This window comes from Zonotrichia leucophrys, chromosome Z (genome assembly GCF_028769735.1).
Source record: "Zonotrichia leucophrys gambelii isolate GWCS_2022_RI chromosome Z, RI_Zleu_2.0, whole genome shotgun sequence".
Classification (NCBI taxonomy): Eukaryota; Metazoa; Chordata; class Aves; order Passeriformes; family Passerellidae; genus Zonotrichia; species Zonotrichia leucophrys.
In genome coordinates this window covers 62,162,590-62,306,768 of record NC_088200.1, presented here as the reverse complement: position 1 = coordinate 62,306,768, position 144,179 = coordinate 62,162,590, and the positions used below count along the sequence as shown (strand labels likewise).

Below are 144,179 nucleotides of genomic sequence, written 5' to 3'. Positions count from 1 at the left end.
GCCCCCCCCCAGCTGACAGCTGAGAAAAACACTGTGCTGGCAATACTGACATGTCTTCTTGGTTCCTATAAACCTGTCCAGGGAAGGAGCAGAGAACATGCTACTTCACCTTTTCTGAAGCAGAGTAATTCCTGAAATAGAAGCCAACTATTCCCACCTTAGTTTTACAAGTTTTATTTGCAAAAGACCACAAGAGAAACAGCAGAAAGCCACTGCATATATTTAAAACCCACAGAAAACAAGCATAGTTACAAGCTTCTAAATGGGTCATAGATTGTGCCTCAGGGGTTCCTGCACTTAAGGTGGACAATATAATACCTAAACCAGCCAGACTCAGGGGGTTTTGGTGTTGTTTTCTTTTTCTCTCAATATCTGTTAAGGTCACAGTTTTTCAGAGATACTCCTACATGATCACAAACTTTCAGCAGAAAAAGACAGTAAGAGTACAATCTTGGCTAAGATATTTTCTTCCCTTTGCCACTCATTTCCTGTAGGTGAGCCTTTAACAAATGCTAGAAAAATTTCTTATTTAGCTGCACAAGGGAACACAAAGCCCCTGGCAACAGAACTGGAAACGCTCTAAATGCTATGGTAAGAAAACTGGGATACAGCAGATATCTCACAACTTTATAAGAGCTTTGTATCTGGAGGACATTGGTCTTCAAAACAGAGTTCATTTAAATAGATTCATGTATTTCTTACATAAAAACCTTAATATATATTCAATTTCAAGCCACTTGATGGCTGGAACAAAACCACAATTTCAACCAAGATGGTATGTATGACAGTATGGTATTCACCTGCAATGTTTCTGTCTGAGCTGGAGTCCATTTCCCCCACAGCAGCCCTCACCTTGCTGCACTTTGCACTGATAACTGGAAAGGTGCTGATAACACACTGCTGTTTTGGCTATTGCTGAGCAGCACTGGCACAGCACCAGCGCTGTCTCTCCAACATTCCTCCTCCTCCAGAAGGATGGGGTGGGCAAAACCTTTGGAAGCTAAATATTCACGACATCTGACCCAAACCGAACAAATGGATATTCCATGTCATATGACGTCAACTCAGATGTAAAAGCTGAGGATATGGAAGGCATTTGCTGTTTACAAGGTATTTCTTCCAGAGCAACCACTACTCATGCTGAAGCTTTGTTTCCAAGGGGAAAGTGCCAAGTGGAAGTGGCCAGATGTTGCTTGCTGATGGTAAGTAGGGAATAAAATATTTGGGAGTTTTGTTGTTTTGGGTTTTTTTTTCCTTTTCTTTTGCTTGCATGCAAGCAACTGCCCCCATTTCTTCAATAAACCACCTTTACTTCACCCACAAGGGTCTCACCACCCTGTTTCCTGCTGAGGAGGACAGTGATAGAGAGGCTTTTGTGGGCAGCTGGTGTCCAACCAAGGTCAACCACAACAATTCCTTTGGCTGCTCAACTTTGGGAATGAGGAACCTGAGATAATGATAATAATTGGGAGGTATAACTGGCAAAACAAGAACTGAAAAATGTTAGAGAGTGGTATGATCGTGGGGAATTTCTGTTGTTTCAAGAGGTGTGAAGGAATAAGTGTTGTGTTGATATGTTGATTTTGATGTGAGGATTTTTTGTTGGTGAGAGTGAAGATTGTGTAACAAATGTGAATTTTTAATGATAATACTTACATATGTGATTCACAAAGGCAAGGGATTGAATATATTTGCTTCCCCATCCTCCTGTGCTATAGGGGGCAGAAGGTAAAGAGTAGGGAATAAAGCTAAGCCTGGAAAGAAGAAGGGAAGAGGTGGGGACAAGGTGTTTTTAAGATCTATTTGTTATTATCTCACTCTGGAGTGACTCTAATAAATTCAGAGTGACTCTAATAATTTCCTCAAGCTGAGTCTGTTTTTCTTTAAACAGTAAGTGAAAACTGATTTGCTTCTAGACAAATGTTGTATTTTTAAGCTGAATTGCTTTAAATGTATCTAAATTGCTCTGTTACAGAATAATTATTTAAGACAAAGGTGCTGTTTTTATGAAATGCCTAAAATAATTCCTTAAATCAAAATAAGCTTTTGCTTCTGCATTATTTTAAGAATATAGGCCTCAAATATTGGAATAAAGGAACATTTAAGGTTTGAAAACATATTTCAGTAAATCTAACGTTTTGGACATTGGCCTAGATAATCTTATGTGCATAGAGAACAATGGAAAATGCAAGAAGTTTGTACACACATTCCAAGTTAATCCTAGAGATAGTAATAAAATATCTGGAGAATCTACAACTGAATACATAGGTACATAGGATCCCCTTCAGCCTCATTTTCGTATGGAAAAACCTCTCAGAGAATTTATGGACTTCAGTTCAACGGAGTGCTTCAGACATTATTTATTAGTCTTGCTTACATGTAACGTTTTTAAGCTGTAAATATTTCTCTTCTCAGTTCTCTATCCTCAATCATATAGGTTAACTAATTATGTAAGAAGCAGGTGCTCTAAACATAAGTAGCTTCTTAGATATCAGAATGTAAAGGAAGCTCTGCCATTTCAAGACAGCAGAAGAAAGCTATATTGGTAGATAATACCCTATTCCTGCATTGCAGTGGTCAGGTATGATCCCATAGCAAGAACATTTCTCACTATTTACTGCTAAAGTTTTGCACAATAAATTATTCAGCTGTTTCAAATTGTCAAGAAAATCCTTTGGTGTTACAGACTTAAAGATGTATTCAGTACAATTACAAAAATTATCTTGAAATGATCATGCCAAGATAAACTTTCAGAGGATTCACCAGCAGCCTAGTCACATTGAAAGAGAGGAGGCACAGTTTGCCCTTAAGAGTAGTTTGAGCTTGTAATCTGAGAAATCCAAGAACTGCTCCAAATTTTCAGGTAACAGTTGGTTAGTCATCTTTAATACAGCAAGGCCCAAACATTCCATGGTATTAAACTTCACATGCACACCTATGCAGACACTGGCATAAAGATCTTGGTTGGCATAATTTCTCCAACATCATGTATGTGACATTCTGGCTGTATTATAAAACAAGGGGTTTTTAATCCCTGCTCTAGGAGTGAGTTTGAATAATTTACACACTTTGCACAGCTGGACTAGTGTGTGGAGAACAGTAATGTATACAATTAAATGCATGCCAGTCAGCCCACAAGCTGCTAGAGAAGTAAGTAGCTACAGCCCCTAGGGTACTTGTTAAGAGAGATCATTACTTTATCAGATTATGTCCTTCCACCAGGGCTGCTCCTACTATACAGTACCAGCTGGAAAAAATTGTAACAATTCTTACAGGAGTAACTCTGAATTATGTAAAAGACTGGAGTTTCCTTTTAAGAAACAAACCAGAAACCTCCTTCATCAAACTAAGCCACTGATGAAGTGAGGCTGCTCTGCTCCAACTCACAGCCTGACCAGTGACACCCGTATCAGTGGTATCATGTTGGAGCTGCTTTCCCCCAGCTTCCCTGCCCAATCAATCACCTCTGTGGCAGCCATAAAAAACAGAGGAATTACCCCAGTTTATATCCAGCTGGCAAGTCTGTGACAATATTCATACAGACATGGATTTTTTAGGTATCTAAGTGCCAAAATACCCATGTTGTTAGGCATCCTAACAATGCCTGTCACTAAAGGCTGCCCTCGATAGCCCACTCTGCATCTGCCCCATCACAGCCAAATAAAGCCAACCCTGGCCACAGATCTGCTCCTCTGCATGGCCAAGCTTGTTTTCCTTGTTCAAATCATCATTGCCTTCATGAGAGTAAAAGTTGTGGTGATGAATAATGCTGCTCTTGCCTAAATCTCTCCATTAAACAGAGGCCCTCATAGAGGCAGAGGCTGTAATGTCAGTCTAACAAAGGCTGGCTGATGTATTAATGAGAAAGACTTACTAGCAAAATTAGATCTGCTGTTCAGCAAGGGTTGTTGGCATCTCCTTATTTGTATTAGACATGCACTGGATAGCAACCAGGATGTCTGGCAGAAAACTGTCAAAGTGAAATGTAACCCTTCCCTCCACAACACAGCAGCTCTGATTTAAAAGCACTAAAAGACACGAATCCTCTGGCTGACAATCAGCAAATATTTTCAGCTGGTTGAGGGCCCCCCAGCAATGCATGCGTTTAAGAAGAAACCTTTATGCACGAATGACAGACTCTGTGTCTGACTCCAAGTGCCACTGTTACATCTGTTAACAGTGCATTTGGCTGGTGTCCTCTTGTCATTTTTCTAAAACATCCATAAAGAAAATACAGCTTCTCTGGGCAAATGAAGTAGAGGTGCAAATTGCAGTCACACCTTTCTGTCTCGCTGCAGTATCACTTCTTGCCTCCAAAACCAACACAGATTCACTTACCCAATCATAGCAGGTAGTCACAGTTCACACTTGAAGTAGGGATCAGTCACAACACATGAAGTTACAGGCTTCTATATAGCAGAAAACAATTAAGGACTTCAACTTTCTCATGGGTCTGAATAGGTGTAATTCTTTTGAAAATGTTCCCTGCCCCTCACCTCAGGGCCAGTGTATGGGTAGGGAGAAGAGACTGCAATACTGCATATGGTGGTTGTGCATCTTGACATCTGATTGTAGGTTTTACTCTAATCTGAGGACAAAGATTACATGAGATGCAAGTTCTGACAAATTAACCCTCCCGTAGGTTAATTTAAAAGAGGAGAAAATTTTAAGCAATCACAGAAAACCCCCTAGCTAACTAATAACTTGGACCTAAGTTATTTTGCTTGAGCACAATAAGGGAACAGGCATTCTAGAAGTTCAGGGATAGTTCCCAGAAAACCCTGACGGAATACGAGATCAATGTCTTTAAGTGATAGTTCACTTGCCAACAGAAAAATGACTGTGAAAAAAATCTTTTTTAGTTTGGACCAGTGTCTTGTCCAAGTTTGTTCATTGAATAAAAAGCTGAAGATGAAAACATTTCTTGGATTTTGGTGCTCAAAAGTAGATTTTTATGAAATCTTAAAAAAGTCAGTTGTTAACTTGTTATTTACTAGTGAGTTACCACAGTTACCTGCTAGTAACTGTGCATGAGATAGGAAATGGGAGCCATACCCATGACTCATCAAAAAACAATTTTTGGGCATTTAGTCTCCTGTGCTCACTAATTCCTATACATATTTTGGTTAAGTGATCTGGAATGTAAACTGCTGTGAGCAGAAGAAAAATACAAGCTCTAGAACCAGGATCCTTTTCAGTGTTACTGATCATCAGTTTGTTGGATCAGTATGTATCTGGAAGGAAAAAGCAGAAAAAATTGAAAGGCAATTAATTTTGAAATACTTAGCTGTAGTACCATTTTCTTGTGCATTGTGAAATTCTTGTACAGACTTCAAACAGGTGACATTGCTTTCCTCATCTTGGTGAGAAAAAGTAACTCCTTCCAAAAATTGGAACCTATATAAAATGCTCTGTTTTACAGCACAATAAAGTTTGTGTCTTACAGCTAAAACAATGTACTCACAAATTGTAAAGTTTCAAGGATAATCCATACTTTTGTTTACATTGTACTCTCTGTAGATGCACTTGTTAGGCATGGCAAGCAGATACTCATAAGCAATTATAGATTGAGTGAGCAGATAGCTTCTGCTTTTTATGCATCTTATTCCAAATGTTTCTTTAATGAAGACAAACCACTTCTTGCTGAGACTGCAGCCCTTTTTAAAGTATAAATAAATATTTTCAGAGCTTATTAAAACTACACCTTCTAAATTTTTAAACATTTAGCTATTACAACCATCACAATTTCAAGGCAAAAAGGAGAGATGCATTAAAATGCATTACTGTGCATGTAACAATTGAGCAAAGACATGGTTTTGTAAGCAAGACACCTTTAAAAAGCCAAAAGAAAATCACACACTAAACTCCTCTTTTCACATAAATCCTTATAAATTTGAATCTAGGTTATCAGAAATTATTAATTTTGTGAATTCCTCTGTATTTTTCTGTTTCAAACAAGAGATATTTTCAATAGGATTATTCCACATACATTGTCTGTCTTTTATTTTGAAATAATTTTTAGTATTTTGTCAACAGAAATGCAAAATGAGAGGTTAATTGGGAAAAAAACATCTCTGATAATATTTGAAATATTCTGCTTTAAAGAACTTCCATACTGAATTTAACACAAATTCTCCATCAAGACAAGTACTTTAGATTTTCAAGCACTTTGAAGAAGTGCTTATAGAAGTATTTACAGAAGAAGAAAACCTGCAACACAGAGATCAGTATCTGCCCCTCCACTTTCCCTCAGGAGGAAATAGTAGACTGCAGTGAGCTCTCCCCTCAGTCTCCTCCAGGCTGAACAGACCAAGTGGCCTCAGCTGCTCCCCACATGGCCTCGCCTCCAGAATCTTCACCATCTTTGGTGTCCCCCTTCAGATGTTCTCTAACAGCTCAACGTCTTTCTTATTTTGCAGCACGCAGAACTGCCCCCAGCACTGGAGGTGAGGCTGCCCCAGAGCAGAGCAGAGTAGGACAATCCCCTCCCTTGCCTGGCTGTGATGCTGTGCCTGATGCACCCCAGGACATGGGGGCCCTCCTGGCTGCCAGGGCACTGCTGGCTCATGTTCAACTTGCCACTGACCAGGACACCCAGGGCCCTTTCTGCTCTCCAGCCCCTCATTCCCTGTCCTGTCTGTACATCCAGGGTTGCCCCATCACAGAAGCTGACACTTGCCCTTTTTAAACTTCACAGGCTTGGCGATTGCCCAGACCTCGGGGCCTCCCTGCATTCAAGGGAGTCGGCAGCTCCTCCCAATTTAGTGTAAGTGGTAGATCTATTTAGTATCACTTCAAGTCCTGTGTTCAAGTCATTTATGAAGAAGTTGAAGAGGGCTGGGCTTAAAAGGGAGCCCTGCAGAACCCCATTAGTGCCAGTGTGAAGGCCTGAGATTTCTTTCCCAGACAGGTGTAAAAACAATAGGAATAAAAGAATCACAGATGCAATGCCACCAGTTCTTTTCAAACACCTGAAGAGCATGAAGACTTACTGACTTTGGTGTTCTGTCACTTTTGAAAGAAGCTGCAGCTAAACTAAACCTAAATAGATAAAGAAGTCATCATACATGCTCACATATGATATTTCCTCAGAGATAACTCAATTCCTTCAATATGAAGCAAAATATTGAACTTCAAGCTAGAAATTTTGTGTATTTTGAATGAACAACCTGCAAGGGAAACTCAGTTTCCTACATGATATCTTATTTCAGTTAGCTGCTGCAAAGCATTAGTTCCATGAACAGCAAGAAAGTTAGGCTGTTTTCTGAAACAGGCTAAAACCAGAGATCAGACACTAGAACTCAGCTATGGCTTTCTATTAGCTCTCTTTTCCAGCTCTGCACAAGGGAAAAACCTACCAACTGATGCTCATGTTTGTCTCATTTCAGGTGAGAAATAAGCAACATCTATCACTCCAGAAAACAGTTTCATACGCAAATACCTTTCTGTGCACAAATGGGAAAAAAAGGAGATGTTAAAAAGCTGTTTATCTGGCAGGGTGGGCATTTAGTTGTTTTTCGGTTTTGTTTGTTTGGTTGGTTTGGTTTGGTTTCTTGCTTTGTTGGTTTTTTTTTTGGTGTTTTTCCAAAACCATACATTCTCCAAATGTTCAGATGATAAAACCTAGGAAATTCCTACATGTCAATCTGGTTGTTGTTTTTTTTTTCGCAAACAAAAATTGGATTGTGCAGTAAGACCCCATCTACTCAACTAAAAATTAAAAGCATAAGTTTATCTCATTTCTTTTAGTAGAATCACCAATTGCCAAAAGTACTTTCTGAAGTAAACTACTCAGGAGACTCAGTGGTTTCCTAACAGAACCTTAATGCACACAAAGCCTTGATGATCTCTGCTGAAACTCAGTGTGCCAAACAGCTGCAAGTCACTGTGCGGTAGCCAATTGCTACAAAAAAAACCCACAAAAACCAAACAAAAACCAACCAACCAACCAAACAAACAAAACAAAAACAAAAAACCACAAAAACAAAAAAACCCCATCCCACCAAACAAACAAACAAAAAAAAACCCAAAACAAACAAAAAACAATCACTACAGGAAGGAGACTCTCTGCCAGAAAAATAACACATTTTTAGGCAGCTGTTCTCTGCTCTGAATCTTCATTCAAGTTTTCCCAAAGAAAAAATTTCTTCTCTAAGTTGTTGTTCCTCTGCCTATTTTTACAGATCAGTAAAAAGGGTTGCATGGCCTAGGAATTATTTCAGAAAATATTTTCTGCACTTACTTTTTCAGTCAAAGTTCATTATAGAGAAGAGCTTTATATTTTTCCTGTTTCAGAGACTTTGGCTTATCTAAGAGTATATACTCTTGTATACTCTTCATGGAAACATTTTATGGCATACCATAAGTATGGTTAAAGTTTATAAAGTGTAATCATAAATATTACTTCTCAGGAATTGCTCTTCAGCGTGCTTTTGAGCACGTTTTCTATAATATCATGTGAGCACATTTTCTATAACATCATCTATAATATCTATCCCAGATGAATGCAGCTGCTTTAGTGACTCTTCAGCACTCATCTGCTCTTTAGCAGCCATTGATTAGTCATTTGAAATCAGCAGCACCTCACAGAGCACAAACTGATACAGCAATCTGAAGGCACTACCAAAGATGCTCCCTGTTTCAGCAGCACAAGACATGAAGAAGAGCAATTATCAATAATTATGATATGCATCAGAACTCCAAGCCATTGACAACTATACTCTGGATGCAACCACCCAACTACTTTTTTATCCATCCAGCAGCCCATTCATCAAATCCATCTCTCTCCAGTTTAGAGGGAAGGCTCTTGTGCACTTAATCATAGAATCATTGAATGGTTTGGGTTGGAAGGTCATCCAGTTCCACTCCTCCTGCCATGGGCAGGGAGCCTTCCACTAGAGCAGGTTACTTAGAGCCCCTGACCTGGCCCTGAACACCTCCAGTGATGGGAGCCCACAACCCCTCTGGGCACTCTTCCAGTGCCTCACAGCCGTGCTTTGAGGTGAATCAATGATAACTTGATAGACCCAGGCTCTGTCACGGTATGGGAAGCATACTATAAAGAATGGTTATAATAATATCCCCACATGATTAATACACAAGGACAGGGTAAATCAGCTCTCCTGCTGGAGAGGAGTGATTACAAGTGTCAGCATTTCAGGAGAACACTCCTGTTCTGCACTTATATGAGGGCTTCATGAACTAGAGCCTTTCTTTGTGTTTGTGACACGTCCATGGGATGCCACTGGGTTCAGAGATTTGCTGACCTATGATTACTGATGAGTGCCACACTTTGAAGCCAGGAGGTTTCCTTGGTCAGGAAAAGGAGAACATGTGGCTTTCTGAGAACAAAGAGTGCCAAAAAGAATTTCTGTTCATTAATCACTTCTAGCAATGTTTACTCCTCTAGCTGCTTTTACGAATTTGCCTGTTTTGCACAATAGGCCCATTTTTTAGAGAGGTTTGAACAAATCTTTTTGGAATTGCATATACCTGGATAAAGATTTCATTTTCTTAATCTCTTTGTCTCTTTTCTTCTCCTTCCTGTTGGTTATTCTGGTATTCTGTACACAGAATGTTGGCTTCAGTGTTCTCAGACAACAAAATTAAGCATCAAACTCTAACTGATGGTGCAGGTGATTACCCAGCTCATCATATAACACCTCTTGGTATGCAGAAAAATTCTGTTTCCACATCATAGAAGAGGAAGACTCATTTTGCCTGTGATCTTGTAATTCCAAGAAAATTGCACATAGATTCATCTTATAATACTACATTGTGGGAAGTCTGGTTTTCATCTCTGCAGTGACAATAAGTGATAAAGAAATTATTTGCAGAGGAATTTACGTAACAGAAATTTTAAAAAAAGGTTCTTTGTTTTTGAGCAGTTTATTTTCCTGCAGTAGACAGGGTCAAAATATTTTTTCTTTTAACTATGACAGGAAATAGGAAATCTTCTTACCAGACAGAACAATTGATAACCATTCTTACTGAAGGGAAAAGAATTATTCATATTACCAAATACCTAATGCTAAACTAATACATCTCTCCTTGATTCAGAGTTTTGGGGGAGAAAGCATTTTCATAGATACAAGCCTTTAGAGATTAGTTCAACAATAATGATCTTTCTATACACATTTTTTTCACAAAAAATCTTGGTTTCACAATGTTGTCTGTGTTTCATTAACCTTTGAGAAGAATGTTAAACATGAAGAGATGAGATAACCACAGAGGTCTTCATTAATCATAAATTTAACCTTAACATTTCAGATACAATTTCTATCACTTTTTAAAAATTTAAGTTTCCTACTTTCAGGAAAAGTAATAACCCAGCAACTTTCAAAAATTTCAGTATTTACAAACTGAGTTTGAAGCAAAGAATATATAAATTGTTACAGAAAGAAATGCTAAGAAAGAGTAAAAACTGACCATTATTAGAATATTTTCCAGTTCCAGAAAAACAATGCAATTCTACCTCAGTGGCATTTTTCTCTTTTGTAATCAACAATACCACAAAATTTTCTATTTTTTACAGAGAATTTCTGAAATTTCACAGGGCAAAGCCTCCTAAAATCCAACCAAACAAATAAAAGAGTATCCCAGTAACTCATATCAACATTTACCATCTATTTAAACGCCAGTTTCCCAAAAAACCTTTAACAGATTTCTGGCAGAGTAGTTGTCCATAAACATTTGAGGCTTGGCCGGCCTCATTGCCAAGGCCTGTCGCAGACAGTGAGCTATCACAAGTGCAGCAGCCCTGTGGCTAGACAGAAGCTATTCCACGGCCTCCAATATCCTCCAGCAGTAGTCTGGACCACTCTGGACTTGCATTTTGCCTTGCTTTCACTTTGTCTTTGATGAAAAGAGAGGATGAAAGGGGTGAATGGTTCCTTTTCAGTCCCAGCAAATTAGATACAGAACACAAATCCAGACTCTCACCTACAAAGACCAAGAGACCGGTTTCCTTTCCCATGTAGCTACTCATGTATCTTTAGCACTATACAACAGTTTATGACTCCCTGATGTGTGCTTTTAGGGTTCTGCTACAGCTGTGAAGAATTTGAAAGTTTGGCGCCTATTCCTGTTAAAAATTCACTCTGCTATTTAGAAGAGCGCACATGCCAGAAATAGAGTGGCATAAAAAATGGCATGCTTACATAGTATAAAAGCTGTTCACACATAACATGATGGATTTTCCTACCTCATCTCTGCCTCTCTAAGAGTAACATGCTGAAGCATAAATAACAGAGATTAAAGATGAAGTGGAGAGGCTGAGGACTATCAGGGATTGTGTGAAATAGACTGGTGGAGTCACACCACCAGTGTGACTGAGGCTGTGACTCCCATCCCTGAGGGAACTGTAGCACATGGAGACTAGGCAAGAGTCAAAGCAGCCCCAGCCCTCTTGACATCAGGCAAAAGGAGGTGACCTTAAAGATGGGGGAAATTTAAACATATCCCTACTTGCGATGGCAGAAGAGCCCCCTCTCTGGCTCCCTGGCCTTCCCAGGTGCCCTTATGGAATAGATATGAGGCTCTGCCACTTCAGGGTCAGGCAAATGATAGGAGAGATGAAGGTCTGCCTGGGGGCTGCCCAGAGCCAGTCACTGGGCACATCCCAACTACAGGTATTAAGAAAGAAAGTGTAAGTGCCTCTCTTCCAAAGGGAGCTGAGGGCACTGCATGCTGGCTGGATCCATCCCACAGGGCAGGCTGTGGCTCTCCCAGGGCCTGGGTAAGAGATATTACGAAAAGGAGGGGTGGTGGGGTGGCTCTGAAACCACTAATGAGGGAGGGTTTTGACTGTACAGAGCAGTGATGTTGAGGTTGGGTGCCTGTGGGTAGGGATCAGAGGGAAAGAACAACAAACCAGACATCCCAGGGGGGTAACAGACCACCCAGACAGGACAAAGGCACAGATGAAGTATGCTCTACAAAGGTGGCTGGTGTTTCATGATCACCAGCCCTTGCTCTTGTGGGAGATTTTAACTTGTGGGATGTCTGCTGGGAACTCAACACAGTGGAGAGGAGGCAGTCTAGGAGGTTCCTGGAGTGTGTGGAAGATAACCTCCTGACACAGCTGGAGGTGAGCCTACAAGGGACAGGGACCCGCCAGGCCTGCTGTTTACAAACAGAGAAGGGCTGGAGGCAGATGTGGCAGCCAGGGGACATCTTGGGCACACTGACCATGAAATGATACAGTTTTCTTTGTGCAGTAGGGAAGGGGGGTCAACAAAACCTCTGCCTTGGACTTCCAGAGGTGGACTTTAACCTGTTCAGGACACGGGTTCAGACAGTTCCTTGGGAACTTAAAAACAAAATCCCTAAAAACAAAGGGGTACAGGAAGGATGAACATACTCTAAGGAGGATATTTTGAAGGTGTAGATGTGGGCCATCCCTATAGGCCAAAAGAAAAGCCAGAGCTGAACAAGAACCGTCTGGCCTGAACAAGGAGCCTCCACTGGAATTCAGGGGAAAAAGAGAGTTTATGAACTTTGGAAGAAGGGACAGGCAGCTCAGGAAGACAACAAAGATATTATTAGGTCATGTACAGAGAAAATTAGAAAGGCAAAAGCTCAACTAGAACTCAATCTGTCCACTGCTGTGAAAGATAATAAAATGTGTTTTTATAAATACATTAACAACTAAAGAGGGACCAAAATCTCCATCCTTTTTTGGACACATGGCCGAATACTGTCATCAAGGATGAGGATAATGAGGTACTTAATGCCTTCTTTGTCGTTAACCCTACAAACACTTATCCTCAGGACAACCAGACCTAGAATTGGCAGACGGGGATGGGTAGCAGAGTAGATCCTCTGAAATCCAGGAGGAAGTAGTTATGCACCTGACATAGACACACAAGTCTGGGGGACTGGATGGCATTTCCCTGAGGATACTGAGGGAGTTAGTGGAAGAGCTCCCAAAGCCACTCCCCTTCATTTATCCTCAATTTTGGTAAACTGTTACCAGGACTGGAGGTTGGCCAGTGCAATGCCCATCCACAGGAAGGGCTGAAAGCTGGATACAGGTCTGTCAGCCTAACCTCTGTGAGTGGAAAGATTGTGGAAAAAATCATCTAGAGAGTCGTCATTTGTCACATGCAGAAGAACCAAGGGAGCAGGCCCAGACAGCATGGGTTCAGGAAAGGCAGATCCAGCTTGATTAAGCTGACCCTCTTTGGTGAGGCCAGGTGAGGGTGGTGGATGAGGGAGAGGCTGTTGGTGGTGTCTACCTGGACTTCAGTAAAACCTTTGATAGGGATTCTCCTTGGCTTGGACAGGTGCACTCTTCACAGGGTGAAGAGTGCCAGTTAGGAATTGGCACCGGATGGCCAGGCCCAGAGAGTGGTGGTAAATGAATGGTGCTGCATCTAGGAGGTGGCTGGTCACTAGAGATGTTTTCCCAGCATCAGTGCTGGGGCCAGCTCTGTTTAACACCTTTTTAAATTATTTGGACATAGGAATTGAGTGTTTCTGCAATCAGTTTGAAGTTACTTGGGCAGGAATTTTGATCTGCTAGATGGTAGGAAGGCACTGCAGAGGGATCTGGGCCAACAGTAACAGCCAAGAGTTTGGGGTTCAATAAGGTGAAGTGTCAGGTCCTGCACTTCATCCACGGCCACCCCATGCAGTGCTACAGGCTGGGGAAGAGTGTGCAGGAAATCCTCCCAGGGGAAAAGGACCTGGAGGTGCTGCTCAACAGTAGCTGAACATGAGGCATCTGTGTGCCCAGGTGGCTGAGAAGGCCAACAGCATCCTGGCCTGCATCAGCAACAGTGTGGCCAGCAGGACCAGGGCAGTGACTGTGCCCCTGGACGGGGCATTGGTGAGGCCACAGGTCAAGTGCTACACAGGTCAAGGGCTACATCCAGTTCTGGACCCCCCACTTGAAGAAGGACACTGTGGTGCTGGAGCATGTCCAGAGTAGGGCCAAGCAGCTGGGGAAGGGTTTGGAGCCAAGTTCTATGTGAAGTGGCTGAGGGAACTGTATTTTTTTAGCCTGAAGAGAAGGAGGCTCAGGGGCTGTAGCCAGATGGGGGTCCGTCTCTTCTTCAGCAGTCAGTGACAGGGGAAGGAGAAACAGCCTCAAGATGCACCAGGTGAGATTCAGGTTGGATATTAGCAAGAACCTCCACACTGAAAGGGTTGTCAAGCACTAAAATGGTATGCCCAGTGAGGCAGTGGAGTCACCATCTCTGGACTTGTTCAAGAAACAGCTGGATATGGCACTCAGTTTAAGTTTAGTCTAAGTTTAACATGGTGTTCAGTCAAAGCTTAGACTTGATGGTCTTAGTTGTCTTTTCCAGTCTTAATGATCCTATGACTTTACGTTTCATATTTCAAAACACTTGTGTTTTTGGTGCTACATTCCTTCCAAATCCTCCTTTCAACTCTGTGTCTTAGGTTGCAAAAGCAAGATGTGGCTGCAAAAGCAAACTGCTATCTGTCAGAGGCAGGGCAGTTATCTTTTGTTAATGGGACCAATTTTGTTAATTAGAGCAATTTTCTTTATCTCTTCCACAACTAATCTTCCCTCTGGGAAGATATCTTCTGTTAATGGGCCATTGAGTCTCATTGCATGACTGATAAAATGACATCACCCCATTGTGAGATGCTCTGCCCAGGGAAGGAGCCAAGCATTCCTAGCTGGATATAATCTGAGATTTGGAACACCAGAAGCAGTCTTTTCCCACTGGATTCCCAGAGGAGCAGCCTTCCTCTCCAATGGATTTCCAGAGGAAGACCATGCCCATCTACACCACAACTGGGTCTTCAGAGGAAAACTACACCCTTCTCTACAGGATCACTGCTAAAACAGAACCACATCTATCACTCCAGGAGGACTGCAGCCACCATTTAATCAGACCAACACCCTGACCCACAGTGTGTCAGGTTGTATTCTGGCTCTGCAAGTGTTGTTTTGTATTACTGCATTTTTTTTTTCAAATAAAGGACTGTTATTCCTACTCCCATATCTTTGCCTAAGAGATAAATTCATTCAATTCAAAATTAATTAAAATAGATTAATTTCAAAATGATAATAATTCAGAGGGAGGAGGTTTACATTTTCCATTTCAGGAGGGCCCCTACATTCTTTAGCAGATCAGACACCTTCCTTAGCCTTGAAAAGACACCTGTCTTTTCAAACCAAGGCACTCTGCAGTAATGAAAAGATTGTGCTTAAATGCACAGAATGAAAGAGATTACTTCAAAGTTGTGAACAATGCAATATCTTAATGGTAAACGCCTCTCTGGCAGGGAATCCAGATAAGCCTTCAGTTGTTTAAGAGTCTTTCCGCCCTCCTCAGTCAATGAGGTGGTTGGATCGTCTTTGGGTGTTGTCCCTACTGGCACCTGGGACAGATGCATTAGGTCAACTGCATCCACACATCTTGCAGCCATAGCGAAAGCACCTGTAGTCAAAATTAAAGGCAAAAAAAACCCCAGTATTTCCACATCAAGGTAAATCTCATAGCAGCCTAAATCTTACCCCCATTAATTCTCCCCTGTTGTTTGGGAAATTCTGGTTTTATTCTGCTTATCTAGAGAAGCTGCAGTAGTACCAGAGCACATGATTTCTTCCATAACTGGAACTTATGGTTTTCTGTTTGCATCAGTAATAGATGCAAGAGGGCACTACTGCAATTTCAGGCAGAAAGAAATTAACATAGACATGTTTGAGTTGAATGCTGCGTTTCAAGCCATGCAGTAAAAAAGAGCACAGCCCTGGGAAAACACGCTTAGCTTACAAGTTCATGCCAGTAGCCAGAAGGAGAGAAAAACATACCAGTGTTCAAAGTGAAATGACACTCTCATATCCTTCTGCTCCCCTCTTCTTCAGAGTTTAAAAACATTACACTGGCTGAACTGATATACAAATATTAAAATACTTCAACATGAGGCATGCTCTTTTCATAAAGCACTATGCACAAAATATCAAGCCAGAGCTGAAAGTGACAATACATAGGCAGCTGAGAGATGAAACAAAAAAATCCTCCCCCAAATTCACTTTGCTTGATTTCTTAGGAAATACTGATTCTTAAGAGGGCTGATAGAGCCCTCAGCCAGCTGGTGATCAACAGTCTAGATTTGCAAAGAACAGCTCAGAATCTGTAAGTTTTGAAAACACCCAATTACCAGTACCAACATGAATAAAAACGTAGCTACATTCCCAAAGCTCTTATGTGCAAAAAATGTGGAAAAAGTAGGTCCCTTTAGGTAAAGAGGAGCATATCCACATGTCTGATGGAAGACTGACATTAAATACCTCCAACAGTTTCTATCTCCCCTCCTCCACAGCCAGGCTGAGCTGTTTAGGAAGCTGAAGTGCATCTCTTCTGGATAAACAGGCTCCCATATTCAAGTACACAGCTGCTCACTTAATCCCATTTTTTACCATCAGTTTGCTAACGTCTGGCATTATTGCATGGTGTACGAATTCTTGGAGAAACAATAAAGAAGGTCAAAGCCACTTTCTGAACCCAAAGTATCTCCTCTTTGCCACGTGCCTTAGTGACCAAGTGAAGCCAGAAAACATTAGGAACATGTCTCTCCCAGAGCCTGACACTTCTTTCTCCCAGTGTGTTAATACTTGGAGAAGACTGCTTTGCCCAAACCCACACAAAGAAACTTCCAATCCAAAATCTTGCTGGTACTTTTAACTGTGACTACTTCTGGATTCTGACAAATAAATTTGATTTTGTAAGTTTACCCTTTAATTCGTCAAAGTCCCTTTTGCTGAAGGAATACTTAACAGATAGTAGATTCATCAGATAAGAAGGTGTTTTCTAAACAGGGTATTTGAAAAAAGGTAAAAATCAAAATTTTAGAAGGAATATTTGTGACATCTGTCACAATGTTGCCATATTACTGAAAGAACTTTCATGTTTAGAGCCATCTACAGAGAAAATGATGTCAAGTAGCAGCAAATATGGTCTCATAATGTCTTGACAAGACTCCCTGAAATCTGCCCTGAGTTAGACACTGTAAGACTTTTTATAGTTCAAAGTTCATAAAAGCAAAAGATTAAGAACGAGACCATGCTGTAAGATGGTCACAGCTTTAGCATGCTGACGTTGAAGCACAAACATTCCCAGCAGAATATTTAATGAAATTGATCTCCATCAATGGAAGAAAGTATCTGCTAGTTTTGAGAGAAGAGATGAAAGACTGTGGCAGCATCTTCAGGAATTTTCAAAGCGGTTTTTTTTTCACTTTTTATGCAAATGGAGTTTCCCTTTCAGAGCCTGGCATAGACAACTTCCTTCATGATACTCTAGAAGTCCTCATCTAGAGCCACTGCTAAGGCAAAATATCTGTGTGAAACTGAATATAAAGTAAGGTATTTTGCTACATTCAATAATTCAAATTCCACCATGAGGGAAGACATTTGATTATGAATTTCTTGTAAGGTTTCATTTCCTTTTCTAGATGATAGCTACAGAATTTTATTTTGAATAGATACTTAGAGCAGAGGCTTTCAAAGTATTTTCAAAAATTAATCAAGAAGTTCTCAAAAAATTTACAAACTTCACTGTATTCACTGTGGCAATTCAGCCAATCAGACTTCACTTTTAATTTACTTAATTAAAATTTTATTTGAAGTTGACTTCTAATTTTCTACCTTTATTTTTTTTTTTTTTTTGCTTTCCATGTTTGTGCAAGTTTCAAAGAAGGACATTATCAGCTAACAGATCTGCTGAAATGTGGTATCATAATTTGAAAGATCTTTCTCAGGCTTCTGATGCCTTTGTTTACAGTGGTTTCATATCTTTTTTAGCTTTGTTTCTGCTTTTCTGGATAAGCTATCTTGGTAGCAGGAAATGAAATATCTGTTTTCCTTGAGTAAGTCATAACAAGCCCAAGGACCAAAGAGGGTAGACTTTGAAACAAGAATTCTTCATAAACTTTAGACAAAACCTGAATTTTCAACAACTTTGACAGCTCTTTTGGTCCAGACTTGACACTTCTGGGATTTCCTCCTCTCTTTCCCCTGGCTGCCCTGCGGGATGGCCACATAAGATCCTAAGGTATGAACTTCATGTTTATGGCAAGTCTTATTAAGCTATTTTGAATGTAGAAGAATGTTTTCAACATGGAAAGCAAGCAGTGTCATTCTGGAATGACACTGAAACTAAGTTGCTCATCAGCTGTGGATCCGTTTTGTTAACTCATGGACAGGTAGTCTAGTGGAACTAATTGAAGACGAATTTTACCTTTCTGGTCTCCCCTGAAGTCTGTAAAACACAGAGAAGCCTACATTGCATGCAAAAATCTATTTCCATGGCTTAGATGTGTGATGCACCAGGGCTGGTTAATAACAGACCAAAGCAGTGGGACGGGGGACAGTCAACTGTGACTGTAGAAAGAACAATAAGCAGGAATCTGAGAAAGACTAAATTCCTATTAAAAAAAAAAAAGGGCAAAAAATAGCACCTATCATCACCTATCATCAACAGCTATCATTTACCACAAGCATTGCACTTACACTGAAAATTCAGATTAATAATGTATCTGAGTTATTGTTAATACAACTGGATAATGTATCTATGCACAATGAATATGCAACACAACACTTCAAGAAAAGAGTAATTCAACCAGAATGTCTCAAGTCTTTACTCCTCAGAAAAAATGAACTGTTGAGCAGGGAAGGCAAACAGCTTGAAGTGAAGGTTACAAATGATCCATTTAGGATCCATCAGATAGAGTGCCAATACTAATGAAGGACAGAAAAAACAAATTTGCCACTCTTTTTCTTGTATTTTGAATGATGGCACAAAGCACTGACCAGCAGTAGGAAAGAAGTACTTCACTTTGACCTATCTTCACCTTCCCCTTGCTATTACAGGTTGTTACAGAGCACCTTGTATTTCTAAAAGCTAATATCAAACTTTTGAGACAGGAAGATATCAAGAAGTGGTGGATCATCTTTCAGGGATATTTAATTTTCATTAGAGAATATCGTCTTTCCTAAGTGCTGGAAAATAGCACTCTTTTATCAGGGCTTTTAATAGAAGTTTTCAACAACTGTAGAATCCGTTAACATTCATGTAAAAACTTGAAACTAAGAACATCCTCGCACTCAAAGGAACAGAAACACCAGTGCCATACTAATGAAGTGCCCAACTGCATATAAAAAAATAATTTAGTAAGAATTGCTTCAAAAGAAAGTTCAGCTCTTAAGTTTTTGTAAAGTATGCAGTGTTTTATAATCAATACTCTTCCAGCACTTGTAATAACTTCACTTACAGTATTACAAGGTCACTAAAAATGTCATATTGATCTAAACTCTTATGTACACTTATGTACATGACACAATACATAAAATAAGAAATCAAGCTTTACTAACTCTGTTTTGTTTTTAAAGTGACCTTATAAATATTACAAAAGATATTGTTTTCCTTGTCTAAATTATATCTGACAGAAAATTAGTTGAAAAAATAGAGTAATTACAGGATGAGACAGTAATCCATCTAACTTCATTATATGAAGTTAGGAAACTTCTTAATCCACTGAAGTTGCCCTTATTGTTTTGAAAAAACCTGGAAGTTTGCATTGCTTCCTTAATTTTTGCCACAATTACTGAAACCGTGGGCAGCAATTCCAGCTTTTCAGGTCGGAACTGCTCTTCACCCCAAGAGCAGCCTTTCCAAGACTATGCCAGCATGCTACCTCATTCCACCAAAAGACCTGATCTCTCCCCCAGCTTTTAAGCTGCTTGGCCCAGATGAGCACTGATGTGCTAGCACACCTGCTGCCCAAACCACCAGCCATCACAGCAACAGTTCAGCAGAAGGTGCCTCTAGAGTGAAGTTTAATTAGGAAAGTGTGTGAAAAGAGCTGCACTTCATCATGAAATGTACACGCTGAAATGCTGAGGTCCAAATGCCACAAATGGGCAAACAAAGCTGAATGCTAAAACATGTGTGCAGGCACAGCTGGATCAATAGTGCTGATGTGGTTGTAGTTGTGCAGTCCCTGGCTATTATTTTATCAAAGATGAACCATCTCTCAAATTGTATTCATTTCTCAAACTGTTATAGATAAAAACCCAGAGATACTATCTCTAGTCATAAAATACATCGATAATTCTTTTGATAGAAAGTCGTAATTAGTTGCTGCTTTTTAATGAATAACTAAGTCACCACTTCTATACATTTAGTCACCTTCATGAGGTAACAACACAAAAGATTTTTAATATGATTCAGGCCTTCTCAACAGTACTGGTAAGAATACCCCAGACTTCTTAGCACTTGATGACCTCTAGGTGTTGGAGAAAACAAAGAATGCACACTACATACAACCCCAGTGGACAGCCAGCCACTTTAAAAATGCCTATTTTTCTTTCATGCTGGGAAAACTCTCTCTTGCCAAAGGAAGGCTTTCCTAGATGTAGATGGGAAGGTCACCTGTCATGACTGATCTTGTTGCATGTATCTTTGCAGAAGAGGTCACACAAACCTTGAGCATGTTTTGCAGTAACAAAGACCTTCTGCAAGTGCCCCAGCTAACACTCCAGTTCCCTCACAGGTCTTCAGAGATGTTCCTGAAACTCCTACTATTTACACACAACAGGAACTAGTCCTCCACGAATGGCATGAGGCAGATTCACAATATTTCCTTTAGCTTTACGAAACTTTACTATAGTCAGAAAAGTACTATCCATGTTTAAGATGGTCGGCTACATATGATCAAATTTGTATTTTTCAGCACTGACAGCTCCTCTGTGCAACTGTGCTTATAACTGCTAATTTTTAGTGCTCCTCGACTGCTGCCTTCTCTGCAGCTAAAGAAGTTTTGATTTTAAATTGAATGCATTTACATAAACATATTTTGTCCTCATTTTCATATAGCAAAACACTTCAACAATGGTTAGTTACACTGTACTCAAACTGGTCTAAGTTGAGAACTAAAAGCTACCCTTCTCTGAAAGCTGAATGTATGTCCCTGCTGAAGTACAAATATAGCTCCTCATTTGCATCCTCTGATTACTCCAGCTATCCAAGCACATAACTATACAAAAAGCTACCAGCACCCAAATATTTCCTCAATTAATTAGTTTATCAACCATGACTGACATTGTGAGATGCTACTGGCTATACCACCCACGTAATCTCACTTGTACAACCCTGTACTGTGATGCTCACCAACAAATGCTACACAGTTTTGTATCAAAATTCTCATAGTAGAGATGACAAAGGTGAAAGAAAACACTTATAAAATAAAAGCTATACTGCACAAGCCACTTTTGGAATTGTGTTCTCACTGACAGCAGTTCACTCTCATTCAACTGAGTGAAGCAAATAAATTAAGATGTGTATGTACCTCACAAGGGCAGAAGAAAGCTGACTAGCTTTTAAAGATTTACTTCAAGTACCGGGAAGGGAAAAAACCCCAGAAAACTACATGCAATTAATGGAGCCCAGAAATTAACGCAATAATTAAACAACAAATGGACATAATGATAAAGAATAAATCCTCCTCTCTTCCTGTCCTTCGTAAAATCATAAAAAGACTAGGGTTGTAACCTGAGGATGGTGAACTGTCACTTGCCAGGAAAAACAGCCCTGGTGCAGAGATGTCCTGAGGCGGAGCAGGGGATCAAAGTGAGCAAGGCCAGTTTCTAGAGCTGAGTTAACTGCATTTGACTGAGGCAACAGAGATGGAGTAGCAGTAGCAACTGATTTAAACACAACTCTCTATTCCTCCCAGGTCACATTTCCTTGCTTTCACTCTCTGTAAGCTGTGTTTTGAGTTTGGCCAGGAGTGTCTTGCTCATATGTGCAGGCTGCCTGCATCCCTGTCTGATTTCCCTTGCAAAGAGACAAGCCTGGAACGTCATCCAGCTCTCCTGGGGCCCCCTTCCCTCCAGGGCTCTATCCCCAGTACTCTACCAAGAAGAGGCTGAAGTCTGCTCTCCTGAACTCCAGGGTAGTGAGCTTGCTGTACAACCTCCTTGCTGCCCTAAGTAAGGATCTCAAACTCCATTTCACAGGCACTGTAGCCCAGAATGTCCCTGAGCTTCACATTCCCCACCAGCCCCTCCCTGTCAGAACAAAATCTACCATAGTACCTCTCCTCCTTGGCTCATCTATCCAACCTGCAGAGGAAGTTATCACCAAAGAATTCCAGGAAGCTCCTAACGCAAGAGGTTTATGTCTCTCTGCAATGCCCTTTCAACAGACACTTGTGTGTTTGAAGTCCCCCACGAGAATCAGGGTTTATGACAGCAAGGCCACTCCTGCCCTTCCGTAAAGGGCCACAGCTGCTTGGTCTTCCTGGTCAGACCATCTGTAGCACACCCTCACTATAAAGACACCTGTCCCTTTTGTGCCTTGAATCCTGATCTGTTACCTCTCAGTCTCATCCATGCCCAGGTGAGGCTCCGTGATCTCCAGCTGGTCACTGACACCAGGGCAACGCCTCCTCCTCATCTCCCCTGCCTGACCTTCCTAAGGAGCCCATAGCTTACCATTTGAGTCACAGGAGTCAACCTACATTTCCATGATGCCAGTGACTGTAGTTCTGCAGGCCTGCACATATCTCTAATTCCTCCTCTTTATTTCCCTGGCTGTGTGTGCATTAGCATAGAGGCATTTGAGCTAGGCCCCAGATCCCTATGAAGCTTTCTGGCTGGAGTATCTGGAAGCAATCTGATGTTGTAATTCAAGTGCTCTCCTGCTGACCCTCTCAGGCTCTAGGCACCTCTTGCTGACTGGAAGAGCATGTCAGCCCACACATTCTCACCATTAAATCTGATTATATCCCCTTCCCTCAAGTGGATATCAAGTTTAATGCCCTATCAATAAGCTCCACAAGCCTTGAAAAAGGACCTCCTTGCCCTTTTACAAAGGTGAATCCCATCGGAATTCATCACATCCAGGACCATGGAGGCCAACTCATTACACAAAAAGATTGAAAATTGTGGCAGTGCGCCACCAGCCCCAGAGTCAGGTATTAAGACTGGGTCCATCTGTTTTTTTCAATGTCACTACCTGCACCTAACAAAAGTTGAGGAAAAACAACCTCTGCCCCTGATTACCTCTCCAATCACCCCAGGACCTTGAAGTCTCTTTTGACAGCCTCTGGCTGACACATTGTGGCTTTATCACCATGAACATGGAGGACCAACATGAGTTATGAGTCCGATGGCTGAACCAGGCTAGGAAGTTTCCTGGTGATGGCCATAACTCACATCCCAAGGAGGCAGACTTTCCTGTTGGAAAAGGACCTTTGTCCTAATTATCCACTGATTTTCCTATCACATCCAGAACCTCACACCTACTGCACAAGGCAGCCGGGAGGGTGAAGTGGACAAGAAGGGCTTTTGTCTGTTGTGCCAAGCAAGGACTTGCCTCCTTTCACTCCTTCCTTCTGATCTACTGCCTTCAGCCTGGCAGGGGGAGGTTATGCAACACTCTTGATATGTTTCTTTCTGGTTTCTGCTCCTGTCTCAGCAAGGCCAGAGCACAGTTCAACTAGTGCATCTCCACCTTGGAGTCCCTGATACTACTTAATCTTTCTAACTCATCTCTTGGAAAATGCACTAGGGCATTCACTTAGCTACACTGCACAGCACCTGCTAAACAGACAGCAAATTAATTTTTACTGAACGCATTTAATGACACTCATTTATTATTTCAGCCTAAGTACTGAGTGGTTAATGCAAAACTAAAGTGAAAAGATTCTACACTTAATTCTAAGGTAACAGAACTGGTACAGAACTCCACTGTTTTACCTCCTTGTTGGTAACCAGGATCCTAACCTAAATTACAAGCAGCTCAAGAGCTTTGCAGAAACCTTTCACTGATATTGCTTACTCATTAAAGCAGTGGAAAATATGGTAAAAGACCAGCTTATGAGACTGTTTTCCCTTCAACTTTGTTTATTGATGTACTGAACATGAAAAAGTACAAAGAATCCAAACACAAAAGAAAACATGTACAACCTCTTAAATACCCAACAGAATATATTCTCTATTCCAACAAATGTGAATTAAGTCATACTATACAACTTCAAATAAATACCAGCCTTATATTTTACTAAGTGCTCTGATAAACACTGTAAAGTGAAGCCCAATTTACATGCCTTCTCATCAATGCCGTTAGTTGCTACAGTAGTATAGGAAAGAAGCATGTAGCTACTATTTCTCCCACATCAGAAAGTTTGTGATTTCTATACTATATACAACTTTTAATGCAGAGGATTAGCTTTAACAATCTAAATGCACCTAAGAATGAAGAAGTACTCAGGAAGCCAATTGATTTTTGAATAGCATTGAGTGGGTCAGCATGAAAACTTGCTTAATCACTTTAGCACGCGCTTCACAGTATATGTACTGTACTATACTGAAAATTTTATAACTACAATTTAAAAGAATAAGAACCAAAAACAACTGCAAAGATAGTGTACAACTATGTTATGCATAGAACATTGCTTTTTCTAAGGGGAAGCATATGAGCATCTCAGTTTATACAAAAAGCAGGACGTAACTACATAGTTGTCAGTGCATCCTGGTGAAGGCATCAAACCCTCAGCTTTTTTTTTAAAAATTTAATTATAAGCTAGATGCTAATCAGAAAATATTCTGTACTTGTTTTCCTTAAATTTCTTCAATACATGGTAAAGGCTTTTTCTATTTCCCCAAATAGTGATTTAAGCATCATACAAAGTTAAACTTCAATAGCATACAGGTATTTATGGTTTTCATATGAAAAATGTACGGAAATTTGCTCAAAACATATGTTTATACTTGTTTTTGTTACCACAAACATATTTATAAACAAAAATGTTGCATCACCATAAACAGCTGAAGCTAGACTATCTACAGACAAAAATAGCAACAGATCTGATGCACTGTAAATTCCAGTCCTCAGGACAAAAAAAAAAAAAAAAAAAAAAAAGAATAAAAGAAGCAGACCTCAAGTAACATGTTAATGCCATTTACAAAGAAAAAACTTATACAAAAACATTCAAAATTGAACATCACTTGGCATGTAACTTTTAAAAAAAACTATAATCAAAATTAGCTGAAAGGTTCATAACTTAAGTTCTTATTTACATTACACAAAGCTCAGGTGTTAGCCTTGAACATAACTTTCAAAATACCTCCTAATGCACCCAACTCAGGCCACTTTGGCTGATTTGCTACTGCACAAATCATGCTTGATGTCTTTTCTTAAGACAAAACAATTCTTCAAACAATAGCAAGTACATCACTAAACACCTTGAGCTCTATCTGAAGGGAATTCTTTAGGAAGAACAGATTTTTTTTCCCCCATATCTCAGTGTTTTAAGTTTTCTGCTTGCTCTTATATTCTTTTTTAAAATTTTCATTTGCTTCAAAATCACAAATTAAAGTGAGCCACCTATCACTTAATAACCAGGATGATCAATGACTCCACTGATGATTACAAAAAATGAAACCAACAGTGCATCCCATTGACTTTACTTCTTAATACAAAGGTCTCAAAAGTAGTTCTACATCATAAATCTTTCTAAATTTTTTCCCAACAATTGCAAATTTCCTGGTAAGTTTAAAAGCTCACTAGTTGTCATACGAAGAGATTTCTCAAAGTATTCAAGTCAAAATATTTGTTCCAGGCCCAGTAAAAAGTTTCTCCAAATTTTTTATTTTTTTTATAAAAATAGATGCTTTTTTAAACCCACATCAAAGAGGCTCTTATCTCTTTGGCAAGGTACTGCTTTACGAAAAGTTCTCCAGTATTCTTACAATAAGCTTTTATAATGTGTTCCCACTCCCCAACCCAAATGAAGATGATGAAATAAATACTGCTTATAACATTATAAATAAAATGTAAACTTCAGATACTTTTCCTGAACAATAAAGCAATATTGCATTACAATGTAAATAAAAAACAAAGTAAATCAAGAAATGACAAAAAAAAAAAAAGTATTACACAAAGCCTCGATATTTACTCATAGATTAAAGGCAGTCATGTATAAAGAAAAAAAACTTCTTCCATTAGCTGAAACATTTTAAAAGGTCCACCTTCTTCAAAGAAGGCAATAGAATACGCATTGTGACAGGTAAAAACCCTGTACCTCTTGTCAATACTCAAACACAAAAGATAGTTAAGAAGTTCTAATTCAGATAGTAGCAATAAAAAAATCTCACATATTCTTAGGATGCTAAGTAGTCATTTTATCCCCATTTCCACACTGGCATACAACAAAGGCATTTACTAATGCATAAAGCTTCCTGTAAATCGCCTTTGTTGTATAGTTTTCATGTATTAATGCACTGAGAATAACTGGTTAGGCTTTGTGCGTTTTGTTTGTTTTGAAGGAGACCTGCAGTACTCTGTCACCAAGGCGGTATCCGTTCAGGCTGGCTATTGCCATAGCTGCCTCATCGTAGTTTGTCATAGTCACAAATCCAAAACCTTTGCACTTGTTGGTGTTAAAGTCACGGATGACCTTCACATTGGTCACTGCTCCAAAAGGTCCAAACATTTGCCAGAGGATACTCTCATCAGCATCAGGGGCCAAGTTGTACACAAAAATGCACCACCCAGTTCCTGCATGTCCAGGGATATTAATTCCGGCCAAACTGGTCATTCCATCAATGGTCATTGGAGGAAACCTACTAAAGAATGGGGGAAAGCAAAACAGAATCATCATACAGCTGTTCACACAAAAACCCAGCAAAGAAATGTCAAAATAAAAGACGAGAATGATACAGAGCTTTTCACAGAATGAACATGTTGCTCAGACTAGAAAGATAAGATCAAAAATATTTTTTGCCCCCTAACTGCGCAAATACTATGTAAAAAAATTATACACAAGTAGGGAGAACAGTGCTAGGTATGTCTGAAATGATGTAACAGAAAATCAAAAGGAAAGCATGCTATAAAACCAGTGAGGATTAGCAAGTCATTTGAAACAGGAATTCCATGGAACTGCTAGAAAAGGCTTGTCTATTTCATGCAAAATGCATCAAAATGAACAATCTCAGCTGAAGTCTCAACATGCAAAAATCCAACATAAGTCTTACTGAAAAGTAAGAGTTTGCAAAATACTTCAAAATAATTTGGTTGTTATGAACCAACTCATCCTTTATTACCTCTTTACTCCATAAGCTATGTTGAGCAGATTGTCCAACCTGCAAAACATTTAGCAACATGTTCAGTCTTCAGACTTTTCACCCTTTAAGATTAAGGAAACTTAGCATATTACTGTCACATCCATTACACTGTACCAAACCTCATGCAATATTAAAGTACCACCACTGAAAGAGCCATGGCACCTTATTACATCTGATAGTGAAGACAAAACAGATATTCTTCGTGGAGATGCTTATTGGGAAATAGGTAGCAGCATCCACCATCTAAACCCGATGCTGCTACAATTCTTGTGTAGTAACGACAATCATAAGAAGTTCACCATGAAGTCCACCATGGCCACAAATTTAGCCTAAACCACATACTGCTACCACAATGCTCCAGTCAGTGACCACATCAGTCAAGTTTTCCACATTACTAACCTGGTTGAGAAGAAAACTTTTACTAAGGTTTCTGACATGTTTGCTGACACGACTATCAAGACAGATGCAGTATTTTGGACCACTAGCAACTATTGTAACGTAAACTCAAAAAAAAAGATTTTTCATGTTCCTACTCCTGGCAATTCCAGAATATTGGGAGGCAGAAGGCTGATTTGGCTGAGCAGGGCTAAGGCAGAAAAAGTAAGTGTAAGGACAGTGGAGGCAAAATCAGGTGGGTATAGAAAGAATACAGAGCTATTGCTTGCCACTGGAGGGAAAAAAATTGTGTGGCCAAAGCTCAACAGGAGTTGAAGCTTGCCAGCAATGTGGGGGACAACAAGTTTTTAAAAATGTCAATCTCAAAGAGCAGTCCAAAAATAACATGAGCCTGTTACAGAATGAAAATGGTCACCCCACAAACAGGGACACAAACAAGGCAGAGAAGTTTAATTCTTTCTTTGCCTTTATCTTTAATGTTGATGATGGGCTAAGAGGGTCCCAGTGTCTTGGGCTGTGAGAATGGTGAACAACCCTGAGCTTGTGTGGGATCTCCTGTTCCAACTGAGTGCCTACCGATTTATGGGACTGGATGAGATTCATCCAAGAACACTCAAAGAACTGGCCAATGTCTTTCAAGGATTTTTTTCATGATCTTGGGAATACGGTGTTGACTGGAAGCTGGCTAACACTACCTCCATTTTCAGTACGGGAAAAAAGGATGACCCTGGAAACTACAGGCCCATCAAGTCTCACTTCAATGCCTGGTAAAATTATGCAGATTATTATGGGAAGTACTGAAAAACACAATCACAGCCAGCGTGGCTTCAAGAGGGCAAAGTCCTGCTTGTCAAACTTAAATTTCCTTTTATGACAGGATAATTCACCCAGCTGACCAAGGGAAGTCAGCTGATGCAATCTTTTTGGATTTCAGTAAAGCCTTTGATACTGCCTCTCCCAGGATCCTTCTGGCCAAAATGTGCAGCACACAGCTGGATAAATGTATCACGGGATGGGTGAGCAACTGGCTCAGGGCTCAGGCACAAAGGTTTACAGTGAATGGGGCGACACCTGACTGGTAACTGACACTACTGGAATTCCACAGGGATTCATTTTAGGCTCAGTGCTCTTTAGCATTTTCATAAATGACTCAGATGCAGGACTTAAAGAACATATACTAAGTAAATTTGCCAATTACACTAAGTTGGGAGGACCTGTTGACTCCCTGTAAGGCAGAGGGACTCTGCAGAGACACCTTGACAGATGAGAGGGTTGGGGAATCACCAACTAACTACATGACATTAAAAAGACCAAGTGTCAGACTCTGCACCTGAGATGGGGCAAGCCAAGATGTACAGAGAGACTGGGGAGTGAGACACTGAAAATCATGGCAAAGGACCTGGGCCTTCAGGTCAACAGAAAGCTGAACATAAGTCAGCAGTGCCCTGGAACCCAAGGAGGGCCCCCATGTCCTGGAAGGCATCAGGCACAGCATCACAGCCAGGCAAGGGAGGGGATTGTCCTGCTCTGCTCCGGGGCAGCCTCACCTCCAGTGCTGAGGGCAGGTCTGGGTGCCACAACATAAGAAAGATATAAAGCCATTAGAGTGTTCAAAGGAGGGTCAAGAAAATGATGAAGGGTCTGAAGGGGAAACTGTACGAGGAACAGCTGAGGTCACCAGGCTTGTTCAGCCTGGGGAGCCTGAAAGGTGGCTGGCCTCCACACACACATTTCCCTGTGAGGGGAAGGGGAGGAGCAGGTGCCGATCTCTTCTCTGTGGTGATAGTGACAAGACCTGAGGGAATGCCCTGAATTTGTGTCAAGGGAGTTTAGGTTGGATATTAGGAAAATGTTCTTCACCCAGTGGGTGGCTGGACACTGAAACAGGATTCCTAGGAAAGTGGTGATGTCACCAAGCCTGATAGGATTCAGGAATTGTATGGACAATGCCCTCAGGCAATGGTGTGACTCTTGGTCCTGTGCAGGGCCAGGAGCTGAACTCAATGACCCTTGTGGGTGCCTTCCAATCCAGGATATCCTATGACACTAGGATTTTACCAGATGAAGTGTTTTTATAATATACACACATACATATATATTATTTTCAAGATTTCTCCATGTGGTTCTTGCCTCACCTGCCCCCAATTACAGAATGCCACCACAACTCTAAACCCCTTCAAATAACCTAGCCAATATCTGAAATACGCACTGCATACCACTCCTATTGCTCTTATTCCTGCTTCTTTCAAGAAATGTTCACCCTGAAGAAGCTCTTATTACTTTCTGAAAAATCCCAAATACATGAAGAAATCTTATGATAGATCAAGACTCAATAAAATACGAGCTTAGGTAAAAAACATACACTTGATTTAGTTTTCCAGAGAGCACTGACTCTGCAGTGAGCTGGGTTTGCAGAATACACTGACAAGAAACTACTGAACTCCTAAAAGAGCAGAAAAAGGAGATTAAAAAATACCTGACTACTAGCAGTAGACAGTGTGGATGACTGAGGTCTACTGTCACTGACATGAGTGGTGGAGAGCAAGGTGAAGAGTTCTAGAAACACCACCACTTATAGCTCCTTCTTACAAGGGCTGTCAGATGAGGACTTCATACAGTAATGGTATCACTTGTATGATTTTTCAGTTACCTCAAAGACTTGAAAATACTCTGGAAATATTCTCAGAGACTGTCACTGGAAAATTTTTAAAGATGCTCTAAGTTATACATCTTACAGAAACTGAGGAACAGTTATATAGATCTTCTTTTGAAAGTCTAGCCCAAGTTTTCACTTAAGAAGAAAAAAAAGGAAGCATTGTATTGATCCTGTAACTTTTATTATTAAAGTTGAAGAAGTTTTCAGGCCTCCGTCAACTATTAACAGAGATGGGGCAACTGCATCAGGTCATTGCCAGAGCATGTTATTGCCAGAATAAGCTTGTGACACAAACCCTGTGATCTTATTTCACACAATGCACTTGACTCCATCCTGCAATTTCTGCCCCCAGACTTTCCTACAGAATAATGGCAAGTCTACTTCTACGCAATATTCAGAACACTGTTGTAAGCTATCCCTTTTATTACCTATAAATAGGAAATAGTAAGAAGAACCACAAAAAAGTAAATAAAATTTGTTATCCCCTCTCCTACAGCAAACACCTACTCCTCACACCTGTGAGATGCAGCAGATAACACCAAAAAGCTGCATAGAAGAAAAAATTTAAAAATTTTAAGAGAAGTGCAGGCCATGAACTCTTGAATATTTAGTATAAGCAAGCCTAGCCAATGCAGTGCATTTGAAATTTGGTATATTCTCTTTGAAGCAAGCTGTCAATTGGGTTTTTTTTCTTGAAAAAAAAGATAAAGATACTCTCTTTGAGTGTATTACTATTTAACACAGCCCAGTCACACTGTTCAGGGGCAGAGAGAGTGAAGAAAAGATCACAAAAAATATCCAAGGTACTCATGGATGTAGATAGTACAGTGTTTATTTCACTTTGTTCTCACCATCAGTTCTTTTCAATACACTAAATAGCACAGGGAACTATATAGCAATAGTTTCAACATGATGGGAATGTAAGCTCCCAAAAAGCACATGAAAAAAATATGTCAACAATCTTCATTATGAGAAGTTGTAACAAGAAAAGACAAAGTATGGCATGGAGAACACAGAAACCTCAGCAGGAAAAAAACTGAAAGCCAGAATGCAGAGGAAAAACGTAGGGTTAGATGAAGAGGAAGGTGGCTGTAGCATGCCATAGGGCTAAGATAAAAACACTGTATCTCCTAGGTCAGTATTAACTGAATCAACTTGCACATTAATCAAGAATAACCTAGGAAATGAAAAGTAATCTTTGAAAAAAAAATTTAAGTGACTGAGTACAAAAGAGATGTCGCCTTGGTTTAACTAAGTATGCCTACTAGACACCAAAATGCTATCAACAGGATGGCATGCATTTTGGTTTTAGCTGTACTGTGGCAGCATAGCTGAAGTTCAACATTCACGTGTTTCCTACCCACACAGAAGTCAGACAAGCAGGAATGCACAAGAGTGGAGCAATCAAACAGGCCTTTGGGAACATGCAAGTTTCAGCACACTTGTGCACATTATTTACTTACCTAAAACGTTGAGCCTGCTGAGCTAGAGGGGCGGGATACCTTCTGTTTGGAGAATGGTACAGCTGGGAAAGAATGGCCTGATTGGTTTTTTGGCTTGGATTGTTAGCAAACTTTACAGTGATGGGCTCTGTGGCACCTGGAGGTTTCTGGCCATTCAAGCCCTTGATAGCTTCTTCTGCTTCAATTCGCTTGTCAAACCGGATAAACCCCACGCCCCGTGACACCCCTGCACAAGGTGAAAAAAGCACACAGTAATGAATTCACAGACTCCAGAATACTGGCTATTAACTTCCATTTGTGTGGCCAATTGCTATGTTGATGGTCGAATGCTGTGAACACATGATAACTTTGAGCTTAACAGAACTGATTTCTAGCATAAAGTAAGAATTTCCTACTGTAATTTTGATTTAAATTTTTAATTTAACTGATGTAAGACATTTGTGTAAAGAGCTTGTGAGTTTCAGGGAAAACAGTGGAAACAAATTTAGTGAGCCAAAGTAGAATTCAGAAACAAAGCAATTTTGTTGGATGGAGATGAACCCAAACCAGCTGCACTGTAACCTCTGGTCAGCTCATGCTATTCTACAGTACCTAAAGTGACAAAAATTCTGCAAATAGCTTAGTTCTCTGCTCTCCACCAGTAAAAAGATAGCTTTTTCTCTCCTGCAGTATCCCCTGAAGCTCTCTTTAGAGCAAATATGCTCAGAGGATGATGATGTGCACATACTATATTGCAATAATAGGAATTATGGCCATCTCTGAGTAAAATACCTGGTTTCAGTCAATCACCATACATCACTAGGTGATACTTTTGAAGGAAACTTTTCTTGATATACAAAAGTCAAAGGGAACATGCAAAGGAATTCAAAAGTGTTTATGGAAGGTCTTAGGAACATCATGCATCAAAAATTCCAAGTGTCTTAGACATAAACATATTGAGCTACATTGGATACTTGAACCAATTAACATTAAAGCTACTAACTGCCAACATCAGTTAGATCAATGTTTTGTTGTAATATTTCAAGTGCCATTTAGAGCCCTTTTACATTTTGGTTCATGAATAACCAGATGAGTTAAACATTTGTCCTCAACTGAGAAAGACGTTAATGACAAGAAATGTATTCTCTTCATAAACAATGATTTAAGCCATCAAAAGTGACAATGAACAGGCATAAGAAAGCTTTTAAGAGGCAAATGTCACAGCTTCAACTCTGCATTTTTTATCTGTCAGTTTGTGTCACAACCTTATTATTCATACCATTCTGAGCCTACTTCTTCCAAATTACTAAAAAGAAGGAGGCAAGAAAGCTTAAGCCTTAACAACAATCTATATGCCAGAAAGGATGCTGCCAATAGCATGATTTATGAATATGAATAGAATTATAACACATATTAGAAGTTCAATTATATTTACTTACTGGTCCATTTGTTAAATGCCACCTATTTCTATGTATGAATATACAGGCACCTATTGTGAACACCTATTTATTGCACACAGACTAGGAATCTGTCCCACAAATCTGCTATATCTACAAGTCAGTATTTGGCCTTTAGCTTTCTTTTCCAGGCCTCTCTACACCCTCAACAACTCAACCTATTAAAATACTCTCTAAGTAGTATGTGTCAACATTGAGATTTCTTTTAACTTAGTGGAAGTCAAAGGAGTACACACAAGTTCCTCTAAAGGTCAGCCAAGACTCAAATAACGGCAAGTGCAAACTTTTCAAAATAAGACAATTAAAAACCTTACAACCTTCTACAGCTGAAAGCTGTTTGCCACCCAAGAGGATACGCAGCTTTGAAAAAGTACAACTATTAAAAAAAAATAAAACCCAGCTTATTCAAGGAATAATTATGTTCATCTGTCGCACCCCTTAATGCTCTGGAAGGGGGAGAGCTTGGAGAGTTCTCCAAACTTGCTTCTTTGTATGTCATTCAATGCTCCTACTATCATGTACTCAGCTTTTCATTCAATTGCTTATTTCTGGCAGAAACCTCACAGCAGGTGATTCAGAAAACTGTAAAGATGCTCAAGATCAGCCATCTGAGACAGCAGAAAACCACAGACATTACTATCCTGAGTCTGAAGAGTAACCACAAAGTGCCACTGACAACCATTACTTGATTGACACACATACTGTAATTATGCCAATAACCTGCTACATCTTCCACTTTATGGCACGGGTAATCACAGAACTTACCTGTTCCTGAAGAAGTCAAAGTTTGTGTGTGTGCCCAAATTTAATGAGTTAGCCTTGAAAATAGCCTTAATAGCAACTGCCAGTCTGGGGCTTCTGTAATCCCAGCCTCAGAGAACCCGCTGTGCATTTCTGCATACAATTTTCTTTTTAGGAAAAAAAAGCTTAATAGCATTTTGTAAGGCACTGGAAAGCTATTTTCATACAGCAGCTTGGAAAGGAAGATTATGGAAGCTGTAAATTTATTACAAGTCATCAAACAAGCTTCAGACCTGCACCTTCAGGGTGGAAATGACTCAAGCTGGCTCAGTACACTCAGTACACATTTTTGTCCATGCACGTTTATGAACAATTACAGGTGAAAAAAGCATTTTCTGGCCTATGTACACCTTTTATACATTATAGAGACAAGACTATTGTACTGAAAGGTGAAATATTTCAAACTCTGAGTCCATGAAAGGCCATGCAAAACTGCCTACTTACCAGTGACTTGGTCAACCAGAATACGAGAAGTAATAATACGTCCATATTGGGAAAAGAGCTGTTCCAGTTCTTTCTGGGTCATTGTTTTTGGAAGTCCACTAACATACAAATTTGCATCTCTGATAGAAGCTGAACTTGGGCGTGCATAAGAAACCTCAGAAAAAAAAAAAAAAAACATAAAAAAATCCTGGAAAACAAACACTTTAAAAACAGCTAAAATAGGACAGTGTTATCTGTTCTGAGACATAAAACCATCTACAACAGCAGACAGAACAGTTACTTTGCAAAGCCAGTTCAGTGGGGTTTTTTTTTTTGGTTTTGGGAGGTTTTTTCTGGGAGCAAGCTTCCAAAACATGGAAGGAATGCAACTTAGACTACATAGGAGCAGCTGACTACATGAATTCATATATAAAAAGTACTTCCAAATAAATGAGAAAAAGCTAGGTACATATTCCAGCAGGTCTTGGTGGAGAAAGCATATGACTAAAGCGACAAATTTAAGACGTTCCATGCCCCATGTTCCATGAAGTTTCATTAAAAAGCAGTAAAACATACCAGGAATTAAGATTTCCATGTGATATGTAGGCCAAAGGCACAGAAAGACAGTCTGAAGCACTTAGAGGTTTGCAAGTATTTTTAAAGTGCTGTGTCTTTTGTACATGTCGAGCTTGCTACCAAATGACTCATAATCATTTATGAGATCAACTCTGCTAGATCACTTTCACAGGCCTGAGAATGAATGGCAGAAGGAGGACTCCAACCTGTATTTTGCCTGCTCAGCACCTTCTCAATTTCTGCAACAGAGGCCTTAAAAACAAATGCCATTTATAGGAAATTCTTGGATCCTTTTGGACAGAAGTTTTTTACCTGCTGCCTTGACATGTCAGTCAAAATATTTTAAGGTGATTAAGTAGATTCTTTGACCTTTAGACACATGCTACAAAACAGCACTTCCACTACTTCCTAATGAAGTTTGTACAAGTGGGGTTACTACAAGAATGATTAGGACAGAACATCTGTGTTTCTCCAACAGGAGAAGTTCTCCAACACTTCATCTAGGCTTTTCACCTATGTCAAACATAAAAGTAAAAAGGATCCTCAAGAAGTAGTCAGATTATTCTCCTTTCCTTCCCTCACCCTTCCTGTACTGTTAGTCAATACTGGGCAACTGGAACTTGATTCTGTCATTCCTTTTGACTAATTCTTTGACATTTATTTTCAAATCCTTCCTGTCTCATTTCTGCACAGACCAGCAGACTCTGACTGCTATGGAAGCAAAACAGAAGACAGCACGCTGGAGATGAAATAAGCAGCACCCTGAGCACTGCTGCGATCCTTCAAGTTCCACCCAGAGGCTTTGTGCAAGGTATCTTTGTGCTGGTTGAGGAGGACTGACCTCAAAAACTTGCAGCTATCCAGCATGGAACCTTGCAAGTCACACTGCCTTGTTCTTTCCACATGAGAGCCACACAAAAGCTAAAGACCTATGATCAAAGTTACAGGAAAACAGAGTAAAGTGTGCCAGCATTCAGCCAATGAAGCAACAAAGACAGTGACAGCTACCCTTTTGGAATGAACAAACTTGTTCTACTTGCCCATTTAGCCCTGAGCTTCTTTAAGAAATAAACTTCCATGCCTCCCTTGGCAGGATTTTAAGGAGACTCAAGGCCAAGGAATGGAGACAGACTGCCTGGGGAACAGGACTAGTCCTAGTAAAATAATGAATTACCAAACCCATACAGACACTGTCTTTCAAGGGGAAACTCACACTGCCGGACACATGCTGCCACATATAAAAATATAAATTTACAAAGAGTCTATCAGAAAAGAAGAAACCTGCACAAAATATTTGCTAATTTACTGCAAGTTAATCTTATGCTACAGAACTGGTACCTGTCAAGATACAAAGCAGCTTTTGCAAAACTCTTTCATTTTCCTCTGGTAAGACAGTATGAGCTCTTGCATTATGACAGCTGGTCCAGTATAACCCATGCCCTCTCTGGTTAAAACAGTTCAAACTGTTTAACATAGCAGTCAAAGCCTACACTGAGTGCAGGTAAATGGAAGCAATACTCTAACCAGTATACCCTACTCCTACATATCCAGCTTCACTGTTATTACCTTCAAGTGACTACTCCAACACACTGAATTTGGGCACACTAGTCACAGCAATAACAAAGATTAAACCAAAATCTGTGGTTCACCACCAATATCTGTACACTATATTTAATCATCTTGCTAAGCCCCAGAAGTACTGGTCAGGCAAAAAATCTGAAAGAAACATGTAACTTCAGAAATACAATGCAATTTAAGTCAGCAGGACTAGTGAAAACCAAGGACGCTACAAAATATTACTGGTATAAAATTCCTATTAAAAGAACCTTGCCTAGAGTATAGCCCACTTCATTTTTGACATCAAAGTCCAATCATTTCACTTGTGATACACACTTAAAGCACAGACTCTCCAGACTAATTTCCCTACCTATATCCTGTCAGTTTGCTCATTCAGTAATTGCTTGCTGATAGCTCTGTATTTAGTCTCTTTAAACAACTTTTATATGGACCGAATTAAAAACTGTGCCAAGATTTTCATTCCACATCTAATTCAATAGGTGAACATTTCAATTACATAATGTCAAAACCACTGAACACAAGGCAAGTTAAGAAACAGCCTGAAAGCCTCCAGTTTTAAATATTGAATGATGACACACACTTTACAATATCGAACAGCACTACTCTGGAGATAGCAATTTAAAAACAGTTTTACAGAAATTTTCCACTGCAGTTAATAGGAAAGACACTTGTTTCTAGAACTGCAAATATTACACCACTAAATCTAAGTATTTTCACTGCTTTAATACTTAATTTCCTAACAACAGGATAAGCTGATTCACAATTTTCAAGTGAAAATTGTGAAAGCAGGTTAAACAAAGTAGTTCTAAAAAAATTATATAGAGGTATAGCCCCTACAAGTGAGTGCTTCAGTTTTCTTATAATCTGCTACTACCTATAGACACCTCAGTACCATGCTTCAAGCTCTTTTATCTTATTATTAGTAGAGTAGTAGTATTATTAGTACAAACTATTTGTATTCTCTCAAAAACTAATGAATTTAATATGATTTTTCCTAAACACCTCTACTTAATGTAGTCTTCTAAATCTTTAAATCTGAAATCTCTAAATGCTAAAATCAGTATTTCAGTAAATATTCACATTCACTAGCTCAAGTGCAATCTTTCTGCTTAAAACACAACTTGTCCTTAAGATAGTGTCCAGTTCTTTTAGAATACATGTTTCCGTGGGGAAAAAACCTCCAACAAAAAACTACCATCCAGTATGTCCATATGAAAATGAGTTAAAAACCTACCTCCAAAGCAGACAGATTTATATTGAGAAAGGGGGTACATTAGGAACAGCTATGCCTCCTCAGCAAGCACAGTAAAAACAAGGACATACTGCTCTTTCTTTCAGCAATGTTCTCAGAGGCCATTGTGCCAGGCAAGTGTTCTCAACTTGCACTTAAATTTGTATGCAATACCACGATTCAAGAACTCTTCTTAATTAGATTTCTAGTAAGAAGATGTGGCAGCATACCACAAAGATGAGGTCTCAGCTCTCACTAGCCAGTGACAGGTTGTTGCCCGAAACAGGAGAGTACATTGCTGTATATTCATCAAGTTCACCTCCTCTCTCCCCTCAAATAAGGATTGTTCCACTCCAAACAAAATTCCAAGGCCACTTTTCCCAATACACAAGACTACGTTACTGAACATGCTGAGTTCATGGTGGAAGCCTGCAGTCACACACTTCTGTGGACAGCACAAACTGGAAACCCAGACTGCCCTTGTAAAGGCAACTTACATCCGCCTCTGTGGAACTAAAAGACCTCAACACAGCTCATTTACAAGCGTAGATTAAGCTGATAAACACAACTATATCTCATAAAGGTCCTGATTTTACAGCCTGCTGTACAATAAGGAATGCATTGAAAAAAAAGACACTGGAGCAACAGTCTTTTAGCATTATCATCCGAGTTTCCCTGTTTTAGTTCACCCCTCAAAGTGTTCCAGCTCTGACAGCTACAACCCATGCCAGAGTCACAGGCCTGAGGTGGGTCATGGGATCCACATCTGTTGCCACTTAGATGAGGCCATGAATGGACCAACCTGACAAATTTAGACTAAAGACCAGTCTTTATATATTTGAGGGAACTAGCATGAGAAGTCTTCCTCAGGATATATAACCAATTAAGGACAGGACACTGCTCAAAGAGGAAGCCCTCATGAAATACTGCTGTATGCAGCACAGAGGAAGACCAGAAAACAGGCTTTCAGAAGATTCGGTCTAAAGTGACTTACACCCAAAAATCCACTTAGTTGGAAGCAAATGTATGTATGTATGTGCTAAGAACAGCAACCAGCTGAAAATCCTGCCACTGATGGAAACAGAAGCAGAAGTTTTCCCAGAAGTCTCAAGATACTGCAGCAGTTTTAAATCAGAGTCATAAGCATCTGATAAAAGAAAAACAAGTATCAAGTTCACTGCTATAAAATATGATATGGGAATTATGCACTACATTCACAGAATAGTGATTCTGTTTTGCCCTTAGAAGGACTAGTACAGAAGAGCACTTTAAAACTTGCAGTCTGCAACTATCACTATCTTGCTAAAAATAGGAAATACTCAACTTAGAATTTAGGTACAAATAAAATATATGAACTGAAAAGAGATCAAGCCTCCAAACATTTCCTACTTATCATATTCTTAAGAGTCTCAAAAGACCTTTCCTGTACTTCACATTTGTAATTCTGATCCCTACTCATGCCCAAACAATAAGAGCACAGGAATTTCAGATGCACTAGGAATAAAAAAAAGCAGTTACCTTTCAAGGAGGACAGGAGTACAGAGTATAATATTAAGCCCTCCACATGAATAATATAAACAGGAATAGAATCTTAAACACAAGACCTCAATTATTCTCCTGAAGGAAATGACTAAACCTCAGGTTATACCTAAGAAGCTTCTACTACTGACAGAGACTCTGACAAACACAACACTTGGGCATCTCTTGCACTATTCCACAGACACATCTAGAAATGCACAAAACACATCCATTCAACTTACAGTTCACTGAAATATCTTACAAACCTTCTGGAAAAACTATTAGTGCATGAATGACAGACAAGAGAGTCAACATTTGATATGACAAAAAAGCTTGAAAGCCGCTAGATTAACAGAGGTCTATTTGTCTCAAGACTACCATAATCTCAAAAGTAAGTATAAACATGTTTTACATTAATAAAAACCCTCTTACAAAGAAGACAGATACTGGATTTAAAACAAAATAAATTAACAATAATTTAGAAATCCCAGCCAAACAAAGGAGAAATGCCCCTCAAAACAACAGACTGTAACAGATCTCCATGCCTGGCATTTACAGCATTTTGAATCCATGCAGAAAACCTCAACCTTCTTAGAGTACTTTGCAAAGCATGGGGAGGGTAGGACACAAAGATGCAGCATCAATCTTAGTAGCAACAAGCAGGTTTTTGTTGGCTTTTTAGTTTTTGGGGTTTTTTTTCTTTGCTTGTTTTTGCTTGCATAAGACTTGGCTTCTGAGCAATGCTTGCAGACTTCCATCAACTTTACACAGTACTGTTGGCCCCTTCTAACATCTCCATTTCTGTGTCAGGAATTGCCTAAGCAACTCAGGAAAGACCTTACTGAACTGCTGAAGTGTTCTGGCTGCAGAGCTGTGCAGCAGCCTTAGGGTGGGCTGCACTGGCCCAAGGATTCTCCCCTCAGAGAAACAGGGACGGACCCTTACAAGATATTCTAATCAGCAGCAACATGAAACCTGGGGCTCAAACAGAAAAACTGTCATTGCTAACCATGAGGACAGCACATCTTATGGTCTGGCCTAGCGCTCTGAGTGAATGGACAATCAACCACCTGCCCATAATGTGGTTTACAGCAAGTGACAGCAACATGCACTAAGAACTGAATTCTCCTCTCAATATTATTCAGCTATGTGAAAAACAAGCAGCCGGCTTAAGGTGGGTAAGTAACACTCAAAATCTGAGGAGATTTGAATTTCAGCAAAGAACAAATTTTACCTGGAAGTGAAAAGATGTGTGTGTGTATAGTATTAAAATCAAAATGCTCTCAAAACTTTAACTTTTAACATAGCTAAAAGATTGCATAATTTTAATTTATGTAACTCTTGCAGAAATTTAAGGGAAAAAAACCCCCACCTTTAGATTTCTTCCAAGACAAATTGTTCTGTTTCAGGTCTGCTAGCAGAGTGCAATTTGACCTTAAGAATACAGTCCTGAGGTATTTAATCACTCTGTCAAGACTGCTAAATGTTCTGGCATCAGAGCCTCTCTCAGCCTTTGCTGACTGAAAACATCAGTGAAACTCACTAGATTTAAACTTCCACACAGGATTCCCTTTTGCTCCTTAGATCGAATCCTTCGAACGTTAGATCAGTGTTCTTTAATACTAGTGGATCTTAATTCTCTCACCTTCACAGCTCACTCTCCTCTGATATTTTAATAGAGATTTTACACAACTCGTGCATACTTCATTGCTACCCAAGGGCATTAGTTAATCAAAGAATTACTACAAAAAAGGGACACTACAAAAATTTTTCTCTGCATGTATCAGTGGTGAAGACAGGAACAATCTCAATAGCTTTTATCTGTTGCACTGAACTCAGAAATCACACTAGCATCTCTTTTTTTCAGTATTTTGCTATTTTCCATTAAGTGTTTGAAGAGTTTTCAAGAGTACTATCCTTGGTAAAATTTCTTAAGGGTACAGCAACTGAACAGTTAAGTTAGAGGATAATTCCTTTACAATGAATCTTCTTGTAAATCTTAGTAGTAGTTCAAGACACCAAGTGAAATCACATTGCATAATGCCAAGAATTAATGACAATGACTCGAAGAACACTAATGAACTCGCAGCACAGCCCTCACTTCAAGTCCTTCTTTGCTATATACAGCACTTTTTTGAGTATTTGTAAAGCTGAACACTTAGTATTCGCCCTTCTACTGAAGTTTTAAGTAGCTCTTCTCATCACACAACTTTCTACAGTAGGGCAGTCAACTGGGTGCTGATGGCAAAATAGGACATCTTGTGTTTATAGCCAAAGAATTTGTCAAATTCATTCCAATAGGAAGTTGGAAGAATGTCACACATTAAGCCTGTTTTTTGTTTTTTTTTTACTACATGCAGAGCTATAAAGGAGTGGGAAGAAAACCTACAGATTTAAATCTTTAGATAAAATATTCCTAAATTCCTATTCCCCTGACAGGTAATAATTACCTATGTAAACATCTCAATAATCCAAACAACTTCAGAGAAGGAAAACCTTATTAAACTTTACTTTTACGCAGCTTTATGCTAAGTAGAATACATCCAACTTATAAATGCTGTCTTATAGAAAAAGACAACTCTAAGGCCTCTAGCCTGGACAAACTACTTTTCCCCCTTTTCCACATACTTGCATACATGTCTACACACGTCTCATCAGCATTCTGTATTAAGAGACAGGCCAGGTTGTGCATGCAGGGGTTCTGCCACTTCAAGCACTCAAAAGGAAGGAATGAGTACAGCATTACTGTCATCTTCAGGGTCCCCCTGGCAGCTACAATCCACAAAGGACTGTGTCCATCATTAAGGCAGCCTAACATCCATGAAGAAAAGTCAAAAATATTGTCCTGTGTCTTCCTGTCTACATAAAAAGCTGCCTCCCACTCATCACCCCACATGTCTCTCAGACAGTCCAGAGGGGCCTTTTGTTTTCCCACTCCTTTTTAGACAGTGAATCTTAAAACACTCTCTTGTTAATGCATAACTCTTTTACTTCACATTGAAAGATATTGCTGTTCAGATAATCTCACAATAAATTTACTTGGATCTTTTTTCTTTTCAGGAGTTTTTTCGTTAAAAAAAAACCCTAACGAAGGGAAGAGGAAGCCATGGAGCACTTCTCATCTCCCAAGCAAAAGCCAAGAAAAAAGAAAGTGCACTCAATTTTCTTAACCCTATGTGTAAATCAGTGACTCTTATAATCACTTTGTTTCTCTGAGTTTTCCGCATTTGGGAAGAACTGATCTTTCCAGAATGAACCTAAAGGAAAAAAAAAGTCACGGAAAAGCAAGAAGGTAAGAAGAAAAATCACCCCAGACATAAAACCCCATGTTTTTACTGTCTCTTAAATAGAACAGAGATAAATTTAACAGCAGCATAATCTTCCAAAACAGAAAATATTTTACCTTTTATAAGATGAGATTGTTTCCACACTAAAGTTGCATAACTTAGTGAAACCCAAACTTCACAGGCTATGTGCAGTACACACAAGCCTGTTTACAGTGCAAATAAACCACAAATTATGCAATAAAGGGCGCTGTATAATAATGGATGCATACCATCTAGTTGGATAGGGTTCATATATCTAACACACCCCTAAGTGGATTCACCAGCAGAGTATACACCCACCTTTAATATTCAGTTAAATCAGAAAGCAATACAACAGCCACCAGGTTAGACAACACTAAGACTGCTAATCCTTGCTTTGGAGTTATACACCTGAAAATTGGTTGAGATATTTTGCAAAAAATTCAGTAAAGTATTCCATGAAGCATTCCACAGGGTCTTCTTTTAAAAGGGGAAGAGGTAATAGGACTTTGTGTTCCTATCAATATTAAAAAACCCAACCCATAATCCAGCATTTTGCAAACCCACATTTTGCAATGCATTTTATTTCAAGAAAGTACTAAGTGGCATGCCCTTAGGGATGAGAAAAAATACATCCAATGACATGCAGGCTAGGAGAGAAGCTGTGGATCAGAGGCATCTGTCACAACCCCAATCCAGTGCACCACACATCAGGGTCAGGACAGTCAGCTTCCTCTCAGTAGGGTTACACTGAGTTCAGTCACAATGTGAGGATACATCACACTGTGACTGAGCCAGTAAAGTTGCTTCCAGTTTTATATACTAATGGGGAACAAACTTGAACCATCAATCTAGTAAAGTACTAAGCATTCCTGTAGAAGTCCCAAAAATGCACAGAGAGCACAAACCCCTAATTTTTTTCTTTTGAAACCTAAATATACACTAGAACTCCTATTCAATGATTTTTCATATGAAGGTATACATAAACATCTGAGTTACATTTTTTGAAGCTGAAAGTTATGGGTTAGATTCTGAGTTTATCATACAGGCTGGGGTTTTGTTTTTGCTTGGTTTGGGGTTTTTTTGGAAGGGGGAGGGTTTTTTTGTTTGTTGGATTTTTGTTTTTGTCATTGACTTACCAACTCTGGACAAACAGGAACACTTGGTCTCTAAAGAGGAAGTAACCTCTGCAAAAGCCCTTTGATTGAGACCTCATAAGAGACTTCCTTCAGCCAAGACCTTCCTCCAGAGGCAGAAAACACCTCGGACATCAACCTGACCCTTTGCTCACCATTGCTCCCTGGCCGATCTGAGGGCGACAAAACGCCTCACCGTAGGCTGGGCACTTCTGTTGCTTCACAGATAAATGCAATGAGGTTGTGACCAGATGAGCTTTAAGGTCCATTCCAACCCCTTAACATCCTATGATTCTGTGATCTTGGAAAATCTATCACAAAAAACTTGGCCTGAAACCTCACGTCCAAGAAGGAAGAGGAGTAAATAAAGGAGTAAAGCAGTTTTTGCACTCAAATCATGCCCACTAACACTGAAAGGTGTTGCTGAAGTTCAACAGACTGGACTAGTAACTAGAGCCAGAATTTACTGAAAACATTAACAATCACCATTTAAAGATATTTTTCTCTAATTAAACAGAGATTTTCTTTATTTTAGCAAAGAGGCTATCATTTTGGCTTATGACAATTCCAGAGTTTCAGCTCTGCTTTAGCTGAAGATATCTAATGTACGAACAACTGAGTTTAGTCCCACTGCTCCATTTTCACCTTTTTTATTAAATGTGAAAATAAATTCTCACTTAGCAAGGCGAAGGAGGATTAAAAATTCAAATATGGCCAGCATAGAGTAAGTTGCCACAACTCCCTTGAAGGGAACATTTTTATTTGGGAGACCTGGCTTGATCTCCTCTAATCACCTCCTTTTTTTTTGCCTACATAGTCAACAGAACTTCCATGAATCATCCTGGACATACAAGTAATGTTGGCCCAATCCAAGGCATTACACACCAAACAATACTACCGGAATACAAACAGATTCCCTTTCTCATAACCACACAAAACACAGCTTCAAAAGCCCCAGAGCACAAAATTAATTTGCTCAATTTTCCCCTAAAGTAGAAAATGAGAGAGGACTGAGGAAAAGACATCTGCCAGAAACACACCGCGAGCTTTCAGCAGATAAGCATCTGTCCACATCTTTCATCTACTGTACTTGTGTGCCATGAGCCCCCATTTTTTACAAAGCAGTATTTAAGTTTCAAATAGTATAATCCACTTTATTAAATCTTATGAATACACTACAGGTAGGACACTTTGGCCAATAATGGTGTTTTATTTTTTTTTTCAACTGTCTTTCAGTGCTCTATACTGCTTTTTAAGCACAAATGTTTTCAGAGGGGAACTTTATTTCATGTCTCAAACATACTTCTAGTTAGAAGGGAGCCACTGCCCAAGTGATTAGATAGCAAATACTGCTGTTTACTGAGGAAGAATGAGCTAGTTGGAACATACACTGCCTTCAGGCACCAACACCTGTGAAACACATTCAAAAGTCTGCATTTCCTGACAATTTTATTTAATCTACTCTCTCAGAATTTCAGAGCTCAATTGCTCAAATGAGTATCTTCGGTCTTCTGTTACTGGATTAAAAAAGGAGATGAGAAAAGTAACTCTTAAGATTTGTTTCTATAAATTTTAGAAACTGAATTTAGTAAACAAGTGTGTAAGGAGTTGTAACATAAATGAAAAAGAATTTGGAATACCAAACATTAGAGATGTAAAGACCAGAGCCCTAGAAATAGAGTAATTAATAGATAACCAACAGTTATTTCAGCATTTCATTGTAAGGATTTGTAAAAGGAACAAGTAGCACCATAAAACTTGAAGTATTATTAAGGAAGTTCGACCATCTTTCAGAAAATGAGGAAGCAGACAGTATTCAAACAACATACAATATTGCATTTCTTCAACTAAGGTATATAACAATTCTGCAGTTAAAGCAATTCAACTGTACATATGAAGTGTTAAGCTGGTTAGGAAAATGTAATTTTCTATACCTAATCTAACTCTAAATATGAACACTACAAAGAACCATTTACTACATGAAATCCTTGTTTATTCTACTGACATTGGCTGAATGCTTGTTGCACCTGTAAAACAAATCAGGAAGTCAAAACAGCTCAGTTTCTTTAAATTATTTTAACCCTACATACCTTTATAGTCTTAGTTTGAAGTCTCAATCCATTCAGGGTATTGATAGCTTTTTCAGCATCCTTGGGGTCAACGTAGTTCACAAAACCATAACCCAAGCTCTGTCCTAATTAAAAACATAAAAGTGTTTTACATCATTAGTACTGCAGTGCCACACAATGAATAGCTAATTACTTATAACCTACAGACACACACTGATCAAATATTGCTTATATTGAAGAACAACTCCCACTCTAAAGCATCACAACCTCTAATTTTTCTATTAACACTGGTAGATTTCAAGTACCTTCCTCTGTTGTTGTGATCAACATAAAAATTACTACATTCAAATTTAATGCAAGACCTAAAAACTGATATGCCTACTGAACCTACTAAGAGTAGGTTCAGAAGTCCATTATGATCTGTTTGACACTAGAGAATGTGCAGAAGCATCAAGTTTAAAGTGACATCAGGAACCCACTACTTACTCTTAAACTTTTTTATAGAACAGAAGTATAGTGGCAAAATTCTGGACTGCCTGAAAATGAAGTACATTTGAAAGTCACTCAATGTCAGAATTTGAGCCAAATAAGAAGCCAAAAAAATTTACAGATGTTATTCATACACCACATAGAGCCTTTCAGTAACAAGGAGTTTAAAGGCTCATTTTGTTCCAACATTCTGATCAAGAAATAAATATCAGCCAAAGGCGCAGTATTATTTTTCGTGCTGGAAAATCAGATGACAGATGGACATAAAGCATTTTTCATTAGTTCTTTTCTCTAAACAACAGCCCCTTTTCTAATCATTAATTTTGCCTAAACACTTACTAAACACTCGAGTTAAGCAGTAGTCCTCTTTTGACAGCTTCAAAACCTACAGTACACTATCCCTAACTAGCATCCTACTTTAGAAGTACTTTCAGTGCATAAGAATGCAAATAGGTGGAAAATTTTAACATAGTGAAAAGATATACTTAGCAAGAATACTATCCTTTATTAGCATAAATGTTTCCAGAAACACTCCCATACACGGAGGTGGTTTTGTTTGTTGGTTTGAAATTTTTGGGTTTAAGACACCAAACAAGATAAAATAAAATTGTCAACAAGCCATATGCAAGCATCCAACATATCTAATTCACAAAATGCTAGTTAGAATGATTAGCTTGGATACACAACATTACGTAAAGCACAAATGGCATATTCATTCATTGTCCAAAAAAGATATAACAGAATTCATGCTTTATCAAATTCTTGTATGGTATCTATACAGTATGCATTTAAAAGTATGTAATGCAAAAAACAGCAGGAAATTTTGCATTTAATTAAATACCATAAGAGGGTTTACTAACTAGTCATTAGTTAGTAATGCCATCACTGACATTTACAATTTTGCACCTATTATGCCTACCATGGCACCAAAGGTCAGAGGACACCACCACCCCACTCCCCAAAGCTACTTGCATTACCTCATATCTCCTCCTCAAAGCACCTCAGGCAAACATAAATTGTCTAGATGGATCTGTGAACAGGTTAATACACACATTAACAGAGAATCCAAACCCCAACAAGACAGAAGACTGAGCACCTGCTCTAGAAAACCCTGTTCTGAGCAGGAGGTTAGACTCCATGATCGTCATGCCTTTAGCCTCAGCAGTTGTCATGTTTCTGTAACAAACCATATGGAAACACCCAAAAGCATTTATCTATTCATTTACAGCTCTGCCTAGATGCTGCTACATTTCTAATCCTAGAAGCCTTTTTACTCATTAGTTTGATTACAGTAGAGCAATTTCTGTACCTGTCACCTCCATCACTCCCACTGTGTCTGCACTGTCTGCAGAAACTCTTCCCAACAGCATCTTAGAAAACAGGAATCTTTCTTTTTGTACATTCATTTTATGTGATGCGTTATCTACTAATACAGAAATGCTGATTTCAGATACTTTGTTCTTAATCTCCTGAGGAGCCCTCTTAAATGACAACTTTAAAAGATGCTAAAATCTCAAAGTGAAAGAAAGGTATTTCATACAGGATGTTCCCAATACAACACTAATTCCATATCTAACAGAAAAAGATGGGAAAAAATTATTTCTCCTGTCCCTCTCTGTTGATGTGTTTTGCTTTTCATATAAAAAACACCCAAACTGCTACAGATAAAGAGCTTACCTAGCTGTTACAAAGGATTCAATTCATGACCATTCTTTTGGAGACACTCTATTAGTTGAATTTGATAAATATTAGGACACTAGCCTTGGAAGGTGCACCAAAGAACACAGTAATTTATTCAGAACAAGTCTGAAATACTTCATGGAGTTTTATTCTACGATTTTACAATTAAAGAAAAGCCTTCACCGTGAGAATGGTAGAACACTGAAACAGACAACCTGAGGGACTGTAAAGTCTCCATTCCTGGAGATACTCAAGAGCCTAAATGGATATGGACCTGAGCAACTTGCTGAAGGAAAATCTGCTTGAGAAACACAAAATGACTCTATTATCTCCAGAAGTTCTTTTCACCCTCAGTGAATCTGTAAATGGGATTCTATTTACTTCAGTTTTGTTTTACTCAGGTTATCACCTAAAATTCCAGTGTTCTCTAAAATCCTCATTTATTTAGAAAGGTTAAGAAAATGCACAACCTAAACATTAAAATTTTGCCTGAAGATTAGTGGTTTAATTAAACATTAGCAATAATTGAGAGCCAAAAATCACCATCTTCAACAGCACACAAGAAAGATAAATGTTGACTTTGAACAAGCAATGCAAATAATTGTACATCAAAGCTGATTTCTGGAATCAGTGTTTGAGCAACCAGATTTACATCTACCTGCTTATATTAACCTCTTGTTAAGTGGTTTGTCAGTTCACAGACAGATGGCTGAGCTCCAGAAAATTCAGACAAGCATTAATAAAATGCAGTGGAAGCAGCTATTCCAAACACCCCATTGGATATCTTATTCCCAGCTATGTCTGACAGGTGGCGGGAAAATACTAAGTGGGTTACAAGGAAGAACTGCATTTCTAAGTGACAAGAGCTTCACTTATTCAAGTATCACTATGGCAGCAACTACTAAAGAGAAGTCTCATCTTATTGTGGATTTCAGACAGAGAGACCACCACATCCACCATGCACAATTTTTACTCAAATAGAATTAGAGGCAACTGGCCATGGTAACTCAAACTAGTTCTCCTTCTGTGCAGTTTTTTCCTCATTCCTCAATGTCCAAACATTTGCTTTCAAGATAAAAGGAGGAGAAGCTAGATTTAAACCAAATCAGCTACCACTTAGGATGTTTTAGAGGAACTTCAGTATTTAATGAATAAGTAGTTGTATTGCCTGAAGATAAGAACTGGACTGAACAATGACAAAACTGGACTCTTTCATCTGTACTTCTTCCACACCAAACTCCATTTGCCATGACAGCAATGTCTGGCAGAACACACATTTGCTTAAAAAAAGATTGTGTCTGAGTCCGTAAAAAGGTGACAGAACAAAGAAGGTAAATCTATAGCTACCCATAAGTTAAACAACCCCCACATTTGAATGTATATCAAAAAGCTGCTTAGTCTCCTACAAGACAGTCAACTCCACTAGGCTCTTGCCTTGGCTTTGTGCTCCCAATTTGTGATTTTCATGATGCTGTCTGAAAAAACTCTAACACCTCTCTAAGTCAGCTGTCCTGGTGCTCTGACACTATGTGTTTAGCTATTTTGAATAACCAGTTTTACTTTTTGAGGATCTTTGAAATTAAGGCCTACTCAGCCTTAACAGACAAGAGACTACCTGTGTCATTAGTTCTTTATCTCATAACTCAGATCTACAAGTATTATTAAATTTAGATTATCCTAAATAAAGGAGTACAAAGAGTTTCTTATGTAACTATCAGTTGACCTTAATCTCCTGGACAGTCTGTGTGGGTACTTCACAAACCTGCTTAAAGATGCTTCTGTAAACTTCCTGCTAGATTTTATGCTTTCAACACTAAGCATATTAGACAACATAGTGCAGAAAAATCCTAAGAGTTAGTTAAATGATTGGTAAAAGTCACCTGGGTTAGGAAAAGTAAAAATGATTAAATGATTGGAAAGGAACGAGGAAATAAATAGGGGAAAGCAGTTTGCCTTGAATTTCCTTCACAAAAATCTGAAAAACCAAAAGCCACACAAAAATCTGAAAAACCAAAAGCCACATAGTAGAAATAGTGCATCTCATATGCCTCTAAGACAACAAAGAAGTTAGAATAAAAGCTATGATTTGAAAGTTCACATTGGAGGCTCACAATTATTACTAATGTTTTATGTAGCAGACACTTGTAACAATGTCAAATTCAAGCACAAGTGGCAAAAAAATTTTCAGTTAGGCATTTCTTTGAACCTAGACATACTATATCCATTAGTGATTGACAAATATTTAGTCTTTGTGGCCTACAAGAAAAAGTGCAGAAAGCGCTATGCTATTCAGTTTAACAGGGGAAACTGTTCAATTTTTATTGCATGTTTTTGAGCTTCATAAATACGACTTGATCAACATGCATGATGTCACAAATTAAACAGTAATTAATTAGATACTGCCAAGTTGCTTTTTGGCACTATAGTCACTAGACGGAATGGATTTTGAGAGAGGAAGGGCAAAAAGTTATTTCAAACAATTTAATTCTAATCAGTCTAATGATAATGAGACTGCTCAAGAGACTGATTGGACATTCAAGTGTACATCAGAAAAGCATAAATGAAGTAATTATTACCATTAAAAAACAAGTAATGAACACACTAATTCAGTATTTAGGAAAGCAGACAGACTTCACAAACGCCTGTCACCGAAAGACCAAAAAAGTTTCAAGTTGAAGTAACTAAATAGGAAATCATAGCTATGGTCACAGTGCTCCTGCATTTACTATTGTGCCTTGAAAGATGACTTTTTTAGCTTCAAAAAATACACAGACTAATTCACAATACTTATCAGAGAAGAAACACAAATGAACTAGTTGTATTTTACCCAAGTTGTTTCATAAATATTTCCTATAAACTATAAATAATGCACGCAGCTGTAAAAGCCCAAAGAAAATCCTCTGCTTCAGAACAAATAGATGTTATCCAGAGAGAAAAGAGGTCATGTAAAGTAGATGTGATAGAGGTGACATTTATCCATTTTTAATGTTTTGCATTTAAAGGTAGCAGCAACATTCCTTAAAGCGGGATAGGACCCTCTCTGAAAGGTAAAGAATTAAATCTGGCCAGGGATGTCAAAACAAACAAGAAAAGCATCTATACAGGAAGCTGGTGAAAGAAAAGGTTAGGAAAATGTGGGTCCTCTGTAGAACAGGAAGATGACCTGGTTATCAGGGCTATAGAAAAGTCTGAGGGGTACTGAACAACTTTGCTTTCCTCAGTCTTCACCAGCAAGTGCTCCAGCCACATTGCCTAAGTCATAGAAGGAAAGAAGGGACTGGGACAATGAACAGTACAAATCCATCAGGCTCAAAACCATCTAAGGAACCTGAAGGTGCACAAGTCTGTAAGACCTGGTCAGATACATCCATGGGTTTCCTAAGGGAACCAGCAAAGGAAATAACTAAACCACTATCCATCATATTTAAGAAGCTGTGGCAGTCTGAGGAAGTTCCCCCTAACTGGAAAAGTGGAAACATAACCTCCATTTTCAAAAAGGGAAATAAATACAGTAGGGGAACTACAAGCTTTTCAGTCTCATCTCTGGGCATGAAATCATGAAGCAAATCCTCCAATTATAGTAAGTCACAAGGAAAACAGAGAGGTGACAACAGCCAGCATAGTTTCACTAAGGGCAAACTCCCAGACAAACTTGGTGACCTCCTACAACAGCGCTGAAGTGTTGGCGGGTGAGGAAAGAGTTACTGATGTCATCTACCCACAGTTACTCAAAGCATTTGATACTGTCCCACACAACATTCTGTAAGCTGGAGAAACAAGAATTCCATGGTGGCAGAGGAACCGGCTGAATGTTCACATACCAACAGCTGCAGTCAATGTCTCAATGCCCAAGCGGACACCAAGGACAAGCAGCAAGTAATATTCTATGGGGCCACTACTGGGACTGTCTCTGTTTCACTCTGTCACCAACATGGACAATGAGATCAAGGGTTGTTGTGGTGTGTTTTTAAGTTTGTTAGTTTGCTCTCTTTATTTTTTGTATTAAATGGTTTTTCTTTTTTTCAGGACTTCTTGTTGCTACTTTGTCAGTTAAGTTGTTATAGAAATGAAACTGCTCTTCTCTTGGTTTCTCTTATAAAGTGAAAGTTGTTTCTTTTTTGAGCTCAGTCAATCACTCTTTTTCTCTTCTCAGGTTTCGAGAATTTTCTTTTCTCTGGGAGTTATGGTTGGCTGTAGCTCCAGAGCTTCTCTTATGATTTATAACAGTTGGTTACTTTAGTATATCAGTTATGTTTCGTACTTCTAAATATGTATTTCTATTGGTTAGCTGGGTTTCTCTGCTTTCTTCTTTCTTTTTCTTTTAAAACTCTCTTTTGCTCTCTGTTCGGGGCTATTTGCTGGGTGTTTCTCTTCTTTGTTGGTTCTTCTGTAATAAACTGACAGTTTATTTTCAGCAAGTAGTTGCTTCTTAATTCGTCTCTTACTGCGCTGCTCTGAGCTATCACTCAGCTCAGCCCGAGGCCAAGACGCCGAGGGGGGCTGCTTTCTGATGCGCAGTGGCCCAGGCCTTCGTTCTTTACTAGATAGCCGGATTCTAGGGCCGTGGACGCTTTCGCGCAGTGTGGCGGACCAACGTGGGGGCCTGAAATAGTGGCTAACCACGAAAACAGACCCCTCTCGGAAGTGGACTTTTCAGTTTCCAGTGGGCGCTGCACTACCTCGGGGGGGGCAGGCTCCGTTGTAGGAGCGGCACTCCCTGTAGGATCGGAATCGGGAACCCTCGCACCCAGAGAGGACGGTTCCGGAGACGAAAATACCCCGCCTGATTCATCGTTTGCTGCTACCACCGGATTGGGTAAAGTCGGGCCCTGCTTTGGGGACCTTTCCGACTTTCCCCCTTGCCCTTTTAAAATTTCCCTGGGGGTGCATGCCCTGCCTTGGGGACCCTCCCTCCCACCTTGAATTTTTTTTCCTTTTACTGAAGCCCCAGAATTAGGGACAGTAAGGGAGAGCAGGGACTAGTAGAAAGTAGCTTTCTGTTGTTTTCAAGCGGGGAGTCGTACCATCAGAAGAATTTTCCCCCCTTTATAGTATTGGCAGTTCCTTTACTATAAAGGCACTATGAGTGCTAGTTTGAGAAAATCCCAAAAAGAAGTTTATTATATTGTTAAAAGTTTACTGCTTAGAGGTGGCCAGAAGGCCCCCAAGCAAGAATTAAAATTCTTAACTAAGTAGATCTTTTCTAAGTTCCCTGAAATTTCCCCAGAATTTGCAAAACAGCCACAGACACCTTCCTTTTGAATTGCATAGACTGTCTAAAATTTTAATTTTATTTGATAAGAAACAGAGAGATGCTGTGGTGTGTTCTTAAGTTTGTTAGTTTGCCCCCCCCCCATTTTCTGTATTAAATGGTTTCTCCCTTTCCCAGGACTTCCTGTTGCTACCCTGTCAGTTAAGTTGCTATAGAAATGAAACTGCTCCTCCCCTGGTTTCTCTTACAAAGTGAAAGTTGTTTCCTCCTTGAGCTCAGTCAATCACTCCTTTTCTCCTCCCAGGTTTCGAGAATTTTCTTTTCTCTGGGAGTTATGGTTGGCTGTAGCCCCGGAGCCCCTCCTATGATTTATAACAGTTGGTTACTTTAGTATATCAGTTATGTTTCGTACCTCCAAATATGTATTTCTATTGGTTAGCCGGGTTTCCCTGCCTTCTTCCCCCCTTTTCCCTTAAAACCCTCTCCTGCCCCCTGTTCGGGGCCATTTGCTGGGTGTTTCCCCTCCTTGTTGGTTCTTCTGTAATAAACCGACAGTTTACCCCCAGCAAGTGGTCGCCTCCTAATTCGTCTCTCACCGCGCTGCTCCGAGCTATCACCCAGCTCAGCCCGAGGCCAAGACGCCGAGGGGGGCTGCTTTCTGATGCGCAGGGGCCCTGGCCTTCGGCCCTCACCAGATAGCCAGATTCCAGGGCTGTGGACGCCCCCGCGCCAAGGGTGCTCTCAGCAATTTTGCTGACACCACTGAGCTGCATGGCACCATCGATACACCTGAGGGAAGGGATGCCATCCAGAGGGATATGGACAGCTTCTAAGGTGCGTGCATCTGTGATAACCTCATGAAGCTCAACAAGGCCAAGTGCAAGGTCCCAAACCTGGGTTTGGGGAAATCCCAAGGACAAACACAGGGTGTGCAGAGAATGGAGTAAGTACAGGCCTGCTGAAGAGGACATGGGGGCTCTGGAGGATGAGAGGCTGGACATGACTCAGCCATGGGCACTCACAGCCCAGAAAGCCACACACATCTTGGGCTGTATCTAAAGCAGTGTGGCCAGCAGGGCAGGGAGAGGATTCTGCAGAACCTCTTCTGTGAGGATGAGCTAAAGAAACAGGGTTTGTTCTCCCTGGAGAAGAGAAGGCTCTGGAGAGATCTTACCTTCCAGTACCTAAAAGGAGCCTAAAAGAGAGCTGGAAAGTGACATTTTACAAGGGCATGTAGTGATAGGACAAGGGGTAATGGCTTTAAACTGGAAGAGGGAAGATTTAGATCAGGTGTAAGAAAGAAATGCTTTACTCTGAGAACAGTGAGACACTGGAACAAGTTGTCCAGAAAAACTGTGATGCTCCATCCTGAGAGAAGTGCAAGAACAGTCTGGATGGGGCTTTGAATAACTTACTCTACGGGAAAGTGTCCATGTCCAAGATCATCCCTGTTTGATGATCTTTCATGTTCTCTTCCAAAACAAACTATGTTATATTTCTAAGAGTTCAGTTATCTCAACTGCTAATTTTGCATGAAAGCGTACAGTAACTATATGATATACAATAAAAGACTTGAAAGGTAGATGAATACAACTTTTAGCCTAACAGTAGCTAAATAAGCCCTTTCAAGAGAGGTGGAGTCCCTCACAAATACACAATGAACTGAAATGCTGCCTTTTCAGTAGTCCTGCAACATTTCATAGCTCCTGAGAAGAATGGATATTGCTTTCTGCCTAACACCAGCTGATTGGTACAGTAGTTTTATTTCATGACTGCTTAAAACATCCTGGTATTCCACTAGGTCTTCTCTGAAGTTTTTTTGGGCACAAATTTCAATAGGTTTGACCCTAGACATTTCTGGACTATATAAAGCCTGGTTCTGATGCTTCCTGCTGTCTAGCTGTCTACTAGACCTGTGTTCTCATCACTACCCTCTCTAAATAGCTGCTGCTGAAAGATAATTGTCCTGCATGCATATCTGAGAAGCTTTGTCTTCCCCGACAGAATCTAGAGCCAGTGCTGTTGAACTTCTTTGCCTGAGCATGCAGCCGGTACCCTTTTTTCCCCCCACCGCTCCACTAGTATACAGTGGTATTATTACCAGATGACTAGCAGGTGCTCAAAGGGGAGCTATTTCAGCACTAGAAGATGCACAAGAAGCTTCCACTGCTGCATTTCTTCCCACAGTCAACCATTTGCATCATTTCAACACACACTTTCTACTTGCGTGAACCAGAACAGCCCTTTGACAATGCAGCACAATTCTTCTGAAAGTCTGGGACACCCACCACATGAGGGAGTCCTTGGTTGCTGTTTTCCATCACAGCTATGGAATGCCCGGTGAAAGGGCTGAGCAAGCTAGCTTTTGGAAGCAATTGTTGATTACATTACCAGAGTACCCAGATAATCCTGCATCTTAAGTGGGATTCTTAAACGTTCCTGTAATGTCTGAAGGTCAAACAAAACAAATAATCAACAGTATCAGGTAATATTTTTTTCCACAAAAACCAGAGTCATGACAAATTCTACTATCAGTCAAGCTCTCAAAACCTCTTCAGAAGGTACTGATCAAATAAGACAAAATGAGTTCTATGAAATTTACTGTTTCATTTTATGGAGCAAGAAGAGCTCTCATTGTCAGGTAAAAGTAATGTAAGAAAAGCAGTCCCTAACTGAATTCACTAATTGATATGTCTGATGGAATTCCATCCTAATAGGAATATCAAACAAAAAAGAAAAAAAACAAAAAATCCCAAAATGTTTACAACCTCATTAATAGTACATTTTAAAATTAATACACAACACCTTTTATACCATTAGGCATAAAATAAATTTCAAGGTCTAATACAAAAATTAATCACAGACTAATCATACTCTGGAATTTAGAAGTCTGAATAGGCAATAACACATTCATACATTTCCACAGGACAACCAAAAATTACTGATAAGCATACATCAAAAAAATTGGATTTTTCTACAATAGTCACCATACCATCATTTCAGACATATAAGGCTATTTCAACTTCTGCAAAAAAGATCTTATTGCAAAAGACTATAAAAGTTATTGCAAAAGTTATAGGAATATAACCAGTAAGAACTTCAATATCACAGAAGAAATCACAGGTAAAAAAACCTGCCTTGAAAGAAACCCCAAATTTGCATCAATATCACAGTGAAGAACAAAACTCTGAGGTTAATAAAGGAACTAAAATTCATTGTCTACAATGAATTTCTACAGAAACAGAACTCATAGGAACTCCAGAAGAGCGAGCATCTTATTTCTTTTTGTAACTTAACTTCAGCTACACACACCACCTTCAGTGTTTAACTCCTCCAAAAACTGTCATCCAGAAGTTGACTGAAAGAAAATAGTCCATTTTTTAGTGAACAGTAGTGTATTTTCTGCTTCCAGCCTGTAAGTCGTCATTTTACAAGCAGCGTTTTCCATAAACTACACTGTATTTGAAGTCGCAAACTTCTGTCTCAGTGTATGAAGTTAACTGGCAAAGATCCATCAAACCAGTGCAAGAAAAAGCCAGTTTCATATTTTTGTAATCAGGACTGAGTCAAGTTCACAGAAACTTGGCAGTAGGTTTTATTCTGCCTTTCATCACTCCGAAGGCTGTATGCACTGGTGGAAGAACGCTGTTAAAAGAAACATCTCTGACAACATATGAAGACCATATATCAATCTGTTATTAGAATTCATCTCACAGACTCAGATAATTTTTGCAAGTCTCCTAAAATTTCAGAGTGAAGATATGTGCCATGACCAATACACAAAAGTGTCACTACAGAAAATCCACAGCATTATGTAAAGATCAACGTAAAAGCTGCAAGTAGCAGCTATGTAGTCCTGAAAGCAAGCAAGCATGGCCACAGAAAAGTTACTACTACTAGACTCCAGCCCAACTTCAGAAGCATGAAAAGCTTAACAGAGTTTTAGAGAGTAAAAACAGAGTACAAAACATTCAACCCTTTTGTCTGTGTGGATTTGCAATTTAAGACATCAGAATGCTCTACAATGTGGCAGAGGGATCCTGCAGAGTGACAACCCCACAGAGGACTTGTGAGCCATAACAAGGCATCATTCTGTTGGTACCAGCTCTTTAACAAAAAAGTTGCCTCATCTTCCTAAGCCACTACTGCCATCTGTGATTAATGCCACGGAGACTACCACAGTATTATCTTGACACTGAATAAGGCCAGGAGCACAGACTCAGATACACAATTCAATTAAGTGCAGCATTGTATCTGAAACTCCCTACATGGCTGTGGTCCAACAAGAAGGGCTAAATGCCTAAGTAGAGGATACCATCAACCTTTCTATTTACTCAATGTAAGTTACTGTTCAAGTTTCAAACTACATTTTACTTTGCATTAAGGCTTGAACTGAATTTTAAAAGAAGCTTAGCAAAATATGGGAACCTGCATAAGTCATTGGGCAATCCCTAATTTAATTTCAGTTTGCTTATAGTTCCAGCAGATGGATTCTATTTACTGAACACACAACTCACACATCACTGAGCAGGTGAAGCTGGGAAGCTTGTAAGAAAACACCTGTAAACTATGATCACTACTAGATTTTAGTATTTGATACTTCAATGTCTTTCTCCCAAACCATTTCTCAGCTATTGATCTAAATCTGGAATAATGACAGTTGAAGAATGAATGAAAAGGATCAAACACTGATCAACGTATTTAACACACAGCAAGCAGATTGCATCTAATCTCAGCCAAGTTCAACTCCTTATTAATTTGGTACCATCCTTCTGCATTTTAACTTATGGTTCTTCACATGTGAGGAACATCATCATCTGGTGCTTCATCAACTTAAGCCTGTTGTTTCTGGATAGAAAAGTGATGGTGCAGCTCTGGTTCTTCCCTGCAGCACAAGGAGAAAGTTCATGCTGGGTGGGTACCATGGATGCTAAGCATTACATGAGCCCAATAAAATGTTCAGCAAGCCAGAAGGGACTTCAGCTGAAAGTTATTAACAGAGATCCACCATGTCCAAATAGAAAATCTCAATGTCGGAAAGCGTGGCTGAAAGCAGAACTGCATGGAAATATGCATGCTGTTGCACAGGCAAAAGAAATCCTTATGGACACTACAGAAGGAGGAACACTGAGAATCATGCCCATTATTGCCTTGGGTTCAAATATAACAAAATATATGACAGCCAAAACCTACTTCAAATAATGCAGACTGAAGACACCCAGACATTCTTACAAACTAGCCTGTCATATTACAAGGAGAAGATCCTTATCACTCCAAGTGAAAGAATACCATGGAATTTGCCAAACCAAATACTTTTCTGAAAGCTAGCTATACCCTTTAATTTATACCACTATTGTCCTGGGTTGACTATATGATGCTTTTATCCCCAGTCGTCTCATTCTGTTTATGTTGAATAATAAGTTTTGTACCTTTAAGAGTGTTCCAGAGAGTGAAAGGGGGAGAGAAGAAGCGCGCAGTTTGTTTTCAGACACTGCACTCACTCCTCCACATTGCTGCTCCTGACTGTGTTGTCTGCAGACAGACAGTGGGGCAGAGAGCTCTTCTTTTGCTTTTTAGTTAGTTTTTAGTTAGCTGAGGCAAACAAGTTCCCTGGACTGTTTATTTTTCCCTTTTCTTTGGACGTCTTGAAACTGCTCTGGACTGAACACTCAGCACAGGACCGGCAGCTGCAGCTGTGGCCCACCGGGCCGGGCCTGGCCTGCGACAATTCCAGCACTGAGGGACTGATGAGAGACTGAGTGAGCTGCTGCTTGAACCCGGGGTTTTCTCAGTTTGTCATCTCTTTTAGAATGGCAAGGGGTCTCATTGTTTGATATTGTTTTGGTCTTATTGTTTAATAAACAGGTTTTTTTTCCACCTTTCTCCAAGGAGGTATTTTTCCCTCCCGGACCAGTTGGGGGGAGGGGCCGATTGGATCTGCTTTTCCCACCGGAGCTCCTTTGGGGGATTCTTCCCCAAAGTTGCTCTAAACCTGGACAACTATTAATAGTAACATGTTCCAGGCAATTCAGTTTTGTCTTTTGCAGTCAATTTACTCCTTGTCAGGAATATAGCCAGCAGTGCTAAATATTCTGTCTTATTGTATCCACCTAGTCATCTTAAATAAGCAAGTGGATGTAAAGCACTTTGTTCTACTCCTGGGGTTTCAAAACCTGTGGTAATGTGCTCACCCAAGAAAAAAATAGGGCATGACACTTTGTTGTGGTTTAAACCCAGCTGGCAGTTAAGAACACAGCCACAACTAACAACACTCCCAACTCACATCCTGGTCAAAAAGGGGAGAAGAATTTTAAAAAAAGCTCACCACAGAAGACCAGTTTAGTAATTTAAACAAAGTAACATGCAATACCACTAATAAAAGGAAATAAGAAAGGAGAGAAACCTTGAGGAAAATAAGTGATAGACAAAAAAACTGCTCATCATCATCCACTGGCTTATACTAAATCCTATCCTTGAACTGTGAGCACCCGTTTCAAGTAATTCCCCAGTTTATAATTTGGGCATGAGGTTCCATGGAGTGGAATATACATCCTTGGCCAGTTCAGGTCCCTAAAATGCCAATGCTTCCACACCTGCTCGCTGGCACAGCACGAAACAGTGAACAGTCTTTAATTCAGGGTAAACACTGCTCAGCAACAGCCAAACCATCAGTGTGTTATCAACATTATTTTCATACTGATTCCAAAGCACAGCTCTCTACCTACTGCTGAGAATAAAGGAATTCTCTCTCAGCCAAAAATCAGGACACACCTGAACTTGCATTCTTTTCCCAAACTTGACAAAAATACATACTACCTTGGAACTCTTGTTTTGGTTTTCTGTCCAGGTTTTTACCTACTACTTAATCTCAGAATTTTGAAAGATATCCTGAAATGTGCCATGATCCTAAGTTTGAAAAATATTCCCCCCATCTAGGGAACTTTTTTCATAGGTTAACTACTGATGTTACTTTAAATCACATGCTTGGGTTTTGGATTTTTTCTGATTTTTAGTGATGAAAGAAAATGTGTAGAAAAATGATAACTTGTCCTCAAAACTATTTTTTTCCCTAGTGGAGGTCTCAACTGTCGACTCAAAAAATATGCGCTTGAAAGTATGTCCAAGGGGAGCATATTTTTTTCAATTTTAACAGCTGTAATTAACAAACAAGAACAACTACTAATCTGCAGTACTAAGTAGCTGGAAAAAGCCATTTCCTTTTGCAGTTGCTAAATAGACATAGGAAAAAAATACACTGAGAAAAGCTGAAGTTTTTGTTATTTGAAACTGAACTATGTCTCCACAGCAATTAATTCCTACATGAACAGAGAGAATTTCTTCCATAAGTAAGTGTGGCTTTTTTAGTTTAGAAGGTGATGGGGAAGAGTGGGGAGCCTAAATAATCAATGCATCTTACTATAGGTACAAGACTTCATAACCATTGTGCAGCTGCAAGTGTATTTCAAAAAGGGCTTTGGTTTAATATGCACAAAGCTACAAAGATTACGAAAAAAACCTCCTCTACAATAGATCCAGAAACTCAAAAGACGGGAAAGAATTCACATTACAAACCCCATTCTGTTTCAGTAAATGCTGCTAAATGCCTGAAATAAGCAAAGGTAAAAAACAAAGTAATTGCAGCAACTGGTAAACAGCAGAGAAATTCTGAAGATAATATGGCTGTGTCCTTGATAACTGTGGGAATTAGTGGATTTACAAAAAAAATTAAAGGAATCCTAAAATGAAATACAGTATCTCAGCCCTCCCAGTTATTTTCTCTTTACTGTGGATTAAAGTATTAGGTCACTAAAACCACAGGCTTTTATAGTTTTCTTCTGTGGCATTCTACAGCTTTCTATTTCCACTCTCACTTGACATACTGCAGGAAGAAAAATTCCACAGAGAATAGTATAATAAGCCCTCTTCTGCAGTTGTACACAGAAAACCACAATGGCAGTCTGGCAAATTTTCACAGCAAGAGCTGCCAGTTGAAGTACCATGATAAAAGAAAATCAAATGCAGATATACATATATTTTATAGAAAATAAACACATGCAGCTAGAAAGTTTCTTGCATGAATTTTGAAGTGTTGCTTCAGTAACACGATATACTAGCTGCTGCAACACATAATGGACCAACCATGAACCTACTGGAACCATTTACAGCTTGAAGTCTTATTAATTACCACTCACAGCTTGTGGAGGCTGAGAGGAAGTACCTACTTTCTGCAGGGATATCCAGGTCCCTATAATCCACGTGACATCCTTGGAGTGAAAGAGCTTCAGGGTGTGCAGGTCACTTACATCACTACCCAAACTGAGGCAGACATCAAGGAAACATACCTTCATTATTATAAATACTCTGCTCTAATATCACAGCACAGTCACCCTAAAAAGCAGTTATGCCATAAGAACTTCAAGTTACGAGAGGTCTCTCTCACACACCAGCTTCCACTAGAATCAACATTTATTCGAACAGCTGGCCCAGGATCACTAAGATGTAACAGCAATATATACTACATACAGGTATGAAAGAGTAAATAGTGCAAGATACACCAAACCGGCAGCCTAGGACTCCCAGTGTGGAAGCAAAGAACCTTACCCTAGCTAAAAGCACACTAGATAGCCCACACCACTACATCACCAATGCCAAAGGTTAATGATTTCACAGGCTTCTTGTAAATTATGGCAACCACTGACGAAAGTGAATGGTAATCTGTTTGCAGTAAGGTGCAAGATAATGTATATTGCAATTATCTCCATCAAAAAGCTCAGTGTTTGCTGAAAACAGAGTGACTTAGTGATCAGAAAGGTCCCTAATTATATTTAGTCATATAAAAATAATTAAAATTTTAAAATATCAAGTTGTTGCTTTTGCTAGATATCGAGATCAACACATTAATTCAAGTTAATATATGATGAATAATCATTTTAAAAACAGCTTGTTTCCACAAAGTTGGTGCTATGAGTGAACCCTGGCAGGTTTAGTCAAACACATCTTTTCTACCTCTTTTACTTGTAAAAACAAAGCCTGTGAACTTCTGAAAGGTCAAAATAGTACTGTGTCTGTGTAACATGAAAGTCACATGAAAGTACAAAGACATTAAGTGCTATCTTGAGTAACACAAGCTGAAACAATTTCCTTCATGCTCACCTGTTTACACGACTCATTTCCAGGAGACATGTGCAGTGCAATAAATTATGCTGTTTACTATGGAAAGGTACAGTAAATGCTGCTAAATACTTTTCGGTAATATTAAATAGCCATCGGAAGTACAAAACACCACAGAATTGCCTGGATTGAAAGAAACCCTGAAGACCATACAGTTACATCCCCTCAGCAGATTTAAGATATTAGCTATGCTCTGGATCCAGACATAAAGCTGGTTTGAATCTTAACTCTTCCAGGATTATCCCTTCAGGATGGTACTTCAAGCACCCAGGCTGGCTAAGTAAGCCAATACTCTGCTGCTGCACTTTTCTCCAACAAACACACAAAGTTCCAACTCATTTTATTAACTTTGTGCTATAACTCACCAAAAGTCCCTAGGCCATATCAGCAACTGCATTTTAACATCAGCAGAGCTCAAAATGTAAACTGGAAAATTTAAAAGATGATTTTATAATCAACGCTCCCTTGCCCCAGAAGATCTATGCTTCAAGGTCTTGAGCAAGATGGTCCAGAGAACACTTGGTCATGACAGATAAATACATATAAATTAATATAAATAGAAATTTGCCTCCAATCCCATTTGGCTTCTATTCTTAATTTCACATTTTAGTCACGTTTTGCACAACACATTCTACTGGCAAGATGCAGTTTTTCCAGGCAGCACCTTTTGTTCACAACCCTGCCTTAATCAGAAATTGTCAGGCTGACAAGAATTCACTCATCTCAGCACACCGCCCAGCAGCAGTTAGCAAGCACCCGTGCATATCACGGACTCAGAACACTACAAAAGAGCAGGCAGCTTCAACTAGTTCTTCCTTTAGCTGCCAAATTACTCTACTCCTCAGCCAAGTGCACAAAACCCTGCAAAAACATCTGATGCATTAGAGTAATATAGGACTGCAAACACCAAACACACTGGGAGTAAAGGCTAACAAGGAAGAAGACCTGATGATTTTAACAAAGATAGCAAGCCTCTCTCAAAACATGATGACATTGGTGTGCTCTGATCATTCATGTGGTCCTCTCTGTCTCAGGCACTCATATCATATGAGCAAGTACCTGAAATTCCAGCTACTCATTGCCCTACCAGGCTCAATGTTTTTTTTTTCTTGCCATGGGAATGCTTAAAACTTTTTACACTGTAAATACTTTGAACACTAAGCCCTTCCACAGATATGCCACACCATATCTTCCTGCTTCCTCAAGGACATAAAAAACCACCTGCTTTGTAGGCAAGACCCACCTACTTTGCTTCCTACTTTCTCTTCAAGGCAGTAGTAAGCCTCAAATTCAGAGCCTCAGATTAAAGCATAATCACATTTTTTTTCCCCATCTTCCTGTAAGGTTAGTTTAGATGCCCTAAAATTAGACTTCCATTAAAGGAAGTGAAAGATTTAGAGCTGGAGAGAAAACTAAGACTGCTCAGAGCAACAGTGACAAAAGACTTGAAAGAAACTGGCAGCCCAGGTTCAACTGAGATCACTTTCAAAGTCAGGAGTTTTAGATATGCAGTAGCACTGACAAGGCATAAGGTTTCCCACAGCTCTGCCCTTGCCAGACACTAACATTTACAATGTTATGATAAAAGGAGTGAACACTACAGAGCTTAACAAGTTTCACATGTTCTAGATTCAAGCAGCCACTCAGTTAAAACACTTTGCATTGCTTCCACTGAGGACAAAAATAGGTTTCCCTTGATCACCAAAAGACTGCTGTACAAGTCACAGCAAGTGTAAGAGCCATCACTAAAGAAATTGATATTTCAGCCATGCTCTGCTGAAACAGGACACTTGCCCCTCAGAAAAGAAAATCCTTTTCCAAGTCATGGCCTCAGCTGTTTTGGCTCTCTATAATTCAGCATTCTGACAAGCTTTTCCTCTGACCCTGCACTAGAGGAGGCTGAGTGCTCCATAACCAAGGATCTGGCAGAGCAGAGCCCTTCCCAATGCTGCACCGACTCTATATATACACATGGCCCACACTCAATTGTGACCAGTGTCACCACTGTGAACCCAAGCTCTGTCTGACAGCATCATGTCCAGCTCTACGTATTTCTTTATTTCCATGACCAACTCAGAATCCTTGCATTTATTACCATGGTACTTCAATGAAGACTGAAAACACACATGAGAATTAAAACTCTCTGTACAAACTTTAACTGCAAAATATCGACACAACTGCTTCAAGAATTTTATGGAAGTGTTCAACTTTCAGGCAGTTTTTCTAGAACTACAGTTCTAGATATCTCAATCGTGCTGCTTTTTACGTCTTCACTTTGTACAGCACGGAAATGAGAGAATACTTCAAAGTATATGAGAAACTACTACCTTCAAGAAGACAAGATGAAATCCACAAAATTAAGGAAGATATCCTGTTAGCTTTAATCTTATGGAAACAGGTGTAAGACAGAAACATGATCCTCCCTCTACATGGACAGATGGATACTCTACATGAGTATCCATCACAGTCCTTAGACTAGACTATAGTACTCTGGATTGTATTCTAGACTGCAAAAGCCTAGACTGCCTATGAAATTTTTAAAGGGGTTACATAGACATGACTTGAAAATTGTACTCCCTGAGCCTGTAATACTGACCATAAAGAAACACCACCACAATGTGACAGATAGTTGCCAGCCACACAACAAACAGGAGCCCAGATTTTTTTGAAAAAGGTATGTAAGAGGAACAGACTTTCAACCAACATGTAAGCTCCACAGTGGCAGCTGGATCATGTGTGGAAAAAATGCCATGTAACAGCCATCAGCAGTATGTCCTAAAGTGGACTTACTCTTTATCTTCAAGCAGAGATGATAGAAGGCAGAAGCAATTGATGAAGTCTTCAAGTGCAGAGCACCTGTCTCCTTGTACTAAAGGTAAAAGTATTAGCAGAGTTTCACAGCTCATACACAAGTCTATGAATGTGAAATACAGTCCCAGGATAGGTCTCTAAGCATATCCAGCCTCACTTTCTAGACAGAACAAGCATTTGCTAAACTGCAAAAGAAATCCATATATAAGCATTACTGGTATTCAAACACAGTTAAAGAGAGAAGAAATCCAGCCCTATTCATAAGCAGGTTCTCTTTTAAAGAAAAAAGCTTGTGAATTTTATGAGCATATGATTATTTTAATAAGAGAATAGTATGGGAGTTTGGAAGCCCAAAAAACAAATACTTTCCCAAATTTATGACATCTGAGTTAGCTGCTTTTTGAAATTAAGGAGTCTGTGTTCCATGAGTTTTACTTTAGCTAATAATGCCACAAGCACAATAAAAACTGGGAGATTATTCCCCGGTGTGAAAATAAGGCATTAATCTTCCACATGTACAATTGAAATTGTACTGAAGACAATGGGAGTCAAAAGAATGCAGTTTTTTTTGTTGTTGTTGTGTTGTTTTCAAGGAGACTACAGTCACGTTTTTACCTATATTCAAGTTTCAGAAAAGTAGGTTCAGAAAATGTTTACCATACTATGATATCTCTTACTCTTTAAGTGCGAGCTATTAATGTTTCTTGTATTTTTTCAAAAGCTGCTAAATCCATCTACCTTGTGCAAGCAGAAAGCTTTAAAGTGCTTGACCAGGGGCAGCTCCAGCAATTAAATTTCAGCCCATTTTATCCTCTTCCCTAACACTTTGAATATTTTAGCTTATTTTTTGTAACCATACATGCTTAACATTTGATTACATAAAAGGTCATCATTATATGGTGAATGTTACCTCTACTGCCTTTAAATATGAAGAAGCACTTAAACCAAACTGATCTGAAATGGCTGACTGGAATCCAGTCGTTACGTTGCTCTGTTGAGACCAGGGTCTCCCACCTATTGTACAAGCACAATTAACTTACACAGTAGGTTTGCAATTTATATTGACACACATCTGCATTAGTCAAACACACATAAGATTAACACAGACTCTAAAATATCTAAGGCACAATGACTCACTCCTGACAGATTCTCTGGTTAGCAAGTGAAGATAAAGTGACGTTCATGACCCACTTATCAGATGCTGTTGTCAGTGGGATTCTCACATGAAGAGAGACGCTTGTTCAGCACCCTTTAGAATCTTCAATACTACCAATGTTTCATTTATTTACTTTCAGTAAAGCAACAGAACAGCAATCAGCTATTTAAATTCTTACTGATAATACTTAAAATGGTTTTCTGCCAATACAGAAAGCAGACTTCACTCCAGCTACTAATGTCACCCCAACAGACAGTTCTACCCATGAAGTGCATGCTTGGAGATGACTACCAGGAACCTTCACACATCAGCTTTCTCCCTTATTCACAAGAAAATCCCTAGCTAAAAATCAATAAAATAATCTGGACTTGGACTTCAAACTGCTCTCATGAAATTAGTAAATGAACTCCAGGATGCCTCCTTCCCTCAAACAGGTTTTCCAGAGGAAAAAAACAAAGAAGGCCTTCAAGTTCAACTCCTCTCAATCCTAAAGTGTGCAGACAGCTTAAAGGAAATTGGGCACTTTCACCTCTAGTGGGAGGTGTGCCTGACCACAGCAGGGAGGCTGGAATGAGGTGCTTATGAAGGTACCACCCAACTGAAAACATTCTGCTATTCTATGATAATGCAAGTGCACTTTAGTGTTGTAGACGTGATCACAGAGTGAGAATTAAACAACAGTACTCACAATAGGGTGGGAGATAACTTGGTTTAAATTCACTGGATGCTAATGAATATTTGGGTCAATGACAGTGGCTGGCCATGATCTCTCTGTATTTTAACACTTGGCACTGGTAACCCAGTGATCCTGGCAGGAGTAACTCTGACTCCCAGGACAGGACTGTGGTTTCTAACTGGGCACAGCTGCAGAGATCACACCTCACACACGGCCTCACTGGATGCCCTTTGGGGCACACAAGCTGATCTCCGTCCCACTGGTCTGAGGGCTACGGTCACTTCCTCGCTATTCCTGGTCTTGCCCACCAGTGACAGTGGCCATGAAATGAAATGCATTCTTTGACACTGAGCTTGCAGGATTGTACCACTCCAAGCCAAGGATAGCACTGGATTGGCTCACATTTCCCTACCAAACTCCACTATGCAAACTAGCAGGCAGAGAATGGTGGAGATACAAGCCATTACAGACCTCAGTGATACCATAACTGTAAAAGTGTACTTCAACTTCTATGCTACCCTAATCTTATTTAAAGATACTCACCAAGTAACTAGCATTCCTGACACTTCATTTAAGAAGGGCAAAACAAATTATTACATTTTAACAGAGGAATTAAAGCAATAAAAATCTGAAATTCATGCCATATGAATTTCACAGAACCTGATAACAATCCCTGTTCTGAATTTAGAAGAAAAATTTGCTTTTCAAAACTCTCTGAAGAAAACTTGAAAATGAGTAAGAACAGGAGTGAAAGTCGATAGCTTTCTCCTAAGCATCAAGCATCTGCAAACACATGGTTATCTTGCTCCAGGCTACTTAAATCAGAAGTATTGCTCCCAATGCAGTTGCAAGGTCAGACACTGTACTTCTCAATCTCACTTATAATCCTAAAATCTTTGGAACAAGACTTGATGCAGCACTTTTGCTGGCAGTTGAAACTGTATCTCAAAGCTGAGGATCCGCTCTCTGATGAAGTAGAAAAACTTATCGCCAATAATTTCAACTCTGGAGTTCTCTGCTACTGAGAATGTAATTTAAATTCAGGATCCTTCTCAGGCATCACTTCATGCTATATAGAAAACATCACACCTTGAAACAAGAGGTCTACAATTATGTCCATTCCCAGGTATGAAGTCTCTTGGAACTACGTAGCAGCAACTGTGTGCTTCTGGCATACAGAACATCAGACCCATCATGAAAGGAAGTGGACAATTTGAACATTGATCACAAGATCTTGAGGGTTATTTCTGTGGGCCAGAAGTAGCAGCCTTTGAGGTTATTCCTAAGCAGCTTCGCTAAAGAGGCTAAACATGCTAAACATGTGGGGTACACAAGACAGACAAACTGTCTGAATAGCCATCCCACTAACTAACTGATCCCACTAACTGACGAACTATCTGTTACATCTTTCCACTCCAGAACAAGAAGTCGGGAAACACCTAAGGAAGGGACCTTTTGTTTCAAAGCACTGAAGTCATTACCTACAAAGAAAACAGGCTTGTTTTCTCCATCAACCAGATTTCACCTGGTAACAGCAAGCTGTGTCATCAGCCCCATCTAGTTTCTTTGGCATCCCAAGAATATTCAGTAATCTTCACACTGAGGAGCAAAGATTGCTTGAAGGTTTGGTCAGGCCAGATTGACTAAAAGCAGTGATTTCAGTATCCCAGACTATCATGCTGAAGGAGGGCGCTTCAAAGATTCACCCACTCCACTACCTGATGTCTTAAGAACAAGTCATCTGCTGTGGGAAGATCTGCTGGTTATTCAGAGCCATGAGGGAAATAAACCACACTCAGCCAACGAAGTCAGCCAGAGACTGCTCAATAAGAAAGCCAAAGAGCATAAATTGACTCAAGTGTGCATCCTAAAGAAACTGTACAAGTGCTGCAATTCAAAAGCAGCTTAACCTGTGAAGTAAGATAATCTGCCTTTTTTCCAAGGTACAAGCTTCATTACCTGCATCCCTGAAAAGAAGCAGCTTTGCATCAACAAGCACTAAAGTCTAACTTCAATGAGGTTGAATTAAAATTCAAGGGAACTTAGTATAAATATCTGCCTTTCCCCATGTGAATCTTCTTTCCTAGCACTCTGAAGCCCAAGTTTAAATATCCTGTAAGCATTTATAGCACTCAAAGTAACCTAAATTAAATGCAAATTGTTATGGTTAATTTTGGGGTATATAATTAAAAAAAAATTAATTTAAGTTCCTTCTGATCAGCATTGGTTCCTTCTGCCTTTATTCCATTACTTAAGAGAATTGCAGAATGCCATCTGAGAGTTTGAGAAGATACAGAAAACTCCAAAACCAACATACCTGTTATTTTGTCTCTGACAAGCTTGCAGGATTCTATCTCCCCAATGCTGCCAAAAAGACTCTTCAGTTCCTCTTGTGTCATGTTTTGTGGAAGGTAGTTGACTATTAAATTGGTCTTGCTGTCTTCTGTGTTCCCAGAATCAACTGGTGATGAGCAATTGTTTATGGTGGCTGAACTATGGGCTGTGTTATTACAAGTTGGTCCATTAGACAGTTGTGTTTCCATGGCAGCAATTACCTGCTGAAAAGAACAAAGAAGAAGAGCCATCAAAATTTAAATTTCAGTATCTAGTAGAAGAGTCCAAACAAGAACCTAAAAGACCTGTCACTATGCAGAAATGGTATTGCCAAGGCCATATACTGCCTCTACATGCAAGAAAAAAACCAAACACCAGTATAGAAGGGCATTAAACTGTTAGTCAAGACAACACTTTAAAACCTCGTAACAAATAAACTATCTTCTACAAGTTCACTAAATGAAATCAGCATTCAAAGCTTAGTTTCCATTCTCTGCCATTCCTCCAATTTAGGGGAATCACAGCCTTTCTGTTATAGAAGTTACCAAACAAAATGGGCCTGTTGCAAGAGTAATCACTACTGTTAACTTACTGCTGGTTACTGAAATAACATGAAAGCCGTTTTTAATGAAGTAGCATTTGAACGACTTCAATAAGAGGTGGGCATTCACTATATCCAAAGATTACTTCTCATATGAAATAGCAGAGATCAAGATTAGTATTTTAAAGAACTATTTAGGATACATGAATGTGCAGGGATGGAAAATATACTCTTCTTTGACAACATCCATGTCAAACTTCTCACCACAGGTTGGAACCAGGCCTCTAGATGCTTTTATTTCAAATTGACAATTTCTTGTTATTATTTCTTTCTTCACCTGAACTCTGAGAACAGTTAAATCTGAATCTTGTTCTTAATGTACTTTTTGACCACTCCAGAACTACTCTGTGCCTGGGAGACCACAGAACTGATCCTCCTAGAACCTGTGCTAAGGCAGATGGAGAACAGGAAGCGATCTCAGACAGCCAACATGGCTTCACCAAGGGCAAGTCCTGTCTGACCAACTAAGTGGCCCTTCTGTGATGAAGGGACTCCATCAGTGGACAAGGGAAGGGTTACAGATGTTATCAATCTAGACTTACTCAAAGCCCTTGACACAATCTCATACAACATCTTTATCTCTAAAATGGACAGAGTATCTATGGATGGATTAACAGATGGATAAGAAAGGGATTGGAGAGCTGCATCCAGAGGTGGTGGTCAATAGCTGAGTCTCGACAGACATCAGTGACAAGCGGTGTCCCTCAGCACTCCACACTGGGACCACCAGTGCTATTCAATGTCTTCACTAATAACACAGACAAACCTCTGCAAGTTTGCTGATGACCCCAAGGTAAGTGGTGTTGCTGACACTCCTGAAGTTCAGGGTATCATCCAGGGGGACCTGGACAGGCTTGAAAAGTGGGACTATGGAAATCTTATGAGGTTTAGAGAGACCATGTTCAAGGTACTGCATCTGGGTCAGGACACTCACAGTATCAGCCCAGGCTGGGGGATGAATGGATGGAGAGCAGCCCTGTGAGCAGGACTGGGGGGTGCTGGTGGGTGAGAGGCTGGGCATGACCCAGCCAGGGGCACTCCCAGCCCAGAGAGCCAAACGTGCCCTGGGCTGCATCCAGAGCAGCGTGGGCAGCAGGACAGGGAGGGGATTCTGCCCCTCTGCTCTGCTCTGGGGAGAGCCCACCTGGAACCTGCATCCAGCTCTGGGCTCCCAGCTCAGGAAGGACATGGATCTGCTGGAGTGAACTCAGGAGGGCCCGGATTAGAGGGAGAGAGCACATCTCCTTTGACAAAATTCTGGGAGAATCAGGCTTGCTCAGCGTAGAAAGAGATTACTTTGGGGTAGCCTAACTGTGGCCTTTTAGTACCTGCAGCAATTTTACAAGAAAGAGGGAAAGAGAAATTTTTGAGCAGCATGTAGTGACAGGACAAAAGGGAATGTCTTCAAATTGAAAGCTAGTAGGTTGCAATTACATATTAGGAAGAACTTCTTTACTGTGAGGGTGGTAAGGCACTTGCCCAGACAGGCTGCAGATGCCCCATCCCTCAAAACGTTCAAGGTACTTTCAACTACAAGGTACTTTCAAAACTCCAAGGTACTTTCAACTCAAACCAGTCTGATTCTACTGTGTCTCACCCCAAAGTCACTGACTGTATGACTGCAAGATGCAACAGACGTAATTAGGAGGAGTCTGCTTGTACACAAGCTGCCACATCTACAAAAGGCACTCTGCCCCCTCAGTCAGGGACTGAATGGCAACAGCTGGTAAATACAACGGATCTTTAATAGCATCTTAATATCTAAGATTTGGGCAGCCTACTCTCTTTGAGACAAACAGTTTAGGACTACATGCAAGAGAAAATTATGTACGTGAATTCTCTAGTAATACATATTTCAACACAACAAGTTCACTAAAGAAATCCATCAATCACTGAAATTTAGCCTCATAATTAAACTGCTAAGAGGAGCTCTCACAAAAAAAGCCTCTTGTAAAATCACAGAACAGCATCAGGACCTCTGATGGGTCTGTCCTAACAATCCTGTTTAAAGCACCATACACAATCAGTGCATATCCAAACAGCTGATAAGGTTAGCTGAGTTCAGGGACTGCTGAATAACTGAATTTCCTAACAATATGAGACGGGATAAGTTGAGTTTCTTACTAGAAGTCCAACTTTGACATTCCTGGGAACACAGTTCTATGTTCTGTGCTTTGCATACAGAAGCATTTTCCAAGAGGTTACCTCAGCACAACGCAAAAAAAGGTATACATCTATTAAGAACACTAATTAGAAAAGCATGATCTTGTTTTCCTGAAGAGCTACAACTAAACAACATTTTCTTCCCTTGAGACAAACTCCAAGGAGTAACCTGCTTCTGCTACTGATGAGACAAGTCCACTGAAGAGATGATAAAGTAGATTATCCCAATCAGCATAAATTACTTTTCAAAACACTAGCATACCTGTTAAAGGTAGTAGTCACAAATGCTGTGCTTTGAGGCTCTGTAGGATTGCCTTTTTCCTTTTTTTGTGTTTTATTCTCAAATCTGAAGTGTTCACTGATCAAAATTAGCAGGATTTAGCAAGGACAACAAACAATTCTCTCTTAATTGCACATTTATTTGCACGTTCAGGTGGCCAAGTATGGGTTCCTAAGCCAACATTCAAGTGAACAGCTGCAGTAGCCTGTGTGTGCTGAAAATTACAGCATCTCTCAGCTACAAAACCATCTGCTCTGAATGAAGTGGTACTAGTATTTTTTACAAATAATGCATACCCCACTAATAGGCTACAGAGAACTGTTCATAAAAGACAAAACACTAAATATTTTTCACTCAGAAAAATAGTTTGAGATAAATTTACAGTTTAAAAGAATCTTAGAATAGACTGGCAAATATAATTTTAAAATAGTAATAAAAAGACAACTATACAGTTTTTCAAAGTTACTGCAAATTAGTAGTCAGACCATACCAAAACCATTTTAGTACAATACTCTTCTTATCCACCATGTATTTTCAATTAGTACTGAAATCTAATTGACAATAGAAGAAAGGCAAGCCACTGCAGTGTAATTTCTACAGGAGATCAGCGTTTTACAGTAAAAGTTGTCTTGTTACGCCAATGTGCTCTAGGCTCCCATAGAAGAGGAACACACCCTACAGCCTATAATGAAACATATATGTGAGTTAGCATTCCAAATGGAAGGTTAAAAGACTTTGGTATGGCCTCAGCACTATTAACATGTAAAAAAGTAGCCTACAGAATTTAAGAAAAGTCCCACAGACCCCAGTCCAAGGCTCTGCTGCCCACGAACCACTTCTAAGCAGAGAAGCCACATCACACAGTCTGACTGCCATGTTAGTTTGGAGTTGCCGTCTGCAATATGGACACAAAAAGTACTGTATGTTAGATTAGCAAGATAATGCAACAAATCAGTTTGTACAAATTTACAGTATTTGCATTTATATTCCCAGCACGTCCATGCAGTGTGGCTTAATTGGATTTGAGGCAATTCCAATCTAATCTTAACAAATTCAGTTGTAAAATTATTTTTCTTACATGAAATAAGATGCTTATTTTTAAGAAGACTTAAAAGATAATGCAGTCTAGTAACCCCTGCATCTAGCATGGCAACTTCCTTCTGTACCGCACCATGCCTAAAAGAAACTATATAACAAAACATTTTTTTAAATCTTCAAGACTGAAGAGGAAAGTAAAGAAATACAGTGAGTTTATTTTCCATCAGCACGTAAGATGATCATGCACTACAGCTCCCTTTACACATCTTTCCCAGCCCACAGGAAAAAAAAAATACACAAAGATGACAAAAGTACTATGTCAGAATTAATTCCATTTTCAAAATCCTGGGTTTTAAAAATTAGGTAAATGAAAATCTTGTACAGATGGCATTCACTAAGCTTCCTTGCAACAGCTGTTTAAAAGTACCACTGCACAGACAAGTGGCAGTAGAGTCAAGGATTTATCAAGTGCAATAACTGGAAAAAACATGCAAGTGTTTTTCATGAGAGTATTTTGTAACCAAAATATTGTTCTTTGTTTTAACTAAAACATCACTGAAAATCCAGTTAGAATTACACTGAACAATGCTAGAAGGATACCACAAAAGCTAATAGGCCATTTGCAGATTATTACAGGTAGTCCAGATGTGAAATACAACCACAACAGAACAAACAGAAAGGCTCCTGACCACTGCCAGAGCTTGAGACTGCTGTTCGTAAAGAGATCCTACCCACAGATAGATGAGCTAAGTCTAAACTTGATAAAAAATAGCTTAGGTTCCAAAAGGTGTTGTGGCGTCCACAACTAGCCTCTGTGAGCAACCTGCACTCCCAGAGCCCGGAGCCCGCTTGCTTGAACTGCTGACAAACGAGGCGAGAAAAACTTTTCCGTTTTAAAACGGTGCACGTCACTCTTCAAGACAGTTTGCGACCAAAATCCGTATGCTTACAAGCATGTCTGGCCTTTATTTCCAACTTAGGTTAATTATGACCTTCAATCACCTCTTTATGCAAAATGCTGAGGCTTTGGTACCAAGTGTAAATTTGCACGCCATTCTTTGTGATCTGAACCCAAAACTAACACTAAAAACTTCTGAAGCTCTCAACTGTTCATAGGCAAATATGTTTGATGAACTGCTTTCTACATTAATAAAATCTGGAGGCCTCAACTGACTTCTTTTAAGTCCAGAGAAGCCTTATTAAGAAGACTGCTTTAAAATAGTCTCCAACATTCTTGTCCTACAGAGACTATAGCACAAGATGATGTATTTGGACCTCTATGGCTCTCAGCAAAGCAGTGTCACCCCACAGATTGTTTCCTGTGAACCACAGGCTACAGCCTATGGTTAGAAAACTTCAATAGAACAGCTTACTTTCTTGCAAGGACTTCAGTGTGCTAACTGGATACTTAACTGTCCTCTTAAAGACTGCAGCATTTCTCAAAAAAAAGACAAGAGCACCTGTCAGTTGAAGTACTTCCAGCTTGCATAACACATTTATCCTAATTGAAGCATTCTATACAGTACTTGCAATCAGTGTGCAAGTCAGTTCTCTGACTAAAATAACCATTATGTCTCAAAAATGCTTTTGCTCTACCAGTTCTTCTACCATTTTATTGCTTCCAAGGCTGCAGAGACTGCTCTCTTACACCTAGTTTGGAAAACTGGCATTTTTACCATTGTATTTACACTTCTATCTGACCTAAAAGTAGTATTAAATATGGCTAATTACATTCTAGAAAAAAAGAGAAACTTTTCTGAAATGCGTTTTCAGTTGTAACACCATACCAAACCAGCAGCTTAACACAGAATTTGAGCTGTGAGCTTTCTTCCACCCTCCCCCCCCAAAATTTTTAAAATATTGAACTACTGAAGAATCCCCAAAAGCTAATTCAGTTTTTGACTATTAGCCTCAGAGACAGTATTACACTTCAGGTTATTAAAATAGCTTAAAGTTACTGCATTCAAAACCGATAAAACCATTTCGTTCAGGAAACAGGGTTCTATACCTACTATGGAAAAGTTTGTCTTACAATACATTCAGATTAAGAGGAGAACAATAACAGTAAACCTTTGACTGAGTAAATCTGCTCTCTTTATAATGTTGAAAGGAAGCAGAACTAAAGACACAGTTGTTCAGTTCAACAAACTGAGTGGTTCTCTCTCACAGGCAGCGCATGGCACCTATCTTTCTATAAACTTACTTTTTCCTCATCAAGCACAGATAAGATTTTAAACCCAACACTCTCAAACACTGTTACTGTCACTGCATTAACTGAATGCCAGTTTCTAATTAGCTGGTGTTCAAGCAAGTCATGAGTAAAGTTTGCCTAACAGAGAGAGGCAAGTAGGCTTTTTTTGTTTTCAAGAGAAAAGACATCACAAGTTCAAAAGCCATATGGTTTATGCAATTAGTTCTGGTTGCCATAGAACAGTTCCAATTATAACAGCAGATTTTTATATGAGAGCTTTAGAAAATATAGTGGTACTAGCAAGATGAAGACTTGCTAAGCAATAGCCATAGTGGCCTACTAACTTCCCTTTCAACGCAGGTGTTTTGGGGTGCAATATTCTCAACTATTCATGCTCAGCTGAAAATGCAGGCTGAGTCTGGATCCTGGCAGTGCTGTGACAGAACCAAGCAGGTGACACAACAGGTAAGCTTTCAACCACTATTACCACCTCACAAGCATCATACAGATGCTAGAGAGAAATGTTTAGTGCATTAGACTCCTGACTAAAGTCCTTCTATCACCTGTTTCAATTCATACTTACACATCCTGGACATTGCTGGGTGGGAAATCATTTCATATAGGTTTTATATACATAATTTAATTATATTTATAGACAACGCATTTAAAAAATCACTGCACAGATGCCTGCTGCAATTACATTATATACTTCTAAACAGTATTATCATATAAAGGTGATTACATCTGAATTTAAGACAGGAGAAACTAAACACATCTGCTAACTTCAATTGTTATCACTGTTCAGAGGCAACCTAAACTGGACCATGAGATGTCTCCAGCCTCAAAGGTCACAGGTGACACAATGCCCTTGGTAAAGTCCTAAGAGATGTAAACATGCTCCTGAAGATTCTCCTAGAGGCTTACATACCACAAAACCTGCAGTGCATGCCTTAGTATTTATTTTGTGTTTGCCCTTCTATCCTGTTTTCCAGTGCAAGGAAAGCAATAAATACAATACATCACCATTTGGAGAAGCAAATGCTAGAAATTTTGTTTTCCTAACATCAAACTGCAGAACAAGAACCACCTCTGGCTGCATACATCGTTCTTTATCTCTTCCAGACACAAAGGTCTAAACCAGAACTTTGTTCTCTGCTTGTAACAAAGCTGTTCTCTTTCCAGAGGATTTATGCAATCCACTTTGACTCACAACAGTAATTAAGGCATTTTAACAAGGGTAAACTGTTTCTTGTCTGTGGGGACTGTTGCCAAACACGTTAAATTAAAATAAAAAAAAAATTTGAGTGCTCACTGAAAGGTAAGACCTGGCACAATACAGATGCTGAATTTTGCTTTAAAAACTCAGCAAAACAAAATTTCAATGCCTAAAGAAAATTTAAGTGCAGAGTTACTGATAATTGGAATAGATGCAATTCTTCATGCTTCTTCTTTAGTGATTTTTATCTTTATTGGAGTGTTAATTTGAAGGACTCCTTTTTTTTCAAATGGTCAAGTACCTTAGAAGCATATACAAAAGCACAGTGCTAATTTCTGCACACTCAAAACATCTGTAAATAAGAGATAACAGAGACTGTTCAATTTAGCATATGCAAAAACTATTACATAGCCTGCCTGAACGTCCCAAAGTCCTTTATGGGTAAATGCACACAAAGGCCAGAGGCACGTCTTTAGTTAAGAACTTGCCTGTCAGAACAAAACACTACTCACTCTTAGCTTCCCTATAAGAAAGATAGCTGTCAAGGAGAGCTTAATGATTGCTCTGAGATCCACATATTAACAGGACATCTTGTGCTTGGTGAGTCTGCACAAACAGGCTAAACAACTCTTATTTCTTTGTCTCTGTTTTCACTTTTTGTTTAAGAGTATAAACCACTTGTCCATTAGCAGCCCTCCCCACCTGCACGTACATTCATTTGCTCCTCCCTCCATTACACTATTTAAGAATCTGCAGCACAAACTAGATCAGGTTACTGCTTGATGAGAATGCAGGAGAAGAAACCAGAAGAGCACCTCTTGATTAATGCTAAGTTGTATGGAAGAACTTTGATAAAACAGATAAAAGACAGAAATTTTCACAGCAAACTTAGAATTTTTCTGATAATGAGGTGGTCTCAAATCTACAAGTAACTTAAAAAGTTACTAATGTAAACACAGGCAATTAAGACAAGAAAGCATGAGCCCTTTGCAACAATAAAAAGCAATTACTAGCCTCTCAAAAGTGGCAGTTTAGAAGGGGAACCTTTCCACAGCCTCTTCAATGAATCACAAAAACACCACTTAACATTCTACATCTTGGCCTCAGTGTCATGATGAGTTGAAACAAGTGAAGAAAATTAAGAAAGTTATAAAAAAATTCATTTGAATTTTAGGGAAAAGGATTGTAATTCATCCCTGTGATTGCTGCTGCAGAAATTAATCTGCAGAAACTTGCAGATTAACCCTTCTTTCAGCAGGAAAGAAGAGGCACTCAAAGCCAACTTGCCTACTCCAAGTAAGCAGTGAGAAGACAACTGAAAACCTGCAGACAGTTGAACAAGAAACAGCTAGTTGTAGAGGCATGAAAGAGCTTAACAGTGTTGGTGACCACTAAAAAGGCCAGATGCAAGAAAGTGCAAATTATCTATGGAATGTAAATATTCGTAGGAACACTAAAAATGTATACACAGATTAAAAGAAAACATCTTCACTCAGTAGGAAATGCTTTTGGAAACTCTTAACATTTCGGCAAAATACTTAATGAGTATTAGGATACTCTAAACAATCCCCTACTAAAGCTACTATGCATTAGGAATGAAGTCAACAAACACTTGGCAAGGGGTTGAAAAAAAAATATGTACAACAAGGCAATCTACAGAAAATAAACGATCTCTTCTGACTGAAATTACAGATTATCCTATCAGCTGGGGTAAAGGGAGGGAAACATGCAAGGTAACTTAAGTTATCCTAGAACACATTTAGAAAGATCAACTCTAACAGTCTTTAAAGAAAACAAGCATCGCTATTCCATTAAGGAATCAGTTCAACTGAGACCCCTATAAACTATAAACATTTTTATGTTCCTAATTATTGTGTCAATTTAGACACACTACCACTTCTACCACCGTAACTAATTCCCTGAGCAAGACAGCATCAACATGCATTACTAATTAGCTCATATACAAGGAAAAACCCGTAAAACTTAGCACAAAATTTTAATTTTTCCTTGTATTGACCTCTTTCATATAAAGAACGTTCAAAGCCAGCTAAGGGAAAATTATTACTTTGGTTATATTTGAAATTTTAACTAAATATCAAGTTGGGACTGTTTGAACACAGCCAATATTGATGTTCAGAAAGAGTTTCACCAAAACAATGAACGCAAATTATGAACACAAAATCACGAACAGCTATTCAGATTTCAAATAAATAAGCTGTGAACAATTCCAATACTTAAATAATACTTTAAATAAGACTGATTTTCAACAGGAATGATTTTTTAACTGCAGTCTACCAGCCACAAAATCTTGCCAACTATGTTTATTGCTGTTATTTGCTGTCCCAGTCTTCTGTGTTAGCTTTCCCAGTCTTCTAGCAAAATGCTCTCCAAGGCAATACGGCTCTGTCAAAACACATATGTATTCTTCAAGAGGTAACTGCATCTTATTGTAGACATTTCCCATCAGCCTTAGACATATGCAGTCCTTTCAAGTCTACTAACACAAGAAAACAGAAGATTCAGTGGGGTGAAAGGAGACAACTTGATGACTCTTCAAATAGAGTAACTTGATAGGTTGAAGGGTTTCAAAGTCAACATCCACTTGAACTGGCTAGGATGCCTACTTCAATTTTTCAGCATTCACTTCAGTATTCCAGCTGGGCTGTGTAAAACTTTCCCCCCTTTCATACTGCAGTTATATTCTTCTTCCCCACTATGAATTTCAGAAGCTGATGTTTGCCAACAGAGAGGAACAGGAAGCAGGCCAAGTTAGTCTCACTGAAGAGGTATACAAATCAAAAAAATACAAGTAAGAAAAAGATGCTTTTCTAATCAAGAAAGCATAAGTCACCTTCAAGGCCACACCCTCCTCCATTTACTCTTTGGTGCATCTTCCTGAAGGACAACATTGTTTGCTTGCTCATGCACTCAAGCTTTCTTCACCGCAGCAGAGAGCCCAACGATGGATGACAGGATTCATCTTCCAGGATAAGGGTAACAAGGTTAGAGAAAGTTATTTTGTGCTGGCTTTTCATGGCAGTACCACTTGCTCAAAGCTCAGTGGTAAACTGGAGAGATAGTTAGGGCCAAAATGCACCCCCATCACAGACATGCCATCAGAGGCTACACCCCAGCAGATCCACAGGGCATGAACCTGTTATCTCCATCACAGCCCTACCCTTCAAACTGCAGGATCTCCCTTCAGGAGACCTTTTGTCCCTCACAGGGAACTTTTAGTCCAAATGCAGATTTAGACAAGAGAAAAGTTGCATGACTAAATATCCCTACCCCTTAAACCCTCATGTATACTGCTAGTTAGCTCAAAAAATGACATCCTCAACACCATACAAAGAAGGGGAAAATGCAAGCAGCTCAAAGTCAGAAACCAGTAATTGCCATGTCCCTCCCTTCCCCTATACCCAAGTTTACAAGTACTATCAAAGTGGTATCAGGCTGGACAACAACACAATGCCTGCACCCTCAGACGTCTCCATTAAGCCCAGATCATCAGTGGTCTGACAGACTGACATGTCACAGCAGCCCTCTTTCAGCTCCAAAAGTCATGACAAGCAAAGCTTACGTGCTAAAGTATGCAAACTAAACTGAAACATGCACCATTATGTACACATAGAATCAAGTCATTTTTACACAGGAACTATTTATTAATTCTTCCATTGAGGAAACCTTCTGGGGAAGAGATCTTCATAAGGACAACAGCTCAACTAGCAACACAGGGTAAGATGTACTGGGATTTACCATTATCTGCCTTCCAGGAGACAAGACAGCAAACAAGCTACCTGAACAGCCGTGGACATGATGCCCAAAATTGCTTAAATGGCCTAGGATCACATCTTAGAGGTTAAGTATTATTCAAATAATTAATACTTTCTTTCATTCCTTGGTGAAGGGCCTCAAAGTAGCATGGAGGGCAAAGAACAGGAGCTTGTGACAACAACTGACTTGACCTGCAATTTTTATTTTTTTTTTTTCCCCCTTTCACAGCTGGGCCTGAGGGGTTGGAAAAACAGAAGGAAAGAAGGAACACTGTTCAAACTGAAACACTTCCAATCAGCATACTCTGCCCTCTTCAGTCAATATAAGAAGAGATCACAGAATCACAGGGTTGGAAGAGACCTGCAAGATCATCAAGTCCAACCTGCTCCCTAACACCTCAATTAAACCATGCTACTGAGTGCCACATCCAGTCTTTTTTAAAACACATCCAGGGCTGGTGACTCTACCACCTCCCTGGGCATGCCATTCCAGTCGTTTATCACCCTTTGCATGAAAAACCTTTTCCTAATATCCAACCTATATTTTCCTTGGCAGAGCTTGAGACTTCGTCCTCTAGTTCTGTCAGTGCTGCCTGGTGAAAGAGACCAACCCCCACCTGGCTACAGCCACCTTTCAGAAGTTGTAGAGAGTGATAAGGTCACCCCTGAGTCTCCTTTTCTCCAGGCTAAACAACCCCAGCTCCCTCAGCCATTCCTCACAGGGCTTGTGTTCCAAGCCTCTCACCAGCCTTGTTGCTCTCCTCTGGACACGCTCAAGTGACTCAACGTCCTTCCCAAACTGAGGGCCCAGATCTGGACACAGCACTCAGGGTGTGGCCTCACCAATGCTGAGTACAGGGGAAGGATGACCTCCCTGTTCCTGATGGCCACACTGTTCCTGATACAGGCCAGGAGCCCTTGGCCTTCTTGGCCCCCAGGGCACAGCTGGCTCATGTCCAGCCGGCTGTCGAGCAGAACCCCCAGGTCCCTTTCTTCCTGGGCACTGTCCAGCAACACCGTCCTCAGTCTGTAGTGCTACAGGGGGTTATTGTGGCCAAAATGCAGGACTGGGCCCTTGGACTTTAATTAAACTTCATCTTGTTAGACTCTGCCTATCCACCCAACCATTCCAGGTCCCTGCAGAGCCCTCCTACCTTCTAACAGATTGACACACACTCCCAGCTTGGTGTCATCTGCAAATTTACTACTGAAAAACTCAATCCCCTCATCCATGAGTTTTGTAACCTACAGTTAACAAGGCTTCTATTTTATCACTTCTTTAAAAAAAGATTACAAATCAGCAAAAGACATCAACAAGCCATTCTTGTTAACAATCCATAGTGAACTAATATGAAGCCACATGGCCAATGCCAGTTTACTCTCAAAATCCACTATGGATAAAGACTGACTATTCAGTCTCCAAGAAGTGTTTTTAGTGGTCTCAAGTCAATAATCACCTAATTTAGTCACAAAACCATGCGTAACTGGAGCTATTATTTGTCCCATCCTGCCATACCTACAATAGGTTCCATGAAAGTAGTACAAAGACTTCCTATACCAGATCAACAGAACTTTTATTTCTTAATCCTGATATACCATGAATAATGTAATACAGATATAACATGACAGACCCATATGCTATGTTGTCTTGTGTGCAGAAATCTTTATTTCTATAATCGAACTAAAAATGCAGAGCAATGAATACTTAAAAGATTTGCTAGTTTAAAATACTCTTGCTTTCAGTCAGCACAGAAACCGTGCCCAGGTCTTAGGGTTTTTGACCTCTGAGGATGGGAATTCTTGCACAAACATGAATTCAAGAACAGAGAAGCCAAAATGTTAGAACCTCTTGCTAAAACTGTCAATATTTTAATACATCATCATTAATACTGGTCATCAGATTTTCCTATTATTCTGTCCATAAATATGGAGTTTCTGGGACCACGTGGCTTCCACATGCTCTAGTTCTTCCAACCTTTTTGTCATGGCTAGTTGTATCTAGGTTGTCTCCCACTCCAAGTTTTCTCCAGTAGTCCAAGTACCATTAAACTATGTATCACTAAATTGCCTTAATATACCTTTTCTCCTTACATGGGCTAACACACATATTTTGACTTTCATGCTTTATTCTTTCATATATTATTCTATGCTGTGTCTTAGACCCCAACTATTAAAACTACAACTTGATACATTTATATAGTTGACATTTCTAACATTTGTGTCTTAACATTATATATACCTATTACTGAATCTAATTTTTTTAACAACATAATCTGCATTAGGCAATTTTCTTTCAAATTAGTTTTAAAAAGATGATTTCATTTAGATATTTATCACTGCATAAAAAAAAAAGCCTGAGGTAATACTCCCCTTCAACATTAAACTAATTATATGACTAATTCAATAGCAAGAGAAACATAGCCACAGAAGGATGCCACTATAACAGAGCTCCCAAATACTTGAAATCACATCTTTGGCAATTTATTTTATTTCCCTGTGCACATCTTCAAGTTTCAATATCAAAGGAAAATCAAGAAAATTGATTGTTAAAGAGATGGTAAGAAGTCTTACAAGATAGCATGACAGCATAAATGAAGTCAAACCAACAGCACACAGCTCTGAATAACTTGAACTTTTCTGCCCTCTATCAATGCATATCACGTTCTACAAAGTCACCTATGCCCCAAAAATCTTGCTGTAGTACACACTGGAATACAAAGAAAGAGCTTGGAAAGAGACACATACACAACAGTAAACCAAAAATCTACTTTGAGAACATCAACAGCTGAAAAATATTAGACTGATGCCATCTGACTTAGAATATGCTTGCTATCTATATGGGCTAACCTGCATATTTTTACTATCATTTCACTACAGAAAAGCACTAAATCTGAGGCACTGCAGAAGGCCTTCTGCCTTCACCCAGAATACAAGTTTGAGATAAGAAAGTTAAGTCTTAGTTTATCTCTAGCATCCTTTATAAGATGTCAAATCACATTATTTGTCATGGCACCCAAAGGCTGACTTCTCAAGTCTTGAGGAATATCTCAAAATAAACTAGATGTATTTTATACTGCAACATATGTTCTAATATGGAGAGAAGTGTCCGATTTTCGGCTGTTTGGATGGCCTGGAAAGGCCCGGGGTGGCCTTGGGGCAGCCCGCGTTTCAAAGGATGAGAAGAGGCTTCAGTTCTTTTCTCGGTCTCGGTGTTTATTAATTGTTTATCTAAAAGATTTTCTCTCGGCCCGACAGAGGTCTGCTCAGCAGCCAGCCATGAGCACACTCCCCTGCCCTCCGGGGCGGTCACCTATCTTTATACCCAAAGTTACGTGTACAATATTTATCATTTTTCCCCAATACCTTTCACCCTTATTGCCCAGTGCACTTTTAGTAATGACCAATCCCAAAGTGCCACCATCACCACAGAAGATGGAGGACAAGAAGAAGAAGAAGAAGGACAGGACACGCCCCAATTCCTCCATCTTACTTCTCTAAACCCCCCTGTACAGAAATCCTAAACCCTGTGTTTCACTCTCTAATTAACTTATCCCTTCACCATTCACTCCGGTGAAATCCTCCTATCCTCATACAAGTGTCATCTCCTGTGCAGGATCAAAGTCCAGCCACCAGACACTTCTGGCAACATTCCAGGACTCCCGAGCCCCCCAAGGGTGGTCTCGGTGACTCGGCACCTCAGTCCTGAGGTGCTGAGATCCCACAGAGAAGAACCCAAGTTTGGACAGTTTAGTCTTTGTTTCATAATGAAACTGACTTCCAAAACAGGGACGTTTCACTTCCATGGGCTGAACATTATGCACAACTTATGCACAGGAATCAGTAAGTTAATGAAGACTGTTTCAGAAACAGTATGCATCTTCCCTCACACTTTATCTTGCAAAAAATAACAGTGGTTTATACTACATCACATAAACTACAGAGTACTTACATCTATACTTCACCAGGAAAATCAAGAATGTGTTTTACTACAGCAGGGAAAAAACCCACAAACATCAAAAGTAAGCCCTGATGACAAGAACTCAACAGGCATCAGCACTTTGGAGGAATCTGAACAAAGTGCTAGAGTCGCTATTAAAAACCTTGCTGCTGTCAGGCATGGGGAATCACTGTGCTACCTCATATTCCCATTAAATATACAGAAGAGCCCAAAAAAGTTAAAAATATAAAAGTTACACATTTTACATAGTTTGGTTTTAGGAACTGAACTCCCTTAGATGCCACTGTCAAAAGAAGCACCATCCAGATTACCCTGGAACAGATTCTTCACATTATAAAAGCAGCAGATGAGTTTGAAGAAATCTGTGCCATTGGATGTCAGCACATTCTAGCTCTAAAACAATGCGTAACAGGAAGAAAGTATTTTATTCCCACTATTCAGTAGGACAGACCTAATTTAAGCATCCCTGCCCACAATTCAGGTGTAGGTATTTAAAAGAACAGCGTAACTAAGAACAAAAAACCACAGGCATACCAATCACCCACTTCTAGAAATGAAGTTGTAGTCAGGATAAAAATTTGAAAGGAGTTAGCTCATCTGAAGTACTACATTGTCTCACAGCCATAAAGCCAGGAGTTCTCCTTCACACTGCAAGTAATGCTTTCCACCAATTTCTTCAACAAAGACCAGCACCTCTAAGGCCAGCAACCCTGGTATTAACAACTCACACATCTCTGACTCAAAGATCAAAATTGTGTTTCATTATACAAATACAATATTAGAGAAGACATGACTGGTAGGCTATTTTTAAACCAACAAGTCAAAGAGGATTTTTATCTACTTAATTCTCTCTACAGAGATTTTATACTATTCTGTATTAAATGTAGCTTTCAGTCAATGCTCAACTTCTGGCCTTCAAAAGTTTATTCTTTGTTTTGATTTTTGGTAAAATACTAGAAAAGTTCCTAAAAGCATCAATAAAAAAAAAAAAGAATTTAAGCTCTCCTTACTGCATAAATACTGTACAAAATGCACAGTCACATGTAACTTGCACGTGAGTTCTGCAAAACCATTTCTCAGATAAAAGATTTCCAAGTGCCCAGGGTTAGCTGAATTACACCTCTTTTACTCTATGAAGACAGAGCACATCAGGACTAGCTGCCTAAGGAGTAAGTTATTTCAATTTCTCCTGAAGAAGCCACAGCCCATAACTTGAACAGGTGCATGCCTCACTGGGTTAAGAACTGTCTGGATGGCCCGGCCCAGAGAGGGCAAAGGAGCTGGTGCAGGGTCAGGACAGTAAGTTTTATGAGGGGCGGATGAAGGAGTTCTGGTTTATCCAGGAGAAAAGCAGGCTCAGGGGAGACCTTACCACTCTTAACTACCTGTAAAGTGACTGTAGCCAGGCGGGGGTCAGTCTCTTCCTCGCAACCAGAAAAAGGACAAGACAAAATGGCCTGAAGTTGGGCCAGAAGAAAGTTCAGGTTGGACATCAGAAGGAAATGCTTCACTGAAAGGATTGTTATCCATTGGAATAGGCTGCTCAGGGAGGTGGTGGAGTTCACAATTGCTGCAAGAGCTCAAAAAATGACTAGATATAGCACTCAGTGCTACAGTTTAGTTGACATGGTCATGTCTGGTCAAAGGCTGGACTCAACCTTGGAGGCCTTTTCCAACCTTAACAAGTCTAAGAACTTGTAGAAAAGAAATATTTAAAGAACACTGGTTCTTGTGACTGCTAAAGTTCATTTAACCATACCAAAGTTCCGGAGTCTCATGTTGAAAAGACTTCTTAGAAGAAGTCAGTGCATGGAAAGGTTGAAAAAGTTAAAGTCACAGATTTTAAAGTCACTTGATCTAAAATCTATGACACTGGAAGAGTCAAGGGCAAAGGGAGGCTAAGACTGGGATACCACACAAGTAAAAAAGAGCAGCATTCTGACACTGAGGACCTGCCATCAAGCATGACCTGACTGACTATGAAAAGGGCTTTTCATATAGTAATTCTTCCCCACTTGCAAGAAGTGGACTATTGGTAAATTACCTCCCAAACTTACTGCAAATTCAAAGAAGAAAAATACCATAGACTAAATATACTTATTATAACCTCTGCAACACAAGCGTGTGCGAGTTTAGACTTTGCTTTCTTTACTAACACATCTTGAAAGGACATGAAACTGCTCTGTAAGAATTATTTTATTTGTATACAACAGCTTACTGAAAAATGGACTCAACATAAGCACTTATCAAATATATCAATTTCTCTTATTTGTCTCAGCTATGACTAAACTCCCTGCAGAACAAAAAGAAGAACTGCTGAAGTAAGGTTTGGCACGCGTGTCTCCGAATATCCTCCACCAAGCCTACAAAACCTCAGTAGGTTGCTAGAAGGGTAAACAGCTGTAACAAGAAGGCTTGAAACAAATATAGCCAAGTGTTAGTCTTAATTTGCTGCTTTTTACACTAGTGTAACATCAATTTATTTATTCAGTTTGTTTTTGACAGAGATGGAAAATGCACTCCATAGAGAGAAGAACACAGAATACTGCTGTAACCATCTCTATTAAATTCAGAGAAAATAACTCCCTTTTCTTCAACATCTTTGGACAATGACAGCAGCTCTCATTTAAAGCCATATGACAACTTCACTTAGATAACAGCTAAAAATGTTTAGGCACAGAAAGTGCTTAAACACAGAAAGGTTCTCAACTAGCAGAGGCTGTCCTCACAATAAAGACATCCCATATGGCAACTATTTTTAGACTGTTAAGTATCAGAGGTTAGACAAATCACATGGTTGTCTCCAAACTACCAGTTCCTCAGCTGATTTTTATCTCTCACATAAAGAAAAAGCAATTTGGGACAATTTTTAAAACTAAACATGTTAAATTTGAAAACTGTGACACCTTCTGAGTTTGTTTAGCTTCCATAATTACCTATTTTTTCCAGTAAAGGCCTGAAAAGAAAGCAAGCCTGTAACTTTTGACAAAAATACCTAGAACATTCAAAGCAGATCTGCTGAGTTCACTTAACCTGGCTCTAATTCACTGCAGCTGCATCTAATGAACCACGAAGAAAAGTTTATTACTGCAGTAAGTGACAGAGCTCAGTGGCTGAACACTCTCCAAGCTTCCAGCATCGTTCAGCTGGCTGTTCTCAGCACTGGCTACTGAACGACCTGTGAAGTGCAGCTAAGCATACAAAACCAACAGACAATACCACCTCCCCTGCCTTTGTAATTTTCAGGATGCTTTATCAAGAGGGTATCAGGTAGGGTATGCTACCAGATCCTTTCAAACAGTCAGCTTCTGGCAGAGAATGTCTGCATTCATTGATCCTTGAAGTACTCACCTGCTTTAAACACCGAATAAGAGTTACAGAGTTCTTGTAATGATAACTCATACACAGACTTTGGCATAGGAGTATGCAACCTGCCACATGGGAGACAGGAGAACACCCTCAGCTGCCTGAACGACCTTCAATCTCGTCTTTACAACTAGTGACTGCAGGTGATCTAAAAATCTGAGGTCTTAATGCAACTTGGCTAAATATCAGTTAAAAACAGACCCACGCATTACCTCTACATACTCGCACAAAAATAATTCAGAGATTCCCCCAAAGAATTCTATCAAAGTTTTATTTAAAATGAGCAAATGAGTACAGTACACAGGAAGTCTCAGTGACATTACTAAACTCAAGCTTAGTTCTCTAAATTCCCTTCTCTAAAAGGGAATGTCGCCTTTGATATACTAGTATGTTTAGGCTCATATTTTAAGGCCATGGTTTCATGAGGAACTTCATCCATATCCTTCTGCAAAATTTCATGTGTACTTTTCCATGAGTAAGTTTTCTAGTCTCAAAAAGAACATTATCCAAAATAAATAAATCAAAATGCATAATGAGTAAACTGAAACATTAACTATTAAGTTAAATGCATTTGGTTCACATTCTTCCTCTTATGTCAGAAAGGAGAGAGGAAAGTGAGGAATGTGGTGCAGAAGCCTCAAAAGCCACAATGTTTTCAGCTTTGACTAAGACAGATTCATACCAGGTGCATCAAAAAGCACTGTCTAAGAAAAAAAAAAATCAGTAAGATTAAAGGTCTCCCTACCAATTCTGGTAACAGAAAAGTGACACACTGAAAACAAGAAACTTCACTAATTTACTCAACAGCTACACTCCCATTTCAGAAGTATGTAGAACACATGTAAAGACTCCCAAGCACACGGGAGAAACAATGACAGAGAAAAATAATTTTGTTCCAGGAAGTTAATGACTTTTTTTTTTGTTTGTGCAACAGCACAGAGTGTTGAGCTTTCTACCTCATTTATCAAAGAAAATGTACAATTAAGTAACATTATTAAGTAAACCCTTCAGAAGGAAGGCAGGTAAACCTCAAAGAAAAGAGGTATATTAACCACACATCAAGTTCTAACACAAAGCAGGCACTGCCTTTAAATAGCCTTCCAGAGGAAGAAATACTAACAGGGATTTTGGAAATACCTCAGTATGCCCAAGCACTACAGGCTAAAATTCGAAAGAACGTTTCCGGCAGAATTTCTCTTGTATTTCTCTTCCCCTTTAATTCTTTCACACACTACCAAAACCACTTAATTCATAGAGAATTTCAGAAGAGACAAATGCTTAGTGATGTCTTTCCCCACAGCTGATTTACAATACAGGTACCAACTATTTCTCCCCCTACCACTCCCACAGGGTCCCAAAACCAACAAAAGCATCAAGTCAGAAACAGTCTCTAAACAGTAACTCAAAAAACTAATATAAAATGGCAGAGGAGGAAAAAAATCCACAAAAACAATTCTTATTCCCAGTATTTTAAAAAACATTAAGTGGGGCAGTCTCCCCAGTGTCACACCAGCCTGTTAGATTCTATTTTGCTTATGCAAAATACAGATTGTTATATTTCCCTACAGAATCCACTACAGTAATTGGATTAGCTATACAGACCAACACTATTAGCAAGGCTCTTCTCTGAGGCACCAAGAAGTGGCGTAACTCTTAAGGTAAATTTCTGCATTTATTAAGACAAGGCACAGAAAAGAAGCAGCAAGAATTTTTCAAGAGAACTAAGAAAGCAGTGAGTGGTCAAGGTAATTCAGCAGGCAGAGAGGGTGCACTTGAAAAGCAAGTGGAGAAAAGTGGCATCAATTGTTTTGCAAGCCTATCACAATTGGATCACCTGATCCAGAATAAATTGTGCCAGTGTAAACTGACCTAGCAGATTCTGTTCACCTCAGGGAGCAACCTGCTTCTGGGACTGCTTGTTCCTTCTGGTTTTTAGCCAAGTGTTTGTGATTCAGTGATTGAACAGCACGTAACCATGGGATCTCGGGAGTTCATCAGGGAGGTAAACACTCTTACTACCACCTCCATGAAACAAACTCCTTCACCCCATGAAGCTGCGTCTCCCAAACAGTCATGCTGCACAAGACTACAAACCAGAAAGAATATGAGTCAAGTTTTTCTAGCAAAACACAGGTGCTCCTGAAACCTTAAAAATAAAGGAACTGAAGCCTCAACAACTTAGCATTTTATTGTAAATGGATGCATCAAGGAGCAGAAAAGGAGGATATCTCAAATAAAAATTGACATAAAATGTTAAAGCACATAAATACAACCCAAATAATAAGAAGAAATCAACAAAAGCTTCATCAGCTTGCTGGGAGCCCTCTACTACACAAAACCTTGACTTCCAAACCTTTCATATTTGAAAGCTTCATTTACATTTTTCAATAAAGCTACGAGCTATCAACCCTTACAACCTGCTCTAACTGGGTGCATCTGAACAGCTTCCAGAGGAAACGGCTTCTATACATACAGTACACATCCTGACATCGTCAGTGCTACTGAGTGGCTAATCAAATCACCTAGATTTGACTATTTATCCTGTTTGGAAACCCCAACTACATGCCATACTTTTCTTCCTTCCTTTTGGAGACCTTTCTAAACTTATCACATCAATTTTGTATTCTTACTAGATGAGAAAAAGACTAATGTCCTAGTAAGGAACAACTCTAATGCTTAACCCCTGCAAAAAAGTGGAATTCAGCAAGCTTGTGGGGTGTTTGTTGGGGGGTTGGGTTCTTTTTGTTGCTGGTTTTTTGTTTCTTGTTGCTGCTATTGTTGACAGCTGAATTTGAGCTATTAGAGAAGAATAAAGAATCTACACACAGAACACAGTCAAGAGACTTTTCACTTGCAAGCCTGATTTTGCTGACCCTGCCATGCTTCAAATTCCGTAGCTGCTCCAGCAATTGCATGTGCTGTTTCCCACAAGTTTTCCAAAGCTGACATTCAGCTCAGTAAGGCATCACTACACTATCCTCAGAACACCTGATCACCTAAACCACAGACTCACACAATGATCACTCAGGGTTGGAGACCACTGGGTCCAAGTGCCCCTCTCAAACAGGGCTAACTACAGCCAGCTGCCCAGGAGCACGTCCAGAGAGCTTCAGAGCATCTCTGACATAGGATACTCCACCACCTCTGCTTCATTCCGAAAATGTCAGTACAGAAATCTACCTCAACAGCTTGAAAGAAAGCAAGATCTGGAAGTATGTCAATGGATGTAAAATCCTATCCATTATCAGGTGGGAGGTGATCCTTCCCATGTATTCAGCCCTAGTTGAAGCTGGGGCTTCATGTGGAAGGCTGGGTCAAGTACTGGCTTTCTCAGTAGAAGGCAGACAAGGAGCTATCAGAAAGGGTCCATCAGAGGCCACAAGGGTGATCTGAGGTCTGAAGCATCTCCTCATGAGGAGAGACGGCAGGCGCTGGGCCTGTCCAGTCTGGAGCAGAGAAGACAGAGAGGATCTCATTAATGCATAAAAATATCTCAAAAGGGGGGTGCCAAGAGGATGGTGCCAGACTCTTTTCAGCATGCCCGAACATATAATGACGAGCAATGGCTATAACCTAAACTACAAGAAGTTCCAACCCAACATGAGGAAGAACTTCTTTACATTGAGGGTGGCAGAGCATGGGAACAGGCTGCTCAGGGAAGCATGAAGACATTCCAAACTCACCTGGACACACTCCTGTGTCACCTGCTCTACGTAACCCTGCCTTGGCAAGGGGTTGGGACTGGACTGAATCCAGAGGTCTCTTCCAACACTAACTGTTCCGAGATTCCGTAAGATACTATTAGCTGCTACCTTAGCACCTTACTAAAGTTTACATAATTTTAAGAATGCAATGCAACATACTCAACCCTCCACTATCACTCCCCAACTACTTCACCATTAGAGTATTTTGTTCAATTTTTGAAGAGCTAGTAACTCAAGGAGACTGTTGCTAGGTTTAAGTGAGAAGTAATTTTATAACTTTTTGTTATGGGTGAAAATAATTTCAAACACTTCCCTGTCATGAAAACTAGACCATTACCCACTTTTAAGGTTTAGCAAAGTCCAGAATAACAGAACAGCAATCACCATGACCTACTTGCAAGGGACCTCTATCCGAAAGATGGGCAGAATATAGACGTATCTGATTTCAGGTGTCAGCAATGCAAAATCCAAGATACCCAAGATGTTATGTTCAACTTTACTGACACATTTGTCCAACAATCTCATTTCTCCTCAGACTGAGTACTGTACTCCTCAGACTGAGTACTTCCACTGCTGTCACACAGATCTCCATTGTGCCTAGGGCACTGTGCTAAGCGTCACAGCTTGATAATGACCCCTCCTTGTTGTTAGGAGGCACTCTCAGGTGAAATATTCAGGTTGCAGTTCTCTTTTGCCTTTTCATACCAATAATCCCTGACATCTCACCTGCAACTGTAAACAAAACAAAAAGGCAACTCATTCTACCTAAGATTTCACAAGTCCAACTCTGTATCATGTTTGCTCAAATATGAAAAACTTCAAATTTGACAGAGTTAACCAGCAGCTATCTACAGGCATCAAAAGTTACTCATAACTACCAGCATCATCAGTTTTATGTCTCAAATCTATGGCAAACCATTTGCTTCCTGACGCCGCTCCAATAAGCCTCTGGCACAAAATATTCTGCAACAGACAAGCTATTTCTTCAAGTAGGTTTCCTTTAATCTTTCATACACAAGTACCAACAATCTCCTCAAATTCTAAGCAGATAAACTGTCACATAAGAGACTTGTAAAAGCTCCTCTTTACTCTCTGTGAAAAAAAAAAAAAATCTCACTTTAAGAGCAGTTGTTTTCATACAGAAACAACTGGAGTACAAAAAAATAACACCAACACCAAGTCCAGATCTACCAGACACCCAGCCTGCTGTGCAACCTATTACCCGGTGCCTGAAAAGAAACTTAACCTTAAAAAAAAAAAAAAAAGAAAAAAAAAAAAAAAGAAAAGAAACCCAAACATGCCAGGGTATGTCACACATGCTACACTATCCAATCAGTTAATTAAGTCAGTTTTTAGAGTCCGTTTGATGTATCAAAAAGTCCAGTAGCACTCAAGTGTGTTTATATTGAATTTTTTTCAATCCATTGCCTCACTAAGTTAAACACTCACCTTCCCCCTCAGCACAATCCGTCATACAGGGGTAACACTGTCTCACAACCGGGAAATCTCACATAATGAATGATTCAAACTTAGTGAAAGTGTTAATGGGCATAAGGCACAAAATAGGAACTTTTGTTTAGCTCATAACACTTCATTTCTGTACAGATTGCCAAAGTGATTTTCATTCTGTTTTCTATTTTTTGCATCTGCTCAGCTCAACTGGTACACAGGACTCAAAATTTTGGAACACAATAAAGTTATTTAAACACTGACAACCTAAAACAGATGGCCAGTTCTCCTCTGAGCTTAACACTTAAGAGTCACAAAAGTTTGGATGTGTTCACTGGACCTGTTTTCCTGAAGCTCTAAGTCTAGTAGACTTACTCTGAAAGACTACCCTAACATAGGTTCAACCCATCTTCTACTTTTCATCATCACCTTTTCATCACTATGGAAATAGATACCAGACATTTGCTGTTTCTTGTATTCAAAAAAAACCTATTTCAATCAAAACCTGTTGAAGCACAGGAGTTCCTATCTGCATCACAAAAGCTAAGCTGGCCATCACCAGGAGAGCAGAGCACCATCACATGTAAAGGTTAATTGGGAAGATAAATGCTGTAACTGCAAACATCCTCCCCTTCACACAGCTTTATATACCAAGCAGGGTATGGTCTGGAATATCCCTTTGGTCAGTCTGGGTCAACTGTCCTGGTGGTATCTTCCCCCCCAGCCTCCTCACCAGCGTGGTAGTACTTGTGTTCTGCACAAGTACAAAAGTACTGCTCCATACTCACCACTGCAAAGAAAACTAACTCTATCCCAACCAAAACCAGCTGTTTACCCTTCTAGCAACCTACGTTCACACAGTAATAGCCCAGAAACCATGGTATTTTCTACAAAGCCTACACAGAGATATAAAGATACTTCTATCATCATGCCTTTGGTGTACTGTACCATTTTCTTCCACTCCCCTCCCAATGGCTAAACTTGTCAAAATAGAGTGGGATGCCATCCAGAGGGACCCAGGCAAGGTCATAAAGTGGGAATCTCATGAGATTTAACAATACCAAGGTATAAGAACAAGCACAAGGTGAGACATCTGGATCACAGCAAGTCCATGTACCAGCACAGGCTGGGGGATGAACAAATCAGGAGCAGCCCTGTGAGAAGAATTTGGGGGTGCTGGTGGGTGAGAGGCTGGGCATGACCCAGCCATGGGCACTCCCAGCCCAGAGAGCCAAACGTGCCCTGGGCTGCATCCAGAGCAGCGTGGGCAGCAGGGCAGGGAGGGGATTCTGCTCCACCTGGAACCTGCATCCAGCTCTGGGCTCCCAGCACAGGAACAACACAGACCTGTCAGAATAACTTCAGACAAGGGCCACACAATCTGTCAGAGGAATGGAGGGAGGACCTCTCCTACAAAGACTAGGAGAACTGGGACTTCTCTGCCTGGAAAAAAGAAGGCTTTGGAGCGATCTAACTGCAGCTTTCCAATACTTAGAAGAAGCCTACTACTGTAAAAGAGTACACAACCATGCACTCTATACCACATTAGGTCTCCAGCTATAGACTAACATCCTACAGAAGAAACATAAGTGTTGTGGTGTGTTTTTAGTTTCCGGGTCCCTTCCTCAGGTGTGCCAATATTCCCTTCTCCCTTCCCCCTCGCCCCTTGCTAAGTGTGACATCTCAGCAAGGCGTCGTGTGATTGGTCAATTCCTGGGGGACACTGGATAGGTGTCCCTAGTCCCTTGAGACCCTGCCCCTTTCACCTGGTTGGTAGCTCACCTGTCCCCTCCCCTTCCCCTGTTCCCGAGCTTAAAAGGTTAATCAGACCATGCGGCCGAGATTCTGTTGGAGCAGTTGCCCCAGTTCAGATCTCTGTAACCATGGAATAAACATCTGGATATAACCCTCCAGCAGAATCCTCTCCTTTTTCTCTTCACCATCGCCAGAAGCTCTCTCTCCTGAGGTAAACGGAGTTCCTGACAAGCCTGGACTTGTTCAGTGCCCTGCTGCAATCTCCAGCAGCCAAGGTATCTCTGGGGTGAATTACACCACAGTGCTGCCTTTGGCCCAGCAGCGAGGGTCAGAACTGGCCCAGGCACCATCTAACTGGTAATATTGGGATTCATATTCCAATTCAAAAGAAAGATGGAGAGGGACTTTTTGCAGGGCAAGTAGTGACAAGACAAGGGTAAATGGCTTAAAACTGAAAGAGTAGGTTCAGATTAGATATTAGGAAGAAAACCATTACAGTGAGGGTGGTGAAGCACTGAACAAGTCGCCCACAGTTGTGAATGCCCCATCCCTGCAGTGCTCAAGGCCAGGCTACACTGAGCAACTTGGTATAGTGGTAAGCGTCCCTGCACATGGAAGGGGGGTTACATCAACGTGACCTCTAAGTACATTCCAACTCAAACCACATTATGGTTTTTACAGGGGTGACTTTGACAAGTACTACAAAACCTTCTTGCTGAGCTCAACGACTTGTGGAAGTTTATTTCTAGTCTCATCAGTAGTACTTTTGTCCTTTATATAGAATTAAGTTAATTTAGGATGATAAAATGCTTGAGTTTGTCAAAAATAGAGGAGTGATACTAGAGCACTGGCTCAGAAAAGATATCTAGCTATTTCTGTAACAAGAAAATTACTTGTGCCTTTAGTATTATCTGTAATTTTTACCGGTACATCCGTTCACAGACAGAAAATCATAATGTAACATCCTCGATGTCAAACACAACTAGGAAAAGTAAATGCCAGCATGCAGACAAAATTTTCAAGCCATATTAAAAATCAGTATTTCTTTCATCAAGCTCTTAACTAAAATACAAACTTATGAAAAGAAACAGCCATCTCTCTATAAAAGAGCCACATAGTATAATTTCAGGCTCCACTGTAATTCAAGCAGTGTTGCAAGCAGATTGAAACTCCCAAGGATTATGTTAGCAGTAAAGCCTGAACACAGTGGAAATGAGCTTCTCTAACAAGCTTATGCAGATAGAAGATCTCCTACCCTCAAAAGATGCTCAGTTAAAGGCTGCAAAAATGATGAGGAGACAGCTTGGCAAAAATATTCCCTGAGATTCAACAATAACTTTGCCCTGGATTGCCAAGCAAGTTGTATTCCATTTGCCATCTGTATGGCAGTTGTCTTCTGTTAAGTAGGCAGTTTTCCTTATCTCTTCCACACCCTATCCCTCCTCTAGGGGGACATCTGCTGATAACAGGCTATTGAATGCCACTGCATGACTGATAAGAACTACAGCATCCCATTTTAAAACACTCTGCCCAGAGGGAGGAGCCAAACATTCCTACCCAGATATAATCTTGAGATTCTGGAACACCTGCACGGCTTCTCCACTGGATTTCCCAGAGAAACAGCTGCCTCTTCCAGTGGATCTTCAGAGGAAGACTACACCATTTCTACAGGAAAACTGCTACAACAGAACCACACCTGACACTCCAGGAGGACTGCAGCCACAATTCCAACTGGACTGCCACCAACACCCTGACCAACAGGGTGTCAGGTTGTGTTTATTACTGGTCTACTGCATTGCTTATATTTTTATGTTCTTCCCTAATAAAGAACTGTTATTCCTGGTCCCATATTTCTGCCTGAGAACCACCCTTAATTTCAAATTTAAAACAATTTGAAGGGGGAGAGAAGGGGTTTACATTTTTCCATTTCAGGGGAGGCTCCTGCCTTCCTTAGCACACACCTGTCTTTCCAAAACAAGACAGCCTTCTATTGTATCAGATAACAAGACTAGTACAAATTCACTCAGCTATCAATTCTTCACCATTTTGGTAGAGGATGCTGCTGATGACAACACATTTTACTCCTCCTCTGAACCACACTTGTTGAGTTTTTTTCCCCTCTATCTAAACAACTGGTTAAATAGTGCAGTCTTTCCACTAAAGATCTGAGATCAAAATCAAACTCTAGACATATTTGATGGTTATTTGCTTACTGACAAGGTGAAAAATAACTTCATGTAGATCAACCAAACACATTTTTTAGGCAAGTTCTCAAAACAAGAACTTAGCTGGTACTGCACATCCAAAGCTTTTTCAAAACCAGATCACTAGTAAGTATTGCATGCCTGTCACACAACTCACAATAAGGAAAGTCAATTACAAATAAAACACTAATTTAAAAGAGTACACAACCATGCACATGTACCACATAAGCCTCCAACTATAGCCTAACATCCTACAGAAGAAACAAAAAGGAGTAAATACTTATGGTGCAACACTATTTGCATATCCAAGTTGCATCTTTAAACACAAGGATATTAACTACTCTTAGATAAGATGAAAAGCATGTTAATTTTTCAGTATATCTCAGAAATTTATTTGCAATCTTTTTGTTAAGAGTGTGAAAAGCACAACTAAAACCAGCCAGTCACAAAAACTTTTAAAAATCAAGCACCTATACCTTAATACAGAGGGATGACAAATAATTCTGTCCATTTTTCTAAACTGCTAGCAAGCTGATTGATTACACAATATGTACTTTAAAACTGCTGAAGTTAATTCAACTTACCAGCATTGTTAGATACATGTCAGGTTCAGAAAGCTGTCTGGAAAAGCAAGGCAGAAGAAAGGGTACACAAAATGTGGGCCTTCTGCTGAATGGGGCAGAGAATCTGGTGACAACAGACATGGAAGAAGCTGAGTTTGCCTACCTTTAGCCTTGATCTTTACTGGTAAGACCAATATAAATACCAGATGGAGGGGAGTAAAGAAGGTTAAGACACTTTTTTTAGAGGTATCCAGTATCAGAACAACATATGTTTAAACAAATGAGAACTTATTCCCCCAGCTGCGAACACTGACAAGCTCAGAACAACATCCACAGAGAACACAGACCATCAAGCCAGAGCAGGAGACACCCAAACCCAACTGGACATTGTTTGGGGTAACCTGCTCTAGGCTGACCCTGCCTTAAACTAAGGACTGAACTAGAGTATCTCCTGAAGTGCCTGCCAATCTAAATCATTTGTCTTGAATATAAATTAAATACCTTTGATAGCTTTTAATATATTAAAAAAGCTAATGTATGCAGTAGAGGGCTGTTAACCACTAGCATCAGCTCCAGTCAATGAGAACAGCACTGAACACAAAAACAGTACATCACATCTGTGTCCTGTTTTCCTGCAACTAGAGAAAGATATTTTCAGAGGTTTCCATGTTGTCCTGTTATTTCACCTGTAATGACAAACAGTGTTCACTTGTATCATATTTTATTAATATTCAAAAGCATTTGCAGGTACTGGAATACATTATGGTACACCTACACATCAACTTTTACCTTCCACAATTCTGTCAACAGCAATACTGCTTAACAGGCAAGATAAGGCAATGAGAAAAAGCAGAATAGAGCCTTAAGGAATACCCAGGACCTTATTTCTCAGACCAAAGTACTTGTAGTAATTTTTTGGTTTAGCATTTTTTATTTTTAGCCAATTTTCCAACTAGCATTGTGATATAATGCATATGAATGTTGGGATAAAAAGATAATGTATCTTCTATGCATCCTGTGGATGGACTGATACCTTTAAAATGACCTTTAGAGAAAGCACTAACGTATAGTAAAACAAAGGATATACTTGTGTTAAACCATTAACCAACATAAACAAACTAAGAATTAAACAAAAGGCTCCAGAAAAGCTACCTGGCAAACCAGCATTCTACTTCTAAAATCAGCTCAATGCTGCTTATGAACTCATTATATTACAACTATTTGTAGTTTTCCACTTAACATGCAATTCCATCCTTCAGTTTATCTGATGAAAGACATTTTAGAACATGGATCAGAACAGAGTGCTCAAGAGTACATAAAGCATTCCACTTATGCTCAGGAGAATGCCCTGTTTTTTCCTAAAAAGTCCCACTTTCCCCTCAAGCTTATAGATCTGCCACTGTTACCAGCATAAATAGGAAAGCAAATGCAAAAACTGTGTCAAGACAACACTTCTTTCAAAGGAGTCCTGCCAACACCACCTTCATTTTCTAAGGAAATCAATGCAAATATAACAGATTACCAGATTTAGCAATTAGCAACAAAGTTTGGAAAAAAAAGCTTTATGCTTCCAAACTTTTGATAAAGATTCAACTCCTTGAATATCGAGTAGGTATACCTCCCCAGTTCTTTTCTGACATTTCTACCACAGTCCACCTCCTCAAGGCTGTTTCTGACAGCTTCTTTATCAACCACAGACAGACAAGATGTGACATGCCTTTACAGGGGCTTCAGAACTGAATTCTTCAAGGCTCAGGAACAGCTGTATGCAAGCTATAAAAAGAAGTGCAAACACACACGGGAATGAACTGAAGCAGAAGCAAACTGCCTCCAACAGCAACTGTTGCATGATCCATTGTGCAGGTTCATCATCACTGTTCTGGCTTTCTAGAATTTTTCCCCAGCACACATCAGATCTTGCCTATGTAGTTATTCATCAGTCTCCACAGACAGCTTCTGAAAGCACTGTTTTACAGCCCTGTTATACTGGAATAATTCCATGGTCACTATGCCCATCTGCTTAATCCTTTCTTGTTCAGAGCACCTGTTAGACTAAGTACACTTGTTTTTTTCCGTTACAGCCACCTCTTCAGTGCTGGAGCTACAAGCACTTCTGACTTTATTTGCCTGTTGACTGTAGTTTTGCTTCGATCCACCACCCTCCATCCTGATGGATGTCATAATTTTAAAACACTGCTACAAAATGATAAAAAAGGAAAAGACTGGAAACAGCCCAGTAATACCACCCAAGTCAGACATCTCCTAATTACTTCTAGCTTAAGATCTACAACCTGACCTTCACCAAATACCTATACCAAAAAATATATGTCTATTTATAGACCCATACCAAGAAGCAAATAATTAAAATTGAACAAATCAAACATGGTGCTTAATTTTGCTGGTAATTCAATGCACTCATTTTTTGCATACAATATGGTTTTGCTATGTCACAAGGAGGCATGAAGAACAAAGCAGAAACAGTCATGCAACATAACCAGTGGCTCTGGCTTTTGTAGCCTTACCAGTTTCTTGCTGGCTTAGTAAATGTTGGAGGAGAAACAACACATACCAGAACAAGCCACAACTATTCACAAGAGGCCACCTCTGTTTCTGGGAGCTCCACACAGCGGGTCAGGCGCACGAGAGAACACCATCACCACTGCATATTCCACTTCTTCATTCATCTTGCATTAATTCAGTAGAAGATATATATGAAAAAATGAAGACAACTGATAGCTTAACATGAACAACAGTAGCTTATTAAAAGTATATGCAGGATCAATAGTTTTCTCATTGGTAGAAAGCCCCACAGCAAACAGAGTCACCTGAAGTCCTCACAGGTCCTATTTTCATCTCCAAAGTTGACAGTGTGACATATAAGCTTGACAACTTCAAAAAACACCTGCTACCTGCTTCTCCCAAAAAAGAGTGGGAAACATGCAAAATCCTAGGGTCACCTACAACCCATGCAAACACAATCCATTTTGTGCCCAAGTATGTGTGATATGGAGAAAGAAGGTAAGAAAACACAGATTTGTGTTTTTACATCATTTCCAAAAATGCTACCGTTACACAGCAGTAGTACTGCTGATTTCAAGGATGAATACACTTAGTTTAAGCAAATTTCATAATAATTTTTTTTCAAAGCAGGAAAATACTGAATAGCCAGCAAAAGGCTGTGCTCTGGCTATACCTATACAGTACAGTAAGTCATAAGCACTTACTATTCATAAAAAAAACAAAGCAGTTCCAGGAAAATATACTGCAAGTAACTGTCACGAAGTGTGCTTTTAGAGAAAGAGCTACAGAGATTGCCAGCTGCTTGCCATCAAGAGCATGCCAAGTCACTCTCTCCTTAATATATTGATGCCATTATCCTTGTTTGCTACAGAAATGGACTTTGAGAAGAGGCTGTTTTTAATTAAGTTGTAAAGTTATTACATCTCACTGGACTGAAAAGATGCTTAAAAATTCATGCCGGCATGTCTAGAAGAGGGTGATCAAGTACTTGTTTTATACAGTTCCTTCTTGATGTTACTTGGAAAGGATGAGATTGGAGATCTCTCCTAGATATTAATGAGGAGCCTCTGTGGCAGAACAATCTCAACATTTGGTCACAGAAGAAGCATTAACTAAGGACAAGCAAGAGTTTCATCTGACTACCACGCAACTGGAGGTTTTATCCTGCCCTACAATATCAGTCTCTATCCAAGCTCCTCAAGTTTCTTTTGTACTTGTCCATGACTGGATTCAGCAGCTTGCACAGACAGAACAAGCTTCTTCAATGCATCGCTCACACATTTTATTTGCATAGTTGGATGTTTGCTAGCCCCACCACTATCTGTTTGGTCACTCCAATGCATCAAAATGACTCACAGGATTAAATCCTGGGCAATAAGCTTCTCTTGAGAAAAGCAGGAACCAGAAAGGGAAAGAAAACAAGACTTTGTAACTAATTGTGCTAGGCCCAAACCATTAACTGAAGGTAGTCATCAAAGATGTGAGGCTGGACCACAGTGGGTCACCTTGTCCAGCCTCTCTACTCTGGTAGTTTCATCCTAGAGCCCTGCTGCACCAGATTGCATACAGACAGCTCTTGAGAATATGTGAGGGAGACTCCGTAACTTCTCTGGACAGCCTGTTCAGCACAGCCACCTGCTCAGTAAAGAAGTTCTTACTTAGGTGGAACTTGCTGTGCATTGATTTCTGGCCATTGCCTCTTGTCCTACTGCTTTGCAACACAACCTGGCTCTGATCTCTTGACACCGTCCTTCAGGTACTCATAGACACTGATGGAGTCCCCCCTCAGATGTCTCTTCTTGAGGCTGAAGAGGCCCAGCTCTCTCAGCCTTTCCCTGTAAGAGAGATGCTCCAGTCCCTAAATCATCTTTGTCATCCTCCACTGTACCCGCTCCAGGACCTTCATGTGTCTCTTGTACTGAGGAGCCCAGCATTCCAGGTGAGGCCTCTCCAGGGCTGAGTAGAGGGGCAGGGTCACCTGCCTCAGCTTGCTGGCACTGCTCTTCATGATGCAGCCCAGAATGTCACCGGCCTTCCTGGCCACCAGGGCACTGCTGCCTCATGGAGCGCTTGTTGTCCACCGGGACCCCCAGCTCCTTCTCCACAGAGCTGCTTCCCAGCAGGTCACCCCCAGGCTGTGCTGGTGCCTGGGGCTGTTCCTCCCCAGCTGCAGGACCCTGCGCTTGCCTTGGCTGAATTTCAGCAGGTTCCTCTGTGCCCATCTCTCCAGGCTGCTGAGGTCCCTCTGAAGGGCTGCACAGCCCTCTGGGCTATCGGCCACTGCTCCCAGCTTTGTGCTGTCAGTGAAATTGCTGAGGAGGCCTCTGCCCTTCATCCAAGTCACTGATGGGTAAATTAAACAAGACTGGGCCCGCTCTTGGTGGGAGACACCAGTAGGGACAGGCCTCCAAATAGAGCCTGTGCCACTGGTTACAATCCTCTGGGATAGCACTGCAATGGCTAGTTGCTAGCAGTCCCACATGAGCAATTTTAGATTGACTTAACTCCTCCAATTTAAGGAAAAAACCATACATTTCAAGAATCTACCATGACTACATAAGACAGCAACCATTATGGGTTTGATTCATGGACAGTCCAAACTGCTACGTGGCAAAAATGGTCATGAGGCAGAATGTCCTAGAAGTGCAAGACTGTCAACACCAAGCTGTATGGAGTGGCTGACACATAGGGATGGTCAGAACACTGTAACAGACTGCCTGCAGAGGTGAGAGATGTCTCATTCCTGAAAATATTCAAGCTCAGATTAGGTGGGACTCAGAGCAAACTGAAGATGCCCCTCCTCCTTTCAGGAGAGTTGGAGTACATGACCAATAAAGGTCCCTTCAAGCCCAAACGGTCCTATGATCCCTATTTTTCAATGCCTTTAGAGGTCACTCACATTACTTCACTCAAAGGACAGCAGGCAGAGAAGAACACTTAAGTATGAAGGTGAAGAACATTAAAAACAACCTGATGTTCAGTCATGTTTTCCAATCCTCTGCACCCCCACAGGTAGTTAGCTGGTCTTCATGACCACTACTATTTACCCCACAGAAGGCATAAGCTGCTGAAACACTGCATTCCTTTCTACCTCCAAGGTCCAAGAGAATTGTTCATATCTGAGGTAAAACAATTTTGAAGCAAAGTGGAGTACACACAGAAAAAGGGCAGTTAGAAATTATTAAAATAAATGAGCCAGAAGCAATACCTTAACTATTTACTATCCTCACCCTCTCTGCTATCACTTCCTTTTCATGGCCTGGAGTTCCTTCCTAATCCTCCTAAAATCACCCAGTATACTGTAACACAGAACAATGGACAGCAAATCAGGTACTGTTGATAAAAACAAGTTGTGATCAATTGGTCGCATATTGCTAATTGGGAAAAATGCATGCCTTTCACAAATTACTGTGCGCAGAAGTATGTGACAGAAACATTATTGCTAAAAGTAGTTTTAGACAAAGGTATTACTATTTTTGTTGCCATACAGAAGTACCTCTTGCACAAAAGCACATATATGTACCTAGTCCTTTGCCTTCTCTCTTGAAGTTACCATTCAACTATATAATGCCACAGTCACTTCCAGAAATCAGGAAGCTCGAAATGCAGAAGCTATGTGGGTAAACAGGGATATTAAAGTCTAACACAACATAAAATGTATCAGACTGATACTGCTCCATGAACAGGCTTACTTCAATCTTTACAGCCATTTTCTATCTCCTGACTCACAAGCCACATCTTCCCATTTTTCATCTCCTTTCAAGCCACATTTTTTCTCCTACTCTATCAAAAGGTGTCCTAACAGGCAAAGAAAGATATTACCTGCACCAAGGCACCCTGATCCACAGGACATCATACAGCCTGTCTCTGAAAAGTCTAAATAAGGCCAAAACTCAGACGTGCTCTCCTAGAGGTGTGCCCAAAACAACCTTTGTCATTGGAACCAATATTCACATTAAAAAAATCCCAAACAAAAACAAACCAAACACCCTCAACAACACTTCCTGAACAAAACCAAAAAAAAACACAAACTCACAAAAAAACTGAAACCAAACAAAAGCCAGAAAACCTCACATCTAAACTGTTATATAAGCAACAACTTTGAGTATCTTCTATTTGACACAGATTGGGCCACTGCTGGGCAGTAGCTTGCTTATTATATCTCACCTCTTATACAGAGTGGCCATCACTTACATCATCATACTAAACATTCCAGTTGTCAAAGGATTGTCATTTGGCCCAGAACTGCCCTTAAGGATTTTCAGAAAAGCCTTCTGACACCTGCTGCTCTCAAGTGGTTCATGCAAAGGTACGTACTTTTAGCTCCCAGAGAACTCTTGAGACTACTTTAAAATCTAAATGTGTGTGCCCTCTAGGCTGATCCCCATTAGGAAAACAAGTTTTGACAAGCCAACAAGTTTAGATAAGCCAACTTGCATAGAGCAAAAGACAACAAAATTATTTTCTCTCAAAGAACAGCATCATACAACTCCTAAGAATTAGTAAAAATTTAGGTCTACAACCATTGATGAGAAAGTTTGTTGAAAAAGTGCTGACTGATGATATGCTCTAAGTGTAAAGTAGACTCATAAGGGCAACATATAGTAGCTAGTAATATTATTTGTCCAATTACTATCCCAAATACCTAAAGACTGAAGAACTGGAAGAGTGTCAAAGCTGCGTTACAACTGTGCATTAAACTGTTAAAACTGTGCAAACCACTGAATTTCACCTAGAAATGCACTTATAAGAACAGCCAGTAGTTGCTCACTCTGCTGATGTTTCTGGCTCAACCACAGCTGAGCTTATTGCTCTTTTTTTTTTTTTAAGACCCAAACTCTGCCATACCTCCGTTCTCTTTCCAGTAAATACATTTTGTTTTATTGGCAAAAGTGGTAGACAGATGAGTCATTTGAGTCAGTAGGAACTTCAGATCATCTCTAGTTTCAACCCCCATCCACAGCAAGATCAGCCATGTGGTGAGATTGCTCAGGCCTTTATATGTATGGGCTGAATACTGTCCAAGAAGGCAAACAACACCACACACACTGCCCAGCCGGTCTTGTGGAAAGAAAAGCTCTCCCTCACACCCTGTCTCTATGGCCCGATTCAGCCCACTGCCCACCAGGGCTCAGGGCTTTCTGTCCCTAGCCTTGCTGGCATCGCTGCCATCTCTGCTGAGTTTTCAAACAACATTTAAAGTTACATTGAGTCAAGCATACCTTAGACAGATCAGAAGGCTCATTAGCTTTATTAATTCATAAATTTGGGTAACAAGCAAAATTTCGGCATCACTCAAACTATTCATATTGCTTTCAGATACAAAAGGTATTTTCATCTCTTTGCTACATCCACAACACTTTTCATGTTTCTTGAAACTGAGGCTCTTATTACCATTTATTAATTGTGCTGTACAATTTCCATATTTCCTTAAGAAGAATTAACTAACTCTTCAGTCCATACACATGAAGCTGCCCACTCAGTATCATGCCGTTCCCGAGTGTACCATTTCACATCCTTTTGTGTAGGTCAATGTGAAATCCTGCTTGCATGTACCGTGTTTGATAGCAGTTTACTCACAGTTATTCTAATTTGGACTGAATGAATACCACATGTCTACAGCTCTTCCTAATACCCTGACAAGCAGAGTTTTTGAGATGTATGCAGACAGAAAACAACACAGCCATCTTAGGTCAAGCAAGTTACGAAAAGATACATAAATTTTAAAAGGGTGAGTCAACGCCATTTATAAAACAGGATGACAGCTACAATTAGATGGTCATTAATTTTCAGTATTTTAATAATTGAGCAAGTAGTACCAGCAGCCACAAAAACTAGGTCTCTGATCTTGGACACTCTTTCAGAACACATAAAGATTACTCAAGACTCATATGCAGAAACCTAAGCTAAACCTGATACTGCACACTATAGTTAAAAAAAAGACCCAAACCAAAAACCTTCTGTAAAAAGTATCAACTCATTTTCTGTTCTCGTCCATTCCTTCAAGCAGGAAACCTGATGCATGCAATCATTCTATGAAATTAACTCCAAAGACAAACAATTTGACTTAGGACTTCTTCAGGAACATTGACATTCCTCATTTCAGAACACATAAAAATGCTCAAAACAAGTAATCCTCACTCCACCTGGTTTCACAACATGCAGCATTTGTGAAGATCAAGGAAACTGCAACCACAAAAGAAAAACAGGTTTATTTTTGCCACAGCAAAAGTCTGCAGTGTCTACTCCTTTTGTAACAGCTAGTTCTACACTTCTAACACTACCAAACTTGCACAGAAAATTGCTGTTGATTCACAGAATGGTCTAGATTGGAAGCAATCTTCATCTAGCTCCAACACCTGTGCCATCAGCAGTGGTATCTTCCACTAGATTAGGTTGCTCAAAGCTTTGAATGTGTCATCTCAGTTATACCATTCAACATAGAAACAGTCACCATCTCAAACACATGAAACTTTCAACACAAAAAAAGAAAACCTACAGTCCCATTATAATTTCAGCACGATGGCTAGTTTTATATTGCTCAGCTGCACTGGTTCAGAGGAACTTCACTACAAGAACCACTTTTCTTATAAAAATAGCCTTTAGCAAAAGACAAGCATGACTCCATTTAATTTTCTTTCAGTTTGCTCAACTGTTACAGAAAAAATTCAGCTACTCAGCTGGTTAATGAGGCTGTAATTCTCATCTTGCCTACCAACAGCTCAACCATGGATACAGTCCAAGGCAAGTGCTATTGCTATGCCAAGTTTCACAGTTTAGCTATCTGAATGCAAAAGCAGCTTCTACAGTCGTCTTCACTTTATGCAGTTCACTTTGTCAGCAGTTTTCCAGCTCCCTTCAGAATGGGTGCTCTGGCCAGATTAGCAATAGCAGTTTTAGGTCAGGACCTCAATTTGGGCTTGTAGCTCAAGGTACAAGCACATAAAAATTAAAAAGTCAAACTCATTAATACACTAATTTCTTTTCTACTTCATGCATGCAGTACAAGCATAGCCTGCTACAAGCAGCATATGGTGTTTTTAGAGTTATGACTTTAGTTTTCCCTCTTTTGGAAACAGAAAGCAGCTTCTAATGCTTATTTGGGTGGAAATGGACTACACCAGGATGTCTGATGAAATTTCCACACGTGTTACTAGAGGCAAAAATAATATCCTTAATTACAATTATAGCAGGTACTAGGATCTTAGGATTTAAATTTAAAATATTTAAAAGCCTTTTTTAAATCAACTGTGATATGTAACCTGTAAGTGCTCACCTCTAGGTATGCTTGCGGGATCAAGACTGGAGATGAACAGCAGATACAGAAAATTTAAATAAATCCCAAGATCTTGCTCTACCTTCAAACTGGGCTGGGTTGATGCATATGAAACTTAATGTTAATGTATAATAAAAACAGAGGCCACAGCATTAATTTTCCAGCATTTCAAGATGACAAACACAATGGATGGCACTGAAACAAAGACTCCATTGCAAAAATAAAACAGAAACAAAGTTCATATGCTACCATTGCTGCAATATATTGCCCATTTCAGTGCAATGGCTACATATGCATATGCTCAAAGGAACTTCAGAAATCAAAATACCCCATTAACAGCCTTCTCCTCTGCCAAGACAGATGGCCACAATACCGACTCTTCTGCATCCATCTTCCTTTCTCTATTAAAGAGAAACACTCTTTACTAGACCAGAGATGTAAGGGACCACCTTCTCCTCCTACTCCTCACCACTTTGCACACACTTCCCAAAGGTCACCTGGAACAGTGGTACAAGGAACCTTAACTACTTCTGTAGGTAAACAAGTACATCTTCACCCCACTTGTTCCATGAACTATCAAGAACTATCTCACCATTCAGTACATCTTTCTCCAAAGATGTGGCTCAAGTCCAGGCACAGCTGTTCCTGCAGCATGTAAGTGATAAGACCATAACTTCCACAATGCATTCAGAAAATAAGTTAATCTCAACTAAGATTTGGAGAAGTTCTCCACCTTGGTACTGAAACTAAAAATCACATGCCACAAACACAAAACTAGAAGCAGCAAGCTTATAAGGCCAAGTTTGAAGAGTGCCCTTTTTCTGCTGTCTATATATTTAATTAATAAATTTTGATATCCACCACACCAAGTCTAACTCAGGGAACCATTTCTTTAAGGTGTTTTAGAGTTATATTATTAACATCAGGTACTACCATAACATACATCATTAGACCATTTTATTTACATTAAGGTATTTTAACAGCAAGTTTTCCATAACATTACACAGAAACAGGCTCTTGGATACCACGGCAAACTGTCCAAATCCCAGTATATTGAGAGACAAGTCTAAGCACAAGACTCTCAGAAGCAGATTTATCCCTAAAGAAACTCAGGTACCATGAACGTGAATATTTGGACTGTATCTACTACTCATTTAGGAACTAGAGACAAAGCCAGCTCAAGAAGTCCATTTCAAATGTTTATTCCCCATGACAGCCAGGTACAGCCTGAATAACTGCAAAACCCACTCAAATCTCTACCTCATCATGCCAATGCAGCTAGATGGAAATGGCAGAATATCTAAACTATCTTCTGACCTGACTCCTCTACCTCCTTCCAAGTAATATTGCATAAATTTTCATCAATATAAGCAACAGGCAATTAAAAAAAACAACACAGAAAAGGTGACTTCAATCACTCCTTCTGGTAAGCAATTCTACTTCTGAAAAAATATGTAATAACAGTATTGCAAAACACAATCAGCAGGGACACTTCTGGTAGAGAAGTTCTATTTACATTACCTTTCCCATTCCATGTCTGAATCTCCTTCTCTCAACCCTTATAAGAAAAAGTGACTAAGGCATTTGCCTCTAAATACTTACTTGAATTTTCAAGAGAAATTCTGTTCACCCATTCTGTAAAACAAATCCTACTAACTTCTTTTCTGACATCAAGATTTAAGGCACAGAAGAACATCAGTACTCCAGCAATCACTCAATGGCAGTTTCATTCCATAAAAACACATAAAGCGTATTCAGCTAAATCAGAGTAAGGACTTAGCTAAATAAACTCATCCAAAGCATGAAAACAAATGCAGCCAGCAGACTTACAGAACGGCTGCTCAACACATCACAGCGAATATAACAGGATACCCTGAGCACTCCTTCCTACCTCTGTGGAGACTGTCTCACAAGGTATTTGAATGCTAAAGTGTTCCCTCTTTTGCCAGTACTTAGGTAGTAAGTACTCATAAGACTGCATATGCACAATTTACAGTATGTTATGGCAATTCAGTTACCTTCCATTGTATAATGCTTTCCTTCTATCTCTATTCCACACTCACCTGAAGAAGTAGAGTCTTACATCCTTAACACAATCCTTGTTTTATTACCTCAGTATTTTCTAGCTTCTGCATCATTTGGGCAGCCACAGTGGCTTTATGTGGATATACCTGTTCCTTTGCTAACTGCAGCAAATCAAGACGCTCATTCTTGCAACATCTTACAGCTTCCTCTACACTAAGAATCTCTGCAGTTTCTGATCAGCAGCTGGACTATTTGAGCCATCAGCAGTATCACAACTGTGTGAGGGAATGAACAATTGGTATCACCAATGTTTTATGTGAATTTCAAGACAGCCTAAAATTATTCTTATTCTGATCCTTGGCTGGCACGCTCACACATTTAAACACCTAACTCTCATCCCCACTTTCATCAAGAAACCACAGCTTTTTTTCAAACCTTCATCACGTTGGGACTTACTATGACTACCAAAACAAATTAAAACCCCTGTTGCTTAAGTACAGGAGTACCACAAGGCTCAGAAAAAACAGAAAACAGTGCGACGTTAGTTTGATCTCCATCTGGAAAACTTCAAAATTTGTTCCTAAAATTCACAATTTTCAAACACATGTACGTAAGATCTTCCCATTACAATTTTCCACATTATGTAATTACTGCTCTTAAAACTTCACATATTTTGCCAGCCAAGTCAAATTTAGACTGTGAGCTACTTCAAAAATTTAACACTGCATTAGAATTTTTAACTCAATTTCTGAGAAAGCATACTTCAGACTTCTGCCATGAGCTGTTTTCTCTTTTGCCTAATTTTAAAGCTGAAAACCTGCAGTCCATTTAAAACACTAACTACTAAAGCCAAGTGTTTCACTGAGGTCATCTTTCCAAGATCTACTTATTGCAGAGCTGTAGGTCAGAAAGTCTGTGTGAAACACATGCTCTTCTTCCAAATACACTGAAGACCAACTAGCAATTAGGTCTCTTATCACAGATTTTGCTAGATTTAGCATTGCATTTAGCTGTTCTATAAGCATTAGATGCAAGGAGACCCTACAAACCAAAAACAATTCTTACTGAGCACAAGCAGCTTGCTCAGAATTGTCTGAGCTTCAGTGGGAATCATTCAAAAAGCCTACTTGTGTTTTTCAGCCACCAGAGACTCGCAGTATGACTCTCAGAATTTCAATATGGATTAGGCAACAAAACATCTTGCTCTGACCCACCAGCTGTAGTAGCTAAAACTTACAAATTGTCTTATGCCAGCTTCTGCACAACTAATCCTTCTGAGTGCACCAAATTAGGTAGATTTTATACAGCCAAGATCAAAAAAACATGTAGCAGCTTCCCTCAGAAATGGAACTACAGATGTCAAAACACAAAAACACCATCAGCTAATCCTGCTGGACAGTGTCATGATTTTTCAATTGATTTGGGGGCTGTCAGAAAAAGAAATCTGTGCGCTAAAGCAACATTCTCATACTTCTCAAATGTTAGCAACAGCTGGTAACACTGACTGTCCTCTGAAGGCACTAGCATCTATCAGAGATGCATTTCAGCAAAAGTGAAGATGGCATTAAAGCAATATTGAAATGCATATTCATCACAAATTGAGCCTATCCATTAGCACACAATCGGCTCTATTGCTATGAAGAACATCACTGGCCACAAATATAATCAAAAGCCATTACGTTGTAAGACAAAGAGTTTTACCTTTTATAGGTAAAACCATTTCTGCATTGCTATTACAAGACATGGGCTTGTGCTTGCATCCTTGTACTATTTTTAACTGCTAACTCTACATATGCAGGAGCATTGACTTATTTTACGAAGCACAAGAAAGCTGAACTATACCTTAGGCTTTTAGAACAGGACATCTATTTCCTACCTAGTCCCCAACTAAAACATGCTTAGCTCTGTCTCTCAAAAATTCTATCTATCTTGGAATTATAAGGACTTTCATAGAATTCAGCTTGAGCCTTCACTGTAGGTTGAATACTGTCATCTAGAAACCTGGAACATACTCTGTAAGGTTTTTTGTCTTGTCTTTATTTTTTTTTTTTTTTTTTTACCTAGATCACCTAGCTCAGTCTTAACTATGCTAGTTCACAATTTTTGGAAATGCAGTAGGTAAATCTTTCCCTCCCATTTAAAAAAGAGCAATTAAAAGGAATGCAGGAAAAAGAATAAAAATCAATGTCACATTAATATGATACAGTTGCAATAAATTTACTTGCAGGAATAATACACTACCATGATTACCTAATAAAAGCAAAATATTTATGTAAATGGAAGCATATTTAAAACATACCCACTGCAAAGACTAAATAAATTAAAAATCTCTACTGCACATGGAAAAGATCAACCACTACACCACAATAAAACCACATAAAATAAAGACACCTATTGCTGAAGCAGAAATAGCAATGTGAGGACAACCAGAAGACATCTGGAAGGAGCATTAAAGATGTGTTTCGTCAGATTTGAATACATCTGATAAAATTCCTTAGCAGTTTCAATGTCATTAGTATGTGTCTGTAGTTACAAATCCTCAATAATATATCACAGTAAAAACTTCAAATATCTACATTTCTCTCCAGTTAAGTAATATTCCATTGTACACCATGCATATAGAATTGCCAATTTTATATTTGCAAACAAAATTATTTATGCATAATTGGCAGAAACGAAGTTCAAAGTCCACTGCTAGAACTATCACCGCTAATATAACATTTCTGAAAGGTCAGGGAAAAGAGATGAAAAAACCTGAATGTAACTTCAGGATTCAGAATTCATGGAACTGAAAAAGGAAAACAAAAGCTAAAACTAATACCACTGTGCTTCCTCAACCACATAGTGGAACACCTCCTATGCCCCCCCAGTTTAATATAAAATTTTCCGTCAAAATAAAAACTAAGTCAAATGGCAAGGAGTTTTTCAGCGCAAAATATCGAGAATCCATTACTTTTCAAGAAAATACACACATGCTTGAAATACTTAATTCATTAGGTTCTACAACTTCATCCAGTATCACTTGTAAGAACACAAGACACTGACGTCCTAAGTACTAGTAAACTTCATCAACCAAGGCTGTCTTCAAAACTTAAAATATATGGCAACACCTTTTAGTCTCAGAGACTTCAAATGAATAAACTATCATCAAAGACTATTTTATAAACACAAATTTTCTTGTGTGTTTTGCATGGTTTCTGAAATTTTTTTCGGTAACTATCAAGCTTTCCAGTTCTAACAAGTAAAACCTGAATTTAAACGGATGCTACCGAGCGGGTAACGAGCTTAAAAAGGGACTGAGATGCCTGACTGCCCAAGAGTTCACACCATCAGTGTCAAGCAGTTAAAGCAAAATCAACTCACTCTCCACGCACTCAAGGCAAAAATGGTAATTTTTTTTCCCGGGGCAGGGCAACCTGAAAAGGCAGGCAATACACCGAACCTGGTCATGCTCCCTGCAAAAAGCAGAGATGACGGGGTGACGACCCCTCCGCCTGACCAAGCTCGGACGCGCCGCGCCAGTGCGACCCTTGACTCCTCAGCGCGACGTGAACGCCAAAATAAAACGAAGCAGTTGCGCCGCGCACCCTCACCCCATCCCCACGGCCGGCTCCCCTCTCCAGCGCGGGAACTCGCCAGCCCAGCAGGGCCCGCCCTCCAGCCCGGGGCGCGGAAGGCCGGCACCAGGCAGCACCGGCTGCTCCGCCGCGCCTTTTCCATCGCAGGGATTGCTGCCGCCGGCCACACAGCCCCCACCGGCCCCGCCCGCGGGCGCGGCTCGGTCCCCCACGCCCCGCAGGTGCGGCGGGCAGCCCTGCGGCCCCTCCGCGGCCAGGCACAGCCCCGCGCCCTCCACCCGCGGCCCTCTGCCACCCCGCAGGGCGCGCTCAGGAGGCGGCAGATGCACTACGGCGAACATAATGGACATAAGCGCTCCGGTTAGAGAAAAGTCAGACGCGAACAAGGCGGAAAAGAGGGTGCAGCTTGAGGGGAGAATGAGAGCGACGCTCGAGTAGTAGGGCCACGCTAGAGAAAGGTGGGATGAAAGTCATTCAGGGATGCTGCTGATTAAACAAAGGGTTTACTGAACAATGTTATGTCCGGGGAACAAGTGTTTAAGCACCTAATTATAACTACACAAAAAAAAAAAAAAAAAAAAAAAAAGGAGGGGGCGGAAAGAAAGGAAATAGGGAAATAGTCAGAAAAGCCCGAAGGTTAAAGCAAAAAGCGATTAAACTCATCTAGTACGGGACAGGGGAAAGGGGATGAAGTAACCGTTCGCAGAAAAAAAAAAAACCTGCTGTCCACAACTGTCAAGAAGCCCCTCTTAACCTAACACCACCAGTATCTAGGAGTTTGGAGCCCAGCCCGCAACAAGCCGGTACTGGCGGAAAGCCACCAGTCACTTACAGTAGCAGGGGACGGTGAATGTCTCCGCACACGCCTTGATTTACCTTTACCCTTTGCTGGGGGGTACCCTGGCCATGCGCCGGCGGCCCGCAGCCCAGGCCGCCCCGCCTTCCCGCCGTGCTCCCCGCGCAGGCTACAGCCCCGCTCCGGCTCCAGCTCTCCTCCACTCCTCCTCCGCGGCGAACCCAGCGTCCCGGCGCGCCTCTGCGAAGACCGCATGGCTCCCCGTAAGCCCCGTCTCCGTTCCCAGCCCCTCGACCCGCCCTTCTTTCAGCAGCCCGGGACCGACAGTCCGTCTGCTCGCTGTCCTGCAGGAGCGGCGAGTTTCGAGGAGCCTGGTTACCGCTGCTGCGGTACCAGGCTGGAAGCAGAGTGGGGGAAAGGTGTCTGCTACCCGAGGGAGCGGCGCAGCGCCCCGCCTCACCTGATAGCTCTGGCACTCCCGCCACCCCACTGTCCCGCACTCGCCCGGCCGCCAACAGCGAAGACCAGCTCGCTGACGGGCAGATAAAGGCCCCCACAGCCCGCCCCCGCGGCCACCGCCTGAGTGACGCTGCCGGCGGCCACTCAAGAAGCCCGCGCCCACGGGGCCGCGCCCCCGGGCAATGCGGGGGCTTGGCGGAGCCAAGGCCGGGCGGGCCCTACACCGCTAGTGCTGCCGGGCGCCTTGGGGCGGCCGGGAGAGCAGCGGAGTCTGCTAATCAGGATGGGGCGGGAGCTTGCCTTCCCCGTCCCCAGCAGGGTCAGAGGCAAGATACCCACAGTGCTTGCCCATCTCTCTAAGGCCCCCCGTCTTTCCCTAAAAAGTGTCGAGCCCCAGAGGCTCCACGCTGCCTCTCTCTCTGGAAACGGCTCGGTGGGGCGAACGAGCCCCCAAGCCGCCCGCCCGAAGGGGCGCAGCGGCAGCGAGCGCTCCGTGACCTGCGACGGGCATTAGCCTCTCTGACAGCGCCGTCCCGTTTCGTACATCGCTCGGCTGCGAGTGGACCCCTCCTCGCCCCCGCAAGGTTCGGCTGCCGAGCACCGCGGCTGCGCTCCTGCGGGCGGCTCGTTCCGCGCGGGTAGCGCTCCAGCGTCAGTGCTGGCGAGGGGAGGTCCCGTCCCGGCGGGAGTGCATGTCCCCCGCCCTCCCAGCGCTCCAAAGAGTAGTCAAAATACACCGCCTCACCGCCGGTTCTTGAAAACGACTTGAGGTGTAACTATTCATTTGCCTCGCTCATACAGATATCACATTAGTTATTTTCATACGTGAAAGAGATGGGTACGGTGTAGCGTGCTGGCAGCAGCATAAATTAAACAACAATGGCAGTGCTCGCGGCCGGTCTTTGCCGGTAGCACAAGCTGCAGCGCCAGCGTTTACCATCGCCGCCTTCTCCTCCTTCCCAGACCCTCCCACCGCCGCAGGGACGAAGGGCGAGAGGACGGGAGACGCGCCTGATAACGGGACGCCCCGTCCGTCCCTTTGCCCGGAGCTTCGCTGGGATCCCTGCCGCGGCTGCCGGGCGCAAACTTTCCTCGCGCACACCGGCGACCGCTGTCCGCGTCCCCGCCGCCCCGCTAGGACCACGGACAGAGATCGGGGCCGCCCCGCCCACGCTGCCCATGCACCGCCGCGCAGTGCCCCGACGCCCGGAACAAAGGGACGCGTCCCCTCCCGCGGCGGGTTATTCATTCCCACGAAAAGACACGGACCCGCCCTACCCGACAGCAATAGACTTCTCTCCGGGAAAGCCCAGCGGCTCTCCTCAGCCCGCCGCCCGCCCTCCGCTCCCGCTGACAATGCTGCCGACCGCGTCTTTGTGCGCCGTGGCACGCAGTCGCCTCCCAGCCCCGCAGGAAGCAAAAAAACCGCCGTGCGGCTAATGCAGTTAGGCGCGGAGAGCCTTATCCCGGCTAATCTGAAAATGCGAGTTTATCTCCTCAAAGTGATACCGTCCCCCTCGACCAGCGCGGTGCGGGTCCGTCCCCTCGGATACTCCCCGCAAGGAGACGTATCCGGAGCTGGACGGGCGCGGTCACGCCGGGAACTTTGCGGCTGGGCCAGCCCAGGTAGGGATGCGCATGCCATCCTGCGTGGGCGCGGTGCGGTCCCCCAGTTTCAGCGGCTGCCCTCCCCACGCTGCAAACACTTTCAGCAACTCAGCTCCGCGGGCATGCTGCCATAGCCACGAACAGCCTCACTCAGCGCCGTCGGCACGAACCGTGTCAATACGGAGCAAACACAGCAGCTGATCAGCATAATTCTACAAGGCATGCACCTCTGGAGTGGGTCGCGTGGACGCTATCGGACACGTACAATAACAGAAAGAACCAAGCCATAACTTACCTTCCAGTCCTCGGATTAAAAAAAAAAAAAAAAAAAAAAAAAAAAAAAAAAAAGTAACGGTGCAGTTCTCCCGATCAGGAGTAAGAGGCAGATGGATACTTCTCTCAAGTCAACAGACAAGAGCTAAATTGCTGACAGTTATAAAAGGAAGCAAATAAAAACCAAAACAAGACCAAAAAAAATCCTTTCCCTCCCCCACCCCCAACACTCCAACACTAAGGGGGAAAAATCAAAAATTAAAAAAATTAGAAAATTAAAAAATGAAAATGGGAGAACTCAAAAGTGGGAGAGTGACAGGACGACCCTCCTTTCGCAACCCAATGGAACAAAACGAGGGGATGGAGAAATGAAGGAACAAAGAAAAGAAGGATGGAAGGGCGATTTTAAAGACGCTCTCTCTCTCTCTCTCTCTCTCCCTCCCTTCCTCCCTGCTGGTCACTTCCTAGCGGCTCGCCACCCGAGCCAACTGCAGCATCGCTGAGTGCGCGGGGGGTGGGGGGAGGGGGGGAACGACGCCGTGCGGTGCCGCGCCGTGCCTCGCAGGGAGGCGGACCGCTCCGCAGATTTATAGCAGCCCCGCCGCCCGGCTCCTGCCCGCCGCCGCGCCGGGCTGCGTGCGTCTGCGCGCCGCGCCCGGCAGCGCGGCCGCGGGGACGCGGCGGGGGGCGTGTGTCCGTCCAGAGGCGGCCGCGTCCCGTCCCGCGTCCGTCCGTCCGCGCCCGCCCCCCCGCCAGGCAGCCGCCCCACGCCTACCCCGGCGCCACGCGCGGCAGCGTCCCCGCACCCCGGCGCAACGCAGGCTGCTGGCGGCGCCGCGCGCCCACATTGGCCCGGCCGCCGCCCACTCGCCCCGCCCCGGGCGAGGCGGCGGCCGCCCATTGGCCGCGCGGGCCGCCACTCCGGCAGGGCGCATGGCGCCGCGCTTCAGCGTCCGCTGCGCCGCGCGGGGCCGCCTCCGCGCGCGCGGGCGGGCCCGGGGCCGGGCGGCCCCGACACGGCCCCGGCACGGCCCCGACGCGGCCCCGACGGGCCCTGGCGAGGCGCTGCGACCGCCCCGCGCCGCTCCCAGCGCGGCCCGCGAGGCGCCGGGCGCTGCTCCGGTGGCGCGGCCGTTGCTGCTGCTCCGTCAGCCACGTGGGTGCGGGGCGGTGCATCACGGCACGCCCGGAGCGGCCGGCGCGCAGTGCCACCATTACTTAGCAAGAGGTGCCGCCGGGAAGGCGGTGTCTTTTCTGTTGTTGTTGTTGGTTGGTTTTGTGTTACTTGTCCGCTTGTTTTTGTTTGGCTTTTTTGGTTTTGTTAGGTTTTTTTTTTTTTTCCTTATGTCCCCACTCCACCCAGTTCTGGCAGTATGTGTGCCAAGTTTGTTATTACCAGGCCAGGGACTGCTCTAGTCTTTCTGGGAGTGGTTACATTAATGGGTGTTAAGTAATAATATATTAATAATACTTCTAACAAACATTCTGGAAGGAAGGAAGGAAGGAAGGAAGGAAGGAAGGAAGGAAGGAAGGAAGGCGCGAGCTTTTATTCATGATGTAGTCAATTCTGTCTTGCAGTGCAAATATGTTTGTGAAGAAAAGAGGTGGTGTACAGAAGAAGCAATCCTGCATGGTATTCTGAAGGGTGCCTTTTACTCTTCATACTGTTTGACCTTCACTGCACTTGATCATTTCTTTTCAGAATCAGAAGTGCTTTCTAAACATGGCTTTTCTACTGTAACACAAGTGTGTGTCATGTATTTTCAATAGCAAAGCACTTACACCCTGCAGAAAGCAAATGCTTATTTAGACTATTCTGGCATTTGCGTGTAGCAAGGCACAAAAATAGAGGCATGTGATTTCAAATAGAGATTTCAAATGGAGCATTTCAATGAGAGTGTCCCTGCGTGTTTATAAATGATATACAATGAATTGCGTATTCTCTGTTTCTTATGATCTCCCTATCCTACTACTATGACAACAACTGAGAGTTATACAGGGACTGATTTTACATTTTACATAATTGGTTCTATGCTTAATGAAGCCAGTGTTTTTCTAGAACACACAATCTGATAATTAACAATGTATCACCAACTTTTTAAATCAGCAGCATTCCAAAAAGGTGAATAACTCCCTGGTGGAACAAGTAGCAAACTATTTGCTCTCAGGACTGAATAAGGAGTGGGGTGGGGGCGCCTGCTTTCTCAAAGCTGTTTATACAAAGGTGCTACATGAAGTGATGTCTGTTCACACCCAGTTTGTGGATGTATATATAAATTATTCCCTTGCAGTAAGAAAAGTTCAGAAAAGTCTGCACTTTCTCAGCTTATGTCTGAGGCTCAGACTTGTCTAATTATGGCAAATTTTACCCTTTGAAACAGCCAAACTGCTTCTGAAAGTCTCCTAATGATATCAAAATTAAGCTGCTCCGGTTCTTTATTCTATAGAATCATTTATCAGCAAGTCTTATATATATTTTTACATATATATATTTCTAAAATAAAGTGCTGTAAGTACTGTTCTTTCTATCAAGTAGAAAACATCTATAAATACTGTGCACAATGTTTCTGTCTTCAGAATTACTAGATTTAGTTATTTATTACTTTTTTGCTTCATCTGTTTAAGCAAAAATAGTATTCCTTAAGAGAACATAGTTAATGTATAAAAAGAGAGAAAGGAAGAAAATTTTAAAAAATTATTTAGATGATTTCTTAAGCAGTCTGATGCATTCACTCAATACCTCCAAACATGTCAGGCCCTTCCCTCCCCCGCCCCCCACCCCGACGCCAATTTTAGAACAGTATAATACATATCTGGTTTTAGAACTAAAGAAACTCTGTTTAAAGTGGATGCCAAAATGTAAAATGTATGCTGTTAGAAACCAGAAGAGTGTCTTCCTGAACTTTTAGGAAATTAAAGGACTCCGCTCTCAGCAGCTTCCTTGTCAGGTCTGATATTCAGAACTCCTGGTTTCATCTTCTCCCCCCAACACTCTCCACCCAAAAGGAACAACCCTCCAGCTACAATTAGCGTCTGGCTTTTCGAGACAAAACCCAAACTTCATACATTTTCTTTCGAGGCTTAGTATCTCTACCAGTAATGTACTCACATCTGTCATGTTTGTCAATACACAGTGCTAAAGGGAAATTAGGCAGAAAATAGCTGTTTTAGCAAATTGCCTTGTCATTGGCCTTTCTCATCTCTGATGTGTATTCAGAGGGCCTTGGTTCCAGCAATGTCAGAAGGAAAGCTAAATTTTCCATTCTCTCTGGAAAAACACTTTCCTGTGAAGTTCCCCTTCACTTAAGTAATATGTCTGAAAAGAAGTCTTTATGATTAGAAGTAGCTGGCTGTCTGGACACAGCCTTTAGCTACAACGTGTATGGATTATTAAATAGGCGTTGGACATGGAAGGAAAGAAGTAGGAGGAGAGAAGAGCTGATTGTTCAGGCATGCTGAACTCTGTTGAATCCTCTGGCTGGAAATAAGTGGTCAGGGAATGTCAGTAAAAGCAGCAAATTGCGCTGGAAGAAAAATGTTTACCGGCTAGCACAGAGGGGGATTTTAATTTTTTTTTTTTTTTTTTTTTTTTTTTTTAATGAAAGTGAAAACAATCAGAAAATAAGCAAGCGAAGCAGCGGCTGCTGCGCACGGGGCGGCTGGCAGGGCAGCGAACGGCGCGGCCCCGCCTCAGCACCACGGACAGCGGCGGCCGCCCCGGGAAGAGGAACGGGCCCTCCCTGTCCTGGGAAAGCGCCTCGGTCCGTACGGGATATCAGTACATGTGCGCTTGGCACTCCCTCTCCAGCACTTCGGACTAGTGGCTCTTGACTCGTGGTGTTCGGGTGCCGTCATGTGAATGGGTGGGTGTGTTGTGCCTGTGTGTTACTGAACCCCGGGGACTCTGCGGGTTCTTTTCCTAGGGGGAACCTGTGTTTGTTCCCATTCCTTTCACAAACAAACGGTGACATGCATGAGGGTCTCAGACCAAGTCTTGACACACACACTTCCCGGGACAAAACATGCATGGCCTTCAGTATGGGTGTGCGATTGTTCTACCTACTCCTTCTCTGAGCCTCTCTTCGGTCATCAGATACAGACATTGTGCTAAACTACAGCAATATGAATGATGCAACTGAGGCTACTATATAATTTTCTATTCTATTACACAGCAATGTCTGAATTGTAATAAAAACTATTGTGAAAAAGTGGTTAGCATTTAGGAGGGGAAAGCAAAGGGGGATGTTTCACTTTTTTTTTTTTTTTTTTCAATTGAGACTAAAAAGGTATCTCTACAAAAGGTAACCACAACTCCTCAGATTTTCTACAGACAACTGTGGAACCTTTGTCTGGAAAAAAAAGTAATACCTGAAAGAAGTTGTCGGTTTATCTAAACTATTATATATTTACTTGTTTCCTACTGCGACCAGGAAAAGGCAGATTGCTGCTGCACCACAGCTGAGATAATTTCTTTTATTGAGGATTTGTATTTCCAGCAGTGTGAAATGCACATCTAATTGTAAAATAAGACTGTGTCACCTGCCAGTCAGTTGCTGCCATCAACCTCTTTTGTGCTTGGATCAAATTACTGCACAACAGAGAAAGTGACAGCATCAGGGCACAGTGACAAAGCTGTAGTTTGCACGGAAAGAAGACCGAGGCCCAGAGAGACACTGCAGCTACAGAAACAGCTGTCTTATCAGCACACTGCAGAGATAGAGATGGCTCAAGAGGTCCTCAACAGATAATGACTTGAATAGCTTTGCAATGCGCCAAACTTCATGCTTGATAAGACAAGCCCAGTGTAAAGAGCAGCAGAGATCGAGCTCTATTCTATTTTATCTGTGCTGTAAATTAAGAAATTGAAATTCAGGTGGCACAGCAGCCAGCATGTTGCTGATAATCCAGTCGAGTAAACTGTCATCAGGATCTATTCAGCAAAGAGAATTAGGTTTCTCGTACTTGATGCTGCTTTAATAAAAACACCCTAAAAAGTCCCCATCCCAAATTGCTGTCCCAGCAGTACCTGAACTGGGGTGGGGGCTCCTTGTCTGTTCCACTGTTGTGACATATCTTTGAGTCCCAGAGCAAACCATCCATTTGGCTGTCAAGTTCTTTACAAAGGACAAAACACTTTCACTTTGAAACTGCAGCAGCTTATTTTCAATTCCCCATTTCCTCTGCGGGAGAAGGAACTGCACTGTGATTTTTAATACACAACAGTCAAGCTCACATGAAAGCACACAAGCTCAATTCTCTAGCAGACAATACAAACATGTGTTTATGAGCACAGCTAAAAAAAATTAATTGCTGCTGTGAAAAGAATCTGTAATGACCTTTGGAACTACTCACTTGAAAAACTATGAGCCATAGTACACACACTAATATATTCTATAGGAGAAAAATAATCTTGTTTCAAACTGTGTTTTTAGCTTCATTAAAATATTATCAGATTAAAATATTATAGCTCCACCTTTTTCCAACAGAAATACTTAACTTTAGGCTGAGTTCAGTTTACCTTTGATCTGTGTTTTTTTGAAAAAAACTTCGTAGAAAATGCAATTAGAAGGCATGTAACTGGAACATAAGGTCACAGAGCATTATTTTCCAAAGAAGGGTTTGCTACATGCACCTAATTCCTTGTGATTGTTTCTTGAAGAGCCAGAGTAACTGTATAGGCTTGTAGACCATTAGGTTACCTAATTTTAGCCACTAAGGCTACCTTTCCATCTTCTTCAAATAAGAAATTAAAACAAGATTAACCAGTCCTTAATGAAACAGAAGGTACTTAAGCCACGAGAAACCCAAACCTGAACAGAAACCTAAAGATTTACCACTCAGATTTGTTAAATGGAGGGCACAGCGGAGAGACTACTTCTATCCTCTGATAATCTAACCACATGTATTTGGCCTTAGCCTGTCACTTAAACATATCTGATAGCATGAGCTATCAGTTACAAGGACCCTAGAAGATGAGTCATTTATTTCATATATTAAAAGAGTAAGCTTTCTCAGAGCCAAGAGAAAAGGCAGAATCAGGGGAGAAGAGACGCATCTTTGGCACATGCACTTTGTTAGATACAGCTTTTTGCTGGTCCCTAAGATCTGGTGGCTTTACTAATGATGTGAGTAATGAGATGTGAGAAAGCGTTTGATGTGAGAAAGCATAAGGCACATGTGGATAAGGTCAAACCTGTTCAGCAACTTAGGTCCACTGTGCAGTTTCAGCACAGGCAAATTACTGCCAAGTGGCTGTCCCTGAATCAAAAACACACTTAGCTTTTGAGATGCACTTCAGAGTTCACAAGAAGGCAGGTTGGTTTGATAAAATTCACAAACCAGAGAACTCATCTATAACAATTTGCCCTTGTGCCTTCTGATTTGTGGGGAATACATAAACAGAGTCTGAAGTAATTGATACCCTTGCCAGCAAAACACTGTGTAAATGTGAGGAGAAATAACCTTGTGTCAAAGAGACAATGAAAAGCAAGAATACAATCAATATTTTTAATGCTGCATTTTATCCCAAAATAACAAGTTCTTTTTAAGTTGTCCAGTGAATCATCCCAAATACTGTCAATTCAGTTAGATTAGACTTCCACCATAACAATAAGTTTCTCCAAGAAAAAGATATATGTTTATAAAGTAATTGTAATGAGCATATTCTCTCATGGTATTAAAGCTACAGGAATATTGACTTAAAAGATGGATTTTACTTTTTTTCAAGAGCCTGTGTCTGTTTTCATTTGTTGAGGGGGAAAGCACGTATTACTCAAAGATAGCTTTTTTAGTATGCCAGCATACTTCCTGCTGACAGCACAGTGAAGCAATATAGTGGAAGTTTCTGCCATTATATACTGAAAAAGTCCTTGTAAATTCCAAAGTGTTTGTATAATATGTGATTAGATCATTTTCAAATAATCAGATCACAGAGGTAATAGATGGAATTTTTTTGACCTTGTAAGGCAAGTACTTAAATATATTCCATGTAATTTTAAGTATCAACTTCAATTTTTTGTTTTATTCAATTAAATGAATGTGACTCCAGCTAGCAATAATGATTCAGTAAAGGTACACACTGTGTTCTGTGCTAACATATAAGGGCAGGATTTCAGAAAGTGTGTGAAACTAGCTTATCTCCCTCCTTCTCCAAATAAAGTTCATCTTTTTATAACACACACCTGCTATGATTGCTCAGATGTGGGGAGTGAACAACTGTCAGCATGCACTTGAGAAGGGAATATTAAAAATACTTTTTTCATAGCAATATGTTAAAGGCAGTTATCTCTTTTTTATGTGTACTCCATGCTTGCCACGTAACTTTACACAGTTTTTCATACTTTCCTTTATATGTTACATGCTAAATTTTTTAATAAAGTGGCTTAATATTCAAAAGATGTGGAATTTGCCAATTATTTCTTGCAATTACTTGATACAAAAACCAAATCACATTTTCAGAAAGGACTTCCTCTATGTTACTTATATCATCAATATCTTCCTTTGAACTATCAAGCTTATAAATATCTAAATAACTACTTTTTTTTCTTTTTTATATCAGAATTACTCAACTGTGGATGACACAATGGTCTTTCACTGGTGCTGGCCTAGTTTTCTTCTCTTTAAGTGCTGGAGGTTTTGTTTCTTCTGTTATACAACTCAGTTTTTCCATCAGAAGTAGTATGCATAGCTCTGTACTACTTTGATTCTGCTGGAGGTGAGTCATCAGCAAATCCAAATCATAAATGATTGTGTAGCTTTAAATATCTAAAAGGTTATTCAAACTAATAGTAGCATACTGCACTGTGTCGTATGACTTAGTGGAACAAGATATGTCACAAAACTACAGCAAATTATTCTGATGTTGTCATGGACATACATCTCTCCTGAAAGTTCTTCTCTGTGTTTGGTCATTAGATAATAAATATATACCCTGCAGAACAGACATGAAGGTGCTATATTTCTTTTTGTTATTATTTTGGCAGAGATTTGGGAAAAAGAGAGACTAATGAGTCTTATTTCTGCTTCTTAGATAAAAAGAATCCTCCAAAATCAAGGCACTTTTCAACTGTAGTAGTAATGAATATTACTTTTAAGTAGTATTTTAAGAACAGTAAAGTACTCAATCATATTACTTAAGCAAGTTGCTGAGGTTCAAGTTAGATATAAAGTTTATTTTCCCTCAGAGAATAAGATTTTTGTATCATTTCCCACCACCAAAATGACAACAGTTCTAAATAATGTTTTTCCCCTTTTGTCATTTAAAATCAGTTGAATGTTTGAGAAAAAAAAAAAAACCAAAATCATAATAAACACCCAAAACATTAAAACCACAGAAAAAAACACCCCAAAAAACACCACCAAAAAACCACACCAAGACAGAAATGGATCCCACGAGCTAAAAAAACCTGTGAAGTGCTAGAAAAGTTCTCTACACATTTTTCTCCTGCTGTCAGTGAGCACTGAAACCAAGCAAATACAAGTCTGATGAGCAAAGCTATTTGCATTCTAGCATCTTTTCAGACAAATTCAAGGACTCATTGTTGGTTTCATTCTGATTTTGATCTTCCAGACCTCTATTTTCAAAGTGCCTTTCAGCATTTGGCTATTGATTTTCAATTTGCTTTTATTTGGTCCACATGAGACATGGTAATCCAGAATTAAGATAGATACAACCTGCACTCTTTCATGCATCCTTTCATAATTCCGATTTGGCCACTTAAAATGGTGAAATAGTAACTTATTGATAACTTTGGCCAACAAAACTCCTGCATCAGGCACATAAATAAACACCCACCAAATTCATCCTGGACAAGACGGAAAAAAATTCTACACTTAAGACACCATTACTAGACATAAGCAATTATACTAAAGATTCACCTTTAAACTGCAGAATGTGAAACTACTATGAAGAATCTGCTTTTTATGTTCAAATAGCAAAATACTGAAGGTGATTAAGGACCAGGATTAAATTTTCATGGTCTAGTAATGGCTCCTAATAATGGGAACTGGTTTGAAACAGTATTTTCATGATAGCATGATTTTCATAATCTTTCCCCTATCATGTCTACGTTATTTTCTTCATCCCTTACAGAAAATGGAAGACACATTGTGAGACTAAAAGCTGATGTAAATCATGTGATATTTACCACAAAGGTGATAATAGTCATGTTATGGGTCAAGAAGATGTGAAGTTTTTGCTACTCAAATTTGCTTTGCAAAACTTAAGTGTTAAACCAGCAGAGCCTGCCTCCTTCAACTCACCTTTAACCACTTTTAAGTGGAACTTAACTTTTTTGTTTGGTTGGTTTTAGGTTTTTGGGGTTTTGTTTGTGGTTTTTGTTGTTGTTTGGTTGGGTTTTTTTTACTTTTGGGACAGGAAGAAAAAAGGAAATGAGTATTACAGAATGACTGGATATTGCTTTTTGATTATGGAAACCTACGGCTCTTCCCAAAGATATGAGATCAACATTTCCAATCTGCATGAAAGAGGATGTAAGCAACAAATGCAATTAAGCCACAATTATTAAAAACGCTGTAAAAAGGCATACTTAGCCTTTCCATCCTCCTCCTTTTTCATCTTTTCCCCTGCATGGAAAATCTTGAAATGGACAGGATTTACACCAGATGTATTCTACCTACATATAATCAGTGCTCCTAGCTGCTACACTAAGACAAAAGGAAAATATCAAGTTGCACTCCAAGTATTTTAATTTTTTTTGCTATAGTTCCTCCTTAATCCTTTTAAAGCATCCCTGTAATTGTCAATGAGCATATTCAGAACCAGAATAAAATAACCAAATTGTGAAACTTACATCCATCTTCTCACTTTCTAACAGTCAGATATGTGGCATTTATTTGCCTTCAAACAGGATCTTATTTGTTCTCCCAGTCTTTGTTTTATGTATTCAGATCCCCATGTTTCTTTAGCATGCTCAAACAGGCTAATATATTTTTGGGTTTTTTCTATTTTAACTGGGTGTTTGAGGTCCTTATAGCCTACTATGCAAATGAGCATCATGGGCCATGCAGATAGACTGTATAATATGATGTTCAGACAGTCACTTATTCTGCAGTCTTTTCTGCTTGGAATAACTGCATTTTCCACGAAAGACTGAGACAGCTGAGACAGAGGGATCAACTATTTATTGCTTGTACCTGCATAGAATCACCATAGTTTCTATAGAGTATATGTTAAGATATATAGTGTATACATATCTCAAGAAAATCAATATTTAATTGCATGCTTTGATGAAGATGGTTTACTGAAGAACTGTAAATGAAGCCCATTTCCACAACATGGGATAAAAAGGCTAGTAAAATCATAAGCATTCAAAGGTTTCTCATTAGACCTGTTCTACAGCACCACCACCTAGTTAGCCATAAATTGGTGTTAAATTGTGGCAATGCTGTACCACCCAGTGCCTGGAAGGTGTGGGCAGAAAACAAGAAACGGTAATTGAGAGAAAACAGAGGAATTAAAAATAAGAAAAGGAGTCAAGAAAGTATTTTAGGCTGTAGTTATTCAAATTGGGAAAGACTGCCTTTTTAATACACAAGAAAGAAAGAAACAGAGACTCTGGACATATAAGGAGACATATGGCAAATTAAAAAAAAAAAAACCATTACCCCATTATCCCATTTAAGCTTGGGAAAGGAGGTGGGGAAGCAACAAATGAATTCAGAACATATCCTTTTCATTCTCCAAAACCAGCATTTTCTCCTAGAACTTAATGCTTCCACAGGGATGCTCTTCTTGCATCTCCACAGCACATTAAGAATAATTGAACAGCTGCTGTTTGGAGACATCACCTCTAACATCTCTTTTCAGTCCACAAGGCTGTCTTTCCTCATTCTTGATAAGATTGACACAAGGAGAAACAAGGTTATTAAAAATTACAGAGCTGGATTTAGTCTTTATGTAATTGTTGCTTCTCCCAGCTCTGATTGTAAAGTGCTGATTCAGCCATAGGCCAGTACTGTCTTGATTAGTCAAATGCTTTTGGACAGAAAGAAAAGTTAACTACAGAATTTTTACGTTTTTTATTTTTCTTTAAAAACCAAGTTACAGCTCCAGAAGATGCTTGTATAGACTAAATGAGTGGACAGAATGTGTTCTTCTTTGCCTTTAGTTTTGTTGCTGTTGTGGAAAATGGCTTTCTTAATTTCCATTTGGATAAGATGTAGGGGTAGTGATGTAGAGCTGTAACACTGTGGAAACTTCAACATATAGTTTGCTCTCCTTGGTACAGTAATCTTACTGAAATAAATGGAAATTTTTATAGCAGGTGGAGTCAAACGTGGAACAATTCTCATCTATTTAACTGCAAAGAATTTCTATTGCTTAACACATGTATCTTGTGCATGGATCATTTTGCCTGAGTTAATTGTTGTACTGTATGTAAGAACTGTTCTCAAATGGACTGGCCATGTACATCAAGTGTACCACCTTCTTAATGCTGCAGTTTCATAGGAGAAATAAATATTATTGTTGCTTTAGGAAGTGCTTTAGTAATCATAAGAAAATTGCTGTAATGTAAAATGTAATAAAGCTGGTTTTAAATTGTTAGAGTAGCAACAGTTATTTCCATTAATTATTCTGAGATTATATACCGTAGAACATCTCTTTTATTCTTACTATGCTGCCTTTAGGTTACAGAGGAAAGAAGAATTCCTTCTAGTCTTGCATTGTTTAACTCCTATTATGCCAAGAATTTTCAGTTAAGCTTTTTCATCTTTCCTTCTTTGCTTTCAATATTATTATTTAGAGTAGACTTTCATTTCCTCTGTTTTGTTTTTTCTTTTTTTTTTTTAATTCACAGAACTCTGCAAAAAAACCTGAGAATAAAGATACCATATTTTATAATAAACCTTCCTTCATAACACACCCAGTCAATTTATATTCATAGCCTTTAAGTACTGAGTAACTATCTTCACAATTTCTTACAACACCACAGATAATTTATTAGTGTTTACTGCTTCTGTAAGAATGTTTTGTAGTTTTGCAAATTTTAGTTCCAAATTAAACAAGGAAATCACACCAGAAGCAGACAATGTGGGGATAAGATCAAATATCCACCACTGAGAAAACAAAAACCTGAAAAACAATTTTTAAAAAAAGACAAATAAGATGGTTGTTTTCCATCCTATTGAGGTAATCCTAACATGCAAAATTGTAGTTTTCAATTAATTATGAAATATTCTGCTTTTGAACAGTTTTCTTTCATGCTTAATTTGCATGTTCAATACCTTCCACATTAATTTGGCTAAAAATGCTTACTCTGAATGCTAACATAACAAGAAGGAAACATAAGCAAGTATTAAAAGATGCCTAAATACTTCTTCAGCTGCAAAGTATAAGAGCACTTTGCAGCTAGAAGTAGGCAGTGTGGCCAGCTTGCAAAGAGGACTCTGAAGTATCATTTGCCATTGTGAAAATGCACTGTCTGCAAAGAGTTTGGTGTTTGATCAGAGTGATATGGCAGAATGCACATTGTTACACTGCAAAACCGCTACTGCAGAAATGCGTCTTGAACAGTTTAGGAAGTAGATATGCAATTAAGCTACCTCAGGAAAGGTAATAAATTTAGAATCTAGATGTAGTGCTTTGTTTAATAAACCATTTATAAAAAGAATTAATGCAATATTCTCTACGATCTACAACCTGCAACCTCCTGTTCCTTTCCTCATTAAGTGCAGGACATTTTGCAAATACAAATTTGAATTACCAGCAATTAGAAAACTAAGTCCTAAATACACTTTTAGTTTTATTTAATATAAATGCATATTAAGCAAGAGAGGATAAAGATCAAAGCAAAACAGTCAAAACATGAAGACAGGATTCACAGATCAGAATTTCCTGAACTGTGTTATTTTGCGCTGAGCTCTGATTTTTAGGCAGTGGTGACATGATGAAACATTTCTTGATAATGAATGAGAGGTAGGTGTCAGCTCTGATAAACTCCTACATTAGCTGCCTTTAGGATCAGTCACCTATTCTTTATTTGCCTTATGGATAGGACTGATCTCAGTGTCACTGTTTCTCTTCTTCCCATTTCCTTTTTCTGCACAAAGAAATACACTGCAGCATCTGGAATCCTCCTGCCAGAGCGTGAGGAAGGGAGGAAAACAGCTCAGGTCAAACAAAACTTGTCCTTAAACAACAGAAATGCAGACAAATGTAGATGCAGTATCAAACCTTTCGGGGAAGTAAATAATGTTTTCATTTGAAAGCAGTTTTCAAAAGGAAATGCACCCCTGTTATCACTCAGTCAGTGTTTGAATTTGTAGCTTTATAAAACCCATTCCGGGTATGCATGTGACAGGGGCACAATGATCTTTCCAGAGCAGACCTCACTGTTGTGGCTCCTGGATTAGATGGGAAGCTTGATCTGGTTCTAAGACACTCTAGATGGAGATGAAAATGCCCCAGAACTGCTGGCCATACTGAACACAGCTGCTTGGGATTGAAAGGCAAAGCTCTGCTCCCGGCAGCCTGCTGCCTGGGCTCTGGGATTGTACCTTCTGCCTTTTGGTCCCAAGGAGATGAGGATTACACTGCTGATGCTAACGAGGCATTGTGAGTTTAGAAAACTTCACAAGTTTAGAAGATTCCCCATGCTGTACCAACAAAACTGCAATCAGTGGATGTTACCTCTGTTCTATCTGAAAGGGCTTTTTTTTCCCCCTCCAGTCTCTAGCCCATGCAATTTTTCTCTCAGATTATGCTACTATAGCCAAAACTCTGTAACATTCTGGGTAAGGTAGAAAGGCATGGGTTGACAGAATTTTTGCCTCCGTAATTGATAAAAAGGACTTTCTGACAACTGGCTTAGTTTAACCTCTGCTCTGATATACATTTTTAAACTCAAGAAATAAAAACCTAAATTAATCCCCTTTTGAATTCGTACTTTTTTTCCTGGTCATCTCCTCTGCATAAATGTAACCTGTGGGAGATCAGAATTGTGAAAGATTCTTGCTGTCTTTGATCAAAGATCCATGTTTTAAGACAGCTGCTGCAGTCTGTCTTTAAAGAAGAAACTGATGATGGAACTGTTTTTGTATCAGCCCCTTTGAGTGGTAAACTGTGATTTATACAGACACACTGTCACTGACTGCCTGCATAAACAAAGCAGCAGAGGACAAATGGCAACACATATGGTCAGACTTCTTCCTGTAAACTGCAGGAATCAAACTTCAGAGAGCAGGTAGGAAAAAACCCAGCAACACTACTTACATTTTTAAGATAAGGAAAACATCAGAAGATACCTGCAAAAATATAAATATTGAGGTTTTCAACCAATTGTGTGAACTAAAGAACTGTCTACATATTTCTAGATCTTGAGAAGCCTCTGAGTCTTTTCATCCCTCTTTATGACAGTGCTCATGAAATGACAGATATCACAGCATCTTGTTGCAATTCCCAGGGATTCATTCCTCTCCAGCACTGATCTTCACTGCAAAACCTCTCTATGAATGTTTTTAAAATGGAATTAAACTAAAATTTACTGCTGAAACAAAGTCTAGAGAAACCTTCTGGTTTAGCCCAGGTCATTCACAAACGTCACTAGGGCTGACAGATACAAAGAGTGAACCTATGATCAAAGCTTGTATCATTTGCCTTTTTAACTTCATTACTGTCTGTGTCAGAGCCTGTTCCGACCTCCTTTCTTCCTCTCTCATGTTCCTGCTTACTGACAGACAAGAAAATACCTTGCAAAATAGTTGTCAATCTATGTTTTGTCCTCCAGAAATTGTCCCAGGCAGAGCAGAACTCATAGCAACTTCTTTGGCCTCTAGCATTGTATTCCAAGCTGACATGAAGGGTCTGGTCTTACAGTTGGCACGCCTATTACAGGACTGGCTACATCTTAGTGTTTGAAAAGCCTTCTGCTTTAACACCTCCTGTTATCGCAGTAAAGTGATGTTTAAATAACTGAACTGGCTTCAGTGAACTGCAGTTGCCATTTTTTTTGCTTCTTAGTGAGAAAAAATGGAGATAATTATGAAGTGGATGAGCAGGTTTAATGAAAGCTGGTTTCTTTTGGTATATTCCTGAAGCGGCAATCATCATCTGTTTGGCTTTTGAAGAGCAACAATTATAATCACTCAAAATCCCAAGGGGAACAAAAATAGAACTTAAATTAGCATATAAAATATACAGCTGGATTGGGCAAGCCTATAAAAATCTGGAAAAATCATTCTAATTTGAAAGCTATTCAAAATTACAAACAAAATGAGTACAAGAGTATTTCACATGTTTCTTCCTTTCTTTCCCATTTTGAAGTACTAACATAATAACATTTATAGGATTTTCCTAAAACATGAAATGAAAACCCATTGCCAAGAAAGAAAGCAAGTAAAAATAGGCTAAAGGTGCATTTTTAAAATAATAGATAAACTTAAGCATTAGAACTTAATTTTAGCGGTATTTATCTCCCAAAGTTCTAATATAACTGTATTGCAAAGTCATGTGCAATGACTTTCCAGAGCTGAAAAATAAAAATATAGCTGAGACAGCCAGTTAAACATCTCAGCTTTATCAGACAACGGAACAATGATAATACTTAAAATAAACTAACAACAAATGAGAAAAAGAAGTTGCAAAAATTCACACTATCCATGAAACTTTCAGTGATCATTTTGTATGGTCATTTTTATAGTTAACAAAAATTCAGCAATGAGTAAGAAAATTATTTTCCTAATGCTGCAATGTCCACATTTTGAACAGTTACATAGTAATATTATCTTCTGGAAATAAATCTTCATTTCAGTAAACTGTGAACCCAAATATGGATTAGCTTTTTTAATACTACTGAATATTTATTAGTTTTAGTAATTTTGACTTGAAATACCAGGTCTAGTAATTCTCAGTCAAGGCTGAATAAAAGTATGCAGCTGACAAATTGGGATTAAAAAAAAAGAAACAAAACGAAAGAGCTACTTCTAAAAATTTATTGTGCACATAAATATGAGGAATTTGGATGTCTTACTACTTATAATACTACCAGTACATGAAATGTCTCCTGAAAAGACACTGTCTTGCAGACTTATATTCATACAGTAGGGTCTGATTTTCATGCCTCTAGTACAAAATACATTGCTTGCCCTTGGTTAGAAGATTCTACATGCTTAGAAATTTTGAAACCATAACCAAGCAGGTCTTGGAGGCACAACTGTTAATTTCACAAGGAGATCTCTGAAATCATAATTTAAAACAATTAAATTAGAGGTTGCAAGACTTATCTTCTACTATATTGTACACAAGAATATTTAAAGATGTCATGTGAAAGTCCTGGTTAAATTTATTTTCCTGCATTGCTCAGTCCTGTGATAAGCATCTTGAAAAAGGTCTGCCCCCTTTCCCACTGCAATTTTCAATTCTTCCTTTCATCCCCACAATTTCCAATAATTTTATTGTACTATTACCCTCAAATAGGTATCTGTTTTTATATGTGTTACTGTGATTGAGTAAGCTTGCCTTCAGACACTGAGCTTCCTGAACACTGTGTTAAAGCCAAAAATTACAGCACACTTACTCATCCTCTCTTTTGCTTTAAGGTAATACCAGAGAAGGCCCAGCAGGTTTTTTTGACAGTCTTCCCAAGCCATCTGTTTCATATTCTGCATGTTTTGAACAACATAGTGTGCAATGGAATGTAAAAACTCATCACAGCAGACTCAGTTTAATGCGAAATCCAGTGGTCATTCACTTTTAAAGAAATTATAACTGATAGTAGGACACTAGTCAGGGAGCTTATTTTGGTTCTGTCTCCCCCTCTCCCCTCCCAAACTGGCCTTCTAATTTTTTTTAATTTAAATTTTTAATATATTTATTAATATGTTGAAGATATTTTAATGCTATATTTCAACACTTATATTAAAACAATTTACATAATCTGGATTAAATATCCAAACCTGATTTTATGAACACTTCATAACTAGCAAGAAAAAGTGAACTTAACAAACATTAAAATCTTATCACTAAGAATCAAAACCTTGATTCACTGATATAAAAATAGTACTGTTTATATTCACTGATATAAAAATAGACTGGGGAGCCTGTACTCCCCACGTCTCAATGCCCACTCCTGCCACTTTGTTTATAAATTATCACTTCTGCAGATTGTCTGACTGGTCAGTAGGGCTACAGGAACAAGAAAGTGTAAAGTCATGCCTAGGGGGAATAACCAGCTTTCCTTTAGACCATGTTGACCCCAGCAGCCATGACACATTGTAGAAAAAGTAGCCACTGAAGCAGCAAACACTTTTTACACGTTAAATTGTACTCTTGGGGGAAAATAAAAGTGCTTCAAATGATGATATTTGTAAATTTGTTCTTATGCTGAGGCCCTATGTGGTCGTTATCTCTTGGTACTGATAATGACACCCAGTATTTAGATCTCGTACTTTAAAAAAAAAAGCTGTTCTCAGAAATGTGCCAATTTTGCACTTCTGTGGCCACAGATACAGCTGAGCTTGAGGATTTAATTTCTAGAAGAGAAGTCAGTCTTAACTCTTTGACTGAACATAAGCATCAGGTGAACAGGGAAAGGATTCCAAGACAAGCACAGCATCACAACACTCCCAGCAGTCTGGTCAATACCTTCTGCATTTCACAGAAACAACTTGTCTAGCCACAGTAACTACCTGCTGACTACTCAGTAGAGTACCACCCTGGTGATGTTAACCTTGATTTTTATATCTACAACTACTAATCCATACAGATCAATTTATGCTGAGCTAGACTAGGCTGATATTTTTGTCATCATGGCACCAAAACAACACCCAGAGCCAGTAACAAAAATTGTGAAGCAAACTTCCAAGAAAAACATAGCTCTCTCATTTCAATATTGCCCTTCACAGACACTTGAGTACATTTTCTTCTATTGCCAGAGGTTTCTGAATGCCTGACATTTGAAGTACTGATCATAATGTCACAAAAACATGAAAAACGAAAAGTTTCAAGCATTGAAGTTTTAAAAGGCTTGGTGGCTTAAAGCCCTTAAGTATATATTATGTGTTTTGCACTCCCATGGTGCTTGAAGGTTTTAATTTCAAGGACTAGGAAAAATTAAAAATGTTTAGTTCTCTGTAGTAAATATGAGGCATGTATCCCTGCAAGTGTATCCACCAATAAATACCCTGTTATAAATAGAGAATGGAAGCACACTCATGACGTACCTCCAGTACTTTTAAAGAGAATCAGATATATGCATTTCTCTATGACCATGTCTAAAGCTGGGTGGGTCTTTCTTGGTTTTGGTTGTTCTTTTTTTATTTTCCAGGCATGCAGAACTATTTTCAGGATTTGGGTCAACAGCTTTCCTTATATGAATCACCAAACATTTAGGTTAGGAAAATTAGGCTCTAATAGTATTTGTCTAAAAAGACCCAGATACCTCCTAAACAAAGCAATGTGATTTCTTTTAAAAATATTTTTATTTTCCTGAATGTGAAATCTTAGAATGTGGTAGACTTAAGCATGCAGTTAATTAAGCTTAGAATATGTAAGGTGCTGCAGTGACTTCATCACTGAAGCTGATATAAATTTTAAATGATTCTCACATCTCTAACTAATAGACATCTGCACTATTTGAAGATGGAAACCCCCCAAACAACTGAAATCTTATTTTTCCATTACTTTCAATCTCTTCTGTAAAAATAGACAAAGCAATGCCATTCAGAACTTTGACTCCCAAAATTTCAAGCTCTTTTCTGAGGAGAATCATTACTGAAAATAAGTTCTTCAACTAGCAAATAGTTCAACATGAACTCATGCTTTGATTATATATAATATGCAAAACAGAAACTTTCAAAGTAATACAGGTCAAGACTTCATGAAGTTATACAAATACTTTGGCAGAAAGGAAAGAATTTAAACTGATCTTGGTTTTATTTCTAATTATATTAAGGCACTAAAACAAGAGGTTTTTGCCACCTTGTTTTGTTAAGTTTTAAACATGAAACTATTGCTATAATTAATTATTCTAACAGAACAAATATCAATGTCTTCTGTACGTTTTTGGTACTTGGCATCTAGCAACTGACAGGGGCTTTCAGAATTATAGGTGGTTTGGGAAGGAAATAATCCCAAAGAATTATTTAGAAAGTCCTGAGGAAGCAGAAGAGGAAGACCAGGAAGCTCCAGAAAATCACCTTTACCATAAATTTTCAAGAAATTCTTTCCTATTTGATGTAGTTCTGGTACTTTTACTGATGCCCTTCAATTTTAACCCTCATTTTTCACACTAAGGCTGGACTTTGAAGTTAGGAAGTGTGATATCAGAAGAATTTAAACTCATTTCCTACTTGTCTGCTCTAAAGTGTGTACATGGTCTTCCCGCTCCACCCTTAGTAATTTCGTACAGGAAGTCTCTGTGTACATTTTGCTCACAGTCACTGCTCTGATTTTCAGTTCCACTTTCATCAGAACATTGCTCCACGTATTCTTCAGGAAGGTAGCATACACTATGTGTTTGCACAAGCATGCAGACTTTTTTCCCTAGGTATTTATCAAGGAAAATAAAGCCTTTCCTCTACAATCATCTATTCAGACAAACACACTCTTAGCCACTGCCAAGCAAGGTAAATCTATCAAATATTGCATCCACGAGTCTTCTAGTTTTCTTGATTGCCAATCTTTTTCAACAGCTTTAATTAAATTCGACCTACAGCATTCTTAGATTCCTTGGATGATTTTTTTGTTTTGCTTCTCTGTTTGGGGGGTGGTGGTTTGGAGATTTTTTTTTTTTTTTACATCAAGGGTCACTAATGCGTAACCTGTGATATCTCCATAAAGAGATGCAGGTGAGGGTAAATGAGGGTGCTGCTCATGCCTCTGCACTGTGAGCGAGTGGGTGAGCTCTGGGCAGAGAGCACCAAAGGGCGGCTGCTGCCGTGCCTGAGAGCATCTGTAGAGAGAGATATGAAAACAGACTAACCACGGGCACAGGCAAACCTATCTTGATGACATCTGTGGAGAATATATGCCAGAAAAGTGAGTCCCCTTCTAGTTATTTGAGTTTTCCGACAAATTCAGCATCCTCTCCTGCCAATGCTCACCACTTTTCTCCTACTTAGTGCTTAAAATAACAATAATAAAAGGTGAGCCATTAGTGAAGGCATAAAAGGTATAAATATTTACAGCACTTAAATTATGTGTCATCGCTATAAAAGGAGAATATTACTGAATGTAATATTAGAAGGGAGGAGAAACAGCCTTTATGATAGGAAGAAAAGAAATACAAGTTTCTGGCTACAGAAATACATGTATGGTTTGCCACCTGTAGTTTCTTAGAAGGGTTCAGCTAACTGCAGCCAGTTCAGGATAAAACTGTGCAGAAGTTACTAATCCTAACAAACATTAAACTGAATATACTCATATATTTTAGGGATTCTTGACTTTTCAGAGGAAGAAAAGTATTTTTGAACAGAAGACACTGCACATAATTCTGCAATACATCAAGGTTTTTGTGGAAAATATCCATCTGAACATTACTGCCTTTGGATAGAAAACATTACAATATAAAATAAACCAAAACCTTGTTTAATAAGTATTAATGATTATAGGAAAAAATCAACCCTGACCATAGCTACAGTTATGAAGTTTGCAGTTTGAACTCTTCTCAGCGAGGGCAGACTTCATTTTTTCTCACTTTCTTTTACTCTGTTACACTCACTTTAGAGTGCATCACTTAAGGCTACAGGTAAATTCTGGTCCTTTCAACAACAGTCAATAGCCTAAAAGTGTCATCAGAATAGTGACTAGATTTAAATTGATGAAAATTATCTGTATTGCTTTAAGTAATGCTGAAGTCAAGTAATACTTACTGCTACTTCCCATATTCTATTATTCTGATATCCACAGAATGAGGTCGGTGCAAGGTAACTATTACTGTCTACCAGGCGAGGTAAATTCTCCCCTACTGCTAAATGTCGCAATGAGCATGATTACCCAGGGTAATGGTGATGCGAGGGAACTTGCTATTTCTCGAGATGGCTCGAGGAGCTCTAAGCATCCACCCCTTAAGAAAATTAGATGGATTTGACAGATTAAATAAATAAATAAATACAAAATAAGCCTTCCCAGTGCAATGCCCGGCTTCCTTCCTGAGTGCCCCCCAGGAGGGAGGCGGGGTTCTCTGCCGCGCGCATCCCGCCTCAGTGCGCATCCCGGGCGCAGCGCCCATCCCGCTACCGCGCGCATCCCAGGCTACAGCGCGCATCCCGCTGCAGCGCGCATCCCGCCTCAGAGCGCATCCCGCTACAGCGCGCATCCCGCCTCAGTGCGCATCCCGCCTCAGTGCGCGCCCCGCTACAGCGCGCATCCCGGGCGCAGATCTCGGGCGCCCGTCTCGCAACAGCTCTGCGCCAAGGGCAGCGGCCGGAGACAAGGGCGCCTGCAGGCTGCTCCTGCCCTGCCCTGCCCTGCCCTGCCCGCTGCGGCGGGACCGCGCCCGCAGCACGCCCGCGCCTCCCCCGCCTGCACCTCCGTTAGACACGAGGTTTGTGTTACGTGCGAGAATTTTCTCCTCCTCCCGCCCCCACCGATAGTGCCTGCTGCCTTCTTTTATTTTTCTTTTTTTAAACCCCGATTCCAGAAGAAATTGCAATAATTAAAAAAAAAAAAAAAAAAAACAAAACAAAAAAAAAAAAACAAACCAAACCAACACAAACAAACAAAAAAAACCCACAAAAACAAAACCCCAAAAAACTTACCATTCAGACCTCATAGTGCTTTGTCGTGGGCTTAAGAAAAACCCCACAGACACTCACAGACACAAAAACACACGCGCGTATTACTGCGTTTTCTAAACATTTGTGCCAGCGTCACATAGGGGATGGGGGGAACTGCGCTGCGGAGTGCACCTAGAAATGGGCGCACAAAAGGAGGGCGAGCCACGCAGCCCGGACCACACGCTGCCCTCCACCCCACCGCCCCGCCAGACCACGCAGGAACAGCAAGAGAGGTGGGTGGAGGAGCGTGGGTAGAGGGGAGGGATCCACGATCCCATCCGACTGCGGGAAACACCCTCCTTGAAAAGAAAAAAAAAAAAAAAAAAAAAAAAAGAGGAGGAAAAAAAGGAAGAAAAAAAAGAGCTCTCTGGCGTGCGGGGTGAGGCGCGGAGGTGCAGCCCTGGAGACGATGCTGCCGGAGCCGGCACCTGGTATTCCCGCACCGCCGTCGGCACGCAGCGTCCCGCCCGCCCAGCGTGCAGCCCGTCTGCACCGCGGCCCCTGACCCTGGCACACCGTGCCATCCTCTTGGCACCCCGTGCCCTCCTCCTGGCACCCCTTGCCATCCTCTTGGCACCCCGTGCCCTCCTCCTGGCACCCCTTGCCATCCTCCTGGCACCCCGTGCCATCCCCCTGGCACCCCTTGCCATCCCCCTGGCACCCCTTGCCATCCTCTTGGCACCCCGTGCCCTCCTCCTGGCACCCCTTGCCATCCTCTTGGCACCCCGTGCCCTCCTCCTGGCACCCCTTGCCATCCTCCTGGCACCCCGTGCCATCCCCCTGGCACCCCTTGCCATCCCCCTGGCACCCCTTGCCATCCTCTTGGCACCCCGTGCCCTCCTCCTGGCACCCCTTGCCATCCTCCTGGCACCCCTTGCCATCCCCCTGGCACCCCTTGCCATCCTCCTGGCATCCCGTGCCATCCCCCTGGCACCCCGTGCCATCCCCCTGGCACCTGGTGCTCTCCTCCTGGCACCCTCCCCACTCTGCCTGACACCGCTGCCCTGCCCAGGCCGTGCGGCCCGGGCGGCGGGCAGGTGCGATAGCCCGGTGAGAGCGGTCAAAGGCGTCTCTCCGGGAGGATGCTGCTGGTGCGTGTTTGGCAAGGGAGGTTTCTCACTGTCAAATGCCACTGTGGATTGCTGACAGTCAATGTGCACATCCAAACCATAAACTATCGTATCTGCAAAACACCCTCCTCTGTGGTGAGTGCTTTTTCCTCCCCTGACATCACTAATTCAGCCTGATTTCCTTCTGATTTCACTCTGATTCAGTATGTTAGTTCAGATGACATTAAGCCATAGAGCCCACGGCTGTAGGCACCTTTGGCTGGAAAATATTTTCTCCTCTTCTGTCTTCCCTGCATATCATGAAAGCATGCTACTGCCTCCTCCTCCTCCTCCTCCTTTGCTCAACATCATCTCCTCTGGCTCCTGGGCTGTCCAGCTGAGGAGCTGAGCTCCTCTGTAGTCATAAATCCCAGTCCTGGCACAAGGGCACATTTCATTCCTATGGTTTATGGTGTGAGTTTAGATAAATCAAAAGGAGTTTAAATTCCTGGAAGTCCTTTATTTACCCTGACTCATCTTCTATCTGCTGTTTCCTCACCTATAATAGGCACCACAAATACACTGTTATTGACCTTGCTGAGATCCTTGAATCTATGGAAAAATAAGAAATTACAGTTTGCTTTTATTATTTGCATTTCTTTATATTTGAGCTGAAGACAGCATAAAAAACACCCCAAACATTTTATTTCTAAAAATTATATACACACAATGAATACTTAAAAATAGAATTATTCTCATGCATAAAGATATATACAATGCACAAGTTGTAAGATAACCATGAGAGAGAACTCAGGTTTTGGGCCCCAGTTTTTCTGGAGAACATGAGAGTTGAGAGTCAAGTCTAATATTTTCCAAGTAAGTCATTGTGCTGGCCTCTATGGACAGACGGGTGGATGTTTGTGTTTGAAGGAAGGCTCATTCCACCCATAGCACATGGAAATGGTGGTCTGCTCTTGCACAAATGCTCATTTTTGAAGGCAAAATAACAGGGGATGAGAGCTTGCCATTTAACATCAGGAGGAGAAAAGGCCTCAACAAAGTCCCCTAGCATTTTGGTGGTCACAAAGTTGTTGTGTTCAGTGCTGGTGTTTGTAGAGGGACATTGGAAAGAAGATAGTAGTTCACAATAGAAGAAATTATAAAAACATTTTTAAAAGGAAGTTATTTTGAGCAATACTATCCTTTTTAATTTTTTACTTAGTGTATACCTGGTATACACTTTTGGGTATTTGCTCCAAAAGACCATCTAAGCAAAGGTCCTGTAGTAACAGCAAGGACAAATACTTTTAGAAAATTTTGAAAGCCATGTTCTTCTCTGCCTATTTCATAATGTCCCTAATCTCTTTGCAGCTTTTACAAGAGCTTTGTTTCATTACTGTTATGTGTTGTTAGCTAGTGAAATCCAGGGAGACTTCAGTGTACCCTGTAGTGGGTGTTGAATTGAAAGTTTCTTTTCTTTCGTTTGTTCTTAGATTCCTATGTGTCTTCCTATCCTGCTTCTTGTTTGACCAGTTTTAAGTTACTGAAGACAGCAGGAAAAGTTGAAAATCTAGTGAATTTCCTCAATATTGTCTGGAATTTGAGGAGATCAGGATGATCGCGTCTTTTAAAAAAGGAAACCTTTGTACTGACAAAATTTCTGTCCCTCAAAAATGTAGACAGTGAAAAAAAATAATTAATGTAGAACATTACAGTAGACGATAAAGATTTCTCTTTACTTAGCCTACTGATATATTAATAAATTTGCTTCAGAATAAAAATAATAATAATATAGCAGCATGTTTATTACTGTGGATTTATCTAAATTTCCGACTGAGAGCCTTTTTTCTTCTTATTGGAGGTTGCTCTTGTTCACTTCCTTTTCTGGGTTTTGTACCAGTTTACATGTAGCTGAACCTGGTTGAAGTATGGATATAAGATTACCGTGTCTGATTATGAGATATTTCTAACCCAAAATTCTTCTAAAAAAATGCATCTCCTATTTGCATATCTGTCTTCACGGTTTCAACAGATTTTGTGCTCTCACAATCTGTGGTTTTAGGTCGATGTTATTTATGTAACATATGACGAACAAAGAACAATTAGTTTTTCATTAGCTGCTAGGCAAATGTCATGCCCTCAGATTTTAATTAGCCAATGCAAATATCATCCAAATATAATCCATTTGCTATGTTTTTCTTATTCTATCCTCTAAAAAAAGGCTAACATTTTTATTTCAGTACATTTATATTAACTTATTTTAGATCTAACTTGCTGAGAATCTATTGTTTCTGTAGATACTCAAGTGTTTTATTTTAATAATACAATTAAATAAATAAATAAATATCTAGATAAGCATTATTGTTCAGTCTGGATTTGGGTAGAAATGCGTCTTCATTCTGAAGTCTGGAAAGTGAATATTAGCAATTTATAAATGTTTGGTCTTGGCTTTCTGCCAAGATGAGATGACTTAGGCTTTTTGCTTTATATATCTCCCAGTAATTCATGTGATGTTGATTTACCATCCCCAGTGTAGCTGAACTGCTTGCTTGAGTTATTGGCACACCTGTGGCAGAAAAGGATGTGTGTTTCTTAACTGAAATGAGAGGGGTTGTGTTGTTTCTTTCTGTCTTTCATTTTGGGATCCATGTAAGCAGTTTCAAATTTTCTCTTCTGCCTTGGGGCCACGACATCCTTAGGTACCATCTGGAAAAGTCAAAATAAAATCTGTATTTTTTTTATTAGTAAATTGCTATTGTAAACACAGAGGTACTCAACCTTTAGCATTAGGAAATACATCATGTCATCAAATAGTAGTCCAGAGAGCTAAAACACCAATATTGCATTGTGGTATCTTTGTGACAATAGCTAATGGTGCAACAGCATGACCTGATAATTCTGTAATACACTTACTCAGTTTAATGATACACATGCCACATAATTTAGTTTCTGCTCCTTTTACACCACATCCAGTTGTTAAAATGCAGTGAAATAGTCGCCCCACTTCATGTCCTTATGGGGATCAGGGAGATGCCATCTTTCCGTTCCCTCCTCCTAGCAAAGATATTTGATTTCTCTGTGTTATGTGATGTTACAGCTGCTACTGTGGTGAACATCCACTCCTGCAAAGTTAGTATTCCAAGAAATACTAACTTTTCTTGGGGGTGGGGGGGGAGATGCCAGCACTCCCTTACAGCAGGTTGTACCTGTGTTCACTTGGGAGCACCTGTGTAGGAAGTGTGCCAACTGAGTTTGCTAACATTTTCCAGCTGCTGTTCTGTATCAGTCCTCTACAGCCATCTGTCTTAAGAAAAGAACCTCACTAATTGTGAAAACACAAAATATAGTTTAAAAGTCAGAAGACTAGAAAATCCAAAAGAAATTTGCACTCAGAAAGTAAATAGACAGATGAGGGTTGTGATGAAAGAACACGTAGCTGGTGGCTGATAAAATCAGACAACCAAATTGACAACAATTTGAAGGGTTGCATTATTTATCCATTGTAACAATTACCAAGAACCACGTGAATCACACCATTACATTTGAGAAATAATTTTGCCTCTATTTTTCCTCTCCTTCCATACCCCATCCATTAGATAAGAAAAGATCTTATGGGAATGCTTTTCATCATAATGAGAAAAATCTGTATGTGGATCACCCCTTTCTATCTGCTTGCATGGCAAAGAGCTTTTCTCTTTCAGGAATTGCTTAAGCCACTCTGGAGGCTGTTTGGTGAAGAGAAGAGGAAGCAGGGTCATTAGAAAAACTACAGTTAGAAATGTGCATTAGTGCATATACAGTCATCACCATGAGACTCTGGTGCTGGAGGAAATTTACCCTGTTTTTCACATTAACCTGTAACCTTAGGGGTAATATGGACTTCCATAACTTCCTTTAGAAGATAAACTTACAAACATTTTGATGAAAGATACATTTTTGAAGACAAGTCCATGCCTTTAGACAAGGAAAGATTTAAGGACAGATAAACAGACTGGCGTATTTATTTTATTTTGGATACACAGTTCAAGTGATTTGTTTCTAATATAAAATTATATTTTTACTTTCAAAGTGCCTTTCCCTCAAACATCTTAGAATTAATTTAAATTTACGTCTTCTAGGTCTTGTGAGATAAGTACATTTTTATCACGGATTTTGTAAATAGGTAAACCAAGGCAAAATCAACAAGAAAATCGATTTCCATCATTACTATAATTCCTATTGAAACATGAAAATCTGAAAAAGAGCTCCAGGTGATTTTACTATATATTTGAAATATGTGGGGAAAAAAAAAAAAACAAGAAAACTAAAACCCAGGTCTTTGAAGATGTTCTTAATTTAAAAATGAATTCTTGCCTCCATGCCAGTTCCCATCACTAATTTAAATAGGTGTTGGACATACTTAAAGGCTTCAGGAATATGCAGAGAAACTAAAGAAAAAGGAAAAAAACCCAACACATTATACACAAAGCCTACTATTGATGTATTTTTTAATTTAGCTAATTAATTGAGTGACAGAAGTTCCTACCAAAGGTGAGTACCAGGCTATATCTGCAAAAGTGCATGTATGCAAATCTTTCTATCTCAAACATGTTTTTTCTGTGTATATTAGTAATAAAGTTCTACTCTGTGTAGGAGTCTTTGATGTAGCATCACAAAAGATTACCACTAGAATTAAAAGTACCTAATGTTCTTCAGAAAAAAAGCCCACTACTTTTAAATAAATTATTTTTAAAAGTCCTATGACTTAGTAGTGATGTGACTTAATTTGGTGATTTGTTCTGACAGAGGCACTTTGCTGAAGTCAGGCTTTTGACCATACTCCTTGCTGATTGACCAGGCTTTTGATGAGGTGGAAACTAAGTGTGTAAACAGATTGTATGAGCACGCACAGTTAATTTCTTTGCAGGATATTTTGATGTTAGAGTAGCCATTGAGAAGGAGTTGAAAGAGTGCATGAAATATGCATCTGGTCATATGCCACATGAAAATCTGGCTCAATATCCCTTCAGCTTTAGTTTCACTGCATCTTGATATAAGAGAGCTGGTGGCAGGAAGAGCCAATGAACCCATAGCCTGACAATCTGTTGGCAAAATCCTGGCTGACTGTCATAAGGCCAAGATTTCCCTTTGCATTTCAGGCCACAATAAAATTGCTTGGTGAGTGAAACTGAATTGCTGCTGAAAAGCAGCATGCTACAGGCAGTGCTGGGTTTAATGGGAGAGTCTGGCAGCAGCAGGACTTCATAGCCAAGCAATGATGTCGTGAGTAATTTAGTGAGTGGTTACAAAATGTGAAGGATCAATAAGAAGAGCTGTTAATTTCCATCCTCACCTCAGACCCCAAGCCTGTGATAATATTTAATTCAGAAA

At 40.2% G+C, this 144,179-nt stretch overlaps 1 protein-coding gene across 16 annotated transcripts; it reads right to left on the bottom strand.

Annotated features, from left to right (window-relative positions):
- Positions 1 to 23,879: 23,879 nt before the first annotated feature.
- On the bottom strand, positions 23,880 to 137,951 carry ELAVL2 (ELAV like RNA binding protein 2). Of its 16 annotated transcripts, none has more exons than XM_064736833.1 (8): positions 137,743 to 137,951; positions 73,078 to 73,168; positions 69,213 to 69,453; positions 45,722 to 45,825; positions 34,309 to 34,462; positions 31,628 to 31,853; positions 27,092 to 27,130; positions 23,880 to 26,614 (listed from the first exon to the last, which is right to left on the bottom strand). In XM_064736833.1, the coding sequence occupies exons 2-8, from the start codon at positions 73,147 to 73,149 to the stop codon at positions 26,284 to 26,286; spliced, it is 1,167 nt and encodes a 388-aa protein (XP_064592903.1). In that variant the 5' UTR covers positions 73,150 to 73,168; positions 137,743 to 137,951; the 3' UTR covers positions 23,880 to 26,283. The 16 variants fall into 16 exon arrangements, with proteins under 16 accessions (XP_064592903.1, XP_064592900.1, XP_064592905.1 ...); XM_064736830.1 differs by lacking the exon at positions 137,743 to 137,951 and adding an exon at positions 116,801 to 116,858; XM_064736835.1 differs by lacking the exon at positions 137,743 to 137,951 and adding an exon at positions 116,801 to 116,858 and having other exon boundaries at positions 69,213 to 69,450.
- Between the last annotated feature and the right edge of the window lie 6,228 nt (positions 137,952 to 144,179).

Excerpts from the sequence above, each read along its gene's own strand:
- ELAVL2 (XM_064736833.1), bottom strand. The coding sequence starts at position 73,149 with ATGGCAGTCAGACTGTGTGATGTGGCTTCTCTGCTTAGAAGTGGTTCG. Across the intron at positions 31,854-34,308 it reads TCTGGTTGACCAAGTCACTG|GGGTGTCACGGGGCGTGGGG; the intron begins GTAAGTAGGCAG and ends CACCTTGTGCAG. Across the intron at positions 26,615-27,091 it reads ATAGCTTATGGAGTAAAGAG|TAGGTTTCCTCCAATGACCA; the intron begins GTAATAAAGGAT and ends CCCATTCTTTAG.